Below are 144179 nucleotides of genomic sequence, written 5' to 3'. Positions count from 1 at the left end.
AGCAGAAGTCATATGTGACATGAAAGTCTGCTTGATGACGGAAGCAATATTCGGACGCCTTAATTTTCGTTTTTCTCCCAAAATACCCCAAACTGAATAGTCATAAGAATGGATGACAAATGCGACAATGCGTGGTACCTATAGGAGACAGAGGCATGATGATTAATTTATTGTGGGAGGAAGAGAAGCGACACACAAAATGAGGTCTTCTCGTTTGATAGTATAGATGACATTTTTATATGTAAGAGATATAAGCCGATAACAGTCCAATCTATAAAATAATGGATAGACCTGTTCAATATTTTACAGAATGGACTGTTAGGGGCCTATATCTTACTTAAAACATTGTTTTTAAAACACGTCGAAAAAGGAAAAACAAAAGGAAAAGCAATAAAAGTTTATTTTCATCAAGTATGAAAATTGTTTTGTGAATACACTTTTTTTTACATAAAAATGTATCCTACATGTTAGCCCCTTGAAACAGTAGCTCAACTTAAAAATTTAAACAAAAAGAAAGTACAGCTGAGGGTAAACAACAAGTATTGCTACATGAAGAATAAGACACAGGGTATGCGTATCATGATTTTTGCGTGCGCAGAACTACTCATAGTTTCCGCTTATAGTTTCCGTGAATACCTTTACATATGTTTTGTGTTTCAAAATGGATAGAGTTATGAAAGTATATATTCTTAATGAAAAAAAAACGAAGAAAGAGATGTCGTTATTAGTGATTGTATTGTTTCAAACTTTGGATTAAAATCAAATGTGTATTCAGAAGCTTTTCAGATACATTATTTCAGTGTGGATTACAAAGACGATATAGTCAAAGCAGCTAAAAATGGCAAGTTTTATATATATTATATTTCACAATGTAGTCCGCTCTTATGAGTTTTTTATGTTTCTTCTCGGTTTTTATATTTGACTAGGTGAATAAGAGAAAAGAAAAGAATAGCATATGAAGACAGGTTGCTGACCCGTATCGAGTGCATCGCAATATTATTATTATTTGAAATATATAATTAAAATGAACCATCGAAAAGATAACAACATGCAATCAGCTCAGCTATATATTTTTGTTGGAATTTTCAAGAGACTGTTTTTGTTCACCCAAACGGTACCACCTGAATACCCCCCTTTCTTTTTCCTTCCTGCAAGGTCGTGTTGCTCTTTTTTCGTTTATTTGTGTATTGAGTCCCTTGTGGTTTTTTATAAATGTTACCGAAACGTAATTTTGTCTCCATTTTCTTTTGAAAAAAAACACTTTTATCAAACGATCACTGCGAACAACGTGCAAATTTGAAAAAAAACGATTGATTTGTTTGACAGATTAAATGCGGTAATGTTTTTCTTTATTCTGCTTCCCATATTCATCGTAGGTTATAAGCGAAGTGTTGCATTATCTTCATATTTAAGCAATAACTTAAAAAACAACAACTTGTAAATCAACGCAGAAACCTGAAAATTATAAAAACTATTATAGTCCCTTAGTTCATAAAGGAAGTTCTAGATTCGCACTTTGTACACAGGATAAGGTTTAGGTTGTTCATACATGTAAACCTGGTATTGCTCTATGATTAGAAGCATTACTTTATCATGTTTATTGGGTTTTTTTTCATTTCAATTGTAGTTGAAAATGATGTTAGGAAGAATATGAGCAACACGTGTCAATTTTGATTACCTAAAGACGGACGAGGATAAATCTTAAGAAAAAAAGAAATTCGTAAAGGCAACACAAACAAGACTTGCAACGAGAATATTCACCTTATTGAATAAGTGCGAAAAGAGACAACCCAAAAACATGGCTGTAATATAAGTATTGGTAGTGTTAAAAATCAAGAAACTGTTATGATGAGTGACAAAATTATTGTACTGGAAGGTGACTATAATAAAAAAGTTTTTTTTTAATTGTCATTTGTTCTTTTGTTGTTTTTTTGTTTACATGATGAAAACAATTGGGGTAATTAATAGGTTATTTTTATCAGTGATTGAACTATTATTTACAGTACAGGTAAATTATAGCCCATTCACTGAAATAAAGAACAGGGTTGAGTTCAATATTGTAGCAGCTACGTTATAGCTACACGTTCAATAGTCAAAATCTACGTAGCACGACGTAGCTGCTACGATATTGAACACGACCTAGATAAAATAATTGAATGACGTCACAACTATGTTTTAAAAACATCTCCCGTACGAAAAAAGTAGTAGGATTCCACCTGGATACTAGTAGGAAAGAAGTAGGAATCAAATATTCCATGTAGAAAGTAGGCGGACATAAAAAATGAACAAAATTATGACTGGATTTTTTTTATATTCTTTCTACCAAAATCATACTACCTATGTGGAATTTTAAAAGTCTGTATGGATTTTTTTTTATTTTGAAAATCTGATTTGATTATTTATTTTCCTACTACATGTACAAGATTCCTACCAGAATCAATTTATAGATTACTACCAGAAAATCTTCCCACCTGGATTTTTTTTAGTTATATGGAACTGGATTCTTGTTTGCTAATGACACACATTTTGCAGTGTTAAATGCAAGCAAGTTCCAGTTCAAAAATTCAAAAGTTGGAGGGGAATAGAATGAAAAGTTGTATTGGAATACAATTCTGCAGGCTAGGGTCACACAACTACAATATAGAAATGAAAGAAAATATGGCTTATGAAGACTGAAGGTAATTCTTATTCTTTCAAAATAATTTTTTTATTTGCCTGCCAAAATATTTAGTTATCAATTAGTTCAACAATAAGTACATAGTTTTACTCATTAATTCACTCTTAATATCATCTAGGCATATTTTTGGCTTATCTTCATGTTTAAGGTTAACAAAATTTCTAGCTTACATATATTACAGTTTCCTTATACATTTCGAAAGTCCATTTTCTTAAAAATGAATGTATTCCATGAATTTCTTTTGTTCTTTGTTGTTGAGATTCAAACTTAAATCATTGACCCAGTTGTGTATTTGTGAATATACACTTACATTTTGTATATTTGTAGATTCCTATCAGAAAACATTTTTTTTCTAGGTGGCATTTTGAAATATTCCTTCAAGGTTTTCTAGTAGGAAATAAACTCATCATAGATACCATGACTAAATTTTGTATATACGCCAGACGCGCGTTTCGTCTACACATGTACAAGACTCATCAGTGACGCTCGAGTTAATGGCAAATCCCACATTTATCACTCCAATTATGACAACCTCGTCCGCTTCTGGAGCTCTAATATGCTTCCTATAACAGCAAGTTGACTCCATTAACCGATCCAGGAAAGGACAGAGGAAACAAAAAAAGTGTGGCAACACCTCTTCTTCAGACTCCTCACTGGAGAGAGAATATACCCGAAAATCTTTGTGCAAGGGACCGGAGCCGAAGCCCACAGCTGCCAAAAATGCAAAAATTCAATTGAAGAGGATCCATCACTTGGAAGGCGTTCATTTACCAATTTGAACGAACTGCCGGTAGATGACAATGGGAAATCAGGACAAAATGTGTGTAGGCCCCCGATTGCCAGGCCGATGTTGGCTTTGAGTACGCTCGCATGGTAAACACAGATGATGATTCCAAGGCTTTAAAAAAGCATTCATTTGGAACAGCGCTTCAGCAAGAAAGACGAACCAAAACATTCCGTCGAGGTCGTAAAGACAAAGATTCTTCAAGGCATGTAATAGAGAGGAACCCAGAAACATTCAACAAGGCGTTAAAACAATTAAAAACCTCAAAAGCAAACCAGATGGCGATATATGGTTAAAAAAAGTGCCAATTATGGCAATCGACAAGTCTACTTTGCTGATGGCGCAATATCACCGACCGATAAAGAAAATATGAGCAGTCCTTTGGATTATGAGTTGCATAACCTCACACAAATTGTCACAAAACTAGGTGATGTTATGCTTTCAACTAATCAGCATAACTTTGGATTGGCCGATCAATATAATCTCGGTTCTTCTGATACAAAAATCATGGAAGATCACCAGTTCAATGAAGATCAATATAAACGTGGAAGATCTCTTGAGCAATACAATCGCGGTAAATCGGCAGATAGAATTACACAAAAGCCTAATGCCTATTGATCAGCAACACTCCCACTAAGCTAGAGATCATATAGTCCCTAAAGACAACGGTTAGCATCTCCACGGACAAACTCCAGAAATCCCGAATATTTCAGACAACGGTCACCTTCACCAGGATACGGACCAAATCAAAGTGTAACCATAACAATGGAGCAAAGGGTCGGGCCAGTTGGACAACTCAGATTTCAAAGTCTATTGGCCATGAAACATCACCTTATCACAAAATCGAACAGAGGCCCACTGCCTCGTCCAGTATTGTCATCAGACGAACCATTTGAAATAGCTTAATAGTACGAGGTCCTATACATGACCAGAATGTGAGCATGCTTGTGGACACTGCTGCAATGATAACATTAGTAAATGAGAAATTAATCCCGGCAGAAAATGGAGAGTTGGAGAACGTAACGCTACGTGGTTTGGGTTAACAGCTTGATATTGGGAAGATTATAAGGAACGACTCTCGACATTAATAGAGTGAACATACAATGGGATGTGTGCAAGGAGCCATTAACAGACGATGTTATACTTAGGCTAGTTATTTTGGACACACTGATCGCAGTGATAAACCTGAGTACTCCCACAATTACCATCAACAATAAAGTGATAAATGCGCCATTTGTTATTAGTGGAAACGAGATTTTAACTCAGCTAGTTTGAATAAAACGAACCATCACAGTTCCGCCAAATTCAAATATGACTGTTACCATTAAAACTAATAAAAATGCTGACCAGGAGTGCATTTTAAGACCATGCTCGCTGAAATGCTGCAAATTGATTACGCACGTAGTTGGAAAAGGAAATTGTTGCCCCTTAACCATTTTAAATGATGGCAATTGTCTAATCTGCCTGACGAAAGGTACACCTATTGATTACATAGAATAATTTGACGATGTAGTGGGTACGGCAGATGAAAACGCGATAAGTGACGTAAGACGTGGCATTGAAGAGACACGAGACAAGGTGCCCTCGGCACTGACTCAAAGTTCAGATGAGTTACCTACTATTCCACCACATTTAACCGACCTACATGTATATTAACGTCAATCGACTCGTTTCAACCTATTTCATTCCAACCATTAAAACATGTAACATATTCATTAACATTTTGAATTTCACTATTTGTTTTTGTATATGCAGCCATATTTGCAACTTGTTACAACTTTGCAACAATGTGTTATTGAAATACCCAAATTATTTTTTTTATACTTTAGAATAAATTGATAACAAATTCAAGAACATGAAGTCCATTTTTAAAGAATCATTACTTTAGTTTCCGAAATTATATAGACTACATTTAGGACAATCTTGAATTTTATACCGTTTTCCGCCATCTTGAAAATGGCAGCCATATTGGATTTTTCAGAGTGGGTCCATAGCTGAAATCAAAGGGTATATAACCAAGAACTACTATGCAAAGTTTCATGCTTTCCTCATCAAGTGAGCAATTCTGCTCTATATCTGCACCAATCGGCCGGACTAAATGATATTGTTTAAATCTTACCGCTAATTGACTGTTCTTATTATATATTTGTTGTACAACTATGTTTAAACATTGTTCACTCTAAAACTTTTAATTATTCTTGTCTATGTCTCTTCAATAGGAACACCTGTGAATTGTTTACTTCAAATGACGTACTATGACGTCGTTACATATTTTGTATTCACCAGTTCCGTTTTGGTAATTTTGGTAATTTAGGTATTTTTCGAAATGGCAAATGATAAACGGTCAACCAAATCGATAAATAAGTTTACCTAAGTATAAATACTGCGGAAATTACGGGTAAGACTTCAGTATGACTTTACCTTGGGCAAGTAACACACGCTAATTCCAAGCTATTCCAGGCTGTTTTAATGTATACGTACAAATACAATTTACCAAACCAAGTAGTAACTATACAGCCCACACTTTTACAATGTCCGAGGATACTACTTCTGTATAACGTGGGTTTTTTATATTCCGTAAATAGTTACATTTAGAGAATAACTTCTCGAGAGAAACCTTATCATTTGGCATTGAATTTGATTTACCATTTGCCGATTACCAAACTATAATTAGTAAACTTTCTGGGTATATTTTTCCGCTATCATTTTTCTTTAATTCACTATATTATAATGACGTAAAGGATTTGTTTGTTAAACTAGAATATTGTTAAAATATATAATGTTTGTATGTGTTGTTGATATTTAATCCATTTTAAAGTTAATACAAGTTAATCTTTATTTACCTAGTCTGTTATTCTTACAAACCTCGAGTTACCATACAGAAACCTATATTTAACATGACGTCCTTCAAATGCGTTGATCAAACACCCGGGGTAAAATATGAAGATATTGTATGGTCTGTTCCGATCGTACTCCCAAGTTATATGCTTTGTTATGAATGAGCTACTGGAAGTCATTCCATGATCTGACGCCGACCGGAGAGATAAGCATAAGAGTGAACCAAGTGCAATGGCCCTCACAAGAGAATACAGATAGATACGAACAGGATGGTATGCATCATACTGACAAAAGGCCATTCTCATGAGGTCTATCACCATCAACGAAAACGGCAATTGACCAAGTGAAAAATAAGGAAGTTTCAAACAGGGCAACGGTTGTTTATTTGGAAACAAATTTAACGCGGCCAGTAAAACAAAATTTTGCTGAAGAGTCAAGCACTCTTTATGACCATGCTGTCGGTAAAGGTACGGTTTTAGGAGTCAGAAAGCAGAGGGTACTGATGAGGGAGACTCCGGAAATACAAGACGGGTCGCGACGTCTTGTGAATCCGCTGCCCGACGGGGTAGATGGGATTCGGGAGATTTACCTACGACTTTGGACCGGGGCGTACTCCATAATATTGGGGAAACGTACCAAGCATCGCCTTTGACGTCCCGCGGACAATTCAGAGTTGGGAAAAAATTAAAGGGACTGACCATAAACACCGTACTGATGAAATGACCAGCAATTTAAATTATACTGGCATTAGCAATAAACCAAATTTTGAGCGTGATAATAATATAAATTTACAAAATACAAACTGTTACAAAAAGAAACCAGCACTTTATGATGGGATGGGCAATTGGGAAGACTATTTAGTTTAGTTTGAATTAATTGCAGAAGTTAATAAATGGTCTGACCTAGAGAAAGCTTTATAATTAGCTACTAGCTTAAGAGGTACCACCCAAAGTATTTTAACAGATTAGAGACCAGAGATGCGGATCATCATCATTGACATTTGTCTTTATTGAGGTTTTTTTATGTAACGAAAGAAGCTGCTTTGACTCGGTACAAACAATTTCCTTTTCTAGCATCAGTATGAACTCGTTTTAGGTACTGTTGGCAAAAGTATGAATTAATCTAAATACGAAGGATTTTCTTATCCCAGGCTGATTACCTCAGCCGTATTTGGCACAACTTTTTGGAATTATGGGTCACCAATGCTCTTCATCTTTGTTTGGCTTTCTTCCCTATTTTGAACTAAGTGTCACTGATGAGTCTTATGTAGACGAAACACGCGTTTGGCCAATAAATTATAAGCCAGTTACCTTAATTAACGATTTGCATGTCGCAATGTTCTATTGTATTGTTTATTTCTCTGTCCTAAATATTCTTCCTTTTATTTTTATTGCAGTCCTGTCTCTTTACCATTGCCTAACAAGCTTGAGGTATGGCTAGTCACAAAACCAGGTTCAATATATCATTTGTTCCTTAAAATATCCTGTACAAAGTCAGGAAAAAATCGTTTCTGTGTGTGTTGCATTGTCGTTTGGTTTTTTGTTGTACTTAAGTGTTTCTGTTGTTTCGTTGTTTTCCTCTTACATTTGATGTGTTTCCCTCGGTTTTGGTTTGTGGCTCGGATTCGTATTCTATCAATAGATTTATGACTTTCCAACAGCGGTATACTACTGTTGCCTTTATTGAGGAAGATAACCAAATAAAGAGAATGGAGTACACTAGCAACATTCGATGTAGAAAAAAAATTGGATACCTGATGAAAGCAGGCAAAAGTCGTTCTAACCTATTTCTACCCTCCAAGGTATGTTGCAATTTTACAGCTACCAATATATCAAATGATAAGTAATTGTAAAGTCAATGTTATTAAATTTCTCCAATCTAAATTAGTGCATTATAACGAAACAAACTTGGAACAGACAATGTTTACCTAACTTTTGAATGTATGATACCAATCAGAACAATGAACAATAGATAGTTAAAAGAAACGAGACAGAAAAATAAACACCAATGAATACAACAAACTTCAAACGGTTGGCATGGAGCAGCTTGCACATGATAAATTTCAAAAGTGCCTCTTTGAATACTTGATATTAAAGAACTATTTAAAAGTAACAGTTCAGGCGTTTTAAATTATTTTGAATTTAGAAAATACCGGGTATTCGATTGTTACTATGCAACCTGTTTATTTTACCAAATCAATAACGCTTACTTTATATGACTCATCAAAAGGCATTACAAGAAAATATCATCAATTCTACTGTCAATAAATTTCCTATCTAGTGTATTCAATTGTTCTTCAATAACGGTCAAATCCATTTGTATTCAACTTTGCCTGAATAAGTTGAAACTGACTTTTTTTTTATCAAATTTATAAACGGATATTTGAGTTATTGAGATATCTTTTCAAAAATTAAATATCGCTTTTGGGACACAAATATGATCAATAGTAACGCGTCAAGAAGAAGAAACAATATTGATAGTTCTCCTTACCCATGTAATAAACATGAGAAATGAACCCATGTATACTTATACTATTAAAGTCATGTTGTAATAATGGTGCCATCAATAACGACGACATTCTATGAGTTTGAATTTCCCCCTGGTACCTTTCGCCCCTCTTATGGACATGTTACGGAAGGGTATACTTTTAATGTGGGTACTGTATCAAAACATTGAGTATCGATATAAACCGACAAAATTGGAATCCCATGTGTTTTGTTGTAGTTGACCAGCTATCCTACAATTTAGTTATACTAGTTGAGAAAATCTTGTTTTACTTTCAACATTTTTAATAGCATTGTTTTTTAGTTACGGGGGCAAATGTGAACGTATCTGAACGTGAGAGGCTTGGAAGGAGGTATTGATAATACATGTATCCACTTCTCAATTGATAAGATGTACATGGTACGCCAGTTTGAAATGTAATATCATTGTTGTGACAAGTTTATTCTATTGCTCTACTTCATGCACCTGTAGAACCGCTGTCTGGTTGATTTTCGTAACTCTCATATTTCTCCTGAGACTTCCAATAACTGAAAATTTCCAAGCGTTTACATATGCCAATCACTTCGTTAACCGCAAGTTCTTTTTTATATATTAATCGTTCTGCTCAAATCTAACATCACTATGATGCATGTCTTTTATCTTCAAGTTGGTTTAAAACTTTATACCGATCTTATGAGTAAAGTCATTTCCAAGAAATCTTTAAAGTTGTTATTGCAAAGTGCTGTCACGTCACTTTCTTAGGTTAGGGAAGGGTTGACGCTCACAACAATGTTTAACCCCGCCATATTCTAAATATGCATGTCCAAAGCCTGCAGTGGTTGTCGTTTGTTGGTGTGTAACAATTGATTTATGTTTTCAGTTGTTTTGGCGTAAGTCGGGCGATTAGTACTGTTCGTATAAATGTTTTCCAATTTTCCATATATGGCTCTTTTATATATTTAATTGTTAAAGGTTGTTCGATGTCATAATTATGATGTCTTAATTAAGTTTCAATATGGACTCCTCATTGTTTGACAATTGCCTTAATGACAATCATGCCACATCTCATAATTATATACAAAAAAAAATAATTACAGAATATTGCTTTTTCAACTTTTATAACGCATACATAAGGGCACAGGATGGCAAACTCATTGATGTTTTTTGTTTTCTTTATGTTTTCGTTTATTGTTTTGACTTTCAATCAAGTCATTGGTATTTTTTGTATGATTGTGTCATATTTCATCATGACAGGTTCTTTTAGTGTTGATAATACGGTTAATTTGCTAAGCTAATTGTTGAAGACCATTCAGTAAAACCAATAATTGATTGAAGTTGCACAAAATTATCCACATGTTATCATGTCCGTAATTTTCATAGACTGAGCAAGAAAAACATAATAAATGAAGTACATGTAATTCTGAACGAGGAATTTGCCATACTTTGAGCAAAGGTAACTGTAACATATAGCTGGTTCTTTTTTCCTTTTGAAGCTGGAATGATGCCCACACTAATATTTCTGTATGACTAATATTCTGAGTATGGTGTTGCAGTGAAAAATGTAAATAGGGGTGTCTGATACTTTGATCAACCTATCAAGGCATTTAAGTGCCAGTCTGCCTAAGAATCAGGCAGTGGTGAAAACATGACCAAAAAATCCCACCCTATTTGACATTTATTTTCATTCATAATATGTAGTTATGCACAAAAATAACATTCATTTCCATTTTCTGTTCTAGTAATAGAAGATACAATTTGGTTGAAATGCACTAGAAATTAACGAATAAGGGGAGATAACTCTGTAATTTGCTATCATTCTAACCAATTTTCTAACCAAGTTATTTCATATTACCAGACACACACAATTGAAAGAGTAATACTTTTTAACTCAGGATGATGGTTAGTATTAAATAGCATGATTAGCTCGGTGGGTTTTTTCTAATCATGTTTTAATTTTTACCTAAATTGCCTGATTCTTACAAAGACTGGCACTTAAAACTTAAAAGTTGTTCGTGGGGTGAACTGCAAACATGTGTCAAATATCTAACTGCTCATTTGCAGTTGAGCGTGGTTACATCAATGAAAATGTATTCTTTTGTTTGAATGTCTTTGCTATGTCAGCAAACTCTTGAACAAAAATAGAATAAATAGAATAACACATCATGATATTGCAGTTAACATGAAATGCCGTTTTTATGTTATCAATTTATCTCACCGGCCCTATTCATTTTGTAGATTTGAAAATATCAAATAGGAGGAGTAAGATAACAAAGGGATATTCAAACTCATTAGATGAAAATAAACTGACAACGCAATGGTAAAAACTAAAGAAAAACCAAATACTTGTACACAAAGAACTATACAAAACAAAGACTGAGCAACATGAATCCCAACAAAAACCCAGGATTGTCTCATCTGCTCTGCCAGGGGTCGATGATCCTGCTTCATATGTGGCAACCTCTTATATTACCTGATAAACTTGGTCTAAAACAGAATCATATCTTGGATTTCGGATGTATCGTTCGATTGAGATATATTATGTGAATTAGTTGCTGTTTTTTAAACGTGTCCGCAGTCTGATGTTTCCATTTCATCTAGAAGCATATGGTTACAGTATTATCGATTATCCTGGATTTGGATTGTGAACAGTGCATATGATATTTGGCCATTTGTGTTTATTATTCTCTGTCCCAAGTTGTACAATATTCTGCTAGCATTCTTATACAAGATCAAGTTGTAGCTTATATTGTTTCAACATTTTCTGGATAAGAAAGTGTGCTGCAGTCTAAGGTTAGATATAAGATGGAATCAAAAGGTTACCCCGCCTGTACTTTACAATACCCTTGTTATGAGTTTGACTGTCCCTCTGGTATCTTTCGTCCCTCTTTCATAAATAAGTTGGGAAATTTTCATGTTATAATGTCTAATAATAAGTCAAATGTTGCTATATAATATTCACTAATATATACAGGGTTCATTGAACGGAGCAAAGATAATAGGATTGACAATTGATGATCTAAATGTTGTTGTTTTTTCACATTAGAAGTTTTAAAAGTTATATATAAATTTATGTTCTACAATTTTTCACGACCACAGAATTGAAATATTATGAGGATTCGAGACAGAATATGAATGCTAAAAAATGCGAGTTTGGTTTTGAATATTTTATATTTTGTTTGTCAGAGACAAGGGTCTTTGGCATTTTCCCTTAAATTCATGAATGGTGCTAAAACAATATTTCTGATTGTCACCGATTAAACTTTTTCAACTGTTTTATTGTATCGTTTGCGATATAAACCAGAAGAGAAACTACAGCGTGATTTGTCAAGTACCATTGGCATCTCGTCGTTTAATAGTTTGTTTAAATTTGTGATTTTATACAAACCAAAACAACTGAAGTCGCTGATAATTAATACGTAGCTGAATTTATATTTCAACTTATCATTTTATAGATATAAGACAGACCCTCCTCCAGCAGCAAGCATTATCTGTTAACTTTAAAAAATTTACATGGTATAAATGTCAATGTTTTCAATTTGATAAAGTCAGTTTTGGGGTACAATTTTATAATACTGATATTTGGTATGCGATTATTTTATAATGGACATTTCTTATTTCAACAAATAGTATAAACCCCTTTCTACATGATTTTGATAGTATTCATGTTAATGTTTCACAATCTTAATTGCAAACTTTTGCATTTTACTTCTTACAGCAATATACATCTCTGTGTATGTGTATCTGAAAAACGATGTGTTCATTCAATAGGGTTGGTGTGGTGGACAAATTTAAAGCTTTATCAACTATTTGTCCACATTACCAAAGGACATAATAATCAATATTTTGAACAGTTTACCGTTGGAGATAATCCGGGCCATATAAGTATTTGGACCATATTTTTTCACTTCAATTGCTAATTTTTGTCTCGCCTGCGACAAAATTTACTATATGCTAGCTAAATTGCATTGACACCATTCAAGCAGCGCCTGCATACGGTGTATATATATCACAAAAAGATAACAGAGGGACAGTCAAACTCATAATTCGAAAATTAACTGGCATCGCCATGGCTACAAAAACGACAAACAGAAAAATAATAGTACATAAAACACAAAAAAAGAAAACTAAAGACTAAGCAACGAGAATCCCACCAAAAACTGGGGGTGATCTAATGTGCTCTGGAAGGGTAACTAGATCCTGCTCCGCATCTGGCACACGTCGTGTTGCTCATGTTATTACAAACCCTATAAATTGTCTAATTTTTTAGGTAGTAAAGAATATTTGTTTAAGTTTAAACTCCTAGAAAATAGGGGCATATAAATGTTGAAAATATGCCGCACAGCCCTATATTTTGAACGTTGAAAAAAATGGTAATGCATACAAATTCTCCATTCTAAGATATAATTTTTTCAAAACTTCATAGTAAAAGTGGTACAGTTTTAGCCATAAAACGAGTTCTTATGGGAAATAACATTGTCGATATTTAAAGAAAACGATTATCAACGAGTGACTTTAGTCGCAAGTTGATTTGCGTTTCCGAATCCACGACTTCTTATCAATTCTTTAGGTAGCACTCCACAGTTAGGTGTGTAGTTTCGCATTTTGACCTCCATGGATTTTTCAAATATAAGAGCTTGTGTGTAATAAAATTCATTTTTTGATAGCTGAGTATTTAAATAGCTTTCGTATTGGGTTTTTATGAACATCAAGATCATATTATGTATGTAATATAGGCTGTTTTCTGTATGACAGTCCGTATTTGTATGTCCATACCATACATTGGTCCGGCAATTATTGTAATGTTTTTTTCCAACACTTTGTCGCACGAGCTTTGTGATTAGATTTTACGAAAAAATGAGGTGAAAGACACCAATTTTTTATTTGATCATTAGGTAGGTTAATGTCAACAGCTTCTGAAAAGGTATCACTCAAAGGCATTGAAATTCTAGTTTGATCCAAATTTTGGGGGGATATGTGACATGTTTATCCCCCTTTTTGAAATATTTTGTGGTAAATAAATGCAGAATGTTGCCATGGATACACAGAAAAGGAATTATTTTTCACACTTTTAACTTTTGAAAATCAAATCTATGGAAGATATCGATTATTTACATATGCACATGTACAACACAAACAGTTAGGTAAATGTATTAGAAATCCAGGAATGTGAGATGATAAAAAATTTTGTGGCTCATTTTTAATTTTATTTTTTAACTGTTGAGTGCTTAACACATTTCGAGTACAAACGACTTTCTGTTTTACGTTTTCACAATGAATCAACAGAATTTCACAAAGTTAACATAATTTCGCATTTTTTGTTTATTCTATAATAGCTGGAAATCAATATATACAGATGGTTCTCATCTATATTTAGACATGTGACAAGTTAACCTAAGTTTAATATAACTTAAATGGGGTGTTAGCTCCCCTCTTTGATAGCAGATTTTATTTTTGTTTTTACATATTTTATCAAATGTTTAATCATTACAAAGTTCCAAAAGATGGAATAGATTTTGGTATTTGGAAAGTTAAAAAGTTTTTATTACCAAAATTTAGAACCTTCAAAATTTATGTAAATGGAACTTATATATTATCTAGCAACATTATAAATGAGATTGGTGGTAATTGGATTTCGTATAGCAAACAAAAAAATGAATATCGTAAAGCAGTACTTAGCAAAATAAACAATAATAGCGTAGTTTCCACAAATCTGTCATTTCATGATGCTCAAGTTTATGTTGCTGAATTATTAAAATTATATTTAAATTTTGTTCAAATTGTTTCCGTTTCATTAAGTTAAGATTATTTTAACGTTATTACATTTTGTCATCTATCGTTAACCGGACAATTAACTAGTGGTACGCATTATGAATCTCATTTAAATTTGCTCTTGCTACGGATGTACAATGAAAAGTTATATTGATATCATACCTTTGTAAATTCGCTTGATTTTGACCAAGTGATACTTATTGGGTTTTTGAAGATAAGTAATGGTTTTAATCTTTACTTCGCTAATTTTGTTATGAGTATAGCAAGATTCAATATCTATAAAAGAAGAAATTTCGTATCGTTGAATCCTCCAGCTAAATTTAGTAGTCTATTTTAAAACTTTGTTAGGGAAATACATCTCTCACTATTTTTATCTTTTAAATCAGAGTAAAGAACATTTCTTATTAGAAAATATTTCATATCGGACAATCTCTTTATAAAAGTAACACATACATGAGATAACCATGCAGAAATATTGTATTAATTTTAAAATAAACTAGTTTATATGTAACTGGTTGTTTGTGACACCAGATTCTGTCTGGTGAATTTTTCATCGTACATATTTGAATAAAATTTTATCAAGAGAAACAAATGCATAGACTGATATTGTGTTAATTTTAAATTAAACTAGTTTATATGTAACCTATCTAAACTTACATTGCATTTGTGTTATTTGAAGTGACTTCATGTAAATGTACTAAAAATAACTGATGTATTATTATGGTAAATATTTGAATAAAATTTCATCAAGTGAAAAAATGAATAGACTGAAGACTCTTTTGATTATGAAGAAAATACGCGCGGATTTGAATCTTACATATGCTATTCTTTTTTTAGATGACAATATATCGTAAATTAAAAGATTATAATTATAATGTAAGTTCTCTGAATTTAAGGTGGTACCCAACACCTTCACTAAAATTAATTTGGCTCGTTTAATTTTCATAAAATCTTAACAAAGTATTGACTTTGGCCCTTTGACAAAAATATAAAAATTTCAAAAAATTTGAACCAACGAATTTATCAGAAAAAATACACTGGTTACATAGCAGTTTGACAAACTCTAATTTTGATCACTGAGAAGCTTAATATTCCCTTAACAACACAACGTAATTAAAACGTTTACCTGATTTTACAGAGTTATCTCCCTGTAGTGTTAGGTACCACCTTAATACTGTTGTCAGTGGATTCTTGAAAAATAATCTACTGTAAGAACAATAGCCTGGCGTGAGAAAAAATCGGTTAAATAATAATAAATAATGTAGTTTTTCACTCCATATAGTATTAGCTTTAATTATAGTAGCTTGATTGATTTAACCCAAAATGAAGTTCTGTAGCTGGTTCCAGTAGAGTTTCTATGATATTTGAAAAAGAGGGCACGCCTGGTAGAATCAAATCTTTAAAAACAATATTGGACCTTTCTTTTGGCTAAAAAACATAAAACAACTGTGAAATGCACTAATGTAACGGTTGCTTACTTTGAGCATGTGTATTCTATAGTTAAAATATCTGGGTTTCACATTTTTTATGCAGAATTCTCTCCATTAATTGTCTATGGTATGAGGAAGGTTGTACCAGGTCTAAACATTGACAAGTGTATTCTTCTAGTAGTTCAAAACCTTGATTTCGTTTCAGACAAGTTTTGATGTATTATGATAACATACCCCATGATAGACAAATTGGTGACAATAGTTTGCCTCCGGAGCATTCAAATTATGTATTGATAAACATGTTGATATAAAAAAGTTATAAATTCAGTCAAAAATCTAAAATATGAAATGGGTATAAAAAAATGCAAAATGAATCTCTTACAATAGCTTTTTCCGAACTTTTGATATAATATAATATAATAAGTAAGATCTTGTTTGCTACATCAGGTGATTTGTTTATTTGGCAATTGCATGAAAATCAGCAATGTTTTAAAAAAAAAAACATCCGTTGTTCGACCTGCTAGTCAAAGTCGTTTTTGTTAAAAAAAATATACCTTTTTACTGGTCTTTTGGAAAATGTTGTTTGTGCCGTTTTTAAACCCCTCTACCAAGAAATTTGTTTATCCCAGGCAATCATAGATTTGAACACTGTTTTCAACTTAGAGTTGCAATTATTATAACCCAGTTCTAGATGGTCAAATCTGACCCCTTCTAAGATAAGACGAAAAAATACATAACCCCATTTCAGACACTTTAGCTGCAACCCCGTTTGTTGGAACATACCTGGTATCATATATATATATATTGATGGCCTCCCCCGGTAGAAAAGCCATAAGGGAAGTGTCCTTTATCGATTTTCTTATCGTTTCAAGTAGTCTTTCAGCCGAGCTCGCAATGTTTTTTTTCCTACAAAATATCTTAATTTTCCAACATACATACATCTGATTTGTTTTGTCTTTATTTTATGCTGTCTTGATACATGCATATTTGTTTTATTTACTTTTGAATGAAGATGACAACTTAAATGAAATAATTGAAAGTTTTGCTTATCCAAATGCACTAGTTAATATTATGAAAATGTCTTCAAATGAGTTCCATAAACCCGGAAACTGACATATTTTTGAATAATTTGTAGACGCACTATCAACGATCTCGTCATGCATGTCACTTATTAAAAAAACGGTTTATATGTGAATGAATTTGAACTAAACATTAAAATAAAAACCACTCATCTAAAAAATATAATTACATAATTGCGTTAATAATGAAACTGTTTGCCCTAGACATTTTCCTTATATTATATGATCACCAAAATAAAAAAAGTTTTAAAGGGCTTTACTAGTAAATCAATTTATTTAAACACTGGAATTTGAATTCATATATACTCAACCGCAGTTCATAGCTAAAATGTGCTTGAGGACAATTACACACAATGGTTGTAGTCGTTATAAATTGTCAACATTCCGGATTGAACGACATCTTACCTACAATTAGACATGTCCAACATAAACTGTTGATTGGCACGTGACAGCGCTATAATTATTAGTATTGAAACATATGTATAAACATACAATATGTAAAAACAGTATGAGGCCGAATTTTTAAGTTCTGTTTTATTTCAATTAATAGATAAAAACAATATGTTAAATGTAAATCATTCATCTTTAACCCGTTTAACATGTTGTACCTGTTTATGGTTTATGTTTTTTGCGTGTCGAAACGATCAACGAAATTGGTCTTTCTGTTGCTGCCTTCACCATTATCTTTTCCTTATCAACCTGACTACTAATTACGAAATACTGTTTCATCATTCCGCTTTTAAACATGTTTTAAACAAAAATTGTATTATATTTTTTGTCCAAATCTTAAAAAATGCAAATTTAAGACAGATTTTTCAATAGCTTATTCTTTTTAAACCAAGCAGAAAATTATTATAAGGAACATAACATATACATATGTAATTATATATTAAATTTTTAAGCTTTTAAGAGCTACATTTAGACGTTTGACAAAAGTATCCGTACTTTGGTTTCATCAATGTAAAACAACTCATTTCAATTTCTATATTAGAAAACAAAAACTTATAGCACATATTCGACCTCATTCCGTTATTAAAACTTTTAAACAAGTTGTTTTTTCTTGCCATTTGAATACTTGTTCGAATTCTTAACCAGACCATATGGTATACTGCAAATGTAAAGTATGTACAGTTAAAGGTCATAAATATTCGTTGTAACAACTAAATAAAATAGCTATTGTTATTAAAACCTTTAGCTTAATAAAAGGTTAGAAATGTAGTTTAAAGATTTGTGCAGACATACATTTGCGCTTCAATGGCAGTGAATATATATGTCACTCCTAAGGAAAACAACTCATACTTATAAATTTATAATTTCATGTTCATGATTTGGAGAGTTGACTATTATTGCAAATGAAGTCCTAACGCGTCACCGTGATGTATGCATGAGACGTTTGCCTTGTTGACACACTCGCTCTTGCTCCTTTTGTTGTTGGTGCAATTCCCTCAGTTCATGTCTGTTACTTTGTTTTGTCTTCGTAAAAGATTTATGAGGATCGGTTCCTTACTGTTGCCTACACTTGAAACCACAAGATCGTTTCACAAGCTATATAGCTATAAAATCGACATATCTTAAAGGAGCATAAGCTACACTATATAAAAAATATGAATGTTTTGTTCAATCAATTATGAAAGTGAAAAAGTGAAATAATAATTCGCTTTCATCAAACAGTTAAGTTCAATTTTGTCAAAGTAAGATAAGAAACATCGCTGGTGAATTATTTACTTGTAAGTGTAATTTTTACTTGTAGGTGAATATTTCGACCTCATTGAATCGGTATTCATTTGACCTTTAAAAAAAACCTCCTTAGCTAGAGATCGGTTGCGCATGAATTATACGTGCTCAGTTATTACAATGGAAAGAATGTCAACTTTGAAAGTGAAACAAAGGTAAACAATTTGATTGACTGATTCGATAAAAAAAAAATCATTCTTATACAGGTAACATATTGATTAATATATATGTTTACCTATATTATAATTCAGACAGACCTAGCAAAATCCAATTGCAACGAGTTCGTTATCTATTTATATCAATATTTATGTTATATTACCGTCGGCAGTCTTCGAAGATCACCTCCATCGGTAATTTAATTGCGTCTATACTACAATATCAACGAAATACGGATATATAGCCAATGATTTATAAATTGTTTATTTTAGACTTTTAGCAATAAGGATATACGTTTAAGTATGCTATAAATCAAATATCAGAATTTGAGTTAAATCGGTGAACAAGAATGTGACAGTTAGTGACCCCTTTTAAATTTGTCCCACTAAGAGTTAAAGTGGAATGAGGTGGCTGAAACGTGTTTTTAAATTTAAGAGTATTATGTGCATTGTTTATTTTTGATTAATTATCCGATAAAAGGTTAAAGCATGTATACATTGGATAGTTGAGATATTCATATTACATGATTACTATGAGGAAGTCAGATAATTTTTTATCAGTAGATATACTGTAGTAAGTCACTGGTACAGGCAAATAAGTAGATCATGGTAAGACTTCGCAAATTAAGATTTATGTTAGAAATTCTTTATTTGTTTTCCTTACCTGTGACGAAAGTCGTAAATTTGAGACATAACGACCCTAGATTATGTTTTCGTAAGCTTTGTTTTCGATGTCGGCTTCATCAACACTGTTGGTTCAGTCTGTGACTAAAGTTTATTTCAAACCTCATTAGCGCTGTCAAACAATGTTAAATTTTTCTCAGTGAAAATTTTTACGGGAGTTTTGTGTGATTTCTTTAAAATTCAATAATCTTTTCAAACATTTATGGAAATTTTGACAACATATCTTAATGTTTTGACTTATATTTGAATTTGTTTCGAGTTAACGTTTTGGTACAGTCTTTGATTAAAGTTTTTAATCGTCAATTATCTTTTTTTAAACCTTAAATCTTTGGATACCAGTATGGACGTCTAATCTGTATTGTTACCAACTGTGTTCTATTCCCGATTGTGACATTTGGACTGAGTGTGGTTTCATGACAGGTGTTGGGTGCTTAGCAGTAGGCACTTACCGTATCGACGCACACGGTATCGTTCCTATTTTAAGTTAATGCGATTCCCTCAGTTTTAGTTTAATACCTTGATTTGTCTGTTTTTAATCGATTTACGTGATTTGATTCCTGGTAAATTACTTTGCGTTAATTTTGAATGTCGAATTGCAGTATAAAGTCAATATTTGTGGATGATTTTTGAAACCCCAAAAAACTAGTGCTTTGAAGATACTTTTCAGAGGTCGAAATGCTATGTCAATACAAACATATGCTATAAACGTGTTTTTTCATATTATTATGCTACAATAATTGGATGATTATTATTCATGTTATCAATAACATCAAACACAATCTTTTCAAATATGTCGTTTTCTCCCTGTCCAATTACATAGGCCTATATCTGTACTCGACTGTACTGCATAATTTAACTGGACCAGTCTGAATTGGTCTGAAATTTACTAGATATTATTCAACTGTAGTCTGAACCATTCTTAGCAGTATGAATTTCAGATAAAAATATATCATGAAATAAGTTCAGATTTAAGCTAAATGAATATTTTATGCATGTTTTACAGATAATGTTCATATTACATTATGTACATCAAAAAAAGCTAGAACTTTCGAACATTATTCAAATATCTTCAAGGGTATTCAAATGTTTGTGATTGTTTCAGATATATTTTATGGTTACTGGAAAATTATTAACACTACTTACTTAAGTCTGGCATAGATTTGTGGTGTCAGTCATGTTTAGTTAATAACGGGAACTTTTCTTTTTCTTGTATATCAAGCAACTTAACACATTTAGAAAATGACATCTTCGTTTTTTAAACCAAGTTTTTAATCTAATGGAACTTTCATATAATATTTGATAAACCTTTAAAAAAAATTGTTTTTCAAAGTTACAGTACAAATTCAGGTTGATTAATTGAATTTTGTCAAAATTAAGGACATGGAACACATAACAAGAAGCACTTCAACAAGATTTAATTACCTTAGTACAGATGTGTTTTACTGGTTAAAAGAAAATTCTATTTTTCTTAAATTCATGTATAACTTATTTAGCGAATTCAAAAGACCTTGTGATTTTAGTTTTACAGAATGCGGTTTAATTTCCTGGATGTTATTTAAAATGTATTACTTTCTGACCAGGTGTGATCTTTTGATGAGTGTGCCCCAAGAAGGCGGTATTAATTTAAATAATTGTTTATCCCTTTTAGATATATGCATATAAATATGCAAAAGTATAATAAGAATAGATTTAGTTCTGATATAAATTTAGAATTTCAGTGATTTTGTTGGCTGTTTTTACCTCAGTTGAAAAGATAGTCAAATAAATAGTACATGTACAACCATAAAACCTATGTAGTTTTTATTTAAGAATTTAGGTAAATTGGATTCTGTTTAAAAACAAAATACAAATGTCAAACAAGAAGTAGCTTAATAAGGTAGTATTACTCTCAGAACAGGTGTGGCTTTCAGGTAAACAAAATATTTGTAGCAAAACTCAGACTCTCGATTTGATTATTCTGATAATCAAGTAAGGATGTAAAAAAAAATTGTATGTCTTTACTTTATTGTAGCTGTTGTCATGTCAGTTAAAAAGACAGTTATTTAAACAGTTAAAATTTAAAAAAAAAAAGTATTGTTGAGACTGTTCGAGTACTGTTCAGACCTTTGGACAATTGTTCAGACTAGTTGGGTATGGTTCAAAACTTTGGTCAAGAATGGTTCAGACTAAAAACACAAGTCAAGAACTGGTCAAGTATTGGTCGAATACAGGTTGAGAATGGGTTACGACTGGTTTCAGACAGGTCGAGTAATAGTTCAGGTTATTTGTAATGACAAAGATAAGGGTTTAGTACAAATCATTAAAGTCGAGTATGGTTAAGATTGGGCTCAAGTATTTTTAAGTAAAATGCAGACCAATTCAGACTGATCAAGAAAAAAATAAGTGCAGTACTAGTTGAGTACAGATATAGGCCATTTTAGACTTTTAATAGGTTTGTAGTGGTGTATATAAAGTTTTTACATTTAAAAATTAATTCAACTTAATATTGTTTAGTGATATAAAAAAATATTTTTCGACTAGCTGAAAAACAAATAAAGTATGTAACTCATTTTCAGTCGGGGCACTTAGCGAACTCCATAATATTATGGAATTCCGTAATTTTTGTGGAAAATTAAAGTTGTCTCCCTTTGACTAACAGGCTAAATTTAAGATGGGAGATAACTGTATTTTGAAACTGATTCTCTAAAAAAAACAAGGGAGACAAATGAAATCTATTTATTGTTTTCTTAACTACAATGGAAAAAAATATATAATAACATGAAGGGATGTTACCTCGGTGAAGAGTACTCGCTCGGTAAAACATTTACAAAATGGAAACACAAAATTATATCCATTTTATGTATTGTGGGTCGTTGTCTTTTCATTGTTTTATATATATGTAAACTGTATATTATGTATAACGTTTTAAGCCATTGGCTCATACTGAGGGCTCATATGGGCGTAAAGTGCTTTTCAATAAAGAATTTAAGGACTTGTAAACGTAAAACCCTCAACATTATAACAATGGACTAGATAATATGAATTATATACCATATAAATCATAATTAAAAGCTTATTTAATACATGACATACATGTTCTTATTTTATTATGTAAACTGACAATTATCTAATCCAGTAATAAAGTGATATCTATAGAAAAATTATTACTCAAACAACAGTATTAAGGGACCGTAAAAAACACATTTTTAAAATAATCAACAAAGGGGTGATGTTTGAACTAACTGATGATCACTGATGACTTTAATAATTTTCTGAGGATCGACATAAGGTGCATTGAATTTGTCTGATCTAAAAGTAGTATCTTGACAACTGTGCCTGGGATGAGGCTAATTCTCAACTTTATTTGTAACTAACAGTCCTGCTGATGAAAATATATGCTCTGACGGTATAAATGGAGAGGGAATGACTTAGATTAGCTTAAAGTGTAAGATTTTGAAAACTGATCATGTTCATGGCATACCTCTGTTTGGGAGAATTTTAAATGAGAGCTAAGCGGAAATATTCGATTCGTATTTTAATTATCGAAAAATATTAGATAGTATAATTGCAGGACATAAATACAACTATTGACAAATTGTTGATGCAATCACATTGACGTATGCGTATCTGTTTCCATATGTGTGCTATAAATACATTATAATCTGCAGAGATATATAAACTGTGTAATTATAAATCGTCTAAGCTACAAAATATTGTGTTTTATCAATGAAGTGAAATACGATACTAATACATCTGTGTACTGTAAGCTACAGTAACAAGGTATTTGATTTTTAATGGCTCAAGTGCATCAGGAAACCTCATTATAACTAATGATAGTTCAACGATTAGACATTTCTCTTAAGCTAGAGGTCACATTGGTACGCTGATCCCTCAAATTGCACTTGCCACTTTAATATATAATATTTTGTGATAAAAGTTTAGAGATTTATAATCGCCAACTTTGAAAACAGACAACGCATCATAATACACAAGCGTAGATATTAGTTATAAATTATTATTTTTGTTTTAACTTTAATTGTTAATAATTATGCTTCTGAAGGAAAACAAACTAATCGACGACACAAAATAAAATAAAACTAAATTAATCATTTGAAAAAGTCTATATAATAGAAAAACACTCGCAACAAATTTATGAGTTTGTTTGAATGTTAAATTCGTTTGATTTTTTTTTTTTCGTATGTTCTAACTTTCACGGACTTCAACGTGAAAGGTTGCTGGAATTTAAATTAAATTTATAATCAATGCTAAAAGCTTGTGAAATACTAGAACTCTTTTCTTCTCGCGTTTGTTTGAATTATATGACTAATGTTATGGCATATTCAACTAAACTGGGAAGCAGCGCTGTATTTTGTTTACGTGCTAATGTACATGTAGATTTAAATAGTCAACAAAACTTAATATGACTCCGCGAGCACCACAGTCTTTCCTCTGACATATAATACAGGGGCGGATCTAGCCATATTAAAAGCTTTAAGGGGGAGTCCCAACTCAGGACAAAGGGGGGGGGGGGGGTCCAACTATATGTTCCCATTCAAATGCATTGATCGGCCAAAAAGAGGAGGGTTCAAACACTCGGACCCCCTCCCCCTGGATCCGCTAATGTAATAGTTCTTATTAATTGCCTCGAAAAATATCACTCATACGAAAGATGTCTATGCCAGCACGAAACTGACGGGTCGGTTTGAACATGACATGACACATTTAATTATATTGCAATACATGTATTGTAATCTTTCTTTTAACATAAGCAGTATTGTTCATATGTTCAATTAATTTATTAAACTTTTCTAGGAGTTTTTGCTTAATTTCATTCTAATAATACGGTAGAGAATTAATATTTCCTGCAGGAAAAAAATGAGTAACAAGTCGACCTTCAATATTATTGCATTCATCACACAAAAGAACTACAAACAAGCTGTCCCAAGTCAGGATCATGTAATTCAGTGGTTGTCGTTTGTTGATGTATTACATATTTGTTTTTCGTTCATTTTTGTACGTAATTTAGGTTTGCATTGTTTTATATTTGTCATTTCGGAACCTATTATAGCTGACTATGTGGTATGGGTTTTGCTCATTGTTGAAGACCGTACGGTGACCTATAATTGTTAGTTTCTATGTCATTTGGTCTCTTGTGGAGAGTTGTCTCATTGGCAATCATACAACATATTTTTTATAAGATAAAGTTTAGTTCATGATTTCTGAAATCTTTCAACATCAAGAATCACTTACACAGTGAAAATTGTTTTTCTTGAACTTGAGGTGAGTGATATTTTCCCCATATCGAAGTCCTAACTAATATTTCATGTCGAGTTTTTAGCATTGCATACTGGAAGAGGAAAAAAGGAATATTGCAGCTAGACAAAGTCTTTCAATTGCAGCTAGACAAAGTCTTTCAATTTTATTTATTCATTCATTGTCTGCACTGTAATGAAAGATTCGAATTACCTCTATTTTCACTACTGTCCCGGAATATTGTGCGAGTTAAAACAACACAAAAAGCGCCAGTTTAATAATAACAGGAGGCTCAAAATAGCCTGTGTTGCTCATCTTGGTCTATATCATATTAGACAAAGACACACTTCAACATTGTAGACGAGAAAAGTATTATTAAATGACTAAAACAGATATGTTTTTTTTTATCTTATATTGGCGGTCATTTAAGTCTGTTCAGTTTCTCTCATTTATATCTTATTTAGGACTAAATGCTTAAGTTTCAGAGATATAAATCAAACACTGCATCCCCGCTTATTTACTATTTAGCCATTCTGCCATTTTGGTTGATTTTTGGTCAATGGATACATTTTTTTGAACTAGATACCCTCGGGATTGTTTATGCAAAGTTTGTTTTAATTTGGACAAGTAGTTTCAGAGGAGAATTTTTTGGCAAAGGATTACCGAAATGTAAGACAAATTGTGGGAAATTAACTGTAAAAGGCAATAACTACTTTTTGTAGACCTTGTTTTGCTGAAAAAGTTTGCTGTCAACAGTTTTTCTTCATGCATGGTAATATTCAGGATGATAGCCAAAAACTGCAAAATTTTCTTTCAACTATCAGTTCAAGGGGAAACAACACAACAACGGGTTGTCTACTGCATTGGCAGATAACTTTTGACTGAACGAACATAAGATTTGCTATAAATGCTTTAGTTTCAGAGATTTATACGCCAAAAACTGCATTTTACCCCGATGTTCTGTTTTTAGCGATGACTGCCATCTCGGTACACAAGCGTGGTCATATGCATCGGAATGAATTTTTTATCTACATACCCTAATAATGATTTAGGCCGAAATTGGTTTTATTTGGCCCAGCAGATTCAGAGTGGAATATCTTTGTAAAAGCTATCAGACGACAACGACGGACGAAGGACGACAATTGATGAGAAAAGTTTAATAAATAATCGCACTTTGTCACTTTTGGCCTGGTGAGCTTAAAAGGAGATATTGGCAATTTGTAAATTTTATATACACAGTTATACATATTTTCTTGGATTGAAAAAAAACCAAACTAATCATAATGCATCTCGTTTGCTTTCATATAGCAGACTATGCTGCACGAATTTTACTCATAGTTGAAAGTCGTATCATGACCTTTATAGATATAAGGAGATAACATATGATTGCCAATGAGACAACTCTCCATTAAAGTCATAATTTTTAAAGATAAACCATTGAAGGTCAAAGTACAGTCTTATATGTACCATTTACTAGTTTTCTGGATCTTGAGTTGATTAAGAGAGCATGAAACTAAAAAGACTCAATGTGTCAGTGGCAACTCAGGTGCGGATCCAGAGGGGGGAGGGGGTCCGGGGGTTTGTTGGACGAACAATGCATTTGAATGGGGACATGTAATTGGACCCCCCCCCCTTTTGTCCTGGGTTAGGACCCCCTCCCCCTTTTTTAAAATGGCTGGATCCGCCCCTGCAACTATTTGATACCCTTTGATAATTTTATTCACTTCATGTCAAACCACCTTTTAAAAAGTCACACTTACAATTTTGTAAATATACACGTGGCTTAAGCATAGTTTCATCAAATTTATACCGTTGGTTTTCCCGTTTGAATGGTTTTACACTAGTAATTTTGGAGCCCTTTATAGCTTGTTGATCGGTGTGAGCCAAGGCTCCGTGTTGAAGGCCGTACATTGACCTATAATGGTTTACTTTTTTTTTAAATTGTTATTTGGATGGAGAGTTGTCTCATTGGCACTGCACACCACATCTTCCTATATCTAAGAGCTGGTCTTGAGAGACTTCCCCTGGAACTACATATTAAATTTCAATCTATATTGTATGGTATACGTTTATATTCTCATGCCATTTATCCTCTTGTAAAGGAATCATTTTTTTTTGTCTCAAAGCTTAGACTCTGTGCGAATTTATTCTTCAGTTGGTTCTCATTTGTAAAACATGTATCAGAAGAAACTGGTATGGATTTAGACACTTTCAAGAAATATTCCTCTCATAAGATAAATAAAACTATTAGAGAACAAATGAAATTAAAATTGAAGGATTTTTATGAAAAGAGAGTAAATGATAAGATATGAAGGATAACAGCAAACTAACTATTTATAATCTTGTAAGACTAAATAATACAAATGAAAAATATTAAACTTACTCAAAATTTTAATTTAGAAAACTAATAACAAAACTAGAATAAGAGATCATAATTTATTAATAGAAAAAGGAAGATATCTTAGAAATGTAGAATGCCAATATATATAGAAGAAAGATTAACTGCAACCAATTTGAAGATGAAATTCATTTCTTTTCTATTTTGTAATAGTAACAGTAATAATAGAAAAGTGTCTTTTTATTTAAAACCCAATCCAAGATCACACATTCAGGTAAATATAACAGGTGTTTTCGTCTTTCCTGTTATTTTTAGATTTCGGAGATACAGCCACTGGCTAAAATCAAAACAGCTATAAGTTAAGCTTTACGATGTTTTATATTATATAACTTCCTCAATAGTGCAAAAGAATTACAATGAAAGTTCAATGGTAATGTTCCAAAAAGACAGAATAGATAGTTATTTCAGTAAATGGTCAATACTAAATATACAATGTATACATGTATCAATGTAAATGCACGACATCTCTTCAGCTTGCCCGCTGTTATTTTATGAACAAGTCACACTAGACCACGATCGCACCACGCGCAGCACGATCTAAACAGTATTCAGATCGTGTTGAGGTCGCGGTATGGGCGGCATGAAAATGTAAATTTTGGACGAGTTCACGATGCTACTACGACCTCATTACTTTTCTACAACGATTCCGACAAGAATATACCCCGTTTTCACCACGCTTGTTCTGCGACCTCACTACGATAATCACGATCTTGCTACGCTCATCACGTTCTTACTACGATTATATCACACTTTATCCGATTAAAAAACGATCTTAGCACGTTTCTTCTGCGATTAAAGAACGATTTTATCACGATAATTCTACGATCTTACCATGTTCATATGGCGATTTTACTACGCTCTCGGTAATATAATAACGTCAATATCATGTTGTCGGAGTCAATATAAATACTGTTCCATTCCTCCTTATTTTCATTTATACGTAAAATTCTCGATAACAACACAGACAGGCCACCAAAATCTACAATGTTTTGTATTTGTGCATGCTATGGATAGAGGTAGAGTCAGTGGGGCCTCTGATACGAATCCTGATCCAGATGAGATGTCGGATTAACCTATCACAACGTATATTGCTGATCTATCAAGATCAAATGAAGATAGTTTATTGAACAATTAATAGTGGGATGATACAAATGTGTCAAGCATGGCTGAGCTGTTGGAGACTAGCGACATAAGGTCCAAATTATATACAGACGAATAAAACCTGGAGAGCTTTTACATGCTTTATTTGACAATGAGAATGAGCCCGAGCATGGCTATAAGTAAAAATGGTGGTAATATGAACGTAGTAAGGTCGTAAGACGTGCGTGATTAGGACGGCATGAGCGTGCTAGAATCGTTCTATGATCTTTAAAGCGGGGTTTACACAGGGCGATTATTGCTCCCGTTTGAGATCAGACTGCGCTTAGACTCGAAAAGTTAAAAAGTCGGATTACTATCCTCAATGATATGGAATGTCCTGTTATTGCCTGAACGCTGTAGTATACGTTCGTAACACTCGGACTCCTACGGATCGGAGAGTTTGGACAAGCACCCCGACAGTAAGGTGCGTCCCTTAACATTCGGGAAGTCTCAATCAATTTTGTCTAGTCGAATTACAATCGTTATTATGTCGTGACAAATGCTCTAGTATCGCGATGATCAAAATCGTAACATTGATCTGTGACTAAGAATTTCATTATCCCAGGAATTGATCCCCTTAGCCGTATTTGGCACAACTTTTTGGAATTGTTGGTCCTCAATGCTCTTCTTCTTTGTACTTGTTTGGCTTAATAACTATTTTGGAACTTAACGTCACTGATCAGTCTTATGTAGACGAAACGCGCGTCTGCCTTAAAAAACTATAACCCTTGTGTCTTTGATAACTAATTTCTGGACAGTGTCATGTGGAACTGGCATGATCTAGAAAGATTTACCATTGCTGTTTTTTTGCCGATTGAGTCCAGATTGCATCCCGAATGCGAACAGTCCAAGATACGACTGAGTCCAGCATGCCGTCTTATGACGGCAATTGATATATGAGGTTTGAAAATTTTCAAAACTTTGTACTACAATGACGCACTGGGTCAGTTTATTAAGCGTGCTAGTTCACAAGGCAAATATCGAAAAAAGAAGAAATGGTATGATTGCCAATGCATCAACTCTTCACAAACGACCAAAAATGGCACAGAAATTAATAACTATAGGTCAACATACAGCAAAGTCAGCTATAAAAGACCCCAAAATGATAATATAAAACAATTTAAACGAGAAAAATAACGGCCTAATTTATGTACCAAAAAATGAACGAAAAACAAATATGTAACAAAAACAAACGACAGCCACTGAATTACAGGCTTCAGATTTGGGAGAGACACATACATACTGGATGTGGCGGGGTCAAACATGTTTGCGTGATCGCAACCCACTCCCTTACATGAAACAGTGGTGTAATAGTACAACATAAGAACGATCTATAAAAATCAGTTGAAAGTCTTAACTCGACAGATGATTTAAGATAAATACTACATGAAATTACACGTGGACGTGTCCGGGTACTTGTACATCCCAAACAAAACCTTATAGACACTAAGTACAAATATGAGAGTACTCACAGTAAGCCTAATAAACTCATCGTAGATACAAGGATTTAAATTTTGTATTTGAGCCAGACGCGCGTTTCGTCTACAAAAGGCTCATCAGTGACGATCGAGTAAAGTTCGAAATTGCAGAGTTTCTACTCGAATACATTATTCTGACTACTGGCAGACAAGATTTTCTTTTACACCTGTCAAGCAGCAAATACTGATTTTAAATTTATATGTTTGATCAGGCACAAGTCTTAATCCACGATCTTTTTCCCCCAAAAAAATCTATAACTTTCAGAATAAATCATGGTAGAGCTAAACAATTAATTTTTTGTGAGAGATGCATTCATCTGTTTACTTTTCTGTTGTTTGTTTTGTAGGTGTTTTGTTACCCAGTATTTAATGTTGTTTTGTGTACTCTTTGTCTTTTTGTAGTTTTGCAACATTTCAGTACTAGGGTTTATTTCCGTTGGGCAGCCTCTTCGTGGGTGTGTTACATGCGATACGTTTTTCGTGCAGTTTTGCAACATTCAGACATTTGAATGTGTCCCTGTCGAGCTGACACAATCACAATAGCCGCCTTTCGAACGTGTCTTAAAATATTCTTGTGTTACCTATTCTAAGATCGGTTCCGGACTTCTTTTTACTTTGCATATTGCTGTGTGTTTGTTGATTCCACATAGGATAGATGTATACATGGGGGGGGGTAAGATTTCACTAAACAAGTTATATATAAATTGAGGTCTAGCAGGACGGCAACAGTGCAGGCGATTGGGTGTCCCGGCGAGGGAAGAACAAAAAATTTGCGAAAGCAAGTTTACAGATCTAACATTGTTGGGTTAATGTTAAGACGAGTTTTATATATATAATTATATATATTTATACGAGTCTAAATTGAAAACTACGTTCAAACCTATGATTGCGTTGGATAAAAACCGCAATTATTATACTCGTGCATGTAAACCAAATTTCGTTGTAGAAGGGTCTAAAAACAGCACAAACAACATTTTCCAAAAGACCAAAATAGTGAAAAAGTATATTTAAACAAAACGCATTTGACTAACAGGTCGAACAACTGATGTTCTTTAACCCTGCTGACTGCCATTATATATATACATGCCGCATTTGTGCGGCTATTCTAAGTCGGGATTCTCTGGCCTATGTTAGTTTAGTATGGTTTTTTTTTACTACTTATTTTGGTTCCTTTATATGTTTCGGAGATTTTTTTTTTTATTAAATTTCATATTTGCTGAACTTGGATACAAACATACTGTTTAGATGCAAGCAAAACCTCACTTGTGGGATTTCCTCACTGTGTCGAACAATTGGTGGCCCTGTGCTGTTTTCTGCTATTTGGACGGGTTACTGTTTCTTTGACACATTCCCAATTTTCATTCCCAATTTTAAGTTCTAAAGTTTCCAATGAGAATAATGTCATGCTTTATACTATTCTAATATTGATAGACATTATATTTGTCAATATCTAAATGGTCAGAGTCAGAATTATTTCACAACAATTAAAATCGTGATGTTTAAACTCCATACAGTTGCATAAAGGACCTACATGTTGTACTTATGATTTATCTGTTCTTGTCTTGAACATGTTCGAAATATTTGTGACTGGACGTAAAGAAAATAACAATCAATTACAGCGAATCAGTTAAAAGTAATATGTAGTAATATAATAATGTTTTAGAAAAAAATGTATAAAGCTAGTTCTTTATACAGCCTCACCCTACACCTGGCTACACTAGTATTATAATACTAAAATGAACCTCGCATTTTATAATGTCCAACACATGCATTTCTTCTTTATATAGCGGATAATTATTTCGACAGGAAATCTCAATTGTTGACAGTTTAGTTGGAGCGTTTGTCTGAGATTTATTATCGGAACTCCCAGCCTGTTTATTCTAATTAGCAACAAGCCTAACTTTAACATTCCTATCTTGTTTGATAATCACATTTGATTGTTTCAACAACGCGCCTTTTTCTATCTGCGGTAAATATTGGTGAACTTTGATATATATTTTCAAGGTTGTATAAAATATGTTGTTTTAAAATGCTACACAATAAATTTGCAATGAAACCTAACATAACGTATACTTGAGAGGCGGATCCAGCCATTTAAAAAAAGGGGGGTCCAACATATGTCCCAATTCAAATGCAATAATAGTTAAGAAAAAAAAGGGGGGTTCAACCCCTAGAACCTCACCCACCTCCACTCCGGAATCCCCAAACTGTAGTAAAATTTTAATTTACAAATCTACAAAAGTTACTTGCATGAAAATTGTTTTCCATTTTGTTTATAAAACTTGAGGAAGTCATAAAATTGAGAAAGGAAATGGGGAATTTGTCAAAGAGACAACTACCCGACCATAGAAAAGACAACAGCAGAAGGTCACCAACATGTCTTCAACGTAGCGAGAAATTCCCGCACCTGGTCCTGGTCCTGGTCCCTATTAAATAAATATATACTCTGTAGTTCAGGGATAATGAACACCATACTAAACTCCAAATTGTACACAAGAAACTAAACTTAAAAATAATACAAGACTAACAAAGGCCAGAGGCAGCTGACTTGGGACAGGCGCAAAAATGTGGCGGGGGTAAACATGTTTATGTTTATAACATACATGTATGTACATGTTTATATAAAATCTGCTATTTTCGGTAGTTAAATTATTTATAAAAAATACGTTTGGCGTTACAGAAAAGAGGGATGATTCCTACTTTCAATTTTCTTAACCCCTATACGAAAATCCGTCAAATCATTTTCACCAGAATATCACATCTTTTACCTCTTCTCTTCATCCAGTTCCTAATCCCTTGACCCCAACTGCCCGCCCGCTAACCCCCGCTTCCCTTCCCATGTTCCTTTATCTCTGTCCGTCTCTCAGGAAATAACGGGTTATGTGTGATCGCTTCATTTTTAAGTGATACATGTATGTGTTTACCATAAATATGTGTCTTTTAAAAGGTATGTGGGTTCCCTAGATAATTATTTACCAAACTGTAACTTGTACAATGTAAATGTGTTCTTAGTGTAATATTTCTATGTTCCCCTAACAGAACACTTCAATGGTGAAAATTGGCATATTTCACTTGAAGACCATTTAATATAAAATCCTCAAAGAAACATTGTATTCAATGTTAAGTTGATGTGTTTTCCTATATGCAAATTTATATATGTTCCTCCCAATATTGTTTCGCTAAATAATAATTTTATTAGGTGTTCCACATGGAATATTTCACTAAATGATGTATTTGTAATTCTTGTTTGATATTTTTTATTCATCTTGTTTTTAGTAATCAGTTTTTCTATTTATATAGTATACATATATATATATAGGAAGATGTGGCATGTGCTAGTGCCAATGAGACAACTCTCTATCCAAGTATCAATTTATAAAAGTAAACCATTATAGGTCAAGGTACGACCTTCAACACGGAGCCTTAGCTAACACCGGACAACAAGCTATAAAGTGTCTTAAAAATTACTAGTGTTAAACCATATACAAACAGGAACGGTCTTGTTTTGTTTTTTTGGGTGGGTGGGGGGGATTGACAGTCAAATGATAAAATCTGAGTCAAAACGTAGCGGAACTTTAGCCGTGTTTTTATTCACTTGATGTATAGTCAACCCATTGTCCTTTAAACTATCGATTTTCTAGACGAAAAGGTAACATTAAAAAAAAATTGTCACTCTCTCGGCCATGTGATAGAGTAAATTAACACCCTCGTATCAGCCATCAAAATATTGCATTTTCATATGAAGTATAATTCATTTTTTGTCGTTCACCAATTAAACCATAAGTCAGGCTGTTTGTTAACTTGTTTGTATTGTTTTACTTATCATTTCGAGTCTTTGTAACTGATTTTGCAGTTTGGTATTTTTTTTATTAGTGAAGGTCGTACGGTGACCTTAAGTTGGTAATTTTTGTGTCACTTGGTCTGTTGTGAAAAATTGACTCATTGATTACAATATCACATCTTTCTTTAAATTATGTTAATTACGCGAGCAAAAATTTAATGCATTACACGACGGTTCCCAAATGAATAGCCTTCATCTATAGATAATTATATATATGGTTAGGAATCTGATATGCTACTGTGTAACAGTAATTGTAATATTTTCAAAAGTACACAAAGTCATCATGGTCACATGCAGTTGTGATAATACTAATTTGATTGAAAACCTAATACATATTTTTCTTAAAAAAATTACAAGTTGAGAAAATTTAAATAAAGGATGATCTAGTCTTAAGGTGGTATTAGTGTCTTCCTCCATCTTGGATTGTAAAAATCAGAGAACCAAAGATCTAGATTTTCCATCAAGATAGCAAAATTTGATGCAGGAATGCAGATATTTAATGTGAATTTTCATTTATAAGAGCCAATTTATAAGAATAGAACTTATAAATATTAATATTATTGCAAATGTTAACTATTTTGGCTTGTTTTTAGGTTTTTTTAATTGGCATTTTAGGGGAGGTATCTCTAAAACAGTGCATTTTCTGAAGGATTCATGGAATTTTCCTATTTTGTATTTTAGACGGAAAAAAGTACGGTGACCCTATCTTTTCTTTTGATATTCTCAAAGCAGTGTCTGAAATCTATATGTTCCTGAAGTATTTAATAATTCTATCATTTTGTTTAGTTTCTAATCACAAAATGGTGTTTTTTCCTGTATAATCCATACACAATGTGTCATTTTGTCCCGTCCTGTAGCTTGAGAAAATGCGCGTTGACTTATCATTTTTATTATATTTTTCGACATGTATCAATAGATACTACGTTTTGGCAAAGTAACGAACAAATTCTATCATTTTTATTTAGACTCCCATACCACCTTAAGTATTTTCTAGACTGATTTAACTCATTTCTGTACAATAGTTAGTACAATCAGGGAGAATCCATGAAATGTGAAAAGGGAGTAAATCCCAAAAAGGCAATTCATACTGGCGAGAGGAGCTAGGTGAAGGACTACTTTATCCTTTAGATACATATAACTGTGAGAACCATACTATTTTCTGTCTATTTCGATGAAAGGAGGGGGTGAACATCTTGCACACGCCCTATCATAGATCGCCACTGGCAATGACAAGACGCGATTCTTTTATGATTAAGTGGTAAAGTTGTTAAAAAAAAACTTAAAACATCAATTCTTAAATTTCTACACAAATATATTTGAACAAAAATTTGAAAAAATAAATAAAAAAAGTAAATTGTATTTATATAAAAGTTTAAAGCAAAATTTAGAAATGGAAAACTACTTAAACTGTAAATCTTTTGAAAAGAGAAGTAACATAACAAAAATGAGAATTAGCGATCATAATTTAATGATAGAAAAAAGCAGACATTTAAAAATACCTAGAGAAAAAAGACTATGCACATCCTGTAATACAATGGAGGATGAAGCCCATTTTATTTTATACTGCAAAAAAATTGCTAAACTAAGAGAGAACTTTATAGGAAATGTAATTAAACATATGCCAGATTTTATGTCCTGGCAAGAAAATGAAAAAAATACATATCTTCTTTGTCCATCAACCTCAAAAGAAGTAAAAAGCTTAGGGTCCTATTTTAAACAGGCATTAGAACTGAGGACAGGGGACTCTTGATTTATTTATAAAATATATATTTATATATCATATAGATAGATTGTTTTGCTTTTTTACTTTTTTTGTTTTCATGGTTTTGTTTGTTAAATGTATTTTGTGTATGTTTATATTATTTGTCACAAACTTATTGTTCAGAGTTTATATGACAATAAATATTTGAATTGAATTGGTAAAAGATATGACATGGGTATAATCTGTTCTAATCTTCATATAAAGTAGAGTTTGAATATTGATTATAGTTTTTAGTAAGACTAGACATCGTGGTTTCGTCCTTGAATCAAAGTACCTAGTATGCTTATTTTTAGACTGGACTTTAAGTACACGTATTGACGACTAATAAACCCATGCTGATCTTAAGGTGCACAGTTATCTTTGATTTCAAAACCTTTCTGTTTGAACCCGTCTTTGTTTTCTTGATACATTACACTTACAATAAACAAAATTTAACTTTTCAACTTATTAACCAAAATCGAGTGATGTTATGGTGGGAGAGGACTGACATGTAAGAATGGTGTACCAAAGATTAACATAGATATAAAATAACTACTGGAAGAAGTCCATAATTAATAATAAATTACGTCTTGTGTGCATAGAGGAGCTTTGATACTACAGTTTATAAAAAAAATATTACATGTAATTAGTCACTTGATATAAACAAGCTTCAATCGATTTATATATACTAGTCAACAAAGGAAACGATTTGATTGGACTCCAGTGGCAAATAGTTCATGAATGGTTCCGGACGAACACAAGAAACAATACAAGGCAATGTATATCATTAAATTGAATACACTGTAATAAGGAAAATAATAGGCCAATTGGTCCTATATTTACAAAGTGTTATGTTCTTATTAAAACTATTGAAGACAAATACGCGATTTCTGTTGTTGCAATAATTGATATTTCAAAAATCTTATTTTCACCAAAAAAATTCATGAATCGATTTTGAACTGAAAACTTCCAACTTAATCAAAGTACTGAAGTACTAAACATCGGATGACTCAAGTTCTTGTGGATGGTCAAAAGCAGATGTCACAGAAAAAGATCACACCTCTGTACATTTGCTATACCTGAAACTGAGTTTAATGTACAGAGTATTTTTTTCTGAGACAAGTTCTTGCGTGGATGATGAATAAATGACAGGAAATTCAACCGCACCGTAATAACTATGATATTGTTGAGATACAAATCAGTTTACTTGGGACTATTATACTAATATGGGGACGAAGTCCCCAATAACAGTAGAAAATTCAATAAAAAAAAAAATTCGGGAAAATTTCCCGAATTTTTCATTGTATACTAATGAACTCAAAATCGTTCAAATTTTTTTTGTCGTGTTATGAAATCCCGGACCGGCGCAGAAATGTACAATGTACTTCCTTTTTCCGGTCTCGTTTGTATGAAACTTTGAGTAAAATATATATTTATCAGTCTAGTATTAAATAGGAAGGAACGCGCAATACCAATTTCATTTCTAATAATTCCTTGATATGAAAAAAACATTACCTGATGATAGCGTTTCTTTGCTTACATTGCATATGACGTCATAATTTAAATAACGTCACAACTAAAATCCCGAACAACAGAACCAAAATCGGAAACGTTACGGTATTTCCGTATCTTTTTTTTTAACAAAAATTTAAAATACAAAAAAAATAATTTAAACAAACTTCGTCCCCATTCACAGGTAATGCCTGCCTCATATTATGGGGACGTAGTCCCCAATAACAGTAGAAAATTCAATAAAAAAAAAATACGGGAAAATTTCCCGAATTTTTCATTGTACTAATGAACTCAAAATCGTTCAATTTTTTTTTGTCGTGTTTTGAAATCCCGGACCTGCGCAGAAATGTACTATGTACTTCCTTTTTCCGGTCTCGTTTGCATGAATCTTTGAGTAAAATATATATTTATCAGTCTAGTATAAAAATAGGAAGGAACGCGCAATACCAATTTCATTTTACATAATTCCTTGATATGAAAAAACGTTACCTGATGATAGCGTTTCTTTGTTTACATTGTATATGACGTCATAATTTAAATAACGTCATAACTAAAATCCCTAACAACAGAACCAAAATCGGAAACGTTACGGTATTTCCGTTTCTTTTTTTTGAACAAATATTTAAGTTACAAAATAATAATTCATACAGACTTCGTCCCCATTTACAGGTAATGCCTGCCTCATATTATAATAAACGTCACAGAGTATGTACTGGTTTGTTGTTATTTTATTATTAATATAACAGTTACATGTACAGTCCTTGGATGGTGTAAACTTCCCACTAACACCATACACCATTACACCATACACCTTACAGCATTACACCATACATCTTGTACCATTACACCATACACGTTACACCTTTGCACCATACACCTTACACATTACACCATGCACCATTCCCCATTCTATCTACACGATCCGAAATTACCCATAATGCAATTAAATTTCAAATATTAAGATTATTATTATTGAGTATGTTTACAACTCGAAAAAATAAAATAAAAAGAAATTCGTTTCAACCAATGAGATGTCGTACACCATCATTCACACCATTCCCGATCGCTAGTTACACAATCACACCATTCCTCAAACACCATTACACCATTCCCCTTACACCATACACCACAGCACCATACACCACAGCACCATTACACCATTACACCAGTACACTATACAATTTTTTGGAAAGTTAACACCATCCAAGGGCTGTATATATAATTTCCACATTATTTATGTATATGCCCGTCCCAAGTCAGGAGCCTGTAATTCAGTGGTTGTCGTTTGTTCAAGTGTTACAAATTTGTTTTTCGTTCATTTTTTAAACATAAATAAGGCCGTTAGTTTTCTCGTTTGAATTGTTTTACATTGTCTTATCGGGGCCTTTTATAGCTGACTACGCGGTATGGGCTTTGCTCATTGTTGAAGGCCTTACGGTGACCTATAGTTGTTAATGTTTGTGTCATTTTGGTCTTTTGTGGATAGTTGTCTCATTGGCAATCATACCATGCAAATCTTCTTTTTTTATATTTCATCCATTTGTATATCAATATATTCTACTATGCTTTTAATAGTGCAGTGTAAGTGCATGGTGGACACTCTTTTGTAAGAAATCGAATTTTCTGAAAGATTAGATATGAGAAGCCATTCATATTTTCCCGCAAAAAAATACAGAGTTACCGGTCCTTATCGGGAGTGTCGTAAAACGTTTTTGAGATATTCTTCCGCAAGCTTTAACACAATTTACAACTTCAAACGTTTAATGTTTTGCATGTTATTTTCTGTAATAAAGCACTAGCATGAATTTTATTAAATGGCGTGCATATATATTTCCAATTCCCTTACTATTTCCTATACCTTTCCTAAGATTATAAATATAAGGCGATGTTGTATGATTGCCAATGAGACAACTTTCCACCAAAGTTCATATTTAGTAGATGTTAGCAATAAGAGGTAACGGTACGACTTTCAACAATGACAAAAGCCGATACCTTAAAGTCGATTATGAAAGGCCAAGACATAAATAAAAAGTGAAACAAATAAATTGAGAAAAATAACGGCATAATTCACAAATCAATTGGGAAAAAACAAAAATTAATGACATGAACCATTACAACCACTAAATTGCAGGTTCTATACAAAAGACAGGCGCATACATAATGTGGCGGGTTTAAACATGTTTGTGAGCGCTCAACCTTCTAACATATGAACAAACTATAGAAGCCAGTTGAAAATGGCTTGTCTCATCAGATCGATACAAACAGAAAAAAAACTAACTAAAACATAGACCGGACGTGACAGAGTATTTATACATCTCTTACAACAAAATATAAAAAGTAGAGACCTAAGACTATATATATTGATGTTTCAACTCATGATGGGGTTCAACTTGATTTCTTAGACTTAGCCTTTTGAATATATGTTTAGGCTACAACAGTGAACTAATGGAAGAAATAAATGTCTAAAAAAACCGAATGATATAAACATACAACAAAAGTGCCTAACTATATAAGTTTAACATAGAAAAGTATACGACGTATAATTGATTTTAAGACCGAGAAATATTTTCCAGTTAACAATAAAATTGAGAAAGGAAATGGTGAATATGTCAAAGCGACAACCACCCGACCATAGAGCAAACAACAGCCGAAGACAACCAATGGGTCTTCAATGTAGCGAGAATTCCCGCACCCGTAGGTGTCCTTCAGCTGGCCCCTAAAATATGCATAATAGTACAGTGATAATGGACGTCATACTAAACTCCGAATTATACACAAGAAACTAAAAATTAAAAGCATACAAGACTAACAAAGGCCAGAGGCTCCTGACTTGGGACAGGCGCAAAATTGCGGCGGGGTTAAACATGTTTATGAGATCTCAACCCTCCCCCTATACCTCTAGCCAATGTAGAAAAGTAAAAGAATAACAATACGCACATTAAAATTCAGTTCAAGAGAAGTCCGAGTCTGATGTCAAAAGATTTTACAAAAGAAAATAAATAAAATGACAATAATACATAAATAACAACAGACTACTAGCAGTTAACTGACATGCCAGCTCCAGACCTCAATTAAACTGATTGAAAGATTATGTCTTCATCATATGAATATCAGGTACAATCCCTCCCGTTAGGGGTTTAGTATCATACTATCATAAAATATATGAGAAGAACATAACCCGTGTCATGCATATATACATAAGTACGTGTACGTACAATTGAAATTAAAATGAGATTTATAGAATAAATTATCGAAGAATCCAAAAAGAAAAATATTCAACGAGTGACCGAACAACACATGAATTTGCTTATGCGCGCAGCCTATTTGAATTCTTTGATTCGTTATTCTTTTTATTACATTGGCAAATGGCTTTTTTTTTTAAGTAAAAAGGGTAAGAAACTAACATGTATATCTAAATGAGATTTAAATTTCACACACATTATTTGATAAGAAGATACCAAGTCAATAGCTGATAAAGAAATTAAGAAAACAAATGGCACACATACAGGTGAACTCGTTTGGACCCTGCAAGATGATTGACCAAAAAGAAAAATGTAAATCCTATAATGCACTGGTCATTATTCATTTCTCTGCATGTCTTCTGCCATAATCATAACAGACTAAATGCACTGATCCAGGGTTTGGTGTTTGAAGGCTCTACCAATGTTGGGAGTTAAAGAACCATATTTTACTCCAAAAAAATGGATGTAGTCTAATCTATGAAATATATTCATTTCTTAAAAAAAGGGGGGTGGGGTAAAATTGAAGAAAAGAAAATAATAAGCAACTGCGCATCCAATTTAGGATTTCAAGCATGTCAGTCATTGTGATTACAATTTCTAAAACATATCATTTATTCATTTTTTTTTCCTAATATATTTTTCGGTGTTAAAGAAGTTATCTTGTCCTCCCCTGAGTGCTCCGTATAAAAACATTTTCGGGGGAAAACACATACATTGGATTTGACAGTTTGACACCACCATTTATTTGTTTTCATGCTGCTACTCGTTACTCGACACGTTACTAGGATAACCTTGGGGTGATATGTATAAAACTACTTATCCGAAAGGACGGATTTTTTTCTACATGTCCTACGATAAATAAATAATACAATAAGATCTGTCCTACAAAAAAGCGCTTGGGAACGCCCGAGAGCGCCCGAGGAAGAAAAAAAAGCCCGGGAGAATAAGTGATTTCCTGAATGAAAAGAACACATTACGTGTTTCACCCGTATAAATGGGGATATTAACGATGCTAAATCTAAAGTGTTTAGATAGTGTTGTTGCACTTTTACATTTAAGATTTAAAAATTGTATATAAGTTGGTAAATATAAGTATATAGAAGAATCATGAACGATATTGTCCTCGATCAAAACGTATATTTAGTTAGTTTAAAAAAAATCAGTTCCCGAGGTCTAATATTCGCAACTGCATGGTGAACACTTGTTCAATTACTTTTACCGTTCTTAAATAATGTGCAACTCTTTTAATTTTATAAAATTAATATTTATCTGGGAAATTTGAGAAACGTATCTGTCGGTGTTTAACGATTTATAAATCTTCAGCATAAACTGTGATCCATTATTAGCTTTTCGAAATAGCATTCATATATTATTGTTAAAATTGAAACATTCATCTCTATATATTTTCCCCGGGCGCTAATTTTTTTTCCACGGGCGCTTTTTCTTCATCCGGGCGCTCCCGACGCTTTTTAGTAGGACCCGATTAAATATCTTAACTTAAATAGTTTTAAATTATTGAAAAACAATAGTTAATAGTTTTAAATAGTTTTAAGGAGTATGATTGAATTTAAGTAGAGCAGAACTCGTTTTTATAGTTTTACTTATAATTTTGCAAGTTAAATTAATCTAATCGTTATTTTTCAGTACAATATGAATTATGTTGAAACAAAGTTACAATTTCTTTTAAAAATAACAGTATTTTTTAAATAGTTTATTACAGTGTAGAAAGTTGAACGTTAATCTTTACGGGATTCCTAAATGTTATGACACCTTCAGTAGGTCAGTCTAGTCATTAAGAGTTCAAATAATAGTCGTCTGCAAATGCAGCTGGTGGATATTTAATTACATTGTTTTTATCATCTCTGGGAATCAGGTTAACTTAGTGTGAAATTTTCTGTCTAATGTTGCAGACGTAAACAGTTCGCTTTTATTACAGCGAAAACAATGTTGTGAAATTATAATAAATGTTGTAAATATTGGATAAAAAAAATTAGTTATAAGAAAACATTCGATGTCACTGCTTTAGAGGAGATGATACTTTTGCAAATTTAAATGTGAAATTACAAAAAACCTAATGCAATTGTTATAAAATATATCATATAACAAATACTATGAGAAAAATATAAAAATATTCATAACTGTCATACAAGCGCGGAATATAGTTTCAATTGGGAGATATATTCTCCGTAACACATGCGAATATCAACCAGAATACAGGTGCGCCTATACATGCGATTTCTTTATAATAAATAACTAGAGGCTCTAAAGTACGAAGCCCTGTTGGTCTCACACAGATTATAAAATGTCTTTTAAAGTCCTGCGCTGATGATGTGTAAAGTCTAGCGCTGGAGATATAGAGTCTAGCGATAGAGATGTAAAGTCTAGCGCTGGATATGTAAAGTTCAGCGCTGAAGATGTAATGTCTAGCGCTGGAGATGTAAAGTCCAGCGCTGGAGATCTAAAGTCTAACGCTGAATATGTAAAGTCAAGCGCTGAAGATGTAAAGTCTAGCGCTGGGGATGTAAAGTCTAGCACTGGAGATGTGTAAAATCTAGCGTTGGAGATGTAAAGTCTAGCGCTGAAGATGTACTATCAAGCGCTTGAGATGTAAAGTTAAGCGCTGGAGGTCTAGATGTAAAGTCAAGCGCTGGAGATATAAAGTATAGCGCTGGAGATGTAAAGTCAAGCGCTGGAAATGTAGACTCCAGCGCTGGAGATGTAAAGTCCAGCGCTGGAGATCTAAAGTCTAGAGCTGGATATGTAAAGTCAAGCGCTCTAGATGTAAAGTCTAGCGTTGGGGATGTAAAGTCTAGCGCTGGAGATGTGTAATATCTAGCGCTAGAGATATGCAAAGTCTAGCGCTCAAGATGTAAAGTTAAGCGCTGGAGATGTAAAATCAAGCACTGGAGATGTAAAGTCTGGCGCTGAAGATGTAAAATCAAGCGCTGGAGATGTAAAGTTAAGCGCTGGAGATCTAGATGTAAAGTCAAGCGCTGGAGATATAAAGTCTAGCGCTTGAGATGTAAAGTCAAGCGCTGGAAATGTAAAGTCCAGCGCTGAAAATGTAAAGTCTAGCGCTGAAGATATAATAAAATTAACGGTATCAATTTTCTTGCACCAGATGCGCATTTCGACAATACATGTCTCTTCAGTGATGCTCGTGGCCAAAATATTTGAAATCCAAAGCTTATAAAAAAGATGAAGAGCTATAACCCAAAAGGTCCAAAAATTATAGCCAAATCTGTGAAAGGAATCAGAGCTTTGCATGAGGGAGATACATTCCTTAATTTATAACAATTTCTATCATTTTGTAATAGCAAATTTTAATAACACATAAAAAATCCGTATTTTCATGCCAGTACCGAAGTACTGGCTATTGGGCTAGTGATACCCTCGGGGACTAATAGTCCATCACCAGAGGCATCGACCCAGTGGTAGTAATAAAATTAACGGTATCAATTTTCTGGCACCAGATGCGCAATTCGACAATACATGTCTCTCCAGTGATGCTCGTGGCCAAAATATTTGAAATCCAAAGCTTATAAAAAAAAGATGAAGAGCTATAATACAAAAGGTCCAAAAAGTATAGCCAAATCCGTATAAAGTGTAGCACTGAAGATGTAAATTCAAGCGCTGTAGATGTAAAGTCTATCGCTAGAAATGTAAAATCGTGTTTTATAGTGTGTTGCAAATAAGGATGCAAGAAAAGCCTCGGTCACATCTTACCGGATATCTCGAACGCACGCCTAACGGAAAACCTTTTTTCCATCCGTTCATGTCCGTTAGACGTCCGTTCTTATTCGTAAGACGTCCGTCCATATCCGTTGCATGTCCGTTAAGCGTACGTTTTATCCGTCGACGTCCGTGTTGTCCGGTCGAAAATTTTTAGCATATTCAAAACGTTGAACGGACGTCCAACGGATAAAATGTCCGTTGAACGGACGTCCAACGGATAAAATGTCCGTTGAACGTCCGTTGAACGTCCGTTAGGCGTCCATTTTGTACGGTACTCGTCCTTTTCGTTTCCATTTTGTATACGTTACGTGTCCGTTATACATCTGTTGGTGGTCTGGATGATAAACTCACCAACGGACTTCTACCGGACGTATAACGGATAAAACGGATGTTGAACGAATGAGATCGGACTTCTACCGGACGTATAACGGATAAAACGGATGATCAACGGATCTGAAACGGATATATGCCAATTGAAATTTTCGTCAGAAATGCCAATTATTGGTATGTCAGATTTCTTAAGGTTCATGAATTCTTATTATTCATAATCAACCTTAAAGTAAGGGCGATTCTTCACAATCAAGCAGCTCTTATTTCAGACGCTGACCTTATGCGGTATTTTGAAGAATAAACCAAAAACAGTTACACCTAAACATTTTGAATATTTATGCGATGTACATGTATTATTATTGTTGCCTTTTATTTTTCCATATATATTGTTCATCCGTTTTATCCGGTACGCTTCCGTTAGGTGTGCGTTTTATGCGGTACTCTTCCGTTGGATGTACGTTCGACATCCGTTCTGTCCGGTACGTTTCCGTTTCTCGTACTTTGCATATCCGGTATGTGTCCGTAAGGCATCTGTTACACGTCCGCTGTATTCGGTCAGTACATTAACGGACTCCCAACGGATAACAATTCTGTCAACGGACAACTTTTATTTTGATTCGTTAGACGTCCGTTCGTGCTTCGGTCACACCTTACCGGATAGCACGAACGGACGCCTAACGGATGAAAAAAAAAATGTCCGGACAGAACGGATGTCCAATGTATATACGGATGGTATGCTGCTTTCACGAAAAAATACTTTGAGTAGCACTTTACCAAAGAGAATAAGCCTTCTGCAAATCTCTTCGATCATAAGCTTAAGTTTTATAAAAATGTCCATGAACATGAGTTTGAATGGTGTCGAAACTTTTATATTGACTGCTTTATTTGAATGAACGAATCAGTACATTGCTTTAAAATTAATGCACTTATATAATAGAATCGAAGAGTACATCGATAGAGTATGGTTATTAAATTGGGTATGTTGTAAAGGTTAGATGAAATTGTCTACGTTTTTTTATTCTTCTGTAATGTTTACTGTTTTCAGAGTGTTTTTTGGTTTTCTTTTTTAGCCATGGCTTAGTCAGTTTATTTTCGACTTGTGGGTTTTTATGTCCTCTGGGTATCCTTTGCCTGTTTTTTAGTTATGATTTTTTTTTAAAGTAAATGAAATAGCGGATAAATGGTTTATTTTTAAATAAATTGTTACCTATGTCAAATTCAAAACATTGCCAGTGTTTATCTTATGAAAGCACCAAATGTTGGACATGTCTACCGAAACAAAAACATATTCCAATAAAATCGTTATCACGATATGATCGATTTTTTAATATCTTGATGCATTATAAGCATTTCCAAAATTATTTGATTTCATAATATTAATCCACACATTATGCTATCTTATAATATTATTGATTTTTATAATATATCTTAAATTATGGTGTACCATAATATTCGTTATGGTTTAATGTAACTAGCACTTTACCAAAGAAAATAAGCCTTCTTCAAAACTCTTCAATCATTAGCTTTAGTTTTTCAAAGATGACGAGAGTTTGAATGGTGTCGATAGAGTATGTTTATTAAATGTGGTATTTTGTAGATGATAAATGATAGTTATGGATTAACCGTTTTACAGATGATATCGGATATGTTCCTTATTTCATAACTAAAATCCCCTTTCCTTTTCACGTATATGACATACCGAATTAAAGTATTTACCGGGTTTGTAATAACATGAGCAACACGACGGGTGCCACATGTGGATCAGGATCAGCATACCCTTCCGGAGCACCTGATATCATCCACAGTTTTCGTTGGGGTTCGTGTTGCTCAATTTTTACCTTTCTGTGTTGTGTATTGGGTTCTATTATTTGAATGTTTGTCTTTTCTTTTTTAGCCATAGCCTTGTCAGTTTATGTTCGATCTATAAGTTTGACTGTCCCTCTGGAATCTGTCGCCCATCTTTCACAGAGAGTGGTTATATTGTTTTAGTATTTTGTAAGCGCGACATTTTTGTAAACTTAATAGGAAGTAACATTCATATATGTAATATATTATTGTATTAGTTTAAAGCAATTCAATGGGACGTCATATATCTTATATGAATTTACTCGTCTAAACTTAAATTGGAGAAAAACAGCTTCCTTACGACAAATCACGATAATACCATATCAACCCGGCTTTTTACTAGTCTTAAATGTTGACCAGGATTCAAGTCTTGCTAGTTCACAAAGTGTCAGTCTGTTGTCTGCTCTCTGGCTGGAGTGTTGTCTCTTTTACATATATTCCCTATTTCGATTTCAATTTTATGTAATTAGACATGACGTCCTACTCGGACATATTATTGTGAATCCGGAGCAATAAGTCATTACTCTCAATAAAAAAATACTACTTAATTCGGAAATTAAGGAATACAGGTGTTATAGTTTAAGAATATTAGCCGAGATAATAGAACAATTTTTAAACCTTTATACAACATTTCTCGTAGCTTTTATATTATATTTTATTGTTTGAATCAACTGATTTACCATTCAATGAATTGCGATTAACACGTAGTGATTGATATTTGTTTGGAGTGTTCAAATCTCTATATTATAAATATTTAATATATTTATTTATATTATTCTATATTATATTTTGACTAACAAACTTCGTGTTTTGACTAGTATGATGTGCAAAGAAGTCAACGAATAAATTTGGATAAATAGGAATAGAATTTTTTTTTTTCGATTTTAATATTATATATTAACAAACAAAAATAAAAGTCTATTATAAATGTCGTCATGCATAAGTCATCATCAACATTTCATACAGTACTTATATATTTATTTCCAAAAAATTATTTTGACAGGTTGCACTCCCATTAGTATGTTGTGTGATATAATTTCAACTAGGCATTAATATTATGAGTTCATTCTGCAATGTGTATAAATTTTCATATCAAACGTAAATTATGTCATCTGTTTCTTACCAATTAATCATACTGCTGAACTAAATAATATTGTATTACATGACCTTGCTTCGCTTTGAAATAGTTTAATATTTACAATTTATTTCTTCTGCTTTTTTTATACTTGTATATAAATTAATTTTGTGGTTCTCAAGAACCAATATGTTAATTTAATTTTTTAAGAATTTTTTTCTGCAGATATATAGAAGTCAAATGGACAATAACTGAATTTTGATATGCAACGTGTTATGTAGGAAAATAACAATCATACATGTCATAGTGCTGTTTTTAATACTCAGGTGTATCATCAAATATTGACCGACGTCGAAATAAATATGTATTGGTAATACATCAAAATGAATATCTAATTTCTACCTGCCTATGTTTATAGATTATGATTTTTTTTTAAATTCTGTCTTGATGTCTCGATTTTTATTCTAAGATGTAATTTTTATTTACATGTAAGACAACACAAGAGACTTTTCTTTTACAGACACAATTTTAATTTTAAAGGATTTGAAAAGAAACATTTCAAATTTGATGGTGACAGAAAAAATACGTTGTATGCATGTGTATTCGAATTAATGTACCCACCTTACCCAATATACACAAATACACATAAGCAACATTAAAACGGTCTGCAACATAAACTGAATTTGAAACAATAACAATTGCATGTAATGAGTTTTTGTGGATCTGACCATTAATTAAATTTCGTCAAATCAAGACATATAAACACGTGAAAGTAATGTGTTTCTATACCTATTGTGTACATAGTCATTTATAATTTATAAAGACGTCTGAAGGATGTGTACTATTTTTTTGTAACATTTCCCCTTGATAAAACTAATGTATTGAAAACGAGGTCAACTGACACACTTATTTTCTACATTTATTTTCTAAAACACGATTTATTCATTGTTTAAGGAACGATAATACATTTAAGAAAAATATGGCTTATAAGACGACACGATTTGTCTCCCTTGTACAAAATACTGTCCTAGATAAAAGACATTGAAGACGACAGCATTTTAAATATGACGCGAGAAAGGCGACGATTGTCGGATGAATATAATCAATAGATGATCATAAGAATAGCATTTTAAGATTAATAAATTACGGAACTTGTTAGCAGTACACAAAACATTGTTTTTCGGACACATCAAATTTAATTTTTTCATGCAGAATTATGAAATTCAATAATATTCAAAATTATGGATACGCATAATATAACTGGAAATATTATTTAATCTCATAATATTATGGATTTTCATAAAGCAGTCAAATTTAGCCAATTCCATAATATTATGGAGTTCGCTAAGTGCCCCGACTGATTTTATAAATCAAATAAATAATCTTTCCGTATCAGTTCAAAGTTTTATTACGTAATGTTTAGATAAAAATATATCTTCATGTCCTTGAATCTAGAGGAGCATATGACACTTGTCTATTCTAACGGACAAAATTTAGTCTAATACTGACCTTTTGGCCGTAGCAAAAACAAAAACAGTATTTATTATCCGACCATCATATTATGAGAGGGAATGATTTATCTTAATATCTTTAAAGTGATCTTCAAAGATTGAAAATTTGACATCTTCATATTTTTCGGTTGATAAAAGGACAGCAGGCGATGTGGATGTGTATTTGCTTTTTTCATGTTAGAATAATAAGTGTATTATCAATTAATTTGTATATAAGCAGATTTGAAATGTTAGACCTTAGAACAACATAATTCTCTTTATGAATCATGTAAAGTCTGATCAATGAAATGAATGAAATATTGAATAATGTAAAATAAACATAGAGTAAAAAAGCCTACTTGTTTATCACTATTAGAAAACAAATACTAGAGAAATACATAAACTAGTCTTTTAAACTTTTTGTCTCATTGGCTATCACACTACATCTTCTTTTTATATCATCTTCATCAAGACACAAAAAACAAAACATGCTATTTCATGTCCTTTTCTTTAGTTTGGATAGCACGCACATATTCCATACATTTCTGTTTGGTATACAACCATCGGATAGTTTTATTGATAGTTTACAAGGGAGTCTTCCGAGGAAGTATATAGCGAGCAATATTTCACTTTTACAAGTTATAGCAGAGTTAACATTTGTTCAAACATCCATATGAAAATTAAGAGATTTGGAATGATTATTTATGAGACAAGTATCAACTATAAACCACATGACATTGTTGCAAGCAACTTTAAGTCAGTGTACGGCCTTTAAAATCAGCAAAGCCCATACCGTAAACATGGTAAAGTCAGTTATAAAATTCCCAGGCATGGCAGAATGTAAAACCAATTTAAACGAGAAAACAACAACTGTTTTTCCCAAGGGGATGGTCAGTTTTCACATAATAAGTTGTTGAAAGGATATGAATAGATGCACACACTTGTATGCCTTTTCGTATTTATAAAGATCTTTTGATTTTATACAAATTATCATTTTTCTTTCGGTAATTTCTTTTTTGTTATGTTGTTGTAAATGTCGCTTATAAATTTAATATTTGTATCACCTCCTGTAAGAGTAATCACCCTAAACTTTGGGTTTTTTTTTTCGTGTGTGCACTACTTCTACCCAACCGTAACAGATTATTACAAAATTATTTTCAAAATTCTTACTATATCATCAGGTGGTCGAAAAAAATTTAACCGAAGAGATAAGGAGATTCTATCTGATAGTTATTTCCATTTATGAATTTGACATAATTGCAATTTTAATATAACTCTTACAAAGTATAATAAAAAAAAAACAGAACTCCTAGAAAAGTTCAAAACGGAAAGTCAAATGGCAAAATTAAAAGCTAATTAAACACATCAAACGAATGGATAACAACTGCCATTATCTGACTTGGTACAGGCATTTTCTTATGGAGAAAGGATGAATTAAACATTATTTTATAGCTAGCTAAACCTCTCAATTGAACGACAGTTGCACAAAATTTCATTCGGCAACAATGTGTGTACAAATCAGACTGACATAACAGATACAGATATCAAACGTAGGGGTACTGCAGTCAACATAGTGTTATAATCGTAATCATTATAAAAACAAACAACAAAAAAGGCATACATACAAAACACATAAGCAAATACGAAAGACAAGAATACAAATATTTAACCATACCACAATAAATAAATTTGGTGTATTTACTGTCTTTTGATTGGTTAAAAGTATTATTATTTTCAATGCTGATAATTTTTATGGCGACACGTCCTCTTTTACCGGAACTACTTTTTTATTGATTCGAAAATTCTTTCACTTGATACATTCATAGCCATACGATTTAGAGCAAAACAATAAAGTTTTGTTCAATCATTTGTTGTTTTAAATGTTTAAAATGTGTTATCCTACCCATCTAACCCCCTAACTATGACTCCGCCCCTCCCCAACTCCTGTCGTTACTTGTAAGGAAAAGATGGAACAGGTGCCGGAATTCGACATCAGTGGGGCGAAAAGCTGATTGAAATGGACTTGTACACTGAAGAAGATTTATTGGGATGGTAATTTAAAGATGACTTGCAAAATATTGAACTTGTTGAGCTTAACATTACTCCCGAAAATCCTTGATTGGCACCACAACCGTAACCACTAGCTAGCCTCATCGCAGATTCAGTTGGCATCCAAGCCGGTTAAAGTTGAAAGGTCTACAGATTATGGGCTTCAAAAACCACAGAAGCGATTTAAAACTTTCTCCCCAAAAGAACTGAAAGACCAGCAGTACAGTCGACAGGCTTAATCAACCAAACAAAACACAAAGTGGGGAGTCAAAGTTTTCCAAGGTAAATATAAACTTATTGAAACCCTGTTTATGAATTTATAATACTCAGTTAAACGAGTTACATAAAAAGTAGAAACACAACTGTTCTATACACTCTAAATAAAACAATGTCAGTTTAGACCAGGATTTGAACCTGGGACATCTTACAAAAAAACACGAGCGCTCTGCCACTGAGCTATCTGAATATATAAAATAAACTTTATTTGCTGTTTTTCTACCAATATTAAATATTTCCTCTTTCCTATGTTTGAAAATCAAATTGAATTTCTTATTTTGTTATTTTTCAGAATGGTGTATGGAAGCCCTGGATCAAGTTCTGGATTTCGCAACTATTGAATAAGAGGAATTAAATAATGTTTTGGGTAAATAAAACGTCGATGCAACCCCGAAATTTTGCGAACAAAGAGGCAAGAAAATGTAAACTGCCCAGTCAAAAGAGTATCACTGAAAAGCCGAAGGGCAGCAATCAACCGCCGCATTCATGATTTAGATGGGGATATCGATATCGTTCGCGATAAATAATAAAGAAAGGCTCTTAATGGAAAATTTAATAAAAACTTCGAAAAGGTATTTCTCGTCCTACAAAACTTAAACAGATTATAGCCATGAATGATTTGGAAAAGATAAATTCTTACCCGAACTCATCTGACGATCCAATTATCCTAAGATTCCGTGTGTGTGTGTGTGTGTGTGTGTGTGTGTGTGTGTGTGTGTGTGTGTGTGTGTGTGTGTGTGTGTGTGTGTGTGTGTGTGTGTGTGTGTGTGTGTGTGTGTGTGTGTGTGTGTGTGTGAAGTATAATATTGCTTTGCATTTTGTCATCCGTGGGATAAAAGATTTTCAACAGCTTCAGATAAACTCGTTTGAATTCAACTTTGATGAAAACAATATGCCTGTTTGTCACACGAAATGAAACAGAAAAATTGGCAAGGCGGATTAGACTCTTGAGAAACTACCAATGACAAACGTATGTATGCATGTGAAGGCGATCGCTGCCCAGTTGATTTATTGAAGTTGCTGATTTTGAAAACTGATCGAGATGCAACTTCACTTTACAATCACATTTATAAAGATGCGATGTCGTCCAAAACTCCGAACATTTACTACACTAACAAATCGGTCAAATCTTACAAATTCACAAGAATTATGGCAGATGTATCAAGAAATGACTCCTGTAGTGTAATGTACACAGCTCATTGTCCAAGCAATGAGTGACGCTGGCTTCGAAATTCTGCATATTATGTATATGAGCGGTCACCGGAATGAAGCGTCTGTACGAAGCTACAGTCGGGACTGTTCTACCCTCCAAAAGAAATCAATGAGTGACACACTTTAAACTCTATCCAAAGCTTAAGGACGCGCACCACCACAGACTGCAATGCCAATGCCGGTGGCTGTACAACACAAACCTGCCGGTGTGAGCTCAGTATTAACGGCTCGTGACACTACACACGTAAACACTATGAATACTGCCTTATATTATCGTCAAATAACTTCATGTCGTCTGGGTTTATTTCTAACTCAGCTTTCCATAACTAAAAATTTCAATTCAATAATCCACAGTAAACTGGGGTTTTTTTTGGAAAAAAGTCTACCTGTCTCATAACATTCCAATGATGTGGCGGCCATGACAGTTCATTAATTCTCTCACTCTGACGTTGTGTATTCATACGCCAACATGTGTGTACGTTGTTATTGTTAATATAAATAATATAAAAAGTTCTTTGAGCCTTATTATTTCAAGAAATTGATCTATAATGAATGGCAATAATTTATTTTGAATTTATTGAACCATAAAACTTATTTTTGACTCTTCATATTTTACATAATCCGCTTCGCGGATAATTCAATGTGAATAGTCAAAATTTTATTTAATGGTTCAATAAATTCAAAATAGATAATAGCCATTCATTAAATAACACAATAATGGGATGTATTATGTTCAACAATGTACCAAGCCACGCCAAATCAATATCACCAAAAATAGAATAAACAGTATAAGAAACAATCTATAAACACAAATAATAGAACACTTTAAAACGCTTCTTCGCTAGCCAAAGGTTACGATGCACTAACGTTCTCTTCACCCTTGGCAGATTAAGCAAACATTTGGGAAAACAATGTTGCGCAATTTATCGGAAGATTAAAGTCACGCCCATTCCGAAAATTTTCTTGACCAATAGTAGCACTCTTCAATTTGGAGGTAAAAACGCGGTAGCGTCTAGATTCTACACACTCGATAAAGCCGGAAACGAAAATATACGTTAACAGTCATGCATTTGTGCATGAAACATACACAGGAACTTCTGCTTATTGATTAAAAACATTCAAGTTGTCACTAAATATAGTCGAATGTTTATAGAATGTAAAGACATGTTGCACAATAAACACGTGGCAATTGTTTACAAACACTTTCTACATTTACACGCAATCATGTTATAGGCGCTTTTTCATTGGATGCAGCAAGTTTCGACTGCAACCAAAAGAAATCCTTACCCTTGTGACTCCGACATTTTATCTCAATCCGCCGAGAGAACGGGAGTGGATTGTAACCATTGGCTAGCGAAGATGTTTGACACGTAATTAAGATGATAAACAACGTCAGTACTAGTCTATACTTCTAGACTATCGTGTAATATACGTGAAGTTTATACGGAATATTGTTTGTCTGTTTGTCTTTTCTTCTTTGGCCATTGTGTTGTCGGTTTGTATTCGATTTATGAGTTTGCAAGTCCCTTAAGTATCTTTCGCCCCTCTTTTATCAGCAATGTCTTGTTATCTTCCGGTCAACCTTTAAAAAAGACACTAGACGTTCTTTGGTAAAACCCTGGTTCATTAACTTTCTTCTCAGACACTGGTGACGTGTTAAAAGTTTGAGCACCAGCTGCAAGCTCTTGAATACCGAATGAGTTGGGAAATGTATATCTATATGCAGGTGATATTGGTACATTGCTAATAATTATAAGGTGGATGAAATTGATAATTAGAAACTTTAAATCGTCTCGTTTGTCATATATTCTTGTTCTGATGACCGCTTGTATAAAATTCAAGGTATAAGTCCAAACATGAGACAGAGGAAGTCGTGTCTGTTGTTTCTTAAATTTCTAGTTCTGTAGAATATACTAATGGAACACAATCAGAAACGTTTGGACGGTTAATGAAAAGAACATCAGCAATATATCTGAATGTGAAATTGAATGATATGTCTTCAGTGATCTTCTTGTTTTTGACAAGTGTCTGAAGGAACTCCGACTCATATGAAAATAAGAAGAGATTTGCAAGGATAGGTGCACAGTTTGTTCCCATAGAAATGCGGAAAATTTGTTGAAAAAATCTACCTCAAAATTCAACAAAAATGTTTTCAATAATATGATCTTTTGATTTGAGGTTCTCTGTCAACCAAAGAGGAAATAACCACGGTCAAAGGGTCATGCTATTTGTTTTACCTTTCTTGAACATGCACTACTATGAAACCGTAAAGAATATGCATAAAAGTTTTTTTGTTTTCTAAATACTTTTTTAGTAAATAAATTGCTAAGCAAAACAACATACAAGATGTAAATATATGGATTCTTCTATATAAAACTGGAGTATATGTAGAACATGCATCTTTATCGTTTATTATCTTTAGATTTGTGTTAACAATATTTAAATCACTTTGTTTCCTCTTTTAGCTGTTACCAACCTGTACAGTATTATTTGTTGTCTCCTGTTTTGCTATCACTATTACTACCGAGTCTGGGCCAAATGTAAGGCATAACTTACATAGACGTAATCCTGCCTTTGCTGCTGAACTCGTTGTTGAACAACTCGCAGTAACTACTTCAAGTTTAAAATCAGCCTATGACAATAACGAACTTCAAAATGCTGGAGATGTTGCTCTCGTTCTGGTTGAAAGTATACCAGTTTTAGGAGATATCATTCATCTCTTCTCTGGTAAGCAAGATACCCCGTTTGATATCGAGAATGGACTTAAAACAATAAATAGCAACTTGAAAACATTAAATAAAAATATTAAAAACCTCGGAACAAGAGTAAACAAATTGTCCAATGAGATAGATTTGTCGGTATTGAAAAATCAAGTGGCCAATGACAAACGGGAAATATCGAATTGTTATGATGATTTTTTACTTTTTCTAGAACATCCCATGAATCATGCCGAACAAGACCGAGTAAAAAACTGTTATTCTAAATTTGGATATTTAAGACAAATTGGAAGTATTCTTAGCAATAACAAACTTACTTTTATGCAAAAGCCTCTCTTCGACCAGATCATTGAAGTCACCGGTTATTGTGAAGGTAAAAGACTCAAAGAAGTGTACCTGTATCTTATGGGCATATACATCGAAGGATGTTTATCACTAATAACATCCGAAGCCTTAACCTACGGGAACGATTCTACAACATACGAGGACGAATGCAAGTCTACATTACAGACTGCACAAGAAACTTTAGCCACACTATTTGAAAACTGCAAACTAGAACCTTGCGATCGTTATCTTGAAGTTATGACAAAGAGTTTGGAATTGGAAAAGGCAGCAGACGTCCCATCCGAATTAAAAGATTCATTTCCTTGGTTCGAATTTGAAATTGTAACGTTAAGAAGAGGTTTAAGAACAGGGTTGGTGCTTCACAACATCGACAATTTTGACTATTTAACATTGAGCAAAGGAGGGTTTGTGTACCGTTTACTAATGTGGTCACAATATAACGAAACACTAAATTCTGGTCCTGGTCAGTTTAACATACAGTTCAACGCAGACGATCTAGAGAGTATCTATAACGGAATGGAGCTACTAACCAACACTACAAATGGCCAAACGACAGTGAGTGGTCATCTAAATGCTTTTAACGTGTCAAAACCTGCATGTAAACATAACATCAATACTGATGGGAAGACTGACGGTGACTTAAAGAATAAAATCAAGAATTTTTTATCAAAAGACCAGAATGTAAACGTTTCCTTACCGGGATGGGCAATAGCCGTCATTGCAATTGCTGTTGTTATCGTTGTTGGTGTTTGCGTGATTTGTTGTTGTAAAATGAGAGGTGGGTAGATGTGTTAACCAATGTTTTTGATTGCTTATAAACAATAAATAATATGCATGATATGGTTGTATAGACAAAAATAAACGATTTCTTTGTATAATTTGCTTAATTTATGGTTTATGTTCTTTGTCTAATTTCCTTGAGGTCTGGCACGATTTACAAAACACACATAATGGATCAGCATTAGTAGATGACCTCTGGTGTGTTTTATTTTGGAAAAAATTATATTGGGGGGAAAATTTCGCAAGAACGATTTCATGAAAAAAACAGACGAAAAACAAGCAACATCAAGGCAAAAGAAAACCTATAACGAAATTTTATGATTGAACATAATCTGGTGTGACATTATGTGCTCCAAAAGGGCAAGGTGTCAAACATAAAACCAAATCGTCCATTGTTTTGCTCCTGGGAAGTTAAAGAGAGGCGAAGTAACCAAAAGGTATTTTAAACTCTTAAAGTCGAAAACAAACTGACAAATGCCATGGCAACAAACTGACAAATGCCATGGCAAAAAGAAAACGACGAAAAGACAAATACTATCATGACTATACAAACACAAGAAAGAAAACTAATGACTGAGAAACACGAACCCCACCGAACCTTTGAGGGGCTCTGCGGTGATTCGGAAGGGTCAGTAGATCCTGATCCACATGTGGCATCTGTCAGGTTGCTACGATCAGACGATAGTCACATACGTTGATGTTACAAATTTCAAAATGTTAACAAATTTTATGAGTATGGCACGTCTTTTCCGGATTAAGGTATTTAAAGAGCGAACATGTGTGGCTTTAGCCGATTTAGTCTTATTGATATTTATCGGTAGAACGTAGTTATACATGTATATGCTTGTTTAGAAAGAGGCTATATGAAAGGATGTAAAAATATTTATTTAGATTCGGAATTTCAAGAAATTTGAAATAATTTGGAAAAGAATATTAATATTGCCGATTCGTTTATAGACCAAGTTAATTCCCATAAAGATTCCTTTCACGCAAGTGTATGGATCCTTGCTTTAATTAAGAGAAGGTCTAAAAGTTTGACCTATGGTAGTTTAGGGTACATGTAAGAGTAACTTTGGACCCCTTGTTCCCCTACACCCCTTCCGAAATTTATGATTTGATAATTTGCATCTGTAATTCATTTAAATTTATAGGGCAAGCTTATAGTCATCTATATTACATTTTGTTTATTTCTGTCACAATTCAATGGTCAAAGGTTGCGGAGTTTGAAATAATATTAACAACATCTGAGATGGAAATTGTAACACTGGTCTAATCTTCGCTCATTGTTTGCTTTTATTTTACAAGGAACTTACCGCGGGATTGAATAGTGAAATAATACAAAAATTAACAATCAGTAAATATATAATAATTAACTCTTTCGAATATCAAACATTTTAAAATTTCAAAAAATAGTACAGAACACATGTCGGATACGCTGAGAGAAAAAAAACCATACATTATGGAAATCCTACCAGATAGTGACTGTTTTGCTTGCTTGGGCATAAACGTGAACTGTTATTTCCAGAACTCATGATTCTATCCCCAGTTTTAGTAGTGCTCTGGTTGCCCAGTCTTAGCTTTCTATGCAACGTGTTGTTATTGTTTGTCCTTCCATTTTTTTTTTAAATTTTGGCCATGATTTTGTCTGTTTTCATTGGACTTACAATTTTGAAATGACTCTGTGGTATATTGTTCTCTTTTTTCCGGAGTGAATAGTCTAACTTGGTCTATGAACGACATCGATTTTTAAGTTCACAGATCCTGTTGTTATGAGTATCATTGGCGTATTTGCTGTGCATATACCCACCTGGGTGTTCCACTTTGCGCATTTGACTTTTGTTCATTTTTTTCTGATGTTACTAGCATGCTCGTCCTGATTAATCATAAATATTTTCTCATGGCTTTTTAGAAAGCATCAAACAAAAAATACAACAAAGTACGTGAGTTGCTTTATCAAACGATGGTATGTAGTTGGTATGTAGTTATTGCCATATAGATTGTAAAAAACATGTACTTTTATTAAAATCTCTAACTTTAAGGTGGAATTTAAACTTCAACCATTATTTGTTTTACATTCAGAAGGTAAGACAGGTTGTTTTATATGTTTTTATAGGAAAATTTCCTAACATCTCCTTGCAATGCCAAAAACAGAAGCTCTCTCCCTATACTATATAAGGCTGCACACCAAGACAATTTGTCATTATATCTATTAAAAGTCATTACAGTTGAATGTTTTCATGATGAATCTTTTTTCAACATTTCTGATCATTGTTGTGTGAAAAGATAAGCAATATTTCAGAAGTAAAAGGACAAACTGGTAATTGAGAAACACAAAATAAAAGATCATTACAGGAAGAAAACTTAAACGTTCTATGTAAGTAATATATAGGTATGGTTGTTCAGTCTAAGTGTAACTAAACTGTCACACTGAATATGAATCCTGCATATTGCAGGTGCGTTCTACCTCGACCTTACTTGATTCTGATTGTAAAACTGCCGAATGCGAATGCCTCGGTCTGGGAACTCCGGATTGCTCTACTAGAAGAAAATGCCTGCAAAACAAAAATAGAACCAAGAGCAATGTTAAACATAGTCAATAATAAAATCGAAAAATGTTTTTTATAAAACAAACATTTAAGTTATGATAGTTATACATGTATATTGGAGACAAATATCCCATGAAAGTTTTCTTAAAATCTTAAATTATACATCGTTACCATCAATCTAATTAAAATCTCTCATCGCTCTCGTTTTCTGATATGTGGCGTAGGAGATCTAACGAAACACGCTTTGAGGTCACATGTGAGTGAACTGAAAGTTATGAATTTATCAGGATATGCAAATGAGTTGACGACCTATTAATAGGCCAATCAAAAAAGTTTATGCATTATTTGAACTGACGATTTCTTCGTAAATAAAATGAGTTACATCCCTTTACCTCACGATAAACTTTCAAGATCGTCAAAGACTCATTTTCATTGGTCGAAAAAAGACACACCAACGAGGTCACTCACATGTGACCTCAGATCGGGTTTCGTTAGATCTCCCACGCGACATATCAGAAAACGGGAGCGATGAGAGATCGGTTTTTAATAATACATCGTTACCATCAAATGCATTATACTTAAGTAAATAAAAGTAACAACGTGCAAACTAGAAATACATAGTATATTTCTTGCGACATCATGAGTGAAAATTCTTCCAAGACTAAACGTTTCTCAGTTTTCCTAAAACAATCAAACAAAATGCACTTTAAACAAATGAACAAAACATGTGGTCAGTATATAATCAAAAGCATAGGGATATATAATCAAAATACTCGCGTAGAGAGTGTCATGTATTTTTTTTTTATTTACAATGAATTAGTCAATAAACAAACCTATAAACGAATCATTCAATTAATCAATCAAGCAGGTGTCGGGTCCATGTGCTAAATATAGATAAGGGATTTCCCTTTGTTTTTAGTTTGTGTCTAGAGGCCGAGTCCAATGTGCTTAATCAGACAACCAACCAATCAATCAACCAACCAACCAATCAAACAGTCCTGTTTGCAAATCAGATTTTCACCATAGATGTCGCTAGGTATAATCATACTTGCTTCTGATAAATATTACGATTTTGTAAGTACCATAGCATGCAAAGTGAGTCAAAATTCTTCTCTTCCATCCATTTTTGTTTTTTGATATTTAATGTAAAGTTACTCTGATTAACAATGAATAAAACGACTTTGTTTAATCCAGCATATTTCCTTAATATTACTTTTAGACATTTTAGGCTAAGTAATGTACAATTATGAAAAATGAATAACAACGCCATTTCTTCTCATAGTAACAATACACATATAGGGTATTCGTCCTGGAGACAATAACATATATCTATAAAAATGCAGAGTAATACATAATAATTATTTACACTGGGGTTTTACATATTCAATCAAAAATCGGTATTGATTTTTTTTTTCTGATAACAAAAGTTATTTTGAGATCTAGAGATATATTCAGTCAACAAATACCCAAGGTAAGCTTGATAGAGTTTGCTTTGTAAATATTTATGAACATCTTATGTTTTTTTTTGCCTTGGGGTAAAAAAAATTTTAATGCCTTTTCAGTTTAAATATTTCATAGTATATAACAAATGGAAAGTTGGCGATTAATAGTATAACTATATCTAAAGCAAAACTTGATACTTTAATGTCACGGTAAAAAAACTCTTAATTAACAGATTATTGAAATGAAAGCCTATCCGAAGATTGCTTGATAAGTGGTTAACGCCACGTTTAACACTATCTAGCTATATTGCGGCGGTCAGTTTTAATCTCTTTATTTTCGTGGAGGAAGCCGGATCGGAGTATCCGGAGTGAACCAACGACCTTCGGTATATGCGGTAGGAAAACGTACAAATCCTAGTCAATTAAGTTTCGAGTCGAGTTTTGTGCGGGATTTGAACTCACAAACGGTAGGTTTATCAGGATAGTGATATTGTAGTTTCATTTCTTAGATAACTCGACCACCGAGACCCATAACCTTAGAGGTTACTCAACATAAGTCGCGATATTTATTCGAGAAAAATTGTATTTGATCTCATCGCAGATCTAAAGACAAAATAACAATGTAAACGATCGAACACACATCATGTGATTACTTCACGTATCCATGATGAGTTTCTAAAGCGTTCTAAGTGATAAAAAATTCAGAAAATAGTATCACTGTTTAGAAATCAAAATCAAAAAGAGATTTCATTTATGATGTCATCTACTCCTAAATATTCTACTCATAAAATATAACCATACTATATATCATAGTAAACATAATGGTTTAAATCTCCCCGATGACAATAGCTAGAATTTGTAAATTGCATTGAAATATTTGGTTTTCAGTATCTTTTATCTCTTTCTTACTGTTTCGGAATTTGTGGCCCACTGATAGCCTATAGCAGAACATGTATAACAAACGGAGACAAAAAACTGCCTCATCCGGATATGAATAAAGTTTTTTGAATTGTCAATTATGATCAATCTTGTTATATGTTTCTAAAGTTTATTTCTGATTTGATTCGAGCGCTGTTTATGCGGTATGCAGACGCAAGTCATTTCTGATAAACTAAGTTATAAGTTATCACCAATGATTACTTTTGTACGTTTTCGATTTATATTTGTTAGAATCATTACGAAAATATATCTCATTTCTTCTGTAACATCATGTACACTATCAATATTGACTTCAGCAAGATATAAGAAACAGAGTAAAAATGAAAACAATGTATACACACAGGTATGCTTCAAAGCACCGATACACATTTGAAAAAGACGTAAATAGAGAAAACAAAATCTGTCAACAACTAACAAGCTTAAACTTAAATGATTTGATTTCGTAGTCGTAACAACAGAATTTCCTGTTAAGATTTTGATACACATAATCAATAGGATTACATAAACTATTACTAAATTGCATAGGGAAAGTGAATGTTTCTTTTAAAAATATCACGAACAAAAATATTTGCGTTGAGTATATAAGTTGTGTACTTTAAACATGATAAAGTGAGATAGTTAAAATATCTATATATACTAATATGTATCTATTGTCAATACCCACACAGCAAGTTTTTTTAGAAATGTATATTCTTTATACGTGTTGTTAAAGTTTCAACTCATGATCTGTCATTTAATGTTTACATTATACAACAAGAATTAACCGTTGGTGAATTTACAGATACGAAGGTGGCGAATAAGGCACGATAGTATTTATTCCAGCAAATTTAAATTAATCGAAGAAATTAAGAAAAAAAAAAACACATATTGAATGTCCTACTGATTGATATGCTTGAACAGCATTAAAACCACTATAACTCCTTTTATTTGACCATTGGTCATTACGTTAAACGACTCATTGCTTTTAATCAATATTGCATTTCCCGTTGTGCCTAATAAAGAAATAGGACAGTACACATGAAAAATTGACGAAGTTATAAAATGTTTAAGAAAAACTCTGAATGAAAATATCAGGTTTCCTCTATGAGATCGATTCAGAATGGGAACTTCGAATGTCTATTGTTTCTATCAGCGATGTTAAACTTTGTATCCAAGGGCATTTGGAAATGTTAAGTTTGTAAGATTATTTCATTTGATTTTAAATGAACTGACAGCCTAATCAGTGCTAAAATACATTTGCTTCCTTTATTTTCATAAACTATTCAATATATTGGCATAGCTATTGACACAGATATTTGTTTTCGTACCTGTGTCGTTATTTCTATGTATTTATGCAATTTAAGAAACATTTTACCCGATTTATCATATGCAAACATAGGTATTTGAAAAACCTATTACCGAACCTTTTATCTCGGAAAATTTATTTGAAAGAATTTCATAATTCTTATTTTAAACCGTTTGGTTATGCTAGTATATTATAAATAAATAAGAAGCTATTGAGCAGGTAGAAAGGTTTTAAATATGACAACATTGATTAAAAGACTTTCATTCAGAAATAACCAGAAGCTATCTGCCCATAGTTTTAGCGTCACTGATGAGTCTTATGTAGACGAAACGCGCGTCTGGCGTACTAAATTATAATCCTGGTACCTTTGATAACTATTTACACCACTGGGTCGATGTCACTGCTGGTGGATGTTTCGCCCCAGAGGGTATCACCAGCCCAGTAGTCAACACTTCGGTGTTGACATGAATATCAATAATGTGGTAATTTTTATAAATTTCCTGTATACAAAACTTTCAACTTTTTGAAAAACTAAGGATTTTCTTATCCCAGGCATAGATTACCTTAGCCGTATTTGGCCCAACTTTTTGGAATTTTAAATCCTGAATGCTCTTCCAACTTTGTACTTGTTTGGCTTTATAAATATTTTGATTGATTTGAGCATCACTGATGAGTCTTATGTAGACGAAACGCGCGTCTGGCGTACTAAATTATAATCCTGGTACCTTTAAACTATTTAAACTGTATACTGATTTATTTTATCGATACACTAATTAAATCAAAAACAAATATCCAAAATATTTCCAACTGTCTTGTCTCGAGCGCCACTGAAGTGAAAAATGACTTATATCTTGCGTTCTAAATTACAGTCCCCGAGGGAATCATCAGCTCACAGTCAAGATTCTACTTCATCAAAATCATCTCCCCGTTACGCCAGTTCATTTTTACAATCGTAGAAATGGAAGCCATTATAGGGATGACGCGCTTAGCTCTTGAAAACCGATAAATTTATCCACATAGCACCATCACGATCCTTATATGTCTGTTGTTGTTTTAAAAGACAAATGTATCTACTAACAAATGAGCATCAGTTAATGTTCTTGTCTACATTGAGTCAACTTAAAACTATTGTCTGATCGGTTGTCAGGTAGAATTTTCGAAAATTCATTAACATTTAAAAAAAATCTAATTAAATATTTAGGGGAAGGGCAGACTAAACAATTTCAGTGGTTGAAGACTAAAAACCCTAATTATCACACACAAAAAAAATATTTTTCGAAGATATGCATTTTCAACATCCAACTTAAAAGACTGTCGTCAAGTATACTTTTAGTAAAAATATAGCTATTCGAACATACCTACTCTGTTTTTGTGATTTATTAGAAAGGTAATTCACTTGACCCATATATTTCATCTTCTAGTACTGTGATTTTCTTATGTTAAAAAGTCAACCTGTAGCCTTGATATATAAAAATGATAGAATCTGAAGCGATATGATGCATCAAATACTCTTGCTTTATACGTTTTCAAGACACATATTCAACTCAAACACTTTCTTACATAAAAAGGGGCACTCGATTTTCTCTTTTCGATACAATTGTTACCCATTTTTGGATTTTTTTCTAATGGAAGGTCAGACACGAAAATTACTTAACTAATAGATTGATATGTTCTCCGTCCGTGGTAATTTAAAAAAAAATAGGTTATGCATTTTCTACATCCTACTTGATAGATACCCATGTCGTCGACTTTATATCTTAATGTTCTGCTTAATGCGGGGTTCACACATTGCCGATTATTGCTCCGGTTTGAGATCAGACAGCGATACGACACGAAAAGTGAAAAAGTCGGATTAGTATCCTCAATTATCTAGAATGTCCTATTATTGTCTGAACGCAGTCGTGTTAGTTCGTAACAGATTCCTACTGGTCGGGAAGGGTCCGAATAGTTCGGCAAAGCAATCCGACAGTTAGGTGCGTCCCGTAACATTCGGGGAAACTCAGCCGATTTTGTCTAGTCGGATTACAATCGTGCCTCTGTCGTGACAGATTCTGCTGTATCGGATCGAATTCCTAACAATGTTCTGTGTATTCGGGACGGTGTCCTGTGGAACGGGAATTATCTGGAGAAATTTTTCATTTCTGTTGTTCTGCCGATAGAGTCAAGATTGCATCCAGATCTTGTCGATTGCGAACCGTTTTTGCCGAAACCGTTCCGAAACAGTCCAGTTATTGATTCTAAATTCGTCAATGATACCTACGTCAGAGTCCTGACAATTACAGAATACAATACGACTGAGACCAGACAAAGCCGTTTGCAATGCGATAGAGCGGACCGTGATAGGATTACGTTCCGACAGTACCTGATCATCCCGAGTATGCCGACAGTTTTAAAACGGGTAACTTCCGTCAGCGTCGGTTCACTGTCTTGTCACTATCTGATCTCTGTCGGATTAAATTCGGTAGAATCGGGACGCATCGGTCAAATTTTACCTGGAGAAAGATACAAATCGGATTAGAAGCTGATTTAAAACGGGATTATCGGGATAAATTCGCTTGGAAACGGTTGAATATCGACGCTTCCTGAACAATATCTGATTGTTGTCGTGATTAAATTTTTTTTTTTTTATAAATTTTAATTAAAGTTTGAATTTCTTTCCACGATTCGTAGGATCTTGATCAGACTTTTAATAAAGTTTAATCGGGAATGGTCCTGTCAAGGACGGCAGTAATAATCGTGAATGTGTGACCCCTGCGTAAAGTCATAAGAAACCTCAAATTAAAAAAAATAATGCATGTGTTTTTTATAACTCAATGGATACTTTTCATTATAAAACTTATGTACATATACTTTTTTTTGAAGAAAATTCTTTAATTTGTTCTTATTTAGGGGAAGTTTACTTTATTTCAATTATTTCCTTCCAGGAAGCAATTCCACGACATATTTTCCGTATGCAAATAGACCTCAGTGTGATCCATCTCGTAAAAATCCTGTGATCGCAATACGCATGGATGTCCTTAAAATAAACTATTATCTGATTGTACATGTTAAACAGGTGCTCAATGTCCATGGTTTTTTGTTGTTTGTTGACAAACAGGTTACAATCGTTAAACTTCGGCTTCAAAACACAAACTTTAATAACCTGCCATATTTTCACAACTCTGACTGATTGAAAAAAAAATGACGATTATACGAAATTTATGCGAAAAAAATGATAAAATCAAAAACAGAAAACTAAGTTTATGATGTTTGTATGCATTGGTTCAAAAATTGGAATAACATTATTTGTCACCGGTCACTCGTTTATTATAACTTTAACTACTGTGGATTCATTATTATTCGTTGGATACCAATTTTCGTGGATTTCGTGGGTACAGCAGAACCAGAAAATTTAATTTTAAACGACTACAAACTTTTATATAGGCTTGTATTCAGATTTCGGTAAAACCACGAAATTAAATATTCACGAACATGCAAGATTTTCTTAATCCACGAAAATTGGTACCACGAAAATAAATGAATCCACAGTATATGATAGATAAATTGAAAACTTATGCAAATGGTGTTTTAAAAATAAAACACTTCGTAATTAAGCAGAAAATTGTCAGTTTATTTGTTTCTATTAACTTTTAAAATTTGTGTTACTAATAGTAAACATTACAGTAAGCATTTATCGCCTTCTCTAACAAAGAGCTTCGATTCTTTTGTTCGATTTCGACCGGGTTTCCGCCTTCTCAGTTCAGTCAGTAATTCGGAATTGACATGATTTATAACAAACCTTTTAAAAATTGTCCATTTATAAATTTTGCTCTTTATCAGTAACTAAGATTACAGCTCCCTCAGGCAAAGTTGACCTGAGATACGTTTTGCTATTTTATTATGTCCTTTTTAGCTCACCTGGCCCACAGGGCCAAGTGAGCTTTTCCCATCACTTGGCGTCCGTCGTCCGTCGTCCGTCGCCTGTCGTCCGTCGTCCGTCGTCGTCTGGCGTCGTTAACTTTTACAAAAATCTTCTCCTCTGAAACTACTGGGCCAAATTACACCAAACTTGGCCAAAATCATCATTGGGGTATCTAGTTTAAAAAATGTGTCCGGTGACCCGGCCAACCATCCAAGATGGCCGCCATGGCTAAAAATAGAACATAGGGGTAAAATGCAGTTTTTGGCTTATAACTCAAAAACCAAAGCATTTAGAGCAAATCTGACAAGGTGTAAACTTGTGTAACAGGTCAAGATCTATCTGCCCTGAAATTTTCAGATAAATTGGATAACCTGTTGTTGGGTTGCTGCCCCTGAATTAGTAATTTTAATGAAATTTTGCTGTTTTTGGTTATTATCTTGAATATTATTATAGATAGAGATAAACTGTAAACAGCAATAATGTTCAGCAAAAAAAGATTTACAAATAAGTCAACATGACCGAAATGGTCAGTTGACCCCTTTAGGAGTTATTGCCCTTAATAGTCAATTTTTAACCATTTTTCGTAAATCATAGTAATCTTTTACATCTCTTCCTCTGAAACTACTTGGCCAAATTACACCAAACTTGGCCAAAATCATCATTTGGGTATCTTGTTTAAAAAATGTGTCCGGTGACCCGGCCAACTATCCAAGATGGTCACCATGGCTAAAAATAGAACATAGGGGTAAAATGCAGTTTTGGGCTTATAACTCAAAAACCAAAGCATTTAGAGCAAATCTGACAAGGTGTAAAATTGTGTAACAGGTCAAGATCTATCTGCCTTGAAATTTTCAGATAAATCGGATAACCTGTTGTTGGGTTGCTGCCCCTGAATTAGTAATTTTAAGAAAATTTTGCTGTTTTTGGTTATTATCTTGAATATTGTTATAGATAGAGATAACTTGTAAACAGCAATAATGTTCAGCTAAATAAGATCTAGAAATAAGTCAACATGACCAAAATCGTCAGTTGACCCCTTAAGGAGTTGTTGCCCATTTTATTCAATTTTTAACAATTTTCACTAATTTGGTAAATTTTTGTGAATTTTTACAAAATATTTTTCACTGTATCTAAAGGTCCAAGTTTATTATAGATAGAGAAAATTCTAAGTACCAAGAATGTTCAGTAAAGTAAGATCTACAAACACATCACTATCAGCAAAACACAATTTTGTCATGAATCCATCTGTGTCCTTTGTTTAATATGCACATAGACCAAGGTGAGCGACACAGGCTCTTTAGAGCCTCTAGTTTAGTTATATAGCTGTACTTCTGTTCAGATTCTTAAACATTCTTGGCATACAAGTATTCGGTTTTGAGCGTTCCTGATGAAGGTAAAGTAGAACACTGCTTCGGACTCTTTGGATTTACAAGAACATACCATTTGGAATTATTGTAAATTTGTTAAATTTGCAAATTAAAAAGGCATTGATGTGGAAAAGTTTTTTGTAAAATTTTACAATGGAAGAACAGTCTAAATATTAAATTCAGCCCGGCTTTGTTGGAATCGTACGATTAGTTCAGAGCCAAATTATAATGTATTTGCAGCCATACTTTCTTTTTATTTCTGTCAAAATATACCATACCCGCGACATCGCAGGTTCGTGACTGAATGAAATTATCTACGTCTTATTTTTAGCCTGATTTTTTAGAGTTTGTATTGTCATGGTAAAGTCATGCCGATTATAAGGTGCGCAATTATTCCTTGTATGATGAAGAAGTTCAGGTGTAATTATTATGCATTTTTATAGCAAATACCGAATACATCGTTTAATTTAAACATATTTGTTTATAGTGGATTGGAAAACAAGTTATTGCAGCTTATATGAATCCCTTTCCACTTTGCGGTTGCGAGTGCTGCCTTGTAGCGGCATTCGCCTGCTCTTTTTTCCGAAATCTATAAGGGTGTCTTTTACGTGCAAGAGATATGGCTCTCGCTTAACACGGATCAGCCATTTATCGTCCCCTTCCAACAGATCAGACTATCGCCGTTTCCTCAAGACCATACTACCATATGGTGTCAAGGTAAAGCCGAAAATTCACTCCCTGAAATATTCTTCTCAGAGCGGGGATCGAACCAGGAACCTTTGTGTTAGAAGTCCGATGCACTACATACTACAACACGGCTCTCTTCGTTTGCTTTGTGCGACTAACAGAGACAGAATGTACTGCTTAGGTAACAGGGATCAGGTTATTTTGTGACATATACTATTGGAATTAGTATCGCATTCGACCCTTAACTTGTTAACTATTGGTAAATGAATTATGTAGAAAGCAAAAGGGCCTGGAATGGTGTAATTTGTATTGTGCATCATTGTCCTCTATTATATTATTTATAAAAAGGTTAAATTCTTCGGGAAGTATGTCGTCTGAACATGCGCGAGAGCGTATACGATATAGATCGAAAACGGTCTTCGAAGTTGGATATTTTCTCAAAAACTGCCGTTTTCTGTGGAAAAAAGATTGTTTCAAAGACAAGAGCTAAAAACAAACACTTTATTTATACGTCATATCACAAATTTTTCCAAATTTGTATGGTTTCAGAGGAGTTGCGGCTCAATGAAATTGGTTTCTCCTTTAGTATTATAGATTATTTCCATTGATAAAGAAAAATTTCCAGATTAATGTTTATAAAAAAAATACTTGTTTGTTCTGCTTTTTCTTGCAGATGATTCTTATTTATATGGCAATACATTATGCCTACTGTTTACATATCACTGTTGCGAGCGAATTTGACCCAAATACAGGACATGAATTACACAGACACAACCCTGCTTTTGTTGCAGAAATTGTGGTTGAACAACTTGCGACAACAACTTCGAATTTGAAATCAGCCTATGCCAACAATGAGTTTGAAGATGCTGGAGCTATTGCTCTTGTTCTAATCAAAAGTATTCCAATTTTAGGAGACATTATTCAGCTCATCACTGGTAAGCAAGAAAACACGTTTGATGTCCAGAGAGAATTGAAAACAATAAATTACAACTTGAAAACAATAAATTACAACTTAAAAACATTAAATGAAAATATTAAAAGTCTTGGAACAAGAGTAAACGAATTGTCTAACGAGATAGATTTGTCAGTTTTAAAGAACCAAGTGGCCAATGATAAACGGGAAATATCGAATTGCTATGAAGATTTTCTACTTTTTCTAGAACACCCGACAAATCAAGCCGAAACTGACAGAGTTAAATCGTGCTACTCTAAATTTAGTTACGTCAGACAAATCGGAAACATTCTAAGCAATAACAGGCTAACATTTATACAGAGACGTCTGTTTGACGAGATTATTGAAGTCACCGGTTATTGTGATTGGAAAAGAATCAAAGACGTTTACCTATTTCTGTTGGGTATATACATCGAAGGTTGTTTATCAATGATCACATCTGAAACTTTAACCTACGGGAACGAATCTAAGACATATAAAGACGAATGCATATCTAATTTGCAATATTCGAAAGAAACTTTGACCAAACTTTTTGAAAACTGCAAAATGGAACCTTGCGACAATTTCCGGCAAGCTATGACCCAAGCTTTGAAATCGAAAAAGGAGCCAGACCTTATATCACAATTACAGGATGCATTTCCGTGGTTCTTTCTAGAAATTGTTACGTTAAGAAATAGTTCTAGCACAGGAATGAGGCTTCAGAATATTGACACTTTTAACTATTTGACCCTGAGCAGAGGCAAACTTGTATATCGTTTACTAATGTGGTCACGATATAACAAGACAATTAATTCAGGTTCTGGTCAGTTTGTCATCCAATTTAATGAAGATGATCTGGAGACTTTATATAACGGTATGGAACTTAATGTCAGCACTAAAATCGGCTTAACGACCATGACTGGTCATGTAAATATTTTGAGCAACCAAGGTCAATCGTGCAAACATAACATCGATACTGGCGTTGGGAATTTCTTATCGAAAGACCAGAATCTAAACGTGTCCTTACCGGGATGGGCAATTGTACTTATTGCAATTGTAGGTATTATCGTTTTTATATTAGTTTGTTGTTGTGCTTTAACTAAAGATGTTTCGAGCTCAGTAGATAGTAATAGGCCTACAAATTTAATATTACGTATTCGATCTTGACTTTCAAAATAATCATCAAATATCGATATATTTATACGTAATTAAGACAAATAGATGAATACTGAGAATTATAGTAGTAATACATTTTTGTACATAAGCATATATCCAAGTATGTGTTGCTATTGTCAGCTATTAACACTAGGGGTCCTACGATCTGTCGTCATTTGTATTTTGACATTGCACGTCATATTTTTTTTTTCAGTTTTGACGTATTTACACCAACTCTATTTGGTACACGACTTTATGCTATCTGGTAATATAATTGCATGTGATTAAAGTTTTACGTTCCATGTTACATAGTTCAAAAGACTTCACTAATAACCAAATAAAACAGAATTGTACTGCCTTTTCATTGTTCAGGAGAAATTTATACATTCTAAATACTTTAGCAGAGACAAATGGACAACTGAAAAGTTTTTAACGCACATATTTGTTCATGATACTATCTCACATGGTGTAAGAAATTCTGAGGACTATCTTCTTTTTCACCCTGAGAACCATACAAAGATTGGTATGAACATTTCGATTCCATTGATCTTTTTTCATACATGTAGAATCATGATTCGAGTTTCAAGTTTCTATCCATAGCAGTTCATAAGAATTGGTGTGTCCATACTTCTACCAATAAGGCTAAATCGAAATGTCTGAACCAGTGACACAAAATATAAATGGGCAATGTACTCACTGGACACAAATGATGCCTCTGCTTGCCTATAAAGATTTACAGGGGAAAAAATCAAGTACCACAAAAGTGACGCTATCCAAATTCGTAGTCGAAGTGAGTTTTTTGGTAATTATCACTGAGTATAAAATTCATAATATTTGGTTCAAGTTAAATAAAGATAGACAATGAAAACCGAAAATCCAGCATTTTTTTCATTATAAAAGGGATATTACTCAAGAAGAGTAAAAGTCACGCCAAAAAAAATCAAACTTAATTTGTGTTTTGTGGTAATAAAGCATCGTGCATAGGTTTCATAAAATTTGGTTGAGTCAAAGAAACGTGAGAGAACGGAGACCTATTACGTGACGTACGTAAGGGTAAAACTTAATTACCCCTACGTATAAAAACATATGTTTAGTCATAACATTATGCCAATTTTCTATATTCTGCGATTTGTGGTTGTTGAAGTTTTTCCGGAATTACACAATATTAAGACATAAGACGTCCGATCAACATCGAAACCATGGCGTACAACAGAAACATGAGAAATACAAACAAGCCCTAAACATTTTCAAAAGAAACATTCAAATTTATACGCTGACAACGCCATGGCAAAAAATCTCAAATCAACGAAAAGACAAATAAAATGCAACAAACTACAAATTGGAAAACTAAGACTGAATAATACGCAATTCGCAAATGTAATGCACCGAATTGCCTAGGTACCGACACAAATTGTTCTGTCGTACATGATTCGTAGTGTGCTTAATAATGTTAATTATGAATCTATTATCAATATACATATACGAAATTTAAGAATGTTCTTCCGTTATATGTGATATCATTGCAGAGCTAGTTTCCATCAAAATACAATATGATACTCGGAAAAGGAGACAACTTCAACTATTATCCCAGAACTATATCAATGCATGTACTTTCATGACTTTATATCTTATGGAATAAAATTAAATTCTTGCCTTGTTAAGCATGTTAAGAGGAACTTTATTTTATATTTCTTGAGACATAATGAGTGAAAACTCTTCTTGTGACGTATAAACAGACGACAGAGTCATTGTAGAAACATCCGCGTCAAAAATAGGTCTTTGGCAAACAGATGATTTGGCGAACCTCACATAAACGTGAGTACTATTGAGACAATCTGTCTGGCACCATCTTAAAAGAAGCTTTGAAAGTTTTGAAGAATGAAAACTCATTATCAAATTTTCCAAATAAATTTTCACTCTTTTTTCTTCGATTTCAAGTTCAGGATCCTCGTCACAAGTTGAAAACAAATACACAATTTTGTCAAATAAGGATAATGCAGATGGGGTTAATGATGAATAAAACATGAACACATCTTTTTCTTCAACGTTCTGAAATAAATTTCCATGAACTGTTTGTAAACCAGATCTAATTTGTGATAAACACCAATATGGTCTTTGAATCAGTGAAAATTTCGCTAATTTCATTAAACACTCGTTTAAGGTACTTGGTTCAGGTTTTGTTGTGTTTCCATAGGAACGAAGAGTCCGACAAAGATTTACCTGTGTAGTTAGGTCGAATATTGCAACCCCAGATCGTATTTCTGCTTTCGCTGCAGCAACAACGTTTTTCTGGCCATCGGACAACACCTTTTGAAATGACTCTGCAAGCTGTTTATCTGAAACGGTGTCTGTTATAATGATGGAACAGCAAGCTTGTGAAAACCTGACGGGCCAATAATTTTGAAGAATTAACCCATGATACATCACTCGACCGAGAATCAGAAAAATATCTTCAGGCATATCAGAAGAACATAAAGGAATCTTTTCCCTATCTCCTTCGAAACATAAATCAAAGATTTCGTCCCAAAATCTGACTAAATATGGCTGAATCGGATTTTGCTGATGTCTTTCGTTTTCGTTCACCACGTGGTTTATGCAGCAGACGACAACTTTGTGTTCTAAGATATTCAAATATTGTCTGTACACTTGCAAAATACTATGCACCAAATCATTATCGTCGATGTGGATATAAAATACATTGTCTTTTAACTGGTTCCTCAAATATTCAGTTCTTTCAAAAATACCAAAGAGATCTAAAAGAGAAAGTGAGTATATTGATGGGGATCCTTCATTTTAATATTTTAAAACCATTCTCTATACTTGTTGCCGATTATTCTCTATTCTTTTTTCTATCCTTTTTTCTCTATATTCCTGTATTTTTGTCCAGCAAACCCCAACCACACCGTCAGAAAATAAAAGATTCTGGACCCATGGCACACAATAAAGGGAGAGGTATCATATTTTTTATAGTCTAGTTTTATTAGTTTAGCATTTACAATAAATTCCTACATGCTTTGAACATTCAAGGAAAGTAGATCATGACGGAAGATTGGTCAAATCAAAGCCTTAAACATGTTAAAGGACAGGACAAATATGAATAATGAAACATTCGTGAACAATTCTCTGATTCTGATACTATTAATTGAGTATCTAAAATAAAACCCTTAGCAGAATTGTATTTATACAAACATCGGAAAATATTTAATTATTTTTGTTAATTAATGATATAATACTCAAAATCGGAGTACCAGAGATCACTCCAAGTATTTGGTTGGATTCGGTTTTGGGCATGCAGACTTTAGTTTTTATGTTGTGATTTGCGTACAAAAGTACAGCTGTTTGTTTGTTTGTCTTTCTATATTTAAGCCATGATAGCGTAGTTTATTTTTTAATATGAGTTGGAATCTGGGAACAGTATTTATGTTCCTATTTTTAATAGTCCTTTTTGTATCTTTCGCCTCCCTTTAATAGTGTATGTCCGACAATTTGTCGCCGAAGCATAAAAGTTAAATAGTCTAAAATTTTAATGATAGGAAGAGAGTCCTTTTGTTTGTTACCTTTGAGATTTCAGAAAATTAATTTGTGCATGAAGCAAAAAGTCAAATCAAATATTCTATTTATACGATATATTTGAGATGATTCTTTTTTTTAACATTTCATGTGATCACTAAATATGCGGTAACCAGTAAAAGGTCGACGTCAAGTATGCTAGAAAAATAAACATTATCAACGAAATATTAGTTTATACCTTTGAGACCTGCTGGCTGTGACGTATCAGCCTCTTTGTGAGTTGTGTCACGTGGTAACTCCTCCTGAATCACTTTACTAGAACTAACTGTTGTTTCCATTTCGGCATCACTACTGTCCGTTTCTATCTTAATTACGAACTGTTCAGTTTCAGTGACTTCAGGGTTCTTTTAAAGAAACACAATAATACATAAATGATTAACATACGAGGTATATGTGAAAAAGACGTACAGCAACCAAAACAAAAAAATATTTGTTATTATTATTATTTACCCTGATCGATACCAAATGTTGAACAGTGAATCATTAGTCTCTTTTTTTAATACAGAGCTTTTACGTACAAGTAAATGAATCCAATAAACAGGAAGCTGATAATTTATGTTTATAAAATGTATCACTCAGAATTAAATTGTCAATAAAACCTTACTACCAAGTTTCGGCAAGATTTGATTTATGACACACTTTTATTCATAGCCTATATATATATACGAAGAAGTTAATAAGCGATAAATTTCGTATCAAATCATACTGCATGGTATGCCAACATGACGCTCTAGGGAGTAGTTCTTGAGAAAACTACATTATTCTTTTGTATAATTATAAGTCTCTCTGTTGTACATGTATATTCTAAACTTTTTGGTTTATAGTGTGTTCTTTTTTTATTTATATCTACTCCCTAAAACAAAGTCATTTAGTATGATGTCTTGATTTTCCATAGAAACGAATTATCCAATGTTTTCACAACAGTAAAATTCGAAGCGATGTTTTAGTTGCGAAATTTATAATTACAGTTACCATTTGAGAACAACCACATTATCATATCAAATAGTCATAACAATAACCACCGTGTATCATCGGTACAGCGAATAAAGCTGTATAGATATATCGAAAGGTGAAAGGCTATATACCGTACATGCATTCAACTATGCACCGTACAGAAGGATTTATGTGGTCAGCTATACACCGTACATAACGATTCTTATCAGAATAAGATATCGAAAAAAAAAATAACATATATATGTATGAAAGATTTCGATGCCAATTATTGAAACAATTATGCTTATTACGCACACACAGTGGTCTCCTATCAGAAAAAGAGTTGCAATGAATATAGAATTATATCGGGCGAGACGAGCGTCAACTTCTTTGACAAGTATTTGCACATGTTTTAAGTAAGCGTTCTTGTTTTTGGAAAATGATGAGACTTCTCTAATCATCATCCTACGTCCAAATCATTTTTTTAAACAACAATTATGTTTAGATTGAAGTACACATTGATATTATGTAAACAAAACAAAGATTTTTATACCGTGTCAGGAAAAAAAAAACCGATCTCGATCGCTTAGTAAGTACCTTTATCTTACCTCCTATACATTTCTAGGAATATGATTGGTTAAAAGCGTCCTCGTTGAAACCGTGTATATTTAATATTATGTTAGTTGGGAGGCGGGGCTTATTTCATAGACGGTTAGAAGTGGAAGTTACGTCCCTTTATATTCCATATAAGGTAATAAGGAAGCGGGGCTTATTTCATACACGGTTAGTAGTGGTGTCCCTTTAGAAAAACAAAACAGTACTGAGAAAAAATCTTAAAGGTTGCAACAGACGAAGAAAGTGATGATTAAGTGAAATAAATTCATAAAACACATTTAAATCTAACAAGTTGTCATTGTTTGTTATCTGTTTTTGTAGGATCAAAGGAAGTAGTTTCTTAATCATGTTAATGCCAACTGTATTGAAGACTTGCTCATTTTGATAGGTCACTAGTCTTAAATTTTACACGTTAAGATAGTCGGTAAGATAAATTCGTTACATAGTGTGCTAGTGACTTAATACGGTATAAGGTCACTAGCACACTATGTAACTAATAATATCCGCTGTTCCAAGTGATAACCATGACAACAATTAAAACAAACATAAATAAAGAGCTGCGCCATGAGCGCACGATACCACATGACGAACGGATGGACCAAAGAACAGATGTATGGATGAAAAGACGGCCGACGGACAGACGGATAACGGAATACCATAATATGTTCCGTAAACGGGCGTATAAAATCCTTTTTTTTTATTTTCGATTAAGGTAATATGCTAATAGTACAAAATAGACGTCAGCGGAAGAACTTTCACAACTAATTATCCGATAAAACAAAACTCTCGCTATGTTTTATTACATAGTATATAAAAATAAATACGAGTCATGTACATTTATCTATCTTTAGTTAATACTATAGTTAGAGACAATCATTCTTGATCTAAAACATAAGTTTTAACATCCCAGCATCAAAACCATATACACATATTTATAATCAGAAAAGGTATTTTGGTTTATTGTAAAATACCAAGCCTTAGAGAACGAAGAATGAACATATTTATGATAGTATAACATGTATAAAGCTGAGTTTTATAAATTTCACATAAATGAAATAATCTCATCGAAATAAGTACCTTATTGTGAGATTCATGAGAGAGAATCGTATTTACGCTGGAGGTTATAGCGTCTGTTAGTTGCTGCTGTTGATCGGAATAGTGCAATGAAGTATCGTCTGGTTGGTGTGTTTGGCTTGAATTTATAGCACCGTCTTTGTTTCTTGAACTAACCATCGCTGAATATTCAAACAAGTACTCTTCTGGTCCACTAGCATATCTGTATAAGGTTCCTGGTGGTCTATCGCTTGTATCATCCTGCAAAATATTTAACAAATACAGGTTTCAAAACGCAGGCTGTTTTGTTTATATGAGGGTAAGGATGGGGGTAAGGATACGGGTTCTTAATTTGTAAATTCTGTTCATGTTTTTTGCAATTCTTCTTCTATTTTCTTACACATGATATAAGTTGGGCCAAAAATTCTCCTTTCTTACACATGTTATAGGTTGGGACAAATGTTTTCTTTTCTGTCACAAGTTATAAGCTGGACCCAATATTATCTTTTCTTTCGTTTCGGCTTAATATTAAATGTATCTGTTCAGTTGATTGTTCTGTGCTAGCTATATTTTCACCCATTCGGACTCTTTTGAACATGTTGAACTTATTTCTATCGAATCACCTAAATACTTCGTTTGGTTTCTTTCACAGCAGTGACAATTAGACTTGATAAAGTGTACACGAACAGGTAAATAATGAGACGGTTTAAAAATGCATAACTTATTTCTCAATGTTTTTTTCTTCTTCTGTAAAATACATTCGCGAGTGTTTCTCTTTAGCAATCGAATGCCGAAAAACTCCGAACAAATGTGTTATACAAACTGTAAACATTCTCCACAATCCCTACAACCCGGTCCAGTAAATATTCTTGAAACAACGGTCCTTATAAATTGATTATTTTTTTTATGATGGACTGTTTTTTTTTTGGCTTGGCATTCAACAGGATTTTCATTAATACTGTGCACAACTTTTGAACCTTCGTTGTCTTTTTTTTTTTAAAGCAATCGTGTTTGTGATAAAGATTTTATGAGATATCAGAGTGACGTTGCCCATTCGTTTGATGTGTTTTATCCTTTGATTTTGCCATTTGATTAGGGACTTTCCGTTTTGAATTTTCCTCTGAGTTCAGTATATTTGTGATTTTACTTTTTACTTACATAAGGAATTATAATCAAGCTGCCCTGGTATTTCGTGTCTTTGATAGCTCGTGGTGTATAGGTAGGTATCCGCAACAGACGTCTTTGTTTATCTATCTTGTAAATGTCGTAGTTTTTCTTGTCAAGCTTAGGGTAGGTGTTCCGCAAAAAGGAGTCAAATCCTCTTTGTGTTAAATTTAGATTTAATTTTGTCCTTGATGGTAATCCTGAGTTGTAGTCATTTTGTGGGTATCCTTTAAAAAAAAGAACAATAATGTATATATCCGTATAATCAATTTTCAAAAGGTTCATATTATATTGAAATAAATGTTTTACCTGATAAATTTTATTAAATTTTCTCATCGTGAAAAAAGGATATACAAGTATGAACATGAAGTATAACAAATCAGATGGCTGAAAGTGAGACAAAATCCAATTAAACATCTATTTATCAAAGTTCCTCTTTAGCTGCAAGAGATAACATCTTGGGTCTTACCACCACGACGCGTCATTGATTGGTCTAATCAGTTGGAGTTTCATGTAGCAAGATGTCTTAGCGCACAATAGACATTTTGATGTTCTCTTTTATGATCTATCCTAGGAAGCCAAATACATGATTAATGAATCGAATAATGGCTGCTTTACAAAACACGGCAACCATTTCCCATTCAAGACAATATGTATATTTATAACATCTTTTGAATAAACATGTACGCTGTGTCGCTTTTAATCCGCATGCATGACGGCAATACAATTAGAATGAAATTCAAAACAGTGTGGCTGTGGCCATTGATTGACACATTAAATTCATCCATTGACTGGGACAATTTACGTGAACGTTTGTATGTAACGACCACTGTTCAGGACGTACCTACGATAGACATTTAAACTGTGGGGTCACCAAAGGTTTCTTAACGCCTTTAATTATAAAATAATTCGAAAAATTAATCAGGAATAACCTTTATGTTTTGATTTATATAATTGATATACATCAAAACATCGTGTTATTTCTGATTAATTTTTCGAATTACTTTATTAAGGTGTTGAGAACCTTTGGTGACCCCATAGTTTAAGTGTCTTTAAAAAGTACATAGTGAGCAGTGGTCGTTACATACAAACGTTCACCTAAATCAATCAATCCACAGCCACACTGTTTTGAATTTCATTCTAATACCGTTTTAAAGTTTTTAAACTGAACCACATTATCTCCTCACGGTAGGAAAATACGTCCAGGAGCAACCATTCAACTTCAAGGGGGTATGGTTTTCTCTGTCATTTTCAGAATTATTTTTTTTCGTGCAAAGCTTAGTTTTTCAACGGTATCCTTCAACTTCTTTTTTCAATATTTAACACTATAAGGTATGTTGAAAAATGGATTTCTTTTTTGTCATTTGCTTGACCAGTATATATTTTTTTCATCAAATTGGGGCTCAGAATATTTTTTTCAGAAAAAAAAAAGAATTTAGCAATTTTCCCATTTGTATAAATCTAGAATGGTAAAAGTAATCCAACCCAAATTCAATCTTGGTCTTTGTTTTGTGGTATTAACATGATTAAGCACTGTGTTTACATAATTTTCAAAACATTTGGTTGAAGCAAACTTAAGTTAAAGAACGCCCTCCGCTACGACGGGGGCATAAATACCTTCAACAGAATGGAATGTCATCGTACTCGAACGCAGCTTCCGAACTGTAACAAACAAATATTCTCTTACCAAATCCTTGGTCTTGATGCTGCTTCACAACAGCTCTCTCAGTTTCATCTGAAGATGAAAATCTTGGTAACTTAGAAGATTTATCTGGTAGGCAGTATATGTATCTCTGGAAAGAAGCCTTTTCTTTCGGTCCTCTTTTGGATTTGGTCCCTTGCATAACCTTTAATGCTTGTAAAATCTTAGGATTTGTTGTATTTAGTCCCATTTTTGTCATAACATTCAGCGCGTTTGTGGGCGGCATATGTTTCCTGTTGGTTGTGGTTGTTTGTCTGGGAATTGGAATGGTAGGAAAGCTAGGTGCTGATGTTACTTCTGTTATCATCACGTCATTGTCGTCTTCGTCGACAGGTGTCGCTTCTTGAGGTTGGTTTCTTTGATCTGACATTGTTGGAGTTATGTGATACCATTAAATTCTATCTAAAAATAATAAATTATTAATTGTCATTCTAACATTAAGGGCATTAGTGCTAACAATAAACTAAAGTAACAATTGTGTAAATACAAATAGATATTAAGATACATGGGCACTGCGTTTAGAAGTAGCATTACAACATTGTTTAAATGCCGTTCACGGCAGATGGTAGTACTTTTCGAAACTGCTGTCCGCGGTATCGTTTATCTTTAAACACGGGTGCTATAAAGGATTAGGGTCTGCTTATTCTTTCGGAGCGCCTGAGATCATACCCATATTTTGATGGGACTTGTGTTGCTCAAACTTTTGTTTTCTATAGCAATTGTAATGTTTTGGGAACTTGTATTTTCCATGTTTACATCGTCTTTCTGTGTTTTTATTGTGACTATGAGTTTTGAACATGTTGAATATATATGCCCTTGGTATCCTCTTACTTTTTCAACGTATAGTCTTGTGTACGCTCGCTTTTAGGTAGTTTATTGGTGGTATAAAGATAAATATATAAGGTTTTTCGGCACATTTTGATTTAACAATGTTTATTCGTACAAAAGTTTAGCTTTTAAATCCTTATTTGATTCAAAATAAAATAATGTAAGGAACAAATTATTATCAATATTCCATTGAACAAAGTCATGGAAGTCAATAATATGAACGTATCTGTTTCTAAAGTTTCTGGTGATCCCCTACACAATGGCCTCATTAAGGGACGGTCGTTTGATTTTTCTTTGGAAATGGGAGGTGGGGTCAGGAGGATTTATTTTAAGGAATATATAAAGCATTGTAAAGGGGGCGGGAATATGTTTTTTTCTAAAAAAAAAATATTCTGATCCCCAATTTGATTTGGGAGGGGGGGAGAGATATTGTGGTCAAGTAGATGACAAAAAAAATATTCTGATTCCAGATTTCCCAATACCTTATTTATAAAGCGTTAAATATTGAAGAAAAAACAAACAGTCCATAATCCCTCCCCGTCTGAAGTGAAATGGTACATGTAGTTGCCTTACCGCGGTAGTAAAACTCCCGCTCTTTATTTCAGTAGACACATATTGCAGAACCTATCGATAGGATTGATTGATAATTTCTTTTTTTGTGTCTTAAATATGCATGAAATATTTGCCACTGGACGTTATGTAAATAATAATTATTCTCACGCATGAGTAGTTAAATATATTGTGAGAGATTTTCTATCCCGGTAGACGTAAGCGTCATACACTTCTATTTCATTGGACAATATGGCACTCGTTTTTTACACAGTAACTTATGATATCAAATACTAGTAAACAAATGTTTCAAGTTTTTCAGTCCCCTTGAAGTGAAATGGTAGTTGCCTTACCGCGGCAGTAAAACTCCCGCTCTTTATTCCAGTAGACACAGATTACAGAACCTATCGATAGGATTGATTGATTATTTCTTTTTCTTGTCTTAAATATACATGAAATATTTGCCACTGGACGTTATGTAAATATAATAATTATTCTCACGCATGAGTAGTTAAATATATTGTAAGAGATTTTCTATCCCGGTAGACGTAAGCGTCATACACTTCTATTTCATTGGACAATATGGCACTCGTTTTTTATACAGTAACTTATGATATCAAATACTAGTAAACAAATGTTTCAAGTTTTTCAGTCCCCTTGAAGTGAAATGGTAGTTGCCTTACCGCGGCAGTAAAACTCCCGCTCTTTATTCCAGTAGACACAGATTGCAGAACCTATCGATAGGATTGATTGATTATTTCTTTTTCTTGTCTTAAATATACATGAAATATTTGCCACTGGACGTTATGTAAATATAATAATTATTCTCACGCATGAGTAGTTAAATATATTGTAAGAGATTTTCTATCCCGGTAGACGTAAGCGTCATACACTCCTATTTCATTTGGACAATATGGCACTCATTTTACAGTAACTTAATATGATATCAAATACTAGTAAACACATGTTTCAAGTAAACATTCTTTTCTTTTACAGCAATTTCCTTATCCTTGTAGAGTAAAACTTTGACAGGTTTGCTAGCTCTGTTTGTATAAATGTTTATTCAAGCTTTGTAATTAACATTGACATCTTCAAACAATATATATATATAGGCATATCTCAACTTGTATATTATATTTAAATTTGATTGGACGTTTTCCCAATCACAATTGTACAATATGCAAACAAAGCAAGCAGGTAAACCAAAGTCTTGATTGACATGCATTAGGAAATTAGCTGTAAATCCAATATATATCGCATCTACATGTATCATGTCTATCATGCATATGATTATTGAGATATATAAGGCCGGTAGCACTACGAGTCAAACTCAAATATCAATAATGTTAAGAAAGGATGTACACAACATTTATAAGATTTCACTTGGGATTTGTCTAGTACTGTATAGACGTTACTCACGTTATTGCGTCAATACCGTGTAATCAACCAGTCCACACTAATAAACAGCTTTTCTATGAAATCATAACAGTTAAGTTATATAAAATTTATACCCATAGACTAGACAGGTAAATACTATTCCTAAAAGAACCAACAAATTGTTTTATCATATTTTACAATAGTCTAAATGAAAATAAGGACAACATATTGACAAAACGTCAAAAATATGCGTGTCAGACGTAACAGACTCTACGCATAATAACTTTAGCAGGGGTGTTTGTGTACTTCAAAACAGTGTTATTCGCGAAAATTCGAATGAATGATATGCTTTATATATAAAGTATCACAATATATAACTGAATATGCGTTCCTGTTACGACCAACGCTGTTTTTTTGTTGTTTTTTTTTGGCAAAAACACAGTGTTCATTATGGTCAGATTTAGGAAAATGTTAAGTTATCAAAATTTAAAGGTTTTAAAATATAAGATTATATGGAATTTCGTTTGTATAAATTATGCTCACAAAAGTACATAGATAGACCATATCAAAATCGAATTTTTGCAGCACTCGCACCACATATACATGATATAAAAATGCAACGGTTTCTGGCAAATGTCTTGCAAGATGTCCAATGTCGGATTTCGCCGCTTTTTACAAATAAACTACTATCATTTGCGACGTTATTGATTGAAAATTTAGATTTGATGCATGCTAAATAGTGCTTTTCCGTGATTGTACTTTAACTCTACAAAACAGTTACATACTTTTTGATAATAAGCAAAGTCAAAACAACTTCGATTTCAAAGAAATGAAATGTCTTGCAAGTTTGTCCACTGGACGATTTTCATACGTTTTCAACGTTGTCGATTCGGTACATTATTTATGGTGGATCATCTGTATATATTTCCTCAAATAGAATTTTCTTGATAGTCAGATACTATCAACAAGACCACAAAGTATAAACAAAATTCCGATGACTGGGGTTGTTCGTTTAGATGAGGTTCTTAAGTTGTGGAATAGTTGTGTATTTCGAGAGGATAAAAACCACTCTTTTACAAATTTTCAAACTTGGGATGCTTAAATCTGCGATTTATTTTTATTTCTCTGCAATAAGATTCATATGTTTAAAACTTGAATGTGAAAACAAAATTGGGCTTGCAGCCTCTCACAGTGGCGGATCCAGAAAATTTCATAAGTGAGGGCCCACTGACTGACCTAAGAGGGGGCCGCTCCAGTCACGCTTCAGTGATTCCCTATATGAGCCCCCTGCCCCCCCCCCCCCCTAAATCCGCCTCTGTCTCAATACCATACTAAGATTGTAAACATATAGGATGAATATAATCAATATAATAAACCTTTTTTTCTGACAATCGTTTCATTTCTTACTCTGATTGTTCCATTATTAAAGAAGGTAAAGTGAATTTTATAAACAAGCCCGTTTAACTTGTAATTCCCGACAACCTTTTTTTAAATTAAAGAAAAACATATATCTTCTTCCTTTTCGGATCTAAATGGGGAAACATTGCATTTTATTACGTTTTATGTCAATTGGTATCTGGAAGAGAGTTGTCTCATTGTCACTCATCATACCGTATATATCTTTGCATTTCATATAGACTTATAGATTACCGAAATACGATAAAAAAAAATATATTTTGTTTTTTGTTGCTTACGTTACTTTCAGTGGGAAATATTTCATGCATATTCAGTACAACCAAACATTAAGAAGTATCCACATTGATGTGCAAAACAAAAATTGCAAGCGAAATAAAAAAAAAATATCCCCAATAATCATTAATCGCCGTAAAACGTAAAACGTAAAACTTTAACGTTACTATTTGAGACGCAATATCGTCACACAAATCCTTGATTTCACGTATAAACATGATAAATATATTTAAATTTCTACACTTAGTTTTTTCAATTCACACATGCACTGTACTATGTTTCTTGCAGGTTCCTAAATTGTTTAAAATATGTTGAATAAATAATTATATTTTCTTTATCAAATATTCTTCCATCCTTACCATTCTTATACTGTGAATTCGAATCTTTACATAACTTGATTATAAAACCTCATCTCGATGTTTACTTTTACCATAAACATGATAAAACTTTATAGGAGCTAAACATTTATTTACACAACGGCAAATCGTGTGGTATACACAAAAAGACGGTTTCACTAAAGACAACATTTGTCGCTTTAAATGTGTTATTAGCTAATAAATCTTAGATATGAAATATTGAAAGCTTTATACAATACAAATTTGTAGTTCGTACCTTATCTTTCTAATTATGACGGAAAATAAGATTAATTGAAATCAATTATAAATATCTATAAATAAATACATGTATAAGCAATCATCCAGCAATCAATCAATGTATTATATATATATATATAAATATAATAATAATAGTGTTATTTACATCATAAAGGAAAGAAATTGTTTTGCATATTATAGTCTTAACATACAGCCGGTTGGTAATTATCCACGGAATAATAAAACAATCTTTGACACAGCCAAGTGAGCTAAAATAAGAATAACATAAAATATCACAAATCGTGAATAATATTTATTGCACATGTTGCAGTAATATCAAAGTAATCGATGCAGGATAACAAAACATGATGTTTAAATAATTGTTATTATTTATACAACTCACACTGAAATGGATTTTCTAGTATGCATTATACACAAAGTTAAAACCGATTGTGTCCATTTAAATAATGTGGTTTAGATAAATATAATTAAGCAAGAAACTTATCAGCTTACCTTTTGTGACTGTACACAAAATATACACTTTGAATAAAATGGCGTCGTGTGTGTACCTCTTAAAATAGAATTTATTTGCATACCGAACTACTAGTGTAATTCTATTTATTCGAAATTTACACGATTGATATTATTTTTAATAAACTTTATTGAAAAGCACTTTACGCCCATATGGACCAATGGCTTAAAACATTATACATAATATACAGTTTACATAAAACAATGAAAATAAACAATGGACACACTTTGAACTATAATTTGTCTTTTTTTTTAAATCAATATATATATATATATATATATAAGAGATTCAAATTATATCAAGGACTCCCTGATATTATTCGTTAGATAATTACATTTTAACTGGTCGTCATAGCGACAGTGTATAACCCAGATTTATCAATTCGCTAGCAGACGATTGTTATTGAACGTGTAAACTGATATAAGTCGATATTCAAATACTGATTGATAAACTTAAATGTCTCATTGATATATACACGCAACATATTATATCTTTTATTAATATATTTATCGAAGTTAAAAATACTTTTATTTATTTTACAATATTTTTTTATAACATTATAAGCCATTGTAGTGTCTTAACCGACACCAACGCGGAAGACATGAACACATACTTGTCATGCTTTAATATTATTTTCAGCATAGATGTATGTTTTCAGTAATGATAAACGTTTCCTATGAAGTTAATCGATAAAGATATAAATTGTATATAACGTTAGGATACTGTGCTTTTTTTTTTAAAGCTTTGATAAGTTTGTTTGGAGCCATATATGTAAACATTTCCGTTTTAAAAAAATATTCTGATCCCAAATTTGATGAAAATAAAAATTATGGTCATGCATACGACAAAACAATTATTGAATAAAAGTAATATGAGTGATAGCGTAGAAATATAATATAAATAAATTTGCTCACGCGCGCTTTGTCCGAAAAAAGAAATCTTACTCAGAAAAAACCCAGAAAAAACATACCCCCTTTTTTGCTCCCTAATGATACTACTTGCTATAGGGAAAGAGTGACCTTAAAGCTCTTTAAGATATATTTACATGTACTTTACATCAAATTCCCTTGATATGGGAAAATGTCTGAAACAAAATTATTGTCCTTCGATGGACAATTTAAATATTTTATAAAATTATTGAACCGGGCTGAATTAATGAAATCGGCGCGAAAAACACAAAGAAATCAATAATTCAACAAGTCTTAGAAATGAATTAAGGAAAACTTTTGAAAAAAATATTTTAAAGGTACAGCCAGGATAGATAAACACACAAGGGGAAACATTATCATATACCCAAGACGAAGTATCGGTAAACCTCGGCCATAGCGGGTGTTAATTGGTCCGAATCGGCAAAATTCGGGCGTAGAAGGATGCTGATTTTAGGCATAAACACGGCCCGTTGCTAATATTATCACATATCGCTGTGAGTGGGCGAAGCTTATGAATGATTAGACTAGTACATAATTAACAAATGCGAGTATGAATCATGAAATAATAATTAACTCTCGGTCGTTCAAGAATCTCCAAAGAATCCAAGGATATCTTAAAATAAGTATAAGCCTAATAGGGATGTCATTTAATCCCTCCATGATAATCATTTATTAAATGGAGATATTCTAAACATGTGTAATGCAACTTATTCATGTTATTGTGGATATCTTGAAATAAGTCATCTAAGGATATCCAATACTTTTTTTAATATTAGTTAATGCAAGGATTTGGTATCAACTCATCCTAAATACCAGGATTGGATGGTTAGGTGGAGCGTTAGAATTCAGCTCACATGTTTAACCCTTCCATTTTCTGTATGTATTTGCCTGTTCCAAGTCAGTGGCCTGTAATTTAGTGGTTGTCGTTTGTTGCTGTTTTACATAGTGAGTATTTGTTTCTCGTTCATTGTTTGTACATTATTTTAAAGGCGGTTAGTTTTCTCGTTTGAATTGTTTTACATCTGTCATTTCGAGGCCTTTAATAGCTGACTATGCGGTATAGGCTTTCCTCATTGTTGGAAGCCGTACGGTGGCCTATAGCTTTAAATATCTGTTTTCATTTAGTTTCTTGTAAAGAGTTGTCTCATTGGCAATCTTTTTATATTTCGTGAACTTCTATGAATGTGACCAAAAGGAGACCATCCATCTACTCATACTGCATCTGCTGATTGGCACCATTTATCTGCCAACTTTGCACACATGTAGAACATCTGAGGTTGCTTCCCTTTGTACATGTTGTACATAACCCGTTTTTTATACGCCCATTAAAATTTTGACGGGACGTATTATGGTATACAAATGTCCGGCGTCCGTTCGTCTGTCCGGCGTAAACATGTCGCACCGTAACTTGAGAACGACTTATTCAAATTTAATGAAACTTTATATAGTTGTTTCTTATGATGGTCAAATGATCTGTATACATTTGGTGAAAATAAGATTAAAACTTTTTGAGCTACGGCACTTTGTAACTAAAACAGGGGTCTGTTTTTTTTCATATGTCGCACCGTATCTCCAAAAAAAATTTGAATATTGCTTAAAACTTTACACACTTCTTAGTTACATTAATCTTAAGATCTGTATACTTTTTGGTGATGATTCAAAATTTCATTTTTGAGTTATTGAGCATTTTGTAAAAAAAAGGGGATGTGTTTTTTTACATGTCGCGCCGTATCTCAAAAATGATTTATGATTATTGCTTAAATCTTTACACACTTCTTTGATACATTAATCTAAAGATCTGTATACTTTTTTGTGATGATCAAAAATTTTATTTTTGAGTTATTGAGTATTTTTCAAGAAAGGGGAAGATTTTTTTTACATGTTACGCCATATCTTAAAAACAATTTATGATTAATGCTTAAAACTTTACACACTGCTTTGTTATATTTATCTAAAGATTTGTATACTTTTTGGTTTTGATTTAAAATTTTATTTCAGTGATATTTAGTTTTTTGTAAAAAAAAAAAAAAAAAAAGACGGGGGAAAGGGGGGGGGGGTCACATGTCATGCCGTTTCTCAAAAACAATATATGGTTATTTTTTAAAACTTTCTCAGAAACTATTTATGATTATTGCATAAAACTTCAACACAAGACGACGGGCGTATCATGCGCTCATGGCGCAGCTGTTTATTTAATATAAAATTAAAGTGACGTAATTGCTTTATCAATTATATTTAGATAATAGCTAGAAATTAATTAAATAAGATTTCAGGAAATTTTGAATAAAGTGTGTAAAGTTTTTTCTTTTTCATAGCTCACAATAAGATTGATTCGGAAATCAATGATATATTTTAAAATCTTGCAAAGTTAAGACAAATACTGAAATAGTGAATTGAAATAATTTGAGCTTATAGCAGGAAGTGACATTAAGGTCAAGTAGGCTCTGTGTTCTTTTACTTATTTCTTTAAAATACATTGATTGTAATACAAATCATACACATGTCACTATTTATTAATAATCGGCAATAAAAGATAAGAATTTTATTAATCTATCTAAGAACCCATAAAGAGCATCATTTTACACAATATTTTGCACAATATGATTGGAAAATACCAAAACAGAACCCTAATACCATACACGTTATGGACAGGATTAGAGCCTAACACAACATGTGTCTTAAATAAGTATTACATCAAATGTCATAATACATGTAATAACAAAATATTATTTACGTATCACCAGTGTTCTTTTGCTTTATTCTCTAAGCTATATACCGACAATGATTTCATCAATTGACCATTGTTCTATCATTCGACCTACACCACAACAGCACAAGCAGAAAGAGTATATTTAATTTAAACTGATATCAGGAGTAATGATACATTGATTGGTTATGTTTTGTCTTACGTCCAGTGTCAAATATTTCATGCATGCTTATGATGATATCAAACCAACAATGAATACAACTCGAAGGTCTATAATTGAAACGAATGTCAAGAAGTTTGAAATACCACTAGAAAAGGAGGGTGTATTGGATTAAAAAGAAAAATGAAATTTAGCCTTGGAATTGCTCGTCCACCTACGGACCCCTCAAATAGTTCTTTTCAGCCCAGAGCCTGGGACCTTATCTCTTCACGAGTCATAAGATTAAACGTCCCTTTCTGATCCGACGTGGTTACGTATTTATTCATCCAACACGACCAAACGGACGTCTAACAATCACAGATGACTTACTTTTCGTTTAAAGAAGACCAAAAAGTGACCATAGTTATCTCCTGGGTTACTTTTAGCGTTAACACAAATATTATCTGCAAAATTTTAAAAAGTGGCCTTTTTTTTGCCCTTTTTTATCAATTATATTAAAAATGTAAAGAGGAAAAATCTATATTAAAAATGTAAAGAGTAAAAATCTGATAAAAATATTCTTTTCATCAAACATGTTGAATATATTGTCATACTCAAGCCTTTTGTTGGTAATTATTTGTGAAAGTTGAACCATAAAGAAGTGTCTCTATCAGCCCTTTCTGTATTTATTACATCACCTACTGTTATATAACCCTTCCCTATAGACACCAAATAAATTGTCGTTATCGACCTTTTGTTTAATTTTAACCATAACATCACCTGCTAAAAAAAACCTTCGTATGGGCACCATTGAAAGTGTCTCTATCGACCCTTTATTTATTTTTAACATCCCCTGTTCATATAACCCCTCTTTATCGATCTTCTTCTTCTTTTACTATCAACATAACCTGCTGATATGGCATCACAGAAAGTTTCTCTATCGATCCGGTTTGTGTTTTACTTTTAACATCACTTGCTGATATGACCCTTCCATATGGCATTGTCGAAGTCATTGAAATCATGGAAACCGAAGAATTTGCTTTCGTTTTGAAGGAATTTCGTTGAATTTGGGGATTTAAAAAATATATTTTAAAAATATATATTGTAAAACGGCTTCATGTCCGATGAAGAGGCAACCTTTGTCTAAGGAAACAAATATGTAACACTCCTATACGCTGCCCCAGAAGTTGTTATCACATAATTGCATAGTAAAATAATAAATCAGTATGAGAAAGGCTCCATGTTAATAGTATATCAAGATATCTTCATGACAAAATGAAATGACAGAATAGTATTTATATAACTAAAAAAAATACCATGATCATAGTGATAAAGCAAAAAGACAGAATAGTAGTGTCAAATGTCGTTATAGTATAGAAAATTTACTAATGGCTATATGTCAACCTTTAATTATATGATTATTCTTATTATAAGGCATCTATGGCGTTCCGTAAAAATGTATATGTTAAAATATCACTATCCACACTCATCTGGGTCCACACTTCAGGAAAGCAGAAATTAACTATGTTAATTTTTAAATAAACATCATTTTGTTAAATAATCGGTTTCGTTCTTTTCTTTTTAGTTGAGACGTAACATTGCGTTGTTTGGGTATTGAAAGTTTCCAAAAGCTCCGCGTAAATCTTTTGTTTTAAGGTGCTCTGTGTCAAAGTGGATCATTTACCGTGATAGCAGGATCCCTTATAAACGTTGTTCGGGTATTTGAAAGTTTTAAAAGCTCTGCGTAAATCCCTGAATAATAGCACTGTAAAACTCCATCAACTAGTCAGGCTGCTATGAACCAAGAAACTGATTATACAAAGACCATGCAATTGGCTTTACACACAGATTGGGTACATCTAACATCCATGTGTTATGGTGCTCTGTGTAAAAAAAGATCACGTTACGTGCAGCTGGATCCCTCTCGCGTTAAAATGTACATAAAAATGTACCGAAATACAAGAATATTTTAGATCTGTATAGTTATTTATACCAATGGCAAGACATACAATAAACTTTTCATAAATGTTAAAAAAAGATTACATATTGAAGAAAAAAAAGTAATGTGAAAACGTGATTTTTTAAAATGCGAAATTCAACTCATTTATTTGAGAGGATTTGTTCTGGACATGTACACGATTTCATACCTTAATTATCGCTCTGTGTACTACTTATGTTAGTTTTTAAACCAAAGTCACTTAAACACGTTTATAATGGGAAAATAAAAGATGTAACACTAGTCTCCGGGGGGATCTGTTTAACGACACGTTTTGGGTTTTGCTCCGATAATTAAGGACCATGTAGCCAGCCAAAAATGTTTTCTTTTGAAATTGAAATTTGTTAGACGTTGATTAATACATCATATCTTTCTTGAATGTTACTTTGTTGATAGCATTACTTTCAACAAGTCCTGAGATTAAAAGTTATTTTTTGGCAAATGGTAAACAGACGAAATCACTATTATAGCGTTAGGAAGTTAACTGTTGTTCTCCTATATAAACATATTGAATAATTGATTGGATTGCTGTACTTGTTTCGGACACTTGATGTGAAGAAAACGCTGTCGTATATATGTAGAACATCAATAGATGCAGTTTGGATATGATGTAGTATAACGGAAGTATGTGATTGAACATTCTCTGTTTATCTTATCGAGTTACGTCTCTATCCATACAAAGACATCTTCTTTTAATGATATACTAAGTTGAGGTTTAGGACTTTGTGCCAGATGTTCAGATTCCTTGTTTTCCCCTCTAATACAGGGGAAATATTTTTCCCCATAATACACCTTGTTCTTTTCGTAGAAGACTTCAATAGTTCTTCAAAGGTCATTTCCGAAAATTTAAGCAGATTCTTGATTTCTTTTCTTTCTATTTGAGAACAGAATAATACCAATGCAAACATAAGGTAAAAGAACGAGTCAGCCTTTTTCTGCCATTTATAAAAATCAAATATCTTGAAAAAGAGTTCCATAACCTCAATATGTTTAGGTTATTTTGTTCCTTAACTTATGCAGTATCAATTTAAACGTTTCTTGATTGTTTTAATTTCACTTACACGGCCGACACTCGGCTAACCGAGAGATTGGTCGGTTAATCTATATTGAGTATGTGGCTATATCGGCGGTGGGTCTGTTAATCGGGTTGGCTAAAGTCTGTTAATCAGGTGTTATCGAGGAAATCATTGGAAATTCTGCATGTTTCATTGTATAACTTTTTAAATATATGTTTATCATAAAAATTATTCATGTCTAACAAAACAATTCAATGTACTGAATCCAGTGGTGTAATTATTATTTTTCTAGCTTCGATGTACGATCTATAAAATGAAAAGGCGTGTTACTCATCAATAAATTTATACACATTTTACACACACAAAATGTACACAAAAAGACACGTTGGTTGAATTTACTTGCATGCGATATTTTGAACATCAAACAAAGACAGGTATTATGTTTGTCAACCAAATTGATATCATTGTGTGAAAAATCTACACAAAAATCTGTATTTTGGTGACATAAATCAATCTTTATTTAAAACCTGGTCTGTTAATGGGTCGGATGTATAAAACCCGGTCTGTTAATTGGTCTGTTAAGAGTTATGAATGGCAATAAAAGTATAATTTTATTGCTGAATAAAAGTATAATTTTATTGCTGTATGGGGTGTTATCGGATCAAATGGGTAGGCTCAAGACGAGTGGCTAAAATATACAGAAACAACACATGAGCAATGAAACATAATATATACGGAAACACTGACATGAACAATGAATTTAGGCCATAAATATTGAAAACTGATATAAAAAAAGTGTAATATTCAAGTATTATTATACATCATGCTAAAATGCCATATTTTGATTGCCTAATACGAAGGTGTTAATTTACTCTATCACATGGCTGAGCGGGTGACAATTTTTTGGAATGTCACCCTCTCGGCTAGACCAATCAAAAATCAGCAGTTTAAGGAGGCTTGAGGGTATAAAAATTTCAGAAAAAAATCAAACATTTGTTTTTCATTACAAATTTTATTTATTTCCTTTTGTAGTTGTTACTTTATCATATGGTACAAAAATTATTCAACACAATCAATTCGTGTTGGCCCCAGATGACTTTCAAATGTATACATCATTGAAAAAGTTCCAAATTATCTCCCTTTGGTGGAAAAATGCCATTTTTTGGCTCTAAAATTGAAATATCTTTTTCAACTCATCGGTGACCTATCTTTTTTAATATAATTTCCATATAAGCTGTACTTAAACTAAATTATTGTAAAATTTTAGCGATTTCTGTAATAAATTTCTTTTTTTTATTTCGATATTACCTTTATTTCTCCTATTACTTCAACAGAAAAAAAACACTTTTACAAAAATGTATGCTTCTTTCGAAGGCAGACTGTGAGCGCAAATGAACGGTGACCCCACTTTTTTATTTTATTTTTCTATTAACTATAAGATTAAGTTCATTTATAGAAAATATAGAGAAATCCTATATAAATGATTTAGACCCGCGAACCCCCTTAAACGACAATGAATTGAATCTACATCAAGTTATTTTATAGACAATGCTTAAAGTTCTAATTTACTATACAACGAAGCGTGGAACGACTCAAACTTATTTCTTTTACAATTGTGGAAAAACGTATTTCACTTGTTAATATTTTTACTTTAAAACCTATAAATCATTGTGTGTTATGCTTATTGTTGATATTAAACGCATTCGTTCACCATCGATAGGTTTCAACTGGTAATGTACATTTCATCATGTTCATTGTGGTGTATATTTCTCAGCCAGATATGAGGCCTTTTGAAAGGGGTATTTACCCAAAATTTAAATAAAATAAATAACAATAACAAAATAACAACAATTGAAAATATTTTTTTTCTTGATAGCAGAGCTTTTTTCCCGTTTCGGGCCTAATCCTTGTATCGTTTATATGTCAAGTCAATGCACTACTATTGTCTATTTACTTCACTTCTGATGATTTTTCAAATACCAGTTACGCTGTCAAGTACGTGACTACATAGAAAATATTTTATAATAAAACTCATCTGATAAAGAAAATGATGATAGGACATTCATTATAATAAATCAAATATCACATAGCATAGAGGGTGATAGAGCAGATTGGTATCCCTCGAAAAAACATTGTCAACCTTGGCTTCGCCGCGGTTGACAATGTTTTCTCGGCACCCAATCTGCTCTATCACCCTCTCAGCTATGTGTTATTTATATCTTATCACATATTTGTTACGGATACGGATAAATTTTTAAGATTTACCTGTTATGTTTCATTAAATTGTTATAATTGATTTTTTTTTTCCCTCTTTTCTGCAACACTTAAATATGTGATAAATAGCTTAAAGATTATAACATGTTTTTCCATATTTCCCCTGGTATCATCCCTCGACCCATATCGGCCCTCGGCTAAAGCCTCGAGGCCGATATGGGAGTCTCGGGATGATACCAGGGCTAATATAGAAAAGGGCATGTTATTATAATCTATACATATTGATTTCATCCAAGAATGGTCGCATATATCATGTGGATTCTGTTTAGGTTGTCATTAATGACACTAATTTGTATCTAAATTGGTATTAGTAACCAGTATATAAATCAGAGATAAACGTCGTAATGTAACTAAACATCAGTAAGTAAAAAATATTGGGATGCTAGAATATATAAAGAATAAAGAAATAATAAGGAGTAAGATAAAATAAAATGTAGAGAAAAGTAACAGACAATTTAAAGAATATAAAAATAAACAACACCCCCAATCCGGACCCTCATTGTATACACGAGAATCTGGATGGAAACACAGAATATATAGAATAATAGATAAGGACAGTAGGAAGTGATGCATTAATAAAAAAAGATAGAAAAAATAATAACTGTTTGAGAATAAAGACATGAAACACCCCTGGGTGTTGAAACAGTAACGGATTGCGATGTACTCATATTGGTAATAAATGCTAAAAGTTTACATGCGGACAACTGCAGTTCTCCTCTTCACTTATGTAGAAAGGAACTAAACGGAATAAAATGAATTAAAACTTAAGATAACCAAATGTAGCTGCATTCGCTCCTTTTCATTTACTTCTTTAGACTGATTTGTAAACAACAGATGATTCAGTAATAGAAGAAAAAAACCAATCGGATGATGTTGACGATTTAGAGTTTAACGTCCAGTGACAAATATCATGTGCATATGAGAACGACAACACGTTATATGTACCCTGTGTTGTATTAGAAAGACACTTTCGGACGGATTTGAGAACGTGCTACTTTGAACAGACACAAAAATTAAGGCTGAAGAAAACGTTAATAATAGATGCATGCATATTCCAGCAGGCAATCCATATCCATATATTGAAGTGACACACCCCTTAATAAAATGCAGGAAGTCAAAATAAAAATGTTCTTACTAGAAGGATACTGTTGCAGCGTATTGTCATTTTTTTTTACTCAAGAGCATCTCATTCTTAACTTTTTCAAAGGGAAAATATAAAGGTAGCACAACTATTGTCGTGGCTAAATAACTCTTAACTGACACAATTTCAATTGTCCAACCCATTAACAGACTTTATTCCCATAATGTTCACTAAAACGTGGTATTACTCACGTTATATTACAATTATGAAATATTTACTAATTTCAATTTATATTTTAGAACTAAAGTACGATTTTGTGTCCTTTAAATGATATCTAAAATTGTTTTTTTCGCCTTTCATTACAAAAATTGCTATGCGTATAAGCATAAATACTACATACTTGCGCGACGCCTTTTAGTTTTACTGAAAACTGCGCAGACTATGAAATGTTTTTACAGTTGGAAAATGTTCTATGATATATATCATTTTGTCAGACACTTTTCTTTTTTTGATTTGATTCTAATAATGTACCTAAATCTGTATATTAAATAGATTTTAATATTAAAATTGTGCGTTTTACTCTTAATAGACGTATAACCAACCCGATTAACAGACCAACCGCCGATATAGCCGCATACTCAATATAGATTAACCGACCTATCTCTCGGTTAGCCGAGTGTCGGCCGTGACTTAGGTACAGCTAAAACACAAATAGATTTTAAAATTCGTGCACCACTTGATTGAACCAGACTTTCCCCACACGATACAGTCAATGAACCCAATTCACAACATTGGTATCTAACGAATAATAATGAATCTACAGTAATTCCAGTTTGACATTTACATTGAATAATCTCATCGCCCAAAGTAGACCACCATTGATATTAGCAAGCAACGTAATAAATAAATACAAACAAACAAAAAACAAGCCGGTTTTAACGATCTAAGGTGGTAATAATCAAATTGACTGAAAGCAATTCAGCTGGTGTAATTTTCCTTAACTTTTGAAAAAATATTCACTTTGACCCTTCGACAAAAATGTTAAAAAAAAACAAGGAATCTGAACACCGGCCACAAATTCCCAAACCTCAACTTAGTATATCTCTACAAAAAAATGAAAAGATTGAAGTACACACTTTATCGAAAATATTTCATTGGATAAACAGCAGTTTGAAGGAAAATAATATTGATCATCGAGAATTTTAGTATTTCAGTAAAGTAGAACGTGATTAAAACATTCAGCTGATTTTTATAATGTTATAACCATGTTGGGTTATGTTGCATCTTAAAAAAAATCATTGAACAATCAAACCGTACAATATCGCATTACTTACATGACGGCTGCCACATGTGGAGCAGGATCTGATTACCCTTCCGGAGCACCTGAGATCACCCCTAGTTTTTGGTGGGGTTCGTGTGGCTTATTCTTTAGTTTTCTATGTTGTGTCATGTGTACTATTGTTTTTCTGTTTGTCTTTTTCATTTTTAGCCATGACGTTGTCAGTTTATTTTCGATTTATGAGCTTGACTGTCTGTCCCTCAGATATCGTTCGTCCCTCTTTTACAATAATGAAATCTATAGGATGCAATTTTAAATACAGATATTTTACAAACCAAGCCTCTTTTGAAGAGATATATATAATATTCATAGATCATTTAGTTGTTTTGTTTTCATAATGGTTCCCAGATATGATATCTTTTATCTCATAGAGACATAACTGACATGGGTATGTTACCAGTATGAAAACACATGGAAGCGGCAAAAAAAATTCCGAGGAAGGCCTCATGTGAAGGCAGTGGTAGTACATAATTTAAGTATAAGTTTAATCTCTTAGAAATTCGGGGCATATAAATGCTGAAAATATGCCACACAGGCCAACATTTGACCATTGAATAAAATAGCAATGCATATCAACTTTCTGTTCTAGAATATATATTTTTGAAACTTATGGCTTATGGTGAAAATGAAACAGGTTTAGCCGCAAAACGAACTCCTATGGGATTTTGCATTGTTTACATTTACAGCAGTACAACCTATAAATTATGAAATATATACTTAATGTATCCATGTTAAAATACTACTATTCATACTCAACTGTGTCCATATTTGTCGTCAAAAGAAGTTAATTTTGTTAGTTTGTATATGAAAAGTCCATAATCAAATGACACAATCAAAAGCTCGAACACATCAAACGAATGGATAACAACTGTCACATTCCTGACTTTATACAGGCCTTTTCTTATGTAGAAATTTGTGAATTGAACCTGGTTCTGTAGCTAGCTAAACCTCTTCCTTGTATGACAATCGCATAAAATCATTGGTTACGTTATTTTCTGTGACACCTTATAAATTGGGACGAATCACTGCTTTGTTTGGGTATTTGAAGTTTCCAAAAGCTATGTGTAAATCCTTTGTTGTAAGTTCTGTGTGCAACTGGATCCCTTATAAAGGTATCTCTTGTATGAAAATGTACAGATTTTGACGAACAAGAAGGATACTCTGTATAAACAAAAATGTGTCCATAGTACACGAATGCCCCACTCGCACTATCATTTTCTATGTTCAGTGGACCGTGAAATTGGGGTCAAAACTTTAATTTGGAATTAAAATTAGAAAGATCATATCATAGGGAACATGTGTACTAAGTTTCAAGTTGATGTAACTTTAACTTCATCAAAAACTACCTTGACCAAAAACTTTAACCTGAACTTCGCATTATCATTTTCTATATTCAGTGGACCATGAAATTGGGGTCAAAACTATAATTTGGCAGTAAAATTAGAAAGATAATATCATGGGGAACATGTGTACTAAGTTTCAAGTTGATTGGACTTCAACTTCTTCAAAAATTACCTTGACCAAAAACTTTAACCTGAAGCGGACGGACGAACGGACGCACAGACGGACGGACGAACGGAGGCACAGACCAGAAAACATAACGCCCCTTTACTATCGTAGGTGGGGCATAAAAAGTAAAAATGATAACGTGATTTTTTTCTTGCAAAATTTTGATTATAAATACCTCTGTCATGAGATTGACTGGACATTTACACGATTTCCAAAAGCTATGCGTAAATCCTTTGTTGTAAGCTCCTCTGTGTAGCTGGATCCCTTATAAAGGTATCTCTTGCATGAAAATGTACAGATTTTGACGAACAAGAAGGATACCCTGTATTAAAAAGTAAAAATGATTTTTTCGTGCAAAATTTGAACTTTGATTATGAATACCTCTGTCATGTGTTAGAGAGGAGATGTACTGGACATTTACACGATTACATACCTTAATTATCTCCCTTTTTACTACTTATGTTAGTTTTTAAACCAATGGCTCTTTAGTATGGGAAAATAAAAGATTAAAGAAAATTTGTTTACAATTAGCGAAACGGTTTTTCCTCTGCTTAGCAGTTTAAGGATCCCTTGGATCGAGATAACTGCTGTGTCATTGAAACCTGAAGATTTTCTACAAAGATTACGAATGTTTAACATTGAAATTAAAAGAAAGTCCTTCAGACTTGTGTCACATTTTGGTAATTTACCCAACATTAATTACTGCATTCAATATGTAATAATTACATAAATGTTATATCAACTTCGCAAGGACATACGGGTATTTGAAACTCTTTCAATATTTGTGTTTATTTAACTTTATATTACGAATTGCATAAAAGAAATATATCAGATGTTCTCGTTGAATGTTTGAAGGATTAACAATCACCTCTGAACTTTACAATTCAAACTTTACCATGGCAACAATTAAACTATCATATATATATACTCCTGTGAACTGCGCTGTTTAAATCCATTCTCAACCACTTTTATTTATCGAGAGATTTAAAGGTAAATATACATTTACATTACCTATTTAAAAACTTTACAAGTTATTAAAATTCAAAAAATTAGAAATTAAATTTTAAAAAGAAAAGGTATTTAACAATTTTTTTCAATGCCCAAGTACATTGTAATGATGGAAACTATGTTTTAATGAAAATTACTGTTTAGGCATCATATTAAACTGATTAATTATTATATATGTGTTGAAAATCATTTCGTATTGCGGGTAAAAGTTAAATTATGTTTTCTTCATTCTTGCAGTGAGCTTTTTATTTTTTCAAGAAATGTTTATGCATCTTATTGAGTTGCTATATACGAGGTGCCACCAAGATAGCAGATCAGAACATGTCTTTTTATCGAACGAGTCTCACGAAGCAGAGGGATCTGTGTGTCATTAAGCAATCAAAATGACAAAAAGTCAATCTCAGAACCATTCTGAAGGTTGGACAAGCATAGTTCTGAGTATAAAAACACACATTTCCATGAATATATAGTAGCGATGAATTTTATTTAAAAAGAATATTTAGCAGTTTCACGTTGTGTTTTTGTTTGTGTCCTCGAATTTGTGTATTGCAGAGATTCATAATTTGTTCTCTAGCAAAACATATCTCTCCTCTTGATTTATTGTATTGAATACTGTAAACCAACATATTTTCGCGAACGATTTATTTTTGCGACTTTCGTGATTAGAAAAAAATACGCGAATATAAATTGTCGCGAAGAGGGAACACTTAGAGCATTCCTCATTTAACTACACCAAGTGACCCCCCCCCCCCCCCCCCCTCAAGTTAATTTGAAAATCGCGAAATTAAATTGCCGCGAAAAGGGTTATCATTAAAACTCATCATAGATATCATGATTATAAAACCACGCAAAAATAAGTTGGTTGACAGTATTCAACTTCAAAAGAAGTATGTAAAGATATGATACTCATTGTATTTATTATAATTTCTTATTTAATAGGTTAATAATGAGAACCATTGCAATCATTATTTGTTTTGCATGTATTGCTGTAATTGCGGATGACGGTGATATTAAAGATGTCCTTGACAAAGTCGAAAAGGGTACAGATGCCGCGAAAGAGTTAATTGATGTAATGTCGACAGCGACTGAGACATTAGGTGTCTTATCAAAGTTTTCAAAATTTGGTGGTCCAGTTGGGATATTCCTTGGATCAATAGGACCAGTTTTATCAATAATCTCAATTTTCCTCCCGGAAAGACCATCTGAAGAGTTACTCTTTATGAAGGAAAAATTTGCAGAAATGGATGCTAAGTTTGATCAAGTTTTCAATAGATTTGGAGACGTTGAAAACTTAATACGGGAAAAAGCTTTAAAAGGGCAATATGGAGAGTACGAACAAAATATTGTAGCTCTATCTGACAAACTTCAAATGTATCTTTCTGCTCCTCAAAATGCTGCTGAAAGCATGAAAAGACAGTTTATCCGTAATTACGAGTCATATTACGACAGTTCTGCATTAAAACTGTATAATGGGATAATAAAAGGTCACGCACTGTCAGATGATATTCCAGGAACAGTTATGCAATATACTAAATACGACCGCAAAATGTTTCGGAAGATAATGACAAGTCTTCTTAACGTGATAGTGCAAGGAGTCAAAGTTCAAATAGCCTACCTTAACATGAAAGGCGAAAATGACACCTACAATAGAATTGACTGGGAACAGAAACTAAACCATCTAGGGACAAGCATGGATGAGTGGGATATCGAAGTTAAAAACAAATGGCACACACAAGCTGAAAAGGAAATAGATGAGAAATTAGCAGAATATGAAGGTTCAAGTAATTCAAAAGTTGCGGAAAATCTTTACTCGTTCCTGGTTGACAAGTACTACTGGAGAGATTGGCACGTACTTGCGTATAAAGATATTAAGGGGTACAAGAAACATATGGTTAAAGTATGCCCAGAAACTGGATACAGGAGGTTCAGGAAGCATGGTCGAAACCTTATGGTTGGAAGTGTTGATAGCAACGCAACGGTATTTGATATAGACTCGATCCGTGATGAGCTTAATCGTGTAAAAACGAATAAGAAGTGTTCCAAATGGCAATTTTGGTGCAAAGTCAAAAATTATAAGGCAGAAGAGATCTATAATAGATACTTACCTGCAAAGTTTAGATATACATGTAAATATGCTTCCACAGGAGTAATCGACACGAAAAACAATGATGTACATCACAGAGCAAAAACCATCCGTCTGGTAAAAACAAGTGATCGGATGCAAATATACATATTTGGTTCAGGCTACTGAGTCGAATTCGGAGAAGAAATGAACGCATGAATACTGTGTACGAACAATTACCGCTTAGAAATAACAAACAATTATTGTCGATCCCACATCTTCTTTGTAGAAGTTAGAGGTTTCATATTTTTGTCCTGATCTACTAGTATATACATTTTGTTGTACATCTGGTAACCTAAAAAAAAAGCGTAATTTCCTCTATCAACGACCTACAATATAACAACAAAACATTTCAAAATATGACATTTGAAGCAAGTTGCAAAAATGTTGTACTGAAATATCTGAATCGTTGTGTCTGCATTTCCTAACTTTGCAATTAGAAAACACATCAGTGACCAACATGGACATTGAATATACTAGAAGATTTATTTACTTGCAATTGCAAATAACTTTACCTCTTCTGTCGATAGTTGTGTGTATGCCATAATCTTAGATACCTTGGCTGATAAAACAAAATAATAATGAACAATGTACATTTTTGATTTTGCCAATTTAACAATATACGGCTACACGGCTGATATTAAAATTTGTGGGGTTGCCGAGAAAAATGACATGTGCAACCTCCTATCTTTAAAAATATATCATAATCCTTATCCTTCTATATATCGTATGATTTGTTAATGATAAGATGATGATTCTGAAACACAAAGAATATACAGGAAGGCTTATGTGCTGCAACGACATTTCAACACATGTTCTATGTGTGTTAACATGGTTAAGGATGTTTGCTACTCTGTTTTGTAATTAAAGCTTTTTAAAATATAAAAAAGAAGATGTGGTATGATTGCCAATGAGGCAACTCTCCACAAGAGACCAAAATGACACAGAAATTAACAACTATAGGTCACCGTACGGCCTTCAACAATGAGCAAAGCCCATACCGCATAGTCAGCTATACAAAGCCCCGAAATGACAATGTAAAACAATTCAAACGAGAAAACTAACGGCCTTATTAATATAAAACTAGAGGCTCTAAAGAGCCTGTGTCGCTCACCTGATTTCGGATGCTTTGGAAATCATGTAAAATAAGGTTAAAATCATAATTTATAGTATAAGATATCATTAGATACTTTAATAATATCTAAGATAATAGCAAAAAACTACAAAATTTCCATAAAATTACTAACTCAGGGGCAGTAACCCAACAACTGGTTGTCGGATTTGTCTGAAAATTTCAGGGCAGATATATCTAAATCTGATGAACATTTTTGCCACCAGTCAGATTTGCTCTAAATGCTTCAGTTCCAGAGATATAAACCAAAAACTGCATTTTACCCCATGCACTATTTTTAGCCATGTCTGCCATCTTGGTTCGCGGGCAGGGTCATCGGAATTTCTTTTTTAAACTAGATACTCTTATGATGATTGTGGACAAGTTTGGTTACATTTTGTCTTAGTAGTTTCAGAGTAGAAGATTATTGTAACAGATTACAAAAATTTAAGAAACATTGGTAAAATTGACTATAAAGGGCAATAACTCCTGAAGAGATCACCTGAAGATTTTGGTCATTTGACTTATTTGTAGATCTTACTTTGCTGACCATTATTGCTATTTACAGTTTATCTCTATCTATAATAATATTCAAGATAATAACCAAATACGGCAAAATTTCCTTAAAATTACCAATTAAAGGGTAGCAACCCAACAACCGGTTGTCCGATTCATCTGAAAATTTCAGAGCAGATAGATTTTGACTTGATAAACAATTTTAACCATGTCAGATTTGCTCTAAATGCTTTGGTTTCAGAGTTATAAGCCAAAATCTATATTTTTACCCCTATGTTCTATTTTTAGCCATGGCGGTCATCTTGATTGGCAGGCCGGGTCAACGGACACATTTTTTAAACTGCATACCATACTGATGATTGTGGATAAGTTTGGTTAAATTTGCCTTTGTCGTTTCAGAGGAGAATTTTGTTAAAAATTGACTATAAAGGGCAATAACTCCTTAAGGGGTCAATTGACCATTTTGATCATGTTGACTTATTTGTAGATCTTACCTTGCTGAACATTATTGCTGTTCCCAGTTTATCTCTATCTATAATTATATTCAAGATAATAACCAAAAACGGCAAAATTTCCTTAAAATTACCAATTTAGGGGCAGCAACCCAACAACAGGCTCTCCGATTCATCTGAAAATTTCATAGCAGATAGATCTTGACCTGATAAACAATTTTAATCCGTCTGAGATTTGCTCGAAATGCTTTAGTTTCAGAGATATAAGCCAAAATCTACATTTTACCCCTATGTTCTATTTTTAGCCATTGCGGCCATCTTGTTTGGTTGGCCGGGTCACCGGACACATTTTTTAAACTACATACCCCAATGATGATTATGGCAAAGTTTGGTTTAATTTGGCCCAGTAGTTTCAGAGGAGAAGATTTTTGTAAAAGTTAACGACGACGGACGCAAAGTGATGAGAAAAGCTCACTCGGCCCTTCGGGCCAGGTGAGCTAAAAAAGACTGTTTTCAACTGATAGTGCATAAATACAGAAACTGAAAAAAAAACAGAAACAAATAAAGGGACCGTGTGCTTGTTTTCGGGATATAAGCCATTGCAAATTTGGCTGGAAATGATTTTCTCTAGATTTTTTTACATTTGACTTCGGCAGGTTTTTTTCTCTCGAAAAAGTCTAAAAATAATACCAAGGATTTTATATCAAATATGACTTTTTAAAATATGCGTTATAAAATTATGAAATGAAAAGTAGGTGTTCAAGGGCAAAATATTTATAGGCACTGGACGCATAAAATTTAGAGGATTCCGAATATCTGACAAAAAATAAAAACAACCTTAATATTGAATTTATTAATAAGTTTATTTTTGTATGAATGTGTATTATGTGTATTGTGTTTCTTTATTTTCTAAAAGTTACTTTGCCTCTTTAAATATTATACGTGTAATGTATAATAATGCTCTCTTAATAATAATGGGAGATAGATGCACTATGTATTACATGTACTACATATAATATGTTTGTTTCATTAACGGGGAGCTTATTACCCAAAATGTACGATAAAAGAGATGATTTTTCATTTCCAATCTAATTAAAATTAAATCCTTTAATTGCTCCTGTTCTGATATGTCGCGCATCAAGGTTGAATTGTTCCTGTTCTGATATGTCGCGCATCAAGGTTGATGCGCGACATATCAGAACAGGAGCAATTAAAGGATTTAATTTTAATTAGATTGTTTCATTTCCTATTGTTACTTTGGCATTGTGTCACTACTAAACTGTCGATTTTACTTACCAGTGCATTTGGTCCAATCAAAAACCTGGTATTAAATTGTTAAAATATGGCCTTTGTAAATGGTGCAATCTATTACTTTCGAAGTGTCAAAAGTTCTGTGGAAGTATATTTTTTTTGATAAATTGCATGTTCTACTCTTTTAGATATTTGGAATATATATTGGCTCTCAATAATGACGAGTGCAGTATGCACACTAAAGAGACGTATCTTACTTACTTAAAACAAAGCTAATATTAACAATGAACACTACTCTTTCTTGGACCATGATATCTATATCTTTCACGGGGAGCTTACAACCCAAAATGTACGATAAAAGAGTTACTTATCTTATTCTTAAAACCGGCCACTCAGGGTTGTCTTGAATTTGCAGGTATCCTGTCGTTCCGGCTCCATAATAAAATAATGAATAATCTATATTGACGTCGGCGGAATTTGGTGATACATTTGAATCAGGATAAATGGAATTTGTAATAAATTGACTCGCTGAGCACAGCCTGATACGACCGCAGAGGTCAAACCCTGAACAGTTGGGGCAACGTTGAACACAATATTAAAGTTTGATACTGTCCGCTGAATTTGGATTGTGATCAAATTTTTGACATAATGTAGGTTTCTGTGACAAAATAAATGTGGTAAAAGGTCTTAAAAATAAAGAATAAATGAAGATTTCTTTGAAAATTGGAAATTTGAATAAAAATATGAACACCTAAACAAAATGGGGAAGAAATCCTCCTAAACTTTTTGAACATTCCCCCTTGTATTAATTGCCCCAAAACTACCCCAGCCTTCCTTCTGTAGTACGGAACCTTGTAGTACAACTTTAGAGAGATCCATACACTTAAACACAAGTTGCCTGGAAACTAGAAAAATGCTTGTTTTTTACCCCTTTTTGCCCCTGATTCATGCATGTTTGAAGCAATTACCCCAAAATTCAATCCCAGCCTTACCTTTAAGAGAGATCCATACACTTACACACAATGTATACGTATTGACCAGAATCTACAAAAAAGCTTGTTTTTTTGGTCCCTTTTTCCTAAACTGTTGGTACCATAACCCTTAAAATCAATCCCAACCTTCCTTTCATGGTATTGAACCTCCTTGAAAAAATTCATAGAGATCCATTCACTTCAACTAAGAATATTGTCCAGAAACCAATTCATTTCTTTATTACTTTAAGCACATTATGCTTATCAGTGCAATAAATACAAATACATTTTTTATAACACAACATGACATAATACCTCAGAGAAGCAAATAAATATCAAGTATTGACCAATAACAGTTCGGTCCTATGATTAAGTGCATTAAACAAGAATTTACACAAATTACGCAAATCTTTTACATTTTCAGTGCTGAGAAGTTGCACTAATGTTAACGACGATGGACGTCTATAATAATAAGGTTTAATAAACTGTCTCCTTAAGTCTCTATAGCATTCACATTGTAAAACAAAATGAAATTCATCTTCAGTGATATTCAAAGTATACAGAGTACACTTTCTATCTAACCTATTTTCTCCATGACTTAACGGCCTACTTCAACAAACAAATTATGTGAAGACAATCTAAGCCGAGTTAAATACATTATAAAATTCATATGTTTAGTTTGATAATTCTGTAAACATACTTTATTGACAATATATTTATATAAATAACACTTAGATGAAATGTTCATTTGATCATTTAAAGTCTGTTTTGCTTGATCATATATCCTTGTTTTTACAAATAATAATAAATTTCAATCAATAATCAAATTGTCTTGGTTATACCAGATCTCATTTATACCTAAGTTAAATAATAATTGTTGTAGTTGATAAATCCAACTGCTTCTTATATTACAGAAATTATACAGTTGTTCCCTGTAGTAGTTTTTAAGAATACAGTTGCTTGTGGATAACAATTTTAACCAGTACTTCACTATTTTGTACATTCTAAAATATATCAATGAATATTTAACCAATTCAAAATAAACCACAACATTTGTTGTACACTGTTTGACACCTAATATATTTTTGCAAAAATCAAGTTGTATTTTTTCAATATTTGGAGTTTTATGGAAGCCCCATATTTCACAACCATAACATAAAATACTGCTAATGTAAGTATCAAATAAATTCAAATGTGTAAAAACATTCATATACAATGACGAAACCTTCGACTTTAAACCAAATACAGCTTTTCTACTTTGCTCAGCTAAGTGTTTTTGAGCTTTAGCAAATTTACCGTTAAAATTTAACAGTACACCAAGGTAACAAAATTCATCCACTATGTCAATAGCATTGCCATCATAATACCAAATTTTACGTAGAAATTCCATTTCAAAGTCATTTACATATAACGAAAAAAGTATAGGAGAAAGAACTTCCTTTTGCATAAGACCAACTGAACTTGTAAACTGCTCAGAATAAAAACCATCAATTTTCACACATACTTTTACTGTAGAATACATTGATTTTAAAACAGACAGTAATTTGCATGTTATACCAATCCTTGATAGTTTCAATCATAAGTTAAGTCTGATTACGGAGTCAAATGCCTGTTTGAAGTCAACGAAACAGCAATATAAACGTTTTTTCTTGAAAAGTGCTTTCTGAACGAGTGTCAACAAAGAATAAATTGCATCAACAGTGCTGCTACCCGGGCGAAATCCAAATTGTGCATCTGAAATAATATCATTATTCTCAGACCATTTTATTAGTCTTGAATTTATAATAGAGGTAAACAGTTTCGCTAAATTACTGACTAAACTGATTCCACGATAGTTCGCTGGATCGGACGAGTCGCCTTTTTTTTAAAACAGGAATTAACACTACGAGTGCCCAAGATTTCGGAAAATGTCCTGATGCTAATATCTTATTGAATATTTCCTCTAGGAACGGTAGCAGAATATCCTTAAATTCAATGAATAACTCGTTAAATGTACCATCAATACAAAGACTTTTACCACGTTTAAGGTTAGATATATACTTCAGAATTTCGTCTTGTGTAATAATTCGAACAAGTTCATCATATGTTGTGTCGGAAACGGTCTCTGGAGTATCGACTGTCACATTAATACCATCATTTGTGACCAAATTTCTAAAATGCTCGAAGAATTCTGTAAGTTACACATCAGAAGTTTTGGCCTCTTCTTTTGAAACAGTTTATAATATTTCTTTGGGTCGCTTTTACGCAATGTAGCAATCATATCACCCCCTTGACGCTTATATTTTCGTTTTAGTTTATTTTCTAAACGCTTGTATTGTCTTTTAGACATAATTAATATTTGATGATTTTCAACATTATTTGTCTCTATTAAATGTATACAAAGAACTTATATAGATAGATCGAAGTCTTTTGCACTCGTAGTTAAACCATGTTTGTCATCTTTATATCGGGTCGTCTTACTACGGGTACGATCACAAGTATTATTTGAATTATGTGAGTTACAAAAGAATGGTGATATAATGTACATCAAATTGAAAGTAAACGATTCAACATAATTGTCAATACCATCTTGGGATTTTTCAATATCAGAAAATAATATCTGGCTAAGTGAACCAATGTTCAAAGTTAAAGACTCGTGACACTGATCTTTAAGCTCTTCCTTCCATCGGTAACTATTATATGAGTTGTTTGACGTACCATTGTTACGCTCAGGCTATTGTGAATTGTGCATTATGCACCGCAAGCGAACATGTAAAAGCGCGTGGTCACTTAAAGAAGTGAAGTTACAAACAATAAACTGGTCTATAATGTGTAAAAAGTCATATGGAGCCAATAAGTAGTCCACAACACTCATTCCCCGGGAACCACAAAATGTATAGTCATTAGCTAAGCCATCCTTATGCCGACCGTTCAAAATACGTAGACCAGTGCTTCTACACAGATTTAACAATTTTAACCCGAACTCATTAGTACTTTGATCTGGATTTCTTCATACTGGTAGATTTGTGTCACTTAAATACCCCAAAATATGGTTGAAACTATCAAAAATGGGGCCACATACATTGTCATTTATTATAAAATCATTAACTATAGCAGTTCGTGCATTCATATCACCTAGTAAAAATACTATTGAAGTTTCTGATGAATATTTTTCAACAGAATTTAACAAATCATAGAATAATATACATTTATTTCCCGTGCCTGAGGGAAATATGAAGATTTGTTCACCCAAGAAAAATCTTATTTCACGAGGGCATCGCCCGAGGGAAATATGACTTTTCGAGGGTGAACAAATCTTCATATCTCACGAAGCCAAGGGAAATAAATGTTTTATTCCACTGCCTATACTTTTTTTTTTACTTCTGAATATAAAATTAACATAATTGTTTCCTTATTCGTTTTGTTTTATTACTAAACACAACATACACAATGATAATCAGTACCGATTTAAAAGTAATAATTGATTATTCATTCTTTTCTATTTGTTTTTAGATTTGAAATAATTTTTAAAATAAAACCTACATATATCAAAATAGTTTGCTTGAATTGATTAATATTTGTCATTTTATGGCTGTTTATTGCTGACTATGCAGTATGGGCGTTGGTCATTGTTGAAACCTGTACTGTGACTTAAAGTTGTTATTTGTTTTTGTCATTTGGTCTCTTGTGATTGTCATTTGGTCTCTGGTGAAGAGTTGCTTACTGTTAATCACACCACATCTTCTTTTTTATATTTAATATTTGTAGATCTTGTCTTACTGATCATTCTAACTATTCAAATTTGTCCATCGATTCATCATGATCAAATAACCAGACTATAGATGAAAACGCAAAACATTGGTAGAATAATCATTACTTTGACCTTAAATGGTTTACCTTAACAAATTTTGACTTTGATGGAGAGTTGTCTCATTGGCACTTAAATCACATCTTATATCTAATTAAAGGAAAATAACTCCAAAAATAGTCCACTGGTAATTTTAACTTTTTGTTGATTTTTTAATTGCTGATCATTTAATTTTTTCTGTTGAAAGTTTCTCTCCATCTTTAGTAGTGGCCCATAATTAAAAATGTGTACTTCAGTGAAGATGGACATCATAAGTTGCATTTAATCGATATATTCTATTTGTAATGTTAGTTGGCATGAGGTTTCATTCACAAATTTTCACAGCTATATACAATAACATTAATTCCAACTAAGTTTGGTTCCAATTGGCTAAGTGGTTTCAGTCATAAGAATTGTGTAAAAGTTAACAAATGACGGAAGTGTACGGAGGTCTGGTGATAAAAATATCCCAATTGATTTTTCAGTCTGCAAACTATATAAATCATTATGTTTTTTAAGCTTATTGTTGATAATTTAGTTCATTTTCAAACAAATTCGTTCACCATTGATTGCGAATTTCAACAGGTAATGCACATTTCATCGTGTTGCTTATTTCTTCACCTGCATGATATGAGGCCTTTTTATTAAAGGGGTAAGTTTCCCAATAATTAAATCAAATGATAAAATTAACACATTAAACAATAATTGAAATTTTTTTTTTAGATTGCAATATAAAGACAATAATAGTGCATTGACTTGACATAGCAACGATATAAGGATTCGGCCAGAAACGGGAGAAAAGCTCGGAATTATTTGTAGTTCTTACTTTGCTGTACATTATTAAATATTTGACACATAATAAGTTTCTGACACAGAATAACTGTAGTCAAAGAACTTAGAATTGGTTATATGATTTGAATTTGCATTCGATTTTTTGCTATTGTGTAGAACACCATGCTGTTCCGAAATCCCCCCTTTAAATTTTGTTTTACACTCCAACAAACCCTTTTTTGGGCAAAAACAAATATTTGAAGAAATTTGCTTTTTAAAATCTTTGAAAAATCCCCCCCCCCCCCCCCACCCCACCTTTCCAAAAAACAATTCTTTCCCTCAAGAAATGGTCGAAATCTCAATTCAGATTTCCAATGGAGTTTGCAACAATAATTACCCATTTTTTAAATAATTTAAAAGCAGTGTAAGGGAGGTAATCCAAATTTTACTTAAAAGCAATTGTCCCTTAAGGTGGTACCTAACACTACAGGGAGATACCTCTGTAAAGTCAGCTAAATGTTTAAATTACGTTGTGTTGTAAAAGGAATATTAAGCTTCTCAATGATCAAAATTGGTGTTTGTCAAATTGCTATATAACCAGTGTAATTTTTCTGACAAAACAGTTGGTTCAAAATTTTAAAATTTTTTATATTTTTGTCAAAGGGTCAAAGTAAATACTTTGTCAAAATTTTATGAAAATTAAACAAGCCAAATTAATTTTAGTGAAAGTGTTGGGTACCACCTTAACCAGGACACCCTTTCCCCCCATTTTTTCCCCCTAATTCCTAAGCAGCTTGAGCCTAAATCCCCAAAGCCAATCATAACCATTCTTGTCTGGTATGGAACCTTGTGGTATAACTTCAGAGAGATCCATACACCGTTCCATAAAATATTGTCTGGAACTAGAAAAATGCCTATTTTGGCCAAATTTTTGGCACATAATTTCTTAACTGTTAGGACCACAATCCCAACATTCCTTTTGTGGTTATGAACATGTGCTTAAATTTCATAGATATCTACTCACTTATACTAAAGTTATTGTCTGGAAACCAAGTGTTTTTGGACCATGCTGACAATGACGACGACAACGTGATAGCAATTTACAACCGCAATCTTTTGTTGCGGTCATATAAAAATGGCAAAATGTCCTTAAATAACTAATTCAGGGGAAGCAACCCAAAGACTAGTTGTCTAATTCAGCTAAAAATTTCAAGGCAGATAGATCTCAACCTGATTAACATTTTCACTCTGTTATATTTGCTCTAAATGCTTGAGTTACAGAGATATAAGCCAAAAAACCTGTATGTATTATTTTAAGCCATTGTGTACAAATTTTTTAAACTTGATACCCCAATGAGGATTGTGGCCAAGTTTGGTTAATTTTAGCCCAGTAGTTTCAGAGGAGAAGATTTTTTGTAAAAGTTAACGACGCTGAATGCCAAGTGATGAGAAAAGCTCACTTGGCCCTTAACCAGGTGAGCTAAAAATAAAAAACAATCTTTAAAATCTGATTTGATAATTTATTAAGTTTATATAGATGAGTCATGACAATCCAGAATAATTACACAACTTCTGCAATATTTAAATACACCACAGATAGTGTTTTATCAGTTCAAAATTTGCAGAATGTGAAATTTAAATACAATATACTTTTCCCTCGTATTGTTTGCAATTCATTTGCAAATGTTTTATTGGTTGATTATAATTTAGTGGGTGGCTACAATAGTTAAAATATCTGTCAATCAAACACTTGACAGCAAATGCCCCACATTTTTATTTTACTTATATTATAAATGTTTCATACATACATGTCCAACGAATTCAATAACAACAAAATGTTAACAAAATTTAATTACACAAAGGAACAAATCATTTAAAAAATTAAAATGACTGAAATTTTAGGTGGTAATACAAAAAAAAAAATGCACTTCATTAACTTGAATATCAAGATAACATCACATCCTTCTAAACTCGAGTAAAACAGCTTGATCAAAAACTTTAAGAATAAACTTATCTTCTAATTGTTCATGCAATAAATGAAAGTCCAAGAATAGCTCCTTTTTTGGAAACAGAATGGAGACTAAGTCATATGACATAAGTATCTTTACAAAAAGTTTTAAATATGAAATGAATCTGAAATATGGACTAATTGACATGTGTTAATTGATTGAAATTAATAAAGAATTTACTTTCTGTAATTTGTGCTATTTTCACATTTCCTGACCGGTGTGAGAAAAATATTTCTCCTCAGTAGTGAAATATCTGTTCTCGGCAAATGATAGGTCAAAATTTGATTATGACATCAAAATGTTTTGTTTTCTTCTGAATTTTCCTATTGTGATGTAATGAAAAAAGGCGACCTTGCCTGATGACGTCGCATATAGAGAACACAAGTTTCTGAAAATCTTTGAAGAAGAATGATAAAAATCATCAGAGAAACAGATTCCGACACTATAACTGGTGTATTACGATATTCCTCCCCTCTTGACTGTTAAATTTTAATTATTTAAAAAGCTCTGCAAGCCTCGTGCTTTAAATAATAAAATTTAACTGTCTCGAGTTGAAAAATATCGTAATACACTTGTTACAGTGTTGGAAACTATATATTACTACTCAGACAAATCTTTTTCTTTAAAACAATTATTATCAGAATAAAGTTTAAGAAAATAACAAGATAAGAATTCATGTATTTGTCTATTTATTCATAAATTTATTTTCTTTGAATATTTTTTTTCTTTTTTCAGTTGTCTTTGGACAGGCACTTAATTTTCCAACGGCATATGACAGTTAAATAAATAATGCCAAGACTAGCTTGCTCTTAAACATATAAATATCACAGTTTATCAAACTGTATGCAGTTATCATTCATTCAGAGCTTCACTCACACAACCACACACATCCACACAAATACATGATCTACACCTATAAATCTTTCAGTGCTGCTAATTGTTTCTCTATATCATCGTCCGTGACTCTTGATTTGGAAGATTCTCCTAATTTTCCTCTGTGGGCAGAAGGTGCATCTACCATCTAAATTAGGATAAAATAAAAAATGTCAATGAAAGTCAAACTTGCATAATGTTTATCAAGAAAGGGATATTAAAACTCATTATACAAAAACAAACATACAAAGCCATGGTAAAAAATAATACAATCAAAATATGGACAACATTGGTGGTCTTCGGCTGTTGTCTGCTCTACGGTCAGTTGTTGTCGTTTTGACACATTTCCCATTTCCTTTCTCAATTTTAACAGTACACAGAACACAATATAGAAAACTAAAGTCTGAGTAAAAATAGATTATTTCAACTTATCATCTTGGATCTTTCTTAAATGAATCTGGCTTAAATATTAAATAATGTTCATAAAGTTTGATTGATTTATCATCCATTTAGGTGGTACCAAACACCTTGATAAATTCAATTTGACTTGTTTAATTTTCATAAAATTTTGACAAAATATTTACTTTGAACCTTTGACAAATATATATAAAAAAAACAACAATAAAATTGAACCACACAGTTTATCAGAAAAGTTTCATTGGATATATAGCAGTTTGACAAACATTTAATTTGATCATTGAGAAACTTGCAATAGAATGTGATTAAAAAGTTCAGCTGATCTTTACAGAGTTATCTCCCTGTGTTTTGTACCATTTTAAAATGTGTTAGGAATGTGAGGACTTATGACTCCCTGCTGTCATTAAGTGTTTTCCTGTTTCCCCTCTCAAGATTATAATGTTTAGTTCATTGTTGATTATATATTTAATGCAACTTTTGATGCTATTGGGCTTTTCGTGGAGGTAAGTTTATAATAAGAGTTATTATGATTCATACATGTATATCTTTTTTTCAGTTGATGTTCCTTGTAACTTGTTTCAAAAACTAATTAATATACAAAATAACTTGCCCAGAGCATCTTTTGAGTTGAATTACCATTCAGTGCAAACAAATTTATACCATTTTTGTAGTAAAGTAAAAGATAGCAAGCAATCTAGTTTTCTTTTAGAGGTGTACAAATATATCTTTTTTTGTCATCAAAATGTCAGGAATCTGATGTTCAGTAGTTGTCATTTGTTGATGTGGTTCATAAGTGTTTCTTGTTTTTTATATAGATTAGATCTTTTGTTTTCCCGTTTGAATTGTTTAACACTTGTCATTTTTGGGGTAATTTATAGCTTGCTGTTCAGTGTGAGCCAAGGCTCCGTGTTGAAGACCATACTTTGATCTATACTGGTTGAACTTTCACAAATTGTGACTTTGATGAAGAGTTGTCTCATTGGCACTCATACCACATCTTCTTATATCTGTATATTTCATTTTGTATGCCCTGGCAGTGGCAGAGGTGGCATTAGGTTCAACCCTGTTCTGTCTGTAAGCCCCAAAGTTAGTTTGTGTTCTTAAACATAAGTTTGCCTCAATATTATGCTATGAAACTTATAAGCAATGCTAAGTACCAACAAACACAGACCAAGTTTGAATTTGGGTTGAGTGACTTTCACTATTCTCAAGTTATGTCCCTTTATATTTTCAATAAATATTTCATTGCATACCTTTCCTGAGATTTCAATACCAATTTCATCCAGAACCTGTGATACTACTGCATCTTCTTCTTCTTCATCTCCTGATTCTGTTAGAATATCATCTAAGGTGTCATTTACTGAAAAATATCAAACATGATTCTGTTAGAATATCATCTAATGTGTCATTTACTGAAAAATATCACACATGATTCTGTTAGAATATCATCTAAGGTGTCATTTACTGAAAAATATCAAACATGATTCTGTTAGAATATCATCTAATGTGTCATTTACTGAAAAATATCAAACATGATTCTGTTAGAATATCATCTAATGTATCATTTACTGAAAAACAAAAAGAAGAAATTACATTTAAGGGGGCTCGCGGATTTCTCTATATTTTTCTATAAATCAACTTTATCTTATACTTAATAGAAAAATGAAATAAAAAAATGGGGTCACCGTTCATTTACGCTCACAATCTGCCTTGTTTTTGTTAATGTCCTTTTTTTCTGTTGAACTAATAGGAGAAATAGCGGTAATATCGAAATAAAAAAAGAACTAAATTACAGAAATCGCTTATTAAAGTTTACAATAATTTAGTTTATGTACAGCTTATTCGAAAACAACAATAAAAAATATAGGTCACCGATGAGTTAAAAAAGATATTTCAATTTTAATGCCAAAAAATGGCATTTTTGCACCAAAGGGCGATAATTTGGAGCCTTTTCAATGATATTTCATTTTAAAAGTCACCTGGGGCCAACATGAATTGATTTTTAGGAATGATTTTTGTACCATATGATAAAGTAACAACTACTAAAGGTAATAAATAAAATTCGTAATGAAAAATTAATGTTTATTTTTTTACTGAAAATCTTATACCCGCGAGCCTCCTTAATCGATAAGTATCAAATACTAAATTGACCATTTTTTTAATACCCAATATTGACACCATATTTTTTATTTTTTCAATGTGTTACCTATCTTATCATGCTTATAGTTGGACATAATGGATTAACTGTTTAATGTTTTCTATACAAAACAAAATCATCAGAAAACAGTATTTTTTAGACCAAGTTGCACCTATTTTATAATAGATTTTACTTTCTTTTGCTGCTCTTACTTGACTCTGGGAACAGTTTATCTAACTGGAAATGAATCCCAAAGGCTATTCAGTATAAAATTGATTAAATCTTGGACTCCCAAAGACTTCATAAGTTTGATACAGTGGCTTCAATATAAAACTTATTAGGATAATAGCAAGTCATTTTTAATACATGTCTGTTTCCGTATTGTATCTTTATTAACTATGACCTGATGATAAAATTAGCTACAATTAGGTAGTGTCAAGTCACATCAATATATACATGATATATGTTCCTGAACTTCCTGCTTGACTGAGTAAATAGTCAGTAATATGAAAAAAGTCTATGTAAATATCTGTCAGAATATTTTTCTTATGTGGCAAATACTGAAAAAGATGTTAAAAGGTTCTTCAGAATCTTGAGGCAAGCCTGCTATTTAGAGTGAAATTGTAATCATGTTGAATGCCAAAAACGAAGTACTTTTTATTGGTAAAATACAAAAAAATAAATTTAAAGAAGCAATTGTTTTCTTCTTCCAATGCTATTTCTTGATCTTGAAGAAACTTTTATCCTACATTCAAGTTCTTTATGTATAGGTTGACAAAATCGTATTTAAGTATTTTTAATATTTTGCTTCATAAAAAATAAAACCTCTACCAAAGTTTCAATTATCTTAGAAAGTATGAAAAAGTTAACCGTAACCCAGACTGTATCAATTTAAACTATAATTCTTAACGAAGAATGAGTGATTAACTTGAAAATATCGAATAGATTATCAAACTTCAATTTTCTTGTTTTGCTGTATATCATATAGAAGTTTACCCATTTCTTCTGTCATTCCCATTTTAGCATTCTCTCTTTCAAAGTCTTGCATTGTCTTTGCCATCTTTACTGGATCCATAACTTTGTTCATTTGTTGCATTGTCTGTAAAAATATAATTTTATGAATTAACATTTTGTATTTTTTTTTTTAAAAACAATTACAAAATGATTATCAAATTGACAGAAAAACAAGAACAATGCATGTATGTGATCTGGGGTTTCTCAGACAAAAAAGTAAACAAAAATAATACAGCAAAAGAGAAAATCTACAGTTTTAATTCATCAAAGATTAAATTGGCAATGATCATCAAGATTTCACTGAATTCTACTGTGAATTTCAAAATCTATTTATGAATATTTCATAAAAAACAAACACGAATAAAATACTGGACGGAAAAACAGACTACATTATCCAACAACAACATTGTGAATCTCATTATATTCATGAGATCCTATGAAACTTACAACAAAATATCAAAATAAATCTGGAGTTACTTCCCTTAGTATACAAATATTTATTTTGTTGCATGTTGGTTAAGATGAATTGTCAATAGAGCAAATGGATTTTTAACACAGTTGGATCCATAAACAACAATTGTGTACCAAGATAATACAATAAAACATTTAAAACAAACTGTTGACGCAAAGATGCAGGCGTATGTTGATGGACGGCGGTAAATTTTGAAAAAAAACCCAAAGCATTCTGAGAGTATTCCATGTCAATACATAGTACCTTTTGTTGAAGACAAAGAAAAATAACTGTTTTTTTAAGTAGACCTTCTGGTCTAAGGCCAATTGAAATATACAATTTATATTACTCTTTTCAAAACCTTAAGGGCCAAATCACCTTTATATTATTACTTTGCCAATGTGTAATTGCCTTATTGTACATTCATTGGAAACAAAAACTTTGAATCAAATAAAGCACATCTGACATTAGGCCAAATAAAAATATATATGTTATATGTGGTTCCAGTTACCCGACCGAACATAGTTTAAACATCCCAACCCTAGAAATTCAATTTTTGAGGATTGTGAATTTAAATAATTAAATGTAGATTTCTGTCATCTGAATTTCAATCAGAAGTACCTGTTATGGCTAAAATGCAGAAAACTCATAACAGAATGCAACAAAATTAACTAAAAACATGACATGACTGTTTATTTTAGAACAAAACACATGTTAAATGGTGAACTTCTGGTAGTAATGTGTATAATACTGGAATCAATTTTGGTAAACACATGATTTTTTTCTGGATTTTGACAATCCAAAATAAAAATTTAGAAAAAACTAAATAAAATTACCAACCTAACGACCCTATATTTTTTAAAAGTATGTAACTAGAACCATACATATATATTTATTTGGCCTTAGCACCTGAACCATACATATATTTTTATTTGGCCTTAGTACCTATCTTACCTTTGTGGTAGTTCCCATTGCACCAGCCATCTTCATATTAGAATGCATTAACTGAAATAAAACATTAAAATGATGTATAGTGCTACAGATACAAGTACAAGTGATTTTCCTGCCTTTATTTTGGGTCAGAATATTGACCCCATTCGGAATTAGAAAAACCCTATTTTTTCCATAAATGAACACTGAAAATTCCTATTTTAATCAAGTTTGATCATTCTTATGAAAAATCCTGATGATATATATTAAAAATAAAATGCACCAAGAAAAAAAAATGATACATTTGTGATATATGTTAAAATTTGGTTATGATCGAAAATTGGAATTTTAACATGTTTAATAAATAACCTCCTTAAACTGATGAAAACAATGATTTATTTCCCCCAATTGCCTAAGGCCCAGACCCTGTTTGAATAAAAGGTAGGAAAATCACTCTGTACCATTGTAAGTCTAGCAATACATTTTTTTTTTCAATCTAATTTTGTTTTAACTAAGTAAATTGGAAAACAAACTCAGCTGTCAGTAACTGTGAGTTATCCCAGATCTGTTCTGTGTGCCTTTTTTATTATAGGGATGTATAAATACCCTGCCACGTCCTCTGACTGTTTTTATTGCATTGTAAATGTAGTTCTGTTTTGTATCCATCTTATGAGTTAAGCCTTATTCAACTGATTTTAAATTGGTTGCTATGTTGTACTGAAACACTGTTTTCCAATGTTATGAGGGTTGCCACCTTCAAACATGTTTAACCTCAGCATTCTATGTGTGCCTATCCCAAGTCAGGAGTTTGTAGTTTAGTGGTTGTTGTTGGTTCATGTCTGCTTTTTTATAAATTGTTTTGTTAAAAATTAGGTTGTTAAGTTTCTCAATTGGATTGTTCATATAATTCATGTCTAGAACTTTAATAACAGACTATACGGTATGGGTTTTCTCATTGTTGAAGGCAGCTGTCTGTAATTCATCCACTTCATTTGAGCTTTGGTGGATAGTTGTTTCAATGGCAATCATACCACATCTCCTTTTTATCATATTCTTTGAATGCATATTAGATTATTAATGTAACTCAAATTGTCATTAAATTAATTGAAATTCTCTAAATGAATAAAAATTTTGTTACTTTACTCAGTGAACTGTATATTCCACTTTTATACCCACTGAACGACTAAGACTAACGATAGTGAAAATACTGATAAATTGTCAAACAAAAAAAAAGTTTAACCAGGCGGCAATTTTGCGCCTGTTCCAAGTCAGGAGTCTCAGGCCTTTGCTAGTCTTGTATGATTTAACTAGGAAACATATTTGTTTAGGGGCCAGCTGAAGGACACCTCCAGGTGCAGGAGTTTCTCACTACATTGATGACCCATTGGTGGCCTTCGGCTGTTGTCTGATCTATGGTCGGGTTGTTGTCTCTTTGACTTCTTCCCCATTTTCATTCTTAATTTTAAATTCATGAATATGTGGCAAAAATATTGTGTATTTCTGTATTTCTGTATTATGTTTTTCTGAATTTAAAGCAGTTTTTGTGGTTATCTGGCAAATACAATACTAGTACCGTAATTAAACAGCACACTTTTAGCGTTAAGTGGTAATAAAAATTTGGCTTACTTATGCTTTGTCATAATTCTTACCTTCTGTTGATTGCCTATTGCTCCTACTTTGCTGCCCATTGCAAAACTCTTTGTTTTCTGTTTCCTCAAATTTACTAATTGTTTTGCTAGAACTACACATGCCTAAAATAAGGAAGAGAGTTCAGTTAGACACCTGTTTACTGTTATATGATTAATCATTCATGCAAAATGAATATATTTTGCACACGACAAAATTGATGTTGTTTTTAATAACATTCTATATAATAATGTGAGGAATGTCAATTTCAATCTACAATGAATAACTCAAACTTTCAAGTACAATACTGTTGATCACTGAGATATAAATTACAAGTTTATCTTATTATTTCTCTATCTAAATGTCCCTTTCAATATCAAATAACCTTTTTGTTTCATGAAAAATCTTTCATCCTAATAAAGTATTGCAAATTTCTAATCACTGGTCCCATTGCAAGTAAAGAGAACATCCAGCTAACATGTTTAACCCTGCCACATTTAGTAGGTATGTGCCTGTCCCAAGTCAGGAGCCTGTAATTCAGTGGTTGTCGTTTTTTTATGTCTTACATATTTGTTTTTTCTTCATTTTTTGTACACAAAATAGGCCGTTAGTTTTCTCGTTTGAATTGTTTTACATTGTTATTTCATAGCTGACTATGCAGTATGGGCTTTGCTCATTGTTGAAAGCTGTACAGTGACCAATAATTGTTAACTTTTGTGTCATTTGGTTTATTGTGGAGAATTGTCTCATTGGCAATCATACCACATCTTATTTTTTATATTTTAATGCAATTGTCTCCATCAATTTAGAAGGGAAAATCTAAGTTTCCTTGAGTAACAATGTTCATGGTCCTGGTGTAGGGATTATAGAATTCGATTTGCCTTTTGAATACAATACAAGATGATTAAACTGTTTATTTATCCTTTTATAACAGCATTGTTTTAGGTTTCCATTTCATTCAGTGTTTTACTCAGAATTTTCAAAAAGAATGGAAATTAACATAAGATTAGTTTTCCAAAAAATATAGCACCATCATGACCATGGCCCTCTATTCCATGTATACATTCTATTATAAAATCATCCAAGATAGCAGCATGGTAGAAATATATCACCAGTGCTTTAACATGTTTAAAGGCCTTGGGAGAACACTGTCATGTCACCTGTGGCAAGTGAATTCCTGTCAAATGGAAGTGATATTCAAATTTCAACTTCGCCTATGGACAGGTAAAAATTATACTGGTAGGAAAATTATCTAATCTTTTATTGTAGAAGTAACCTAAACAAATTCTTACCTGTTTATTATTCTGTTTTGCAGCTTTTTTAATTTCCAATTCCTGTAAAATATAAAACATTAATTTGTTTAGTTGACACTGTCATAGAGGGTGGTAAAGGGTTATTTTCGTGCATCCTGTTTTGCCAGTTTTTTTCACGTGCAGCCGTGAAAAAGGTTCCTTATTCACTATGTTTCATTAAATCGGTAAAAAGATCAACATGCAAGATGTTTTAAATTGTTCATTTATCGTGAAATGGCAAACTTTATTTTGCGTTCTTCCGTGCAGATACGCCCCCTTTATGCCCCTCATCATATAGGTATAAACCATGTTAACATACATGATGAAAATTAGTTTTGTTTGATATTGTTATTCTTCACTTATTAGACAAATATGATGTAAAATTGTTGCGATTTTCTTGAAACGGAAATTGGGGAACTGATAAGACTGACATTTTTATCTTATGTTGTACTGTTACATGTGTAACATCACTGTCTAAGGTTAGGAGAGGGTGAGGTGCTCAAACAAGTTTCGCCGTTGGAGTTTTGTATTTTTGTTGTTTTATTTTTGTCCATGTCATGAGTCAGTAATTCAGTGGTTGTAATTTGTTGTATATATCATATTTGTTTTTCAAATAACTCAGACTGTTGGTTTTCTCATTTTAAATACATTACATTTGACTTTTTATAGGTTAACGCTGCTCTGCAATATTTGCCCTGCTCATTGTTAAAGTTCATACAAGGATATATATACCGGGTAGTTGTTAACTTCTTTTATTTGGTCTTTGGTAACTCATCGATTCTCATTATCATACATGTACCATAGTTTGTTTGATTTTCCATTGAAAAAGTGTAAGGGTATCTTCACATGTACACCATCTTCTTATTTCATATGAGATATTATATTGAATAAGAAAATTACTTGTAGTGATCAGGGGCGGATCCAGCCATTTTAAAAAGGGGGGGTTCCTAACCCAGGACAAAAGGGGGGGGGGGGTTCCAACTACATGTCCCCATTCAAATGCATTGATCGTTCAAAAAAAAGGGGGGTTCCAACCCCCGGAACCCCCCCTCTGGATCCGCGCCTGATGATTAACATGAATTGGAAATGTTTTTTCTACATCTATAAACTATCAATGTGAAATTACATGTAAGCACTTTCATCTATGTAAACATGGTTTATGGCTTGTTTATTCGGTGTGAGCCAAGATTCACTGACTCAGTGTTGATGACCATATAATAGTTTACTTTTACAAATTGTGATTTGGATGGAGACTAAGAGTTTTCTTATAGACACTCATACCACATCTTCTTATGTCTATTGAGTAAACCATAAACATGAAGAAATAAAAGGTTAATATTTTTTTTCAAATTTCAAATATTAATTACCATCATGTTGATTACAAACTTTTTCAATATGAAGTTAGATAGAAATATTACTCTATTCATGAGATAACATTATTTAGTATAAAATAGAGAACAGTTTTAAAGAGTTACGGTAACCTAATGATAAATTTATTTGTTTTTCAAAGCATGTGTGAAATGGGTAACGAAAAGCAAATAAGCAGATTAAACATGCAAAATACTTAAACAATGCATGGTTAATGGTTTCAATGTAATTTTTCTTATTCAAATTAAAATATATACATATACATGATATATGACATGTAAGAAAATATTTGATAAATTAATTACAAGTTTCTTTTCTTCAAGTTCCAGCTTATGCCTGTCTCTTTCTAAATCTCTCTGTGTTTTTCTTAGAACTCTGTCATTCTGTTTTATTGATTCTAAAATAATAAGATTTAAATATAAATCTATATATGGGCATTGTTTATATAGGATAAATTCAAATGCAACAAGTATACTATACATATAATACATTGTAATAGATGCTTGTTTTCTTTTTCTACATGTATTTCTATTGAGCATATACAGGTACATTGTACATGATACGTTTACACACCTGACACGTTTGACAGACCCATTGGTTTAATTTAAAAACTGGTTCTTTGTCAAATACTTTATAACAGAATAAATGCATATTATTCTCTAACCAGACTTACAGACGACTGGAATCAGCTACATGCATGTAGATACACTGTAAGTTAACAAGACAGTTCACCATGGCTACCGTCACAGAAACAAATTGACTCCATGTAAGTTTTAAAATATTATCAAAACATAGATTAAAACTATGTTTATCAATATTTATCATTTTTATAATGAGAGAAAAGAGAAAATTAAAATGAAGGCTAAGTAAGTAAGTTATAAGCAATACCTCGAATGACCGAATTACACTTTTTTATCCGAATGTCAGACTACACGAATGAATTTTATTTTTACAGGACATTCGGTCTGGTAAGCATCCTAGCTTTACCAGACCGAATGAAATTTTACCAGACCATTTTTTTCACATCTAATTGTATATTATCCGACAAAAAACAACAAACATATGACTTTGTCATGTTTGTCGTGTCCTACTCCTCCCCAAAATGCACAAAAAAAAAATGATGTAACAAGAGGGTATATTGTTATGAAAGTTGTGCACAATAGCTTGAATGCATTTCAGTGAAGAGTAATGTCCCATTTTATTGGATTTTGACAATGTTTGTGAACTAAACATAATTTAGAGTTTCTGTATAAAATGTTATTTCCTGTTTCTTCTTTCTTTTTCATATATCTTTTGGTTTTCAATTCTAGTGTTTAAATTTCATAGCTGAATTTTGTGATCTGCTTGGATTTTTATTCATTTATTGTATTTAATCGGCAAACCCGGAATTATCCTTATCCGTTCCCAGAATCTGATCCGGTTTTATTTACATTTTCTGTTGTGCCAATGATGGCACCCATTGTTGTTTTTGACAGTTAGATATGTTTTTACCCGGATTTACACATTACTGGTTGCGATTTTCGGCATAAAGCTAGCGGTTGAACAAAATAAACATCGCTGTGATGAATAATAAAGATGAAAATGAATTTGAGATCGTTTGGCAATTTTGCTAGAATGTTAGAAAAATCCATGAAAAAAAAACACCGGACATTCGGACCGGAATTCAACAAAATTTTACCAGACAGATCCATTACTCACCGGATTTGTCCGACAGTCCGACGACGTATTTCGTGTAGTCTGGAATGTTTAAAAGTCACCAATATCATGAATATCATGAATATGTGCTAGTATTAAAATTTCAAGTATTATTTGGTCATAACAAGTGTTATTCAGATAATAATAGTGTTATTTGGATAATAATAGTGTTATTCGGTCATTCTTGTAACCCATAAGATTGAATAGAAAACTTTCATACTCTATTAACCACACGGTCCACAGAACTTTTCCCTTGATTACAAATCACTCATTTCTTTAGAAAAAAAGGATTGACAGAATGTGTCCTCTTTTGAAGATTTAACATTAACCCCTTGAGTGCCAGGAATGTTTGTGATTACTCCCTTTGAGTGCCAAGAATCTGCCCAACAAAAAGTTGTTTTTTCGTGAGTATGTCATAGACGTAATTATTATACGTCGCTTGTCGTAGGTTTGGCTGTGACGTCACATTCTTTGTGACGTTAAACCAAATTCAAAAATTGGGCTGGGCCGATCTTTGGCACTCAAAGGAAGCATAACAAGATCGGCCAAATCGGCCCTATGGCACATAGGAGGTTAATCTACAAATGTATAGGTCAATTCACAATGTTCACGCCATATCATAAATAGTTTTATATAATAAACAAAAAATATAAATATGTTGTGTACAGTTTTCCGTTTCTTATTTTTATCATATGGTCTCGAATTTTAATTAAGCTTACGTTCTACAGTTGGTTTCTTTGAGAAGAACGACATTTCTTCAACTACTTGTATGCTTACACCTTGATATGTATAATATTGTTTAGAAATGAGTCAACTAAACCTATTTTAAATAGCAAAATCACAGTTTTCTTCACATGATTGTGACAAACCCGGAAGCAACAAACCAGAGCGACACCTAGATTGATTGGTTAAGATAAAAACCATGAATGACACTAACACGATGAAGACCAAAGACGGCCCTTTTAACAATGTGCATGTACACTAGTACTAGTGATATTTTAAGAGTAAATTTTTACCATACAGTCATTGGACAAAAATGAGTTCCCAATCCAAAAATTTCCTATCATTTCAACTTAATTCAATATTGTTTCAAAAACATATTACCAAGTAGGCTAAATACACGGCCAATGGATGTAAAATAAATACCATATAAGATGCAGAAAAGTTTAAAGTTTAATTGTTTATTTGGTAATGATATTCTTCATGCTCATTTTGATTTTCCGACAAGGTGAAAACGAAGAAAACATTTCTGGAAAAGTTTGCTGTGTATTATACCAAATTAAAATTGTAAAAAATTGATGATTTGTGTTTATTAACCCATCAGAAAATGAAAACAACGCTCACGGAAATTATGGCCACATAAACAATTAAACTTCACACATTACTACATCTTATGATATCTATTTTATGAAAATCCCTTATAATTTAACTTGGTAATTTTTTTTAGAAAAATATCAATTTTAGCGGAAATGATAGGAGATTTTTTTAGTAGGAACTCACTTTTGTCCAATGACTGTATATATATTTCAAGTTTGATCGTATTTTTCTTATGCACTTAATTTGACGGTTATTCATTTTGCGTTTCACATATCTCGATCAAGAAATAAGATAAGCATATTTTATGTGACACTTTTCACTGAGTCGATTAGGCAGTGGCAATTTTGCCGGCTTCGACAGAATAGCAATTTATATAGTCATTTAAGTTATTTTGCCGATCTTATGTCATTTTTTTAGCCCACCTGGCCCAAAGGGCAAAGTGAGCTTTTCTCATCACTTGGCGTCCGTCGTTCGTCGTTCGTCGTCGTCTGTTAACTTTTACAAAAATCTTCTCCTCTGAAACTACTGGGCCAAATTTAACTAAACTTGGCCACAATCATCATTGGGGTATCTAGTTTTAAAAAATGTGTCCGGTGACCCGGCCAACCAATCAAGCTGGCCGCCATGGCTAAAATAGAACATAGGGGTAAAATGTAGATTTTGGCTAATATCTCTGAAACCAAAGCATTTAGAGCAAATCTGACATAGTTAAAATTGTTTATCAGCTAGGTCAAGAACTATCTGCCCTGAAATTTTCAGATGAAATGGACAACCCGTTGTTAGGTTGCTGCCCCTGAATTGGTAGTTTTAAGGAAATTTTGCTGTTTTTAGCTCACCTGGCCCGAATGACCAAGTGAGCTTTTCTCGTAACTAGGCGTCCGTCGTCCGTCGTCGTCCGTCGTCTTTAACTTTTACAAAAATCTTCTCCTCTGAAACTACTGGGCCAAATTAAACCAAACTTGGCCACAATCATCATTGGGGTGTCTAGTTAAAAAAATGTGTGGCGTGACCCGGCCAACCAACCAAGACGGCCGCCATTGCTAAAAATAGAACATAGGGGTAAAATGCAGTTTTTGGTTTATAACTCAAAAACCAAAGCATTTAGAGCAAATCTGACGGGGGTAAAATTGTTTATCAGGCCAATTTCTATCTGCCCGGCAATTTTCAAATGAATCGGACAACCCGTTGTTCGGTTGCTGCCCCTGAATTGGTAATTTTAAGGAAATTTTGCTGTTTTTGGTTATTATCTTGAATATTATTATAGATAGAGATAAACTGTAAACAGCAATAATGTTCAGCAAAGTAAGATTTACAAATAAGTCAACATGACCGAAATGGTCAGTTGACCCCTTTAGGAGTTATTGCCCTTTATAGTCAATTTTTAACCATTTTTCGTAAATCTTAATAATCTTTTACAAAAATCTTCTCCTCTGAAACCACTGGGCCAAATTAAACCAAACTTGGCCACAATCACAATTAGTTAAAAAAAATGTGTAGCGTGACCCGGCCAACCAACCAAGATGGCCGCCACAGCTAAAAATAGAACATAGGGGTAAAATTCAGTTTTTGGCTTATAACTCAAAAACCAAAGCATTTAGAGCAAATCTGACATGAAGTAAAATTGATTATCAGGTCAAGATATATCTGCCCTGAAATTAATTTACAGATGAATCGGACAACCTGTTGTTGGGTTGCTGCCCCTGAATTGGTAATTTTAAGGAAATTTTGCTGTTTTTGGTTATTATCTTGAATATTATTATAGATAGAGATAAACTGTAAACAGCAATAATGTTCAGCAAAGTAAGATTTACAAATAAGTGAACTAGACTGAAATGGTCAGTTGACCCCTTTAGGAGTTATTGCCCTTTATAGTCAATTTTTAACCATTTTTCGTAAATCTTAGTAATCTATTACAAAAATCTTCTCCTCTGAAACCACTGGGCCAAATTAAACCAAACTTGGCCACAATAATCATTGGGGTATCTAGTTTAAAAAATGTGTGGCGTGACCTGGCCAACCAACCAAGATGACCGCCACAGGTAAACATAGAACATAGGGGCAAAATGCAGTTTTTGGCTCATATCTCTGAAACAAAAGCATTTAGAGCAAATCTGACAGGATAACATTGTTCATTAGGTGAAGATCTATCGGCCCTGAAATTTTCAGACCATTCAGGCAACCCGTTGTTGGGTTGCTGCCCCTGAATTGGTAATTTTAGGAAAATTTTGCAGCTTTTGGTTATTATCTTGAATATTATTTTAGATAGAGATAAACTGTAAACAGCAATAATGTACAGCAAAGTAAGACCTAAAATGGTCAATTGACCCCTTGAAGAGTTAATGCCCTTTATAGCCAATTTTTAACAATTTTCATAAATTTTGTAAATTTTTACAAAATATTTTCCACTGAAACTACTGGGCCAAGTTCATTATAGATAGAGATAATTGTAAGCAGCAAGAATGTTCAGTAAAGTAAGATCTACAAACACATCACCATCACCAAAACACAATTTTGTCATGAATCCATCTGTGTCCTTTGTTTAATATGCACATATACCAAGGTGAGCGACAAAGGCTCTTTAGAGCCTCTAGTTTTAAGACTAAACGAAATTAATTTATCCTTGACGTGCGAAAATGGAAGACCACACTTCGTTGTAAAAAAAAATATGAAATAAACGCTTAACTATACTCATACGAAGAGCTAAAGTAGCGTTTTTTTTAGCTCTATGAAAGGGACAACTGTGTGAAACTGTGGAAACGGGATGCAAGGACTATGAAATTTATGTAAATAAGATCATCAAACAAAACCTTTAATAACGATCTGGTCTATGGACTATGGTGCAATAGAGTACTGCTGTGTTCAGTGGCGCAAAGACCATTTCACACACTTTTTTTTCAATTCAATTCAATTCAAAGTTTTATTTAAAGTCGATATTCAATAAACTACATAAACACAAGCTCTATAGTGAGCTTTTCAAATCGACTTAATAACAAAATATAATACACACATACAAAAGTCACGAAAACAACACAATTTTAAACATATAGTGCATAGTAAGATAAAATAGATGACATATATAAGTTAAAAGCATAGTACACTTAAAATATAGCGCAAGTTAGGATTGCACAACACTGGATAGTCAAAAAATTTAATCACTACATGTATACATGTACTTCCCTTTTTATCTTGCAACTATATACTTTTACGAATTGCAGCACGCAGTAGCACGACCATGAGTGTGCTTGAGGATAGGACCTTATGTTGAACCCCATAGTCCCTCGATTCCCCTTTCATTATAAAAATAACCTCTGATTTTCTAATGTATATAATTTATTTGTACCATATGTATACCAATATACCATCAGTGATATTGTTGGCTTTTTCCAAAACTACCTCTACCCTTTTTTATTGGGAAAATATGCGTAATTTTCATCAAATTGAGAATTTTAGAATAAACCATGAATTTGACTGAAACTTCAATTTACAGACCCCATTTCAAGAGTCAAACCCTGCTTTGAAATAAGACCCCTTTTTGTCAGTGATGATACATAAATAGACCCTCAAATTTGCACATATTGTAATTTTAGGCATGAAAAAAGTATAAATGAGTGTTTTTTCAGTTTTAATTCATGTACAATTACTACTGAAATTGCACTGTTTGGGAAAAAAGTTGTCTTTTTGGGAATAATTTTAAGCCATTTTTTTTTCAAAATATACTATGTTTACTATCATGTCCATTGTGTCACTCGACTTTGTGATACTAAAGGGGAGGGACTATGAGGGCTCAAAATAGGGTAGTACTACATCGTGTTCTCAAGCACCTATGGCAGCACATGCACACACTATAACATTATCAAAACATGCGAAATTGTCCGTCATTCAACATCTTTCAATCAATTTAAACCCACTTGGTATACACTTTGCACTAACAAGTGCGTTTAATGTTATTCCTGATATTTTAAGATAAAAAATAAAACATAATTGTGTTATTCTCGCTAATAATCTCACTGTTATGTGCAGTTCATGTCTGCATTTGCAGCATTTTTATTGTGTAAGGTTAAACAATGCACAAATTGCAAGACACTGCACGGTGTTGTGGCACTTGTTCAGCATTTTGAAATTGTTGATGTTTACTTTTAATTTCAAAACTAATAGGATATTTGTATTATAATTTTTAATTATAATATCAATTTCTATGTGGTTGCTTTAGTTTTCAAAAAGACAAGTTTTTTTTTGTATAAAATAATTTTCCAATATAAAAAAAATATATAGGAATATAGAATTAAAACTCAAGTATATTATTTATTTTTTCTTCTTCAGAGTAGTAAGTTTCGAGCATACATCTAGCACGTTCATAGGTTTGATAGGTATTTCTTATTTCTAAAAGCAAACAGTTGTTTTGTAACAATGGGACAACTTTTATCTATGGATAATTTTGTTTTGCAATAGAGGATAGTTTTTAGTATTTATTTTAATCAGGAACTAGATATTGAATGGGTTTACCATTGTCTTCATAAGTACCAAGTCAGCAATGTGACAGTTGTTTTCCAGACTTTAATTTTTCCATTTGATAAGGTACTTTCTGTTTTGAATTTTTCTTGGAATTCCATTTTTTTTTGTTTTTTTCTTTGTTTTTATTTTTTGTTTTATAATAGAAGGATACAAAATTGCAGAAAAACTCAATATTTTACACCGGTTCATATCTGGATTTCAGGTTTTTAAGAAGCGCGTTAGAGTATTTCGAGAACCTCGTTTGTATGATGCCACTAACGAAAGAAACATCTCAACTTTAAATGTATGGACGTTCATTTATGGACTGTACATATAATAGTAGAACAACTAGATAATCCTGCAAAAGAAAAACAAAAGATACCAAAGAGACATTCCAACTCTTAAGTCTAAAAATAAACTGACAATATAACCTTTCCTTTTATTCAATGTGTTATATGAAACTTCGCGGCCCGGCACATACGTACAGACAAAAGGAATTAACTAATTTAGAAAAAAAACCCAAAGTGCTAGACTCTTAATCACACTTTTTTTAATCAGTGGTGAAAATGCCCGTAACGATATCAGTGTCCTTATATTCTTCCGTTTAAAGAAAATAATAAAGATGTGTCCAGACTTTTAAACTATACAATGATTTAAAGTATAAAACTCTTATAAATATAAAAAAGAAGATTTGGTATGATTGCCAAATGAGACAACTCTCCACAAGAGACCAAATGACACAGATATTAACAACTATGGGTCACCGTACGGCCTTCAACAATATACACAGCCCATACCGCATAGTCAGCAATGAAATGCCTTGAAATGACAAATGTAAAACAATTCAAACGAGAAAACTAAATAACGGATTAACTTTTCTACAAAAATATGAACGAAATACAAATATGCAACACATCAACAAACGACAACCACTAAATTACAGGCTCCTGACTTGGAACAGGCATATACATACAGAATTTGACGGGGTTTAACATGTTAGCGGGACCCCCTCTCCTAACCTGGGACAGTGCATGGTGTAACAGTACAACATAAGAACGAGGTATAAAAATCAGTTGAAACAAGCTTAATAAATCAGATGGATACAAATAGAAATACATATAACAAAAACACAGAGTGGACGTGGCCGGGTACTTGTATATCCCAACAACAAAATGACACTATGTACAGATCTGAGAGTACTTGCAGTTACGGACAGCCAGTTCAAAGCCACTACCATCTAATAAAAAAATCATGCATCTAAGACTAAATTATCAATCAGTACACATCCCAGATCCAATGGATTTAGTATAAAGACGTCATAAACAGTCAGAGAAAAACATGACCTTGTGCAATGCTAAGATACAGGTATCGACAGATTATAGATACATCATGCCTGGACATGCATGTGTATATGTATACATGTATATATATAACAATATTATTTAGTTTGCTTTTAATTTACTGATAGCAAAATCAATATTAATACCAATAAAACAATATTCAAATGATCTAATTACAGTATTGAATAGGTAACCTTTTAGAATAAGTTTATTTAAAGGATCGATAAGTTTACGAGGATCGTTTCTTAATTTCCGGGCACGGTTAACATGGTTAACAACATCTCCGTAAAAATGAGGATGTGCTATCCCGACATGGCATTTTCAAATATAGATGAATAGTCTATTCTTTGTGAAATTATAATGATGCTTATTTTCTTAAATTGCATATATGTATGTCTATATTACAAAAAGTAAATGTCTTCAAATATGATATACAACATAAACTATTTTCTGCTAGAACGACATTTTCCCCCTTGAATGGAGTACACTTGTGATAAGCTTTTAATCAATATTATTTTTTATTTTTTTTATTTTATCACCTTAACTGAATAAAGGTATGCATATTATTTTACATCACAATGCGTTGTACATTTAAATTTGCCGAGGAAACAAGCTAATTCCTCAGCAACGTACCGGAAGTCAACATAATCAATTAATGATATCATGACTATTATAGAAACTATTTACTAGTTGAATCATATGTTTTTGGAACACGTGTTACATCTTAAATTTATAAATCTTTGCAAAATATATTAAATACTGTATATACATAGATGTCGTTTGATATTAAGTGATCTTAGGTGGATGATTGTCACATTGGCAAGCATACTTCAACAAATCATTATCAAATATCAGGATTTATCATGATCAGATCCACGGTGTGATAATAGCAAATATAGGACAAAAACATAAATAATAGAGAAAAAAGGACAAAAAATAAAGAATAGAGAATAAAAAGGTGTTGAAATATATAGAGTTTATAGAATAATGGACACAAAATATAATGATACACTGGAGAAAAATGGCTTACAAAAATAAAGAAGACAGAAAAGAAGAACCCTCATCTATACTCTCATTATAACTTATCATTGTTCGTACAATACTTTACTTGTTCTTATAACGCCACGAGTAAAAAATGGTGTAAAAGTCAGAGTTGCACTACATAACCATTTTTTCGATTCGAAATAGGCTGTAGCACATTGTAGCATCACGGGTTTAAATGTTTTTTCTATTTGGTATTAATCTTAGATGAAAAGCAATTTACTCGTTAAAATAATATTGAAGTTTAAAAAAGATTTGATCTATTGTAAATCTAGGTTAATATGTTATTCTTTTGGAAAACATGTAGATATATTTCTGGGTAAAATGTATATGTGTGTCTATAAAGTAAACTATTTTGATATATTTTACTTCAACTATACTATTTAACAAAATAAAAAATACACGGCAATGTATTTCCCATATACAATGAAATTGGATACACTGTACCGAGGTAAAAAAAAATGCTCTATTGGTCTTTTTTTTTTAGAGTGTTATTTTCTCATCAAAACCATAAATTTTAGGCAAAAACACAAAATTCTTTTTTGGAATTTTTGTTATTTCAAAAATCGTATATATACACCAAAAAATTCAAAAAATGATATTAGAATTTTCAAACTTAAACATGGTCTGTTTAAAATGTTGAATGCCTTAATAGAAATTTGAATACTTAATTCCCACCTTCAAAATTAAGTGCCGACTTTTTCTGCAAAGTAAATTTGACCCCTGTGTTCAATAACTCGGTATTCTGTAACTTTCCAATTTTGTCAAATTCTTTTAATCATATGCATTTGCTTTGTAAATGATTGTTTTTCATTGGATATTTTAACAGTTTTTCCTATTTTTTACATTTTGTGATAAATTTTAATTCAAACTTGTGTATCGTTTCTTTTGTTGACTAGTATATTTACAGCTTAAAAACGACACTCTTTTCCGTGTAGGAAAATCATAACATATCATAAGCTTTTTATCAAATGATTACGTGCAACTAAACATGTCTGAGAAAAAACCTGTGACATCTTTTATTCATAAATCTTTGCAAACATATATTTCATATTGATTTGTATATCAGTTGACAAACATGCATATAACCTACCCTGAAATCATCTCAAAGTAGAAGTCTGCCATAATGTATTTGAGCTTTGATTACTTTATGATTTTCATATCAAATCAAATTTCTTTATTTTGAACAAAATATTGTAGTAGATGTAAAATTTTCACTGAAAAATATAAAATCTTTGTTATGGAAAGATATTGAAATGTTTTGAGTTCGTGTTGTACATTTACGAAACGTATTGGTGTACATATGTTAGAATCTCTGTAAATTGATAAAAAAGAGACAAATCAAGGTCACGAAAAGAAAAACAAGTTGGGAATCGCATGAACTCTAAAAGAAGCAATACCGGTTGCGTCGACACGGTAAGCGTCTCATGCTATGCACGCACCCCACACCATGATACTCAACCAGCGAGATGATACAAATAAATGAATTGGACTAATGTATTATGTTGGACTTTTCTTTTTTTATCAGACAATAAGTTTCCAAATAAAACAGCAACAGGGCCTTTTATTACAATGTGGTATCGGTTTTACTGATTGTTGAAGGCAATACAGTTACCTTCAGTTGTTAACGTTCCTTCAATTGTTCTGTGGTCAAAAGTTGTCTCATCGGATATTATACCACATTTTTCTTAATTTTAGGTACAGGTGTAGTTTCTTCATCTAGCTTCCGGTGGTAACGTGTACATTTAAACCCTGTTTACCAAATTGTAGCCGTTTTTATTTCTTTGTACAGTTCAATGGTCCCCCAGTTTGTAGCTGCATTGTCGGAAATTCTTCAAAGAGTCTGGTAGGATATCGTTATCAGGTCATCTATAGATATGGTTCTTAAGGTAGATTCATGGTATACCGCCATCTTGGATTGTACTATCGCAGTACACAATCAGTCTAGTTATTTGCCCAAATCTGCAAATTTGTAGACAGATGTGCAATTTTATGTTTATGTGTATTTATATGAAGAAAACTTGCTGATTTATTGAATTAATCAAAATACTCAAACAAATACCAAATTTGTGTTTAAGAGCCATTTAAGGGGAGATAACTCTTTTAGTAAAAAATTTATACTGGAATGATAGGGATTTTTTTTATTTTTACTTGTAGCAAGAAAACAAGTTCGGTGACACCATTTTTTATTTTTATTTTCTGAAAACATATTATAAAACCTATCTGCTCACAATTTATTTCTATCTCATAGGTTTCTTACTATACACAAAAATGTGTTTTTTCATGACCATTCTAAGCAAATTGAGGAAATTTTCAACTACTCATAGCTTGAAAAATAGCACGGTGACCCATCCTTTTTATTATATTTTTGAAAAGAGCATAGTAAAGTCTTCATTATGGCAAAGTATAAGAAAATTTTATCTCGGGAAACATATACCTATGATCTACCTTAACGACGAATAAGTCGACGTGATGGATGTATGTTTTACACACACAGTTCGTGACGTCATTGTTACATTCGCTACTATTCAGAGTGTTTATGCATGAACATATCATAGACAAAAGAGGATGCATTAGGCAAGGATCATTGTTTTTGGGTCTCATTTTCCAGGACAAAGGAAGAAGACATTAGAATAGTGTGTGACTAGGTACTTATGCGTCCAGCTAATGTATTTTTGTGCTGTGGTCAATTTTAATAATCATGTGTTTCATTTGTGCTTATGTGCTTTGTAATCCCCAATATCCTTAAATCAGATTTCAAAAGAAAAGACAATATTAGACCATTGTTCTTTCGTCTTCGTTTTTTGACCATATCATTATCAAAGGTACCAGGCTTATAATTTGATACGCCAGACACGCGTTTCGTCTAGATAATACTCATCAGTGACGCTTAGATCAAATTGTTAGAAAGCCAAACAAGTTGAACAGCAACGAGGACCCAAAATATCGAAAGTTGTGCCAAATACAGCTAAGGTAATCTATGCCTGGGATAAAAAAATCCTTAGTATTGCGAATAATTCATACTTTTGCAAACAGAAAATTTATAAAAAAAAATACCATTTAATTGCTATTCATGTCAACACCGAAGTAATAGATGATACCCTCGATGACGAAACGTCCACTAGCAGTGGCATCGACCCAGTGGTGTAAATAGTTATCAAAGGTAACAGGCTTATACGACAGACGCGCGTTTCGTCTCGTCTACATAAGACAGATTGACTCATCAGTGACGCTCAGATTGAAATAGTTAGAAAGCCAAACAAGTATAAAGTTGAAGAGCAATGAGGACCTACAATTCCAAAAAGTTGTGCCAAATATGGCTACGGTAATCTATGCATTATCTTTGCTTTTTTTCAGTAATGAGTTTGAATACCCTTTGATATCTTTCGCCTTTTTGTATGTTCATTTGTGACACATCTTTCAGATTTCTGATTTGAGGATAGCTGTTATGAAAAAACATCTTTTACCAAAAAGTTATCAAAGGTACCAGGATTATAATTTAATATGCCAGACGCGCGTTTCGTCTACATAAAACTGATCAGTGGCGCTCAGATCAAAATAGTTAAAAAGCCAAACAAGTACAAAGTTGAAGAGCATTGAGGACCCAAAATACCAAACCGTGTAAACGAAAAAAAAATTGTCATGAACATTTAATCTGAAAATCATATTTCTGCGATATTATCTTCAGGTCAGACGTCATTTGACGAAAAGGTGTTACAATTTTTTGTCCATTTTGTTTTTCATTTTAGAACGAAAACGCATATTCCACAGATCTGAACCTCTGTTGAAAGTGTATAGTTGCGATGACAGCAATTACCGATGAAGAAAAAAACTACATTATTATTCAGTTCCTATTGACAGGAATTTCACCATTCGCTGTGCGTAAAGTATTCGACAAAGAATTTCATCCTTCATGCTTGAAAAAGTCTATCAGAAAGGAGCTCCCAAACATCTATCAGCTGAGAAAAAAGGGATTTTTGAAACAGCCACAAATCGATCTTCTTGACCCAAAAGAGGGTATGTGTTTGTTTATTTCTTTTCAAAATACGTTGTTTTTATCTGGAATGGTAGACGAAGGTGCAGTGTATTGCTCATTTGTTGGTAAAGAAAAATTGCGGGAATCCTTTTAACAAAATTTTTCTTATATTGCGGAAAACTCTGTTGACCTTGCAGTGTAAAGGCGACAATGATGAAATAAATTTGATGTGGTTCTCAATTATCTCCTTTAATTTTTCCATATAAGCGACGTTTTATTATGTCCTGACAGCCTCTTGTATATAGATTTATATCATGATACAATTGATATCTTGTACATAAATTTATATCATCATATAATTGATATTTTGTATATAGATTTATATCGATGATCATACAATTGATATCTTAATTAGGTCTTTCCACTTTTCTGTGGAAAGACCTATTGTTTTTCTTCTGATTATTTTTTTTTCTTCCGCCTAATTTTGTTCTTGCGATAAATATTTGTTTCGCAATATGTCGCTTAGATATTTGGTATATGATATCGAACAGTTTAAGCGCTTTTGAAATTTACCCTGCGTAACCGAATACTTTTCTTTGTAGGAGTTATCTCCCTAAACACTGTTTTCCTTGTGATCACGACTCCTTCGCAACCGTAAGAGATTACGACAAATTTATTTTATAAAATTGCTCGTTATATCCTTCGCATGATTTGTCCAATTTCGACCGAAGCAATATGAACGCTCCATATGAGAGTTATTTCCCCTTTTGTATTTGAAATTTTGAAATGTATTTTAAACTGGAACACCATAAGTGATAGAGACCTAGGATCTTTTGATTTGAGGTCCTTGGTCCAAAAAAAATGAAAATTAGGTCAAGGTCAAAGGTCAAGGTCATATTCTAATTTTTGAATTAGGCTTATTTCCACTCATTTCCAGAAACCGTATAAGATATCGACAAATTATTTTGACTAAATTGTTAGTTGCGACATGTCGTAACTTAACAATTTTAGTTGATAGGGTGTGTAGACAATGAATGGGAGTTTTTGCCCCTATCATATCTAAAACTATGTGTAAAGTGATATAACTTATTAACCATACGTATTAGAGACCTAGGGTCTTTTGATTTGATATCCTCAGTTTGTGACCTTCAAATTGAGGTCAAGGTCATAGGTTAATTTGACGTTCTAGATTTTGACCTTTGCTTTAAATTCATATCTATACATCATAAAGCCATATGAACTGACATTTTAGACTGATTTTAATATTTTAATATCAAAATAGATATTAACTGGTGGAAAGACCTTCAACTGTTCTCTGAACAATTGGTTTTTAATTGTATATAGATTGATATCTTGTACATAGATTTATATCATCATATAATTGATATTTTGTATATAGATTTATATCATCATACAATTGATATCTTAATTGTATATATATTTATATCATAATTTAATTGATAATAAGACAAACCAAAAAAACACCACATTCATATGTATTTGTTAAAGTATAGATACTATACTTTCATATGTGACTTATTTCATTAACGTTTGAGTGTATCTGGATTTACCTTAATCTGGAACATTAAATTTTTCTATATTGAAAATAATACCTCACTCCAAGACACGTTCAAAACGGAGAAGTCCATAACATTCAAACTCTACCAATCAATGAAACAAGTGAAAAACAACTGCAATATTCCTGACTTGTAACAGGCATTTTCCGAAGAAAGCCACGGATGTAATATCAAAGCAGATTTTCTTAAATTTGTAGGACACGAACCTTCATCAACACAATTTGATGTTTCGTTAATGCTTTGTTTGTTGAAGAACTTTACAGATATTTGTGTTTATGAAAAGACTCCGGATCCAGAAGATACGAGTGTTGCAGCTGATCTCAGCAGAATAAAGCATTATAGAAACGACTTTGCTCACCTTAATGAAAGTATCTTATCTGTAGAATCTTTCAATTCAATTTGGACCGATTTGACTGAGGTATCATTATGTCTTTATTAAGTTTATGCGAAAATATTTTACATTGTTTTCAGGCTCTCTTTATTCTAAAAAAATGGTGGTAAGAACATAGAAATATGTAAAGTTGATCATCTTAAAGACCTAGCTATATATCGTTCCTTATTCGGATTTTTGGGTATCCAGTACAAAGATCGGATATTGTAAACGCCCTTTTTATGTAAATGTTAAAAAAAAGATGGGACGGATTTGAGATGATATAAAATGCCCTTTTTTGAATGACAATTTTTTTGCGTTCCATACGATATGACCAACATTTCCCTTTAGTGACAAATATAGAACCACTAAAAATCCAACAGATCGACAAGTAATTGTGACAGATTATTAGATATAATCTGATACAATGTTCGATTCTCAAGCCTTTCTTTTAAATGACACCGAATTTTAATCTACTTAAGATCTCAACAATAGGTTAGGAAGAAACACATTAAGATAATGAACAGAAACTGATTGAATCGCATGAACTGCCAAATAGGTAAGGCCACGTCGACAGAGTAAGAGTCTTCTGCTATGCATAAATGGAATGCGAATTAATAATGGTCAAATATCACAATCAGTAAAACTAAATACCATACGAATATACTGGTATATAAAACTAGCCTCGAAAGAGACCGTATAAAGTGATTTACAAAATGATTCAAAACAAAGTTTTTCCTTTGTATTACAGGCCATTGGACGTTTAGGGGGAATAAATTTGTTAAGAGGATGCCATGAACGGAGACAAAAAATAGAAAATTTAGATGAAAGAAATTATATTTGTGAGATTTTCAGCGAGATGCAAAGTGATAGGAAGGAGATATATAGATTAAAAGAAAAACACAGATTGGAAAAAGATTTATTAAGAGCAGAAGAAAAGGAAAGAGCTCAATTGGAGGAGTTATCGATGAATAAATATGACATCAGTTAGTGTATTTTTTTTAATCCATCTAACGGTTGAATCAAAATGATGGTTTCGAATGACGCTTGTAAAATGTCTTTCCGTTTGATGTTATAAATTGTTTCAAGAAATACCACTAAATTGTGTTAATATTATACACTGTAACAGCTAGATAGACCTTTGAAATAACTGATTAACAACACAATTATATCTAAAATTGTTAAGCATAATTATGGAAAATCTTGAGTCAGTTTAAATTTCAATTTATCAGCACACATTACTTTGATGACTTAATATAACATATGATATCATAAATTAAAATGATGAGAATGGATTGATCAAATGGGGTTGCTTTTAAAACTTAGATAAGACTCTTGGTATTCCAGATGAGCGATTAGGATTCCCTTGACCCTTCTGTTCACTTATTTATTGATGACACAAAGTCACAATGCGAACATGAAAATCCAAAAGCAAAGAAACTATTATTTCTTTGCTGACAAAGTCATCTGTTTGCCTGCAACATTGACAAATAACTCTCATCTAACGGTTTGTCCTTGAGAGTGTAAAGCAAATGTTTTCGCAAATAATGACCAATTTGCTAATTTTCACCACACTTATATTTGGTAGTATATAGATATTTTTTTTAATTATAAACAGATCTATTTTCAAGAGTGTGTATCTTATTTGTACAGTGTAACAAAGTATTCAAATAAAAAGAGGTGTTTTTCTTGTTTTCAAAACTTTTTTTTGCAGAGAAAAATATTGAAATGAAAAGAAAATGGAGGGACCAACTTAGCAAAGAAAGGTTCATTGTATCGACAGCAGCACTTGATACATTTGAAACGGTCCTACAGAATAGGTTTGTTGCAATTTCTAGAGTATCCGGATCTGGCAAATCAAGTGTGGCTCAATTCATAGCATTGCGCATGTCAGAAAGTCATGGATATTTTGTCGTTTCCGAATGGCAATCTTCCTGTAGTAATTTTCCTACAATGAATAATTATGGAACAACCAGCCCCAAAATTTTATATCTTTATGACGATTATTTTGGAAAATGTTCGATCTCAGATCATGACCAGTTCGGATTGAATTTGATGTTTGATCAAATGAAACGTATAGCAGCAACTAACCTAAGTTGCAAATTTTTAATTACGTGTAGACCAAACACAATCAATGTAAGCAACATAAAACACTTTCTGCCATCTATTGTAGAGTGTGATTTGCACTCACCGGAAATGTCATTATCAAGAGAAGAACGTCAAAAGATCTTCGACTTATATATTCCTGACCATGAGGAGGTCAATGGTTATCAGAATAATGATTGTTTACTAAGTACAAAACAGCTACCATTACTTTGTACGTTATATAGAAAACATTTTTGTAACAGTATACAAGATTTTTTCTTAAATCCTGACAAATTTTTAACTGATAAAATTAGTGAAATGAGAGATTCAGAGAATCCATCATATATCTGCCTTGCTCTGTTACTAGTTGCGGATGAACTCCATATAACATCATGGAATAATGAATGCATAAAATCCGAGTGCTATACTATTTTACAGAGCGTCATAACAGAGTCAGGTTTCAAAACAACACCGAAAAGTCAGAAGCTATTACAGGCGGGATTTGAATCGATAGAAGAAATATATGTTAAAAGAGAAGAAAATAAACTGTTGTTTATACATGACAAAATGCATGATAATGTTGTATCGTGTATCGGGACGAACTTTATACGAAGTATATTAAAACACGCTAAATATTCATTTATTGAAGACCGAATAAGACTCGAATCCTATAAATGTGAGGACAGTAGCCCAAATGCTGTTGTTATTCTAAATCAGACTTATAATGAACAATTCTTTAAAAGACTTTTACAAGAAATATCGCGTCGAAATGAAAAAGTGTTTGTACACATACAAAATAGACATCCAGGGTTTAGAAATGCCTTCATAGAATATCTCAGAATACATTTGACTGAATTCTGCGTACTAGAATATTTCAAAATACCACTTGTCTTATCGTCTAAATTGGGTTATGAAGACTTCGTGTCATTCATAGTTGAAAAATGGAAAGAGCAATCTAGACCTTCGTTTTTCTATCAAAGAGAATCACCGTTATCTGTAGCATGTTCAATGGGACATATTAATATTGTTAAAATTTTGGTTGAATCATCTGTAGGAAAGGAATATTTAAGTAGACAACCAACATGGCCAATTGAAGTGGCTTGTATACATGGATATAGTAACATTGTTGAGTTGTTACTCACTCATGGTATCCATTCAGATCTTTCCACTGCTCTTGAATATGTATGTAAATTTGGTCATACTGAAATAGTGACACTTCTTCTAAAAAAAGGAACATTTTATCATAACGAGCCTTTACGTATTGCTTGTGAAAATGGACATGACGAAATTGTCAGGATTTTACTGAGATACAATTTGCCTGTCAACGATAATTATGGTGACGGAGAAACATGTACGCCGTTATACTTTTCTTCAATGAAAGGACATTTGAATATTGTAAAATTATTATTGAATGCGGAGGCAAAAGTACAAGAGTGTGATATCAGTGTTGCGGAATGGAACGACCATGAAGATATTGCTGAATACCTACGAAGACATTTGAGTCTGCTCATTTAGATACATCTAGTCCGTAAAGACCATATTTGATATTTGATATCCATCCATTATTGATCACTGAGCTTTTAATGTCTGTATACAAAGTTTTTATCCATTTGAGCATAGAATTTTGAAAGCCATTTTTTTAATGCTGAGAACTTGAAATCCCATTCTAAAGAGTCAATAGATTTTGAAAAGTCTAAAAATAAAAATGCTCTTACTATATTAAATTTTTCTGCATAATTAATTATATCCTGGATCTGTCTAATGTTTAACCAATATATTTTTTACATAAAATTGAGAATGGAAATGGGGAATGTGTCAAAAAGACAACAACCCAACCATAGAACAGACAACAGCAGAAGGTCAGCAACAGGTCTATAGGTATAGATGATTACATGTATAACCAAGGGCCAATTGCACTTGCTTGTGAAAATTGATACAGGAACATCGTTGAACATCGTTTTGATACCCATTTTGATCTGCATGGATAGTTTTTGGTAAAATATTTTTAATGCGCTGAGCTAATGATTATGCTATCAATTTTGTATCAACATTCAATAATTTAAAAGTTATTAGTCTATAGTTATCTATAGTAGTCTACTTTGGATGCGAATACATTTGACAAGTATAACAAGTTGGATATGTGTTTAATACAGGAAAGTTATATATATTAAGATTCCTAATAAAACTGAAAAAAATTATAAATTTTGTTAGTTATATGTAAATTACTGTTTTGTTTTAATGCAAGAAGCCAACTCATCATGATTTCAGAACATTCATATTGTAAAAAGGTTTCTGACACTAGTCAGTCAAAAAGTATAGGGGTTTTCAAGTTTTTGCAAACAGCAAGTACCGTTTGCGTAGGACGACTTGTTCATTTGATGTTCAAGAGCGTACGTTTCTTTTCACAATTTTATTGATAGAGTGTTGCTACATTTTGGTAAGCTATTAAAATTTATAATTATAGTAAAGTTTCAGTCTTCACTAAGAAAGATTTATTGGCGCCATCATGAGTTGGTACACCCATATTGAATATATATTTCAATTGTCGTAGGCTTCTCACGCCAATTTTGCTGTGATTGTGACATTATTGTGACATTATAATCAGACTTATGAGCAGCATGACAGAAACTGTATGTGTAGAAGGGTAAGCCTAACCTTCTGGGACACCCGATCCTCATTCTTGAGATTTCCAGGGAAAATAAAAATCAACGCCTTCTCTAGTTTTCCCCTTATATAACGGTAAGTTTGCAGAAAGATTGCACAGGTGTCGAAGTTGTACACCTCCTTTTGTGAAATTGTTTGAGGAATCCTTTCTCATTTGTTCAGACTTGCACTGGTAATTATTCTTTTTTTCAGCAAAGTTTTTGTAGCGTTTTGTATGATCAACTTCTACTATAAGTGGTCAAACCCGATCCCTATAACTTCAAAAGAAATTGCAAAATATTGTAACGGGCCGGGGGAGGGGTGTAGTGTGTATTTTCTGTCTGTAAATATTACAGATTTCTGTTTAGATACTGCTACACTGCTTGTCAGCTGGATAATGTAGTTTAAAATAACTGGATAGCTGTTATACACTGGAACTACTGTCTATGATACTGTCAGCAGATTATATCTTGTTTTAGTTTGTGTTTGTAATTCGTTTGACAAATGTATATTTGGGAGAGGGGTCTTTGTAAATCCTATCTCTTAACGACTACGGAATAACCCAAACGAACTCATGAAAACGTAATGCAAATATAAAATTTATAATTCTTTTAATTTTGCAATAAATAATATTGCCAATAACAATCAGATGTAAACAATATTAACAATTATATTAATATTTAAAACCTCTATCTGCTCCAGCTGCCTATGCCTATATAGAAATAATAGTGATTAAACAAAATACTTCTCTGGAATCTACTGTAGCTAAAACGGGAAAAACGGGAAAAGCTCTGGTTAGGAACAAAGAAATATGGACATACGACAATGCAGACAATTATAGAGACAACTTGAACCTCGAAAATATATACCCAAGGATTATACTCGATAATTCAGCGGAAACTAAAACAACAACTATAACTTTATACTTTTCTGACCAAAAGATGAAACAACTCAGTTTACTAACAACAATATTAAAAATCAGGAAAAAACTGACTGACAACAATAATTATCTCGAATTTCAGCTTTAATTCCGTTTTACTATTTCTCTTTAAAATTAATCAGGAAATGTTTTCAGAAAATTCAGCAAAAATAAACTCTGATTCTAACCTTTCTCTATCTAAATATAAAGGTGTCAGACCACCAATTACTCCGTCCAATTTAGAACATATGTAAAAGTAGCCCTACTCTGACACAAACTAGTGCTTTTGATGTCCTTGTTTACTTAAACTAACCAACAAATTTGCAGAAATGAAACTTTTGGTGAAAGAGAAATATATCTAGATCATTTTGAGTCAAAATTTACTTGTCTATGAGTTTGCATTAAAAATTGAGGATTAATGTGCTCCATAGTATACTAATTTTAGATTTCCAGAAAACCAGGTTTTTGTTTTGGAGTACCTCTGTTTGATGGTCAGTTATTTTGTTTTTAAAGGTATGGTGAAAATTGGCATGTAGAAAGCTGACACATGTACAATTAAGGATATACCTGGTTTCTATGAAGTTAAACTTAAGGTAAAATATTTAGAAAGCTGTGAAAATTGCAAAATTTGGTTGAACAGATAGGGATTTTTAATTGGTG

The 144179-nt window shown here is 32.6% G+C and overlaps 5 protein-coding genes across 8 annotated transcripts; 3 read left to right on the top strand and 2 right to left on the bottom strand.

Annotated features, from left to right (window-relative positions):
• Positions 1-19509: 19509 nt before the first annotated feature.
• LOC139492499 (uncharacterized) lies at positions 19510-56119 on the top strand. Its single transcript, XM_071280673.1, has 2 exons — positions 19510-19559; positions 54696-56119. Exons 1-2 carry the CDS (start codon positions 19557-19559, stop codon positions 56076-56078), a joined length of 1386 nt encoding a protein of 461 aa, XP_071136774.1. The 5' UTR covers positions 19510-19556; the 3' UTR covers positions 56079-56119.
• A 15870-nt stretch (positions 56120-71989) lies between these two features.
• On the bottom strand, positions 71990-85034 carry LOC139491531 (uncharacterized). Of its 3 annotated transcripts, none has more exons than XM_071279270.1 (6): positions 84912-85034; positions 79348-79760; positions 77655-77887; positions 76521-76757; positions 74074-74239; positions 71990-73078 (listed from the first exon to the last, which is right to left on the bottom strand). In XM_071279270.1, exons 2-6 carry the CDS (start codon positions 79730-79732, stop codon positions 72009-72011), a joined length of 2091 nt encoding a protein of 696 aa, XP_071135371.1. In that variant the 5' UTR covers positions 79733-79760; positions 84912-85034; the 3' UTR covers positions 71990-72008. The 3 variants fall into 3 exon arrangements, with proteins under 3 accessions (XP_071135371.1, XP_071135370.1, XP_071135372.1); XM_071279269.1 differs by having other exon boundaries at positions 79348-79764; positions 84912-85017; XM_071279271.1 differs by having other exon boundaries at positions 84900-85015.
• A 13813-nt stretch (positions 85035-98847) lies between these two features.
• LOC139492192 (cephalotoxin-like protein) lies at positions 98848-106178 on the top strand. Its single transcript, XM_071280374.1, has 2 exons — positions 98848-98910; positions 99868-106178. Exon 2 carries the CDS (start codon positions 99875-99877, stop codon positions 101177-101179), a length of 1305 nt encoding a protein of 434 aa, XP_071136475.1. The 5' UTR covers positions 98848-98910; positions 99868-99874; the 3' UTR covers positions 101180-106178.
• Positions 106179-111447: 5269 nt separating this feature from the next.
• On the bottom strand, positions 111448-124662 carry LOC139491530 (charged multivesicular body protein 2b-like). Its single transcript, XM_071279267.1, has 8 exons — positions 124480-124662; positions 122371-122462; positions 120698-120739; positions 119429-119530; positions 117804-117854; positions 116381-116483; positions 114501-114607; positions 111448-112978 (listed from the first exon to the last, which is right to left on the bottom strand). Exons 1-8 carry the CDS (start codon positions 124511-124513, stop codon positions 112871-112873), a joined length of 639 nt encoding a protein of 212 aa, XP_071135368.1. The 5' UTR covers positions 124514-124662; the 3' UTR covers positions 111448-112870.
• Positions 124663-131657: 6995 nt separating this feature from the next.
• On the top strand, positions 131658-142159 carry LOC139491529 (uncharacterized). Of its 2 annotated transcripts, XM_071279265.1 has the most exons (5): positions 131658-131797; positions 135699-135966; positions 137700-137920; positions 138624-138858; positions 139587-142159. In XM_071279265.1, the coding sequence occupies exons 2-5, from the start codon at positions 135753-135755 to the stop codon at positions 141470-141472; spliced, it is 2556 nt and encodes an 851-aa protein (XP_071135366.1). In that variant the 5' UTR covers positions 131658-131797; positions 135699-135752; the 3' UTR covers positions 141473-142159. The 2 variants fall into 2 exon arrangements, with proteins under 2 accessions (XP_071135366.1, XP_071135367.1); XM_071279266.1 differs by lacking the exon at positions 131658-131797 and having other exon boundaries at positions 135682-135966.
• Positions 142160-144179: the final 2020 nt, after the last annotated feature.

The sequence above is a fragment of the Mytilus edulis genome, chromosome 10 (assembly GCF_963676685.1).
Source record: "Mytilus edulis chromosome 10, xbMytEdul2.2, whole genome shotgun sequence".
In the NCBI taxonomy this organism is placed as follows: Eukaryota; Metazoa; Mollusca; class Bivalvia; order Mytilida; family Mytilidae; genus Mytilus; species Mytilus edulis.
The sequence above is the reverse complement of the archived record's forward strand: the minus strand, read 5'-3'. Positions and strand labels throughout refer to the sequence as shown.

What these genes read in the sequence shown, in the direction of transcription:
- LOC139491530 (XM_071279267.1), bottom strand. Translation starts at nt 124,513, where the DNA reads ATGTCGTTCTTCTCAAAGAAACCAACTGTAGAAC. An exon ending in CAAAACAGAATAATAAACAG is followed by an intron (nt 119,531 to 120,697) that starts GTAAGAATTTGT and finishes TCCTTATTTTAG; the next exon opens with GCATGTGTAGTTCTAGCAAA. An exon ending in GTATTGAAATCTCAGGAAAG is followed by an intron (nt 112,979 to 114,500) that starts GTATGCAATGAA and finishes ATCCTAATTTAG; the next exon opens with ATGGTAGATGCACCTTCTGC.
- LOC139491529 (XM_071279265.1), top strand. Translation starts at nt 135,753, where the DNA reads ATGACAGCAATTACCGATGAAGAAAAAAACTACATTATTATTCAGTTC. An exon ending in TCTTCTTGACCCAAAAGAGG is followed by an intron (nt 135,967 to 137,699) that starts GTATGTGTTTGT and finishes TTAAATTTGTAG; the next exon opens with GACACGAACCTTCATCAACA. An exon ending in GATGAATAAATATGACATCA is followed by an intron (nt 138,859 to 139,586) that starts GTTAGTGTATTT and finishes TTTTTTTTGCAG; the next exon opens with AGAAAAATATTGAAATGAAA.
- LOC139492192 (XM_071280374.1), top strand. Translation starts at nt 99,875, where the DNA reads ATGAGAACCATTGCAATCATTATTTGTTTTGCATGTATTGCTGTAATT.
- LOC139491531 (XM_071279270.1), bottom strand. Translation starts at nt 79,732, where the DNA reads ATGTCAGATCAAAGAAACCAACCTCAAGAAGCGACACCTGTCGACGAA. An exon ending in CTCATGAATCTCACAATAAG is followed by an intron (nt 74,240 to 76,520) that starts GTACTTATTTCG and finishes TTTCTTTAAAAG; the next exon opens with AACCCTGAAGTCACTGAAAC. An exon ending in ACAGCCAGCAGGTCTCAAAG is followed by an intron (nt 73,079 to 74,073) that starts GTATAAACTAAT and finishes TTTCTCTTTTAG; the next exon opens with ATCTCTTTGGTATTTTTGAA.